This window comes from Peromyscus eremicus, chromosome 1, assembly GCF_949786415.1.
Source record: "Peromyscus eremicus chromosome 1, PerEre_H2_v1, whole genome shotgun sequence".
In the NCBI taxonomy this organism is placed as follows: Eukaryota; Metazoa; Chordata; class Mammalia; order Rodentia; family Cricetidae; genus Peromyscus; species Peromyscus eremicus.
This window is the reverse complement of record NC_081416.1, coordinates 62,236,799-62,380,977: the sequence shown is the minus strand read 5'-3', so window position 1 is coordinate 62,380,977 and position 144,179 is coordinate 62,236,799. Positions and strand designations below refer to the sequence as shown.

General features: G+C 43.6%; 4 protein-coding genes and 1 long non-coding RNA gene across 5 annotated transcripts in view; 3 read left to right on the top strand and 2 right to left on the bottom strand.

The window, feature by feature from the left end:
* Positions 1-8,538: 8,538 nt before the first annotated feature.
* Positions 8,539-9,495, bottom strand: LOC131898866 (olfactory receptor 226-like). The gene has a single exon (XM_059250118.1). The coding sequence runs from the start codon at positions 9,493-9,495 to the stop codon at positions 8,539-8,541; it is 957 nt and encodes a 318-aa protein (XP_059106101.1).
* Positions 9,496-38,571: 29,076 nt separating this feature from the next.
* On the top strand, positions 38,572-103,309 carry Scart1 (scavenger receptor family member expressed on T cells 1). Its single transcript, XM_059255864.1, is given in 15 exon segments — positions 38,572-38,635; positions 39,168-39,494; positions 39,983-40,291; positions 61,206-61,354; positions 69,818-69,874; positions 70,106-70,259; positions 95,369-95,683; positions 98,852-99,157; positions 99,299-99,616; positions 99,711-100,025; positions 100,105-100,419; positions 101,157-101,222; positions 101,300-101,632; positions 102,486-102,623; positions 103,128-103,309. Coding segments are annotated over 15 exon segments (3,348 nt in total).
* A 24,555-nt stretch (positions 103,310-127,864) lies between these two features.
* Positions 127,865-129,345, bottom strand: LOC131898862 (uncharacterized). Its single transcript, XR_009376035.1, has 2 exons — positions 129,097-129,345; positions 127,865-128,202 (listed from the first exon to the last, which is right to left on the bottom strand). It is a non-coding gene; the product is annotated as an uncharacterized LOC131898862 (long non-coding RNA).
* A 1,980-nt stretch (positions 129,346-131,325) lies between these two features.
* Positions 131,326-133,735, top strand: LOC131898855 (olfactory receptor 13A1-like). The gene has a single exon (XM_059250094.1). The coding sequence runs from the start codon at positions 132,179-132,181 to the stop codon at positions 133,100-133,102; it is 924 nt and encodes a 307-aa protein (XP_059106077.1). The 5' UTR covers positions 131,326-132,178; the 3' UTR covers positions 133,103-133,735.
* Positions 133,736-140,896: 7,161 nt separating this feature from the next.
* Positions 140,897-144,179, top strand: part of LOC131912525 (olfactory receptor 13G1-like) — a 5,595-nt gene continuing 2,312 nt past the window's right edge. The window contains exon 1 of the mRNA XM_059264824.1: positions 140,897-144,179. This exon is cut by the window's right edge and continues 2,312 nt beyond it. Within this exon, the coding sequence (XP_059120807.1) occupies positions 141,367-142,281 (915 nt within the window). The 5' untranslated portion in view covers positions 140,897-141,366 and the 3' untranslated portion in view covers positions 142,282-144,179.

Here is a 144,179-nt window from a genome sequence, read left to right as displayed (position 1 = left end):
GAGACTAATGTGGCATCATGATAATATGAGGCTTTTGATCATGAAGACGGCTTACTGCTCTACTCCTGTAGGTCTTCTGTAACTTTCTCTGCAAAGTTAAAGAATCACGTGAAATTAAATTTAATAAAGCAATTAAAAATAAAATCATAAATTAATTATTATATGAAATAGGTTTCATTATAGTTTTTGAATTCTTTTGTGAGATTTATACTTAGCTATTCTATGACTTTAGTTCTACCAACAATGTTTAAAAATTTCCTGTTGCTTGTTGGTGATATGTAAACACATTTGAATTATGAGCATCTGCCTTGTAGCCTGCAAACTTGCTGAGCAATCTGTCATCTCTACCAGCTTTAGATTTTATTTTAGATTCTGTTAGAGCCTCTGCATGGCTGATCATGTCAGCCTTGACAAGGGATCATGCCCCTTCTTTCCTACCAGAATGCCTTTTCTTGCCTTTCTGGACTGTCAGGAGCTTTCGGTTTAGTGTTGGAGTGGTGGGGTACACAACACTGCTTTGCTCTTGACATTGGGTGAAAGTGTCTGGACTTGACTCTCAAGTGTGGAGTCAGTCGGGCTTCCTGTAGGAAGAACACCTCTCAAGGTCTTATTTTGCAGAGAGCTGTTTTTTTGTTTGTGTGTTTTGTTTGTTTTTGTTTTTTTTTTCAGGCACAGATGTTACATTTTCTCTGTTTTTATGCATCAAATGAGACATCAAAGCATTTGTCTTTTAAAATTTGTTGCTTTGATGAATTATGCTGATTATTTCTGAGATTTAAACGATGTGTCTGTGTGTGGGTATGTGTGAATACAGATGTCTCTGGAAGTCAGAAGAGGACGCTGACTCTGGAATCCCTGGAGCTGTGAGCCACCCATTGTGGGTGAGGGGAGCTAAACTGTGGTCCTTTGCGAGAGCAATAAGTGCTCTTAACCAATGAGCCATCTCTCCAGCCCCAAGCCATGGTTGATTGATTTTCTTTCTTTCTTTCTTTCTTTCTTTCTTTCTTTCTTTCTTTCTTTCTTTCTTTCTTTCTTTCTTTCTTTCTTTCTTCCTTCCTTCCTTCCTCCCTCCCTCCCTCCCTCCCTCCCTCCCTCCCTCCCTCCCTCCCTCCCTCCCTCCCTCTCTCTCTCTCTCTTTCTTTCTTTCTTTCTTTCTTTCTTTCTTTCTTTCTTTCTTTCTTTCTTTCTTTTTGACAGGAAGTCACTATTTAGCTCAGGCTGGCCTGGAACTCACCAGGTAGAACTTGAACTCACAGAGATCTGGCTACCGCTGCCTCCTAAGTGCTGGGCTCAAAGGGCCACAGCACAATGTACTGATTGATTTTCAAATGTTAGTCCAACCTGACATTCTAGTACAAACTTTACTTGATTGCGTGTATTATGCTTTCTACTCGTGGAGTTTACAGACTAAAATTTACCTAGAAATCTTGCACCTATATCACGAGAAATATGGCTTTTAGTTTACTTTGCAATTCTTTTTCTTTTGAATCAAAGCAATGCTTCCTCATGATGACTGGGGAAGTATTTTCTTCAATTATCTCGAGAGGTTTGTGTGTTATTATTTCTTGGGTGCTTTGTAGGATTAACTAGCAAAGCTACCTTTCCAGAAGTATTTTCTTAGGGAGAAATTTATTTGCTTACAAATTTAAGATATTTAGATTTCATATTTTTGTCTTCAAGCAGTTTGCTACTTAATCTAAGTTGTCAGTTTATTGGCATAAAGTCATCTATGATATTTCCTTAGAATCTCTCTAAAGTCCATGGGGTCTGTGGTGATGTCACTCTCAACCTCATCCCCAGTCATTCGTGTGTGATCTCATTTTAATTTTTCCTGATCAGCTTAGCTAGAGATTTATTGGTGTCTCTAACATTATCAATGAACATGTTGTTGGTCTTAACTAATTTGGTATATTGTCATTTCTGTTTTATATTTAATTGCTTTCTGCTCTGACTGTTAGTTCTTAATTTTTCTTGTCTTCTGCTTATTACTTTATTTCTTACAGTGGAGGCTGAGCTTACTGATTTAAGCCCTTTTTGCTTTCTATAGGTCTGTGGTGTTATGAATCTTCCTTTAGGTACTGCTTTTGTAGTATCTCATTAATTAATTTTTTTAAAGATTTATTGATTTTTACTTTATCTGTATGAGTGCTTTGCCTGTCTGTATGTATGTCTGCACTGTATGCATGCATTGCTCATGGAGGCCAGAAGAGGGTGTCAGATTCCCCTGGAATTAGAGTTACAGATGGTTGTGAGCTACCATGTGTGTGCTAGGAATTGAACCTGGGTCCTCTGGAAGAGCAGCCAGTGCTCTTAACTGCTGAGCCTTCTCTCCAGGCCCACATCTCATATCATTTACTTACTGTTTGTTTGAACTTTTACTGATTCTTTGTGGTTTTCATATCATGCATTCCAATCCCACTTATCTCCCCATCTCCTCGCATCTGCCCTGTCTTGCAACGCCCCCCCCCCCAAATCAAAACCAAATATAAAAGAAAACCCAAAACCAAAGAAAACAAAGAAATAAACAAGACAAACAGAAAAAGAAGAATCTCCTAATGGAAGCTGTGGTATGGCCTGGTGAGTCACCCAGTTTACCCTTTAGTCCATTCATCTTTACTTCCAAGTGCTCATTGCCTTGAGTCCTTGGTCTGACTCAGGCCTCTGGCTTCTGCTACACCACCTGTAATGGGCTCTCCCTGGGGCTCCTCTTGAACATCCTGTTGTTGACCTGTGTCATGGAGATCCTGCTGTTTGGGGTCTGTAGGTTTATCCCCTTCACACACTCCAATTTTCTTTCCTGTAATCTCAAATCATGTTCTAATTTTTCTTTTTAATTTTTGTTTGCTTAAAAATGTGTTGTTTCTGAATATTTGGAAAATTTCTAGAAAGATTTCTTTTTCATTGTTTTTTGTTTGTTTATTTTGATTATGTGGTAGTCAGAAAACACACGATGGACTATTTCTAATTATTTTAGATTTGGGATTTATTTCACAGCCTAGAATGTGGGTTTGTTTTGGTAAATACCCCATGGACACTACAAAAGAATATGTAGTTAAATTAGGATGGAAGATGAACAACACAGGATCCAACACTTGTGGACCTAGACCCTGCCAGCCAGAGACCCTAGCCTAGACATCTACCCTGCGTGTGGCAAAAGTCCAGTCATGTGACTCCATGTTTAATTGTGTACCTCAGTGTTCTAACTAGTGATCCTAAGTTGTCCTGCATCCTGGCTCACTGCTTTTGGGGTTTACTTGGGTCAGGGTTGGGCTTTGCCAGGTTCTAGGATGGAGAAGGAACTGATTCGATGTCTCCAGGCATCAGACCAGTTCCTCCATTCTCTGAGAAACTTCCAGGACAGCCAGCTACCCCTGTTATTCACCTCCTGTAGCCGGAAGTTTCTCCGGTCCTGCCAGGCCCTGCGGTTGGGAGGAATCTCTCCCACCTGTGTCCCTCAGCTGCTTGGTCCCAAGTAAACACACAGAGGCTTATATTATTTATAAACTGTATGGCCTAATGGCTCAGGCTTCTCGCTAGCTAGCTCTTACAACTTAACTCGGCCATTTCTATTAATCTATGCATTGCCACGTGGTTTCATGGCTTACCGGTACTTTCACATCTTGCTTCTCCTGGCAGCAGCTTGCAGTGTCTGCCCCACTCTCCTCTTCTTCCTCTCTCTCTCCAGTTCGAATGTACCACCTCAGCCTATTCTGCCTCACCATTGGCCAAACGGCTTTATTTATCAACCAATCCGAGCAACACATATTCACAGCATACAGAAAGACATTCCACAGCAACCTCCATTCTTCGAGAAAATTCTGGGATAGACAGCTATCATTCACCAGTCTCTGTTCTCCTTCTATACCATGGGCTCCCACCATCCATTTCCCCATCCTCACAGGGCTCTGCTTTCTATTGGGCATATCCATCCTGGACAGCAGGTGAACAGAATGTGTGTTGCCAGAGAAGCTCATGGGCTCTGACAGTCTGGGAGACCTGATATTCACTGGAGTCAGGCTGATTTATGGGATACATCTTTTTTTGTTGTTGTTGTTTTTGGTTTTTGGTTTTTTGAGACAGAGTTTCTCTGTGTAGTTTTGGTGCCTGTCCTGGATCTCGCTCTGTAGACCAGGCTGGCCTTGAACTCACAGAGATCTGCCTGGCTCTGCCTCCCGAGTGCTGAGATTAAAGGCATGAGCCACCACCGCCCGGCTATTGGATACATCTTGTCATGCCACTTGGACAAGTTGGTGGGAGGGGATCCAAGTGAAGGATACTCAGATGTGGGTAACTGGGGACAACAGAAACAGATGGGCTGAACTGATACCCAGTGAGTGATGCATGCCATATGGGGAATCCAAGGGGAGGGCTGGGGTAACTGGTCTGGATAAGAATTGTAGGGTTCATCCTAAGCACAATCGGAGGCCTAATAGTTCATGGTGGGTTATGTTGTAGGGTTGAGCAGGCAGGTGAAGAGCAGGACTTTCAACTCAGTGGTGGTTTGGGGCAGAGAAGAGGGCCTCTCACTGGGGCCCAGGCTACGGAGTGTCATCAATTGAAGAAGAGCAGAGTCTGCGCATACCAGAAAAGGTTCCAGTGTGGTGGTTGGTGATCATCACTTGGGGTTCTGTAGCTGATGAATTGTAGGATGGGACAGAGTCAGAGAAAGCCCAGGGTCTGGCTCCAGGGTGGGTCTGGGTCAGGAATGAGGTTGTTTCTGGGAGCCCTTAGCTTCTTCCCAGGGACTGCCTTGACCCTCTCCTTATATCTTCAGCTGCTTCCTGAATCACCAGGGAATGAGCTAGTGTCACCCTGAGCAGGGCTCCCTACCACGCTTTGCTGAGTTGATTCTTGGCGTGTCATTTATAGAACTGAATTCTCTTTTCTTTTTTGGGGTGAGACAAGGTCTCATTGAGTAGCCTCACCTAGTCTGGAACTCGCTTTGCAGACCAGGCTGGCTTTGAACTCATAGAGATCCACCTGCCTCTGCCTCCTGAGGGTTGGGATTAAAGGCATTCATTACTATGCCTGGCTCATAGACTTTAATTTTTACTCCCTCTCAACAGTCAACCAGTGCCGGATGGTGCTGCCTCTGCATCTTTCTCTTTGACTGTCTCCAGTTCTGTCTTCCTTTGGTCCTCTCTCCATATCTTATCTCTTGCTTCTTCCCCTCCTCTCCCCTTCGCTCCCCTCCCCTCCCCTCTCCTCTCCTCCCTTCTTCTCCCCTCCCCTCCCCTCTCCTCTCCTCACAGGTGTTTTTCTAGAAAGAAAACTTGACCATGTCCCTGCTCTGTTCAGCGTGACTTGGTGACTCTATATTCAGTGAGAGACTAGGTCAGCTCTGGAGAATTCAGAGACGTTGGTCAGCCTGAGCCCAAAGTCTTTTGGCTCTGGGATTGGCACTGTCCCCTCTATGGGCCTGTGGGCCTCTATGTTCAGTTGTACTGCTGCACAAACACCTGTCCATCCCCAAGAACACATGTCCCAACCAGGGTCCTGGCACCCAAAAGAGCCTGCTGGAGGCAGGCACCAGGCTCTGGCTTTCAGAGTTGGAGCCAGGCTGTGGGCTGACTGATTCTCTGCTCTCCGTGGGGTTGGGCAGCACCTAGACAGGATTGACACTTCACATACTTTACTAATGAAATGATGCATCAGCAAGCCAGTCTCCACTCTGCACGTTTGGAAGACTAGTTTACAGGTATTTGGAAGAGGGTGTGCTTGTGAATTGTGATCTAGAGGTGTTCATTGATCAGTCTGTAGGGCAGGCTGTCTGTGCCTGGACATGTGGAGACAGGGCCCTTGACCTCCCTATTGCAAGCACAGAGATGAGTCTTTCACCAGCCAGGTGCTGACCAGCAGAAGACTTCGGAACAGTGTCTGCCTAGAGCTCCTAATTTGCTTGGCTTTGCTCCCCCCTTCCTTTTCCCTTGCTCAAATTTCCTATCAAAAGCCCTTCGGGTGCCTTCCCTGAAAAACTTTCTCCCAGAGTCCAGAGAAGGTGCTACAAGTGGCGGAAATCTACTCTGGTGGATATCAAGTGAATCTACTTATCTGAGGGCATATCAATAAATCTACACACACCACGCTCTTTCAGTCCATCACTTCATTGTTCTAAGGGAGCTTCAACTCTGCCTCTGATCTCTCTGCTGTTCTCTTTTTTTTTTCTACTGCTTCTCTAAGTCTACAGCTTCTTTTCAGCTCTCCTTCTGAGCTCCTCTCTTGCCTGACTCCTTACATTTCTCACAGGAGACTCCTTGCAATCCTGAGAGAAGTTTCAAAACCCTCAAGGTCATAGCACATTCCTAGAATAGAGGATAAGGAGCACAGCCATTACCATGGTAACACAAGGTTCCAAGGTCTCAGGACCAGAAGGAGGGGGTGCGGTGCCCAGTGCGACAAACTCTGAGACATAGCTTTTTATCAGCAGACTTGGCAAGTGAAGAATTGGCAGATTTTTTTTGCATTTTTTTTTGTGTTAGTAGACTTGGTGAGATACTTGTGACTCTGACCTTGTGTGTAACTATAAAGTTTTAAACTTATGATCTATTTACAAAGGCCTTTAGTCTAGTTTGAACTTGCTCATAGGTAAAAACTAGCTAAATGTGTGCAGTTTGTGTTAGGCTGGGGAAAGATGATTATTTTCTGTGTTAGTCTGAGCAAAAGCTTCAAAGCAGGCTTTAAGTGTCTACAGTCTCGTGGGACAATGGACCTGGCTATGAAGCACATTCTAATATATTTTCTATATATCAAAATTATACAGCTAAATGAAAAGCCATCTTCCTGACCACCCACAGATATATGTGCCCATAAGATTGAGATGTAATCATGAGATTACATATATATGTTTTATGAAAATGAATGGTAAATGGGGAGATCATAGCTGTTATTGCATAAGAAGTTTGCAACAAGAAACAGCCAATTCATTCAAAAGGCAATAACTCCAACACGTCTTGAGTGATGGCTTAGTCCTCTACCAGAAGCCTTGGTTCTGATGGGTTGACCTCTTGAACACTAGTTGTCACCTGCTGTATACTCCCATGGCCTTTTGCTACAAGCTCTCAATAATCTCCCTTTTAGACAAACAGCACCCCAGACCCTCAGGCCATGTGTCACCTTCAGAGCAGTTGAGACCATCTCCCAGGACTTGGAAGACTGTCTTCATATGCCCACACTCCATGTACATGTGACTCTGTGAGTCCCCTGCTCCAGGAGCTGGCTGTCATTTAGCATACCTGTTTTACAGAGCTGAGCACAGTATCTAGGTGCCGACTGAAGCTTTGATATGTCTTGTGTGCATCATGATGGTCTTGAGAGTGACACACAGGGCTTTTGAGTGTCTGTGGTTCAGTGGACCTTCTAGGTTTCTGTGGCTTTGCCAGCACTGCCTGTAATCATTGTCAGAAAAAAAAACACAGAATGCCACACAACTTCTGACCCACATACAGCTGGTCTCAGGGCTGGAGTGAGGGTGACATGAGTCCTCAGAACCTCTGATCCCTGTAGAAACATGGTGGCATTAAAAGGTACATATTGCCTGAAGTCCTTTGCACATTTGGTAGGAATTAGGAGCCATGTGACAGATGGAGTCTGGGGACCCCACTGTCCTTAGCCCTCAAGAGGAGAAGACCAAAGTCTGCTCCAAAAGAGATTGAGGTTTTGGGATCCCTGGTCAGCCCCTTGAGCCAAGTCTGTAAGCAGCATGGTCATTAGTGGCTGGACCCTGGCTGGGGTCAGGGTCTTCTGAAGACGCTTGCCCTGTAGCAGGAAGCCTAGCTCTTTCAGGGCAATAGGTGCTGTGGTCTGTTGGGTGATGGGCTTCAGGAATGGTCTGAAAGTCAGGACACTGAGTTTGAATCTCTGTGGGAAGGTCATTCCCCAGCTCCTGCTTTTTGTCAGTGTCCAGAGGTGTGTGTCCCGGGTCCCCTTTCTGCCCTGGCTTCATTTTGACTCCATAGGCTCCTGGCAGAGCTGGAGGCCGGCTGGTGCTCATCAGGTGGCTGGCAGGCTGCTTCTGCTTAGCAGTATTCTCAGTCTCTCCAGGTGTACCTACTTTATCCTCTTTCCCAAGCCATTTGTTCTCCTCTCCTATTACCCTCTGCAACCATGAGGCCCCTTCTGCTGGAGGACAAACCTCCCAGCAGAAGCCACTGGAACTGGGTTATGTGGTGGTGAGGGGGGAGGTCAAGGCTGCTGCTGGTTGTTGCAACCCCTGTGTGGTATGCAGAGCTAGAAGATCTGTGTGTGCTGGCATCTTCATCTGGAATCCAGTGTGCCATGGTCTGTTCTGCTCTCCTCAGGTGAGAGAGGCTGCAGCTACAGGTTGACCCTGGTTGGTTGGAAAGAATTCTCACATGAACGCAGACTTTGCATCCTGAAAGGGTCCTGGCCTGGGACCTGAGAGCCGTGTTGTGGCAGCTGGCTGTGTTGTTCTAAGCAGGATTCAGGGACTGGTGGGAGGGTGTGCCAACCGGCCTGCTCATCCGACTCGGTTCTGGTGAACTGGTTAGCAGGTTCAGGTCCGGAGAGGTGTGGTTCCTCCTAGGAGGAGGCTCTCAGAGCCTGGGCTGCTCTTTGCAGCACCTTGTGCAGCGCCTGCTTGACCTCCTGGTTCCGCAGGCAGTAGATGATCGGGTTGATGAGGGGCGTGAGCACCGTGTAGACGACCGACACAAGCTTGTTGTAGTCAAAGGAGTAAAGGGCACGTGGCCGGGCATAGATGAAGAGGGATGCCGAGTAGAAGATGACCACCACGGCCAGGTGCGAGGCGCAGGTGGAGAAGGCCTTCTGCCTGCCACCAGCGGATGGCATGCGAAGCACCGTGCTGAGGATGGCTGTGTAGGAGAAGACAGTTAACACCAGCGGCCCCAACAGGATGAGCAGTGCCAGGAGGAAGTCGACGAGTTCCGCAACTGACATGTCAGAGCAGGCGAGGTTCAGTAGAGGGGACACATCGCAGAAGAAGTGGTTCATGATGTTGGGGCCACAGTAACCCAGGCGAGAAATAAAGAAGACCTTCCCCAGGGAAATGGTGAAGCCCGAGAACCAGGAGCCACCAGCCAGTAGGCTGCAGAGACCAGGGCTCATGATGACCGGGTAGCGAAGGGGGTTGCAGACGGCCACATAGCGGTCATAGGCCATGACGCCCAAGAGCGCGCACTCGGTGCAGGCCAGCGCCAAGAAGAAGTACAGTTGTGCCATGCAGCCTGTGAAGGAGATGCTCTGGAACTTGGGTGATACCAAGCTGAACAGCATCTTGGGCACTGTGACAGAGATGTACCATACCTCTAGGAAGGACAGGTTGCTGAGGAAGAGGTACATAGGTTTGTGCAGTGAGGGACTGGTGCGGATCACTGTGATGATGACCAGGTTCTCTGTGATGGTCAGCATGTAAGCCAGCAGGAACAGCCCTAGAAGGCTTAGGTGGAGCCCCAGGGAGCCTGGAAATCCTACCAGGATGAACTCAGTCACATCTGAGCTGTTGCTTCTGGAAGACATGGTGGCCACGACTCCACCTGAGGGAGCAGAGGGAGAAGAATTAGGTATGGGAGAGGCCAGCAGCCCCTTGAGCTGAGTTCCCTTGGAGACAGAAGAGACCTCATCCTCATATGCCGGTCCCCTACCACTACCACTGAGAGCTTGGCCCACACTGGTTGTCGCATCTTGGCTTGCTTCTTGGGACTGACAATTTAGCTCAGCACATATCAGACAAATACCATCCACCCTGGAGGACATATCTTGGCATTGTGAGGCTATCTCTGAAGCCTGGCTATAGGAAGTAGCAAATAACAACCGGGATGGTGGCCTGGGACACTCTCCAACTCCAGGCTGGCATTTCTAAGCTCAGGCCACATGCCCCGAATTAGGGACAGGCTGTGGCTGGGGTCACTTTAGGCTCAGGAATGAATGGACAGGGGCCATCAGTATCAGGAGAAGGGGCTCAGGACGTCTTAGGGCAAGTGGCCAGGCTTGAGGGAAGTCTGGGGTCACCAGAGGGGATATGTGGTCAGTAGGAAGAGCAAGGCCTCGCAAGAGTGATGATAGTTCAGCAGGATTTGCCCCACGGATTCAGCTCGCCTTGCAGCACGACCGGCCCTCAGAGACCCCGCGGAGGGTGGAATTGCTAGAAAGACCGTCACACAGAAGGTAGAAGTCAGCTTCCTTTTCTGCCTGGCTGAGGAGAGGGATCATCCCTCTTTGCTGGCTCAGGGGCTTCCCAGGCTAGCCCAGGCCTTCTGAAATGTGGCTACATTCAATCAAGGCCTTTGCACTTATGGAAAAGTACACGTATTGGGGGTTGGGGAGATGGTTTAATGAGTAAAGCGCTTGTTGAACAAGCATGAGAATCTGAGTTTGGATCCCCAGAACTCATGTAAAACTGGACACAGTAGCATGTACCTGTAATCCCAGCGTTCTTGTGGAGAGACGGGAGGCAGAGGTAGGAGACTCCCTGGAAGCTCACAGATTGGCTACCCTGGTATGTGCAGTTGTGAAAAGGAACTCTGTCTCAAACAAGGTGGAAAGAGAAGACTGGCATCTGAGGCTGTCCTCTGGTGTTTATCTATGCCCACAGCATGTGCGTGCCTGCACTCACACACATGGACACGCACACACAGGGAGTAAGATACAAATACATAGATAAACCTATTCACTTGGAGTGGCTGGGAAAATTTCTGCTCGTTTCCATAGCTAGTGTCGTGGCTGTCCTTGCTGTATCCTCACATGACTGCACAGGAGAGTGTGGCTCGTTTGCTGAACACACTGGTTTATTTCTCAGAGAACACATTAGACCAGTGTAGCTGGGGGTCAACCTCTAGACTTTTCTCCATTTTCATTCTCTCTCTAGAGTGCTGTTAATAAAGACAGCCAGTGACCAGCACAGAACCCAGCCTCTCCCCACCCTGCAGTCCCCAGGTGTCCCGGGAAGGTGTTCTCAGACTAGGGCCCAAGCTAAGCCTCGGGACTGAGCCTGGGGTAGAGAGGATGCTGCTGTAGGGGCCTCTGGTGCTAGTAAACAAAAAGATCCTCCCAGGGCATCTTCTCTATTCTACAACCCATGAAGTGGCTTTTGGAGTAAGAATGTATGACAGGCTCCCGAGAGGGTGGCTTTTCAGCCTTGCCTAGGGCTTCCTAAGTACCCTCTCTACTGCACCAAGAATTTTGTGCCTCCAACGTATCTCAGCATGTTGCTCAGTGCCTGAGCAAGGAGGATAACTGATGTGTAGTTTTTCTCCTGGAGATCACAGATGTAGCAGAATTCTAGGACAGAAGCTGGACTCACATCCCACCCTTTTCTTGGACAGGACACCTCCTCCCCACAAGCCCCAGATTTTTCTGCCAATCAGGGTTATGGTGGGACTCCCACTGGGCTACCTGGACAGCCAAAGCAGACACCATCCCCAACACATCTGCTCACAGAACGGGTAAAAGGCATGCTTTAAGAATAGGGAGCCATGCAGCTTACCTGCCCTGCTGGCTCCATACAGCAGGGAAGGTCAGGACTGCTACTGACCTGGCTGAACAGGACAAGTTCACTGCCAGCATGAGTACAAAGGGTCAGTCTAAGTAAGGTTAGGGATGGTTGTCTGGGAAGATCTTAGACGGTCAGATGTGGTGGTCTGGGTTGGTACAGAGACCATTCTCTTGCACAGCTGGACCACTGATGCTGCTATCTTTAAGTGGCCTGTCTGGGAGCTGAGCTAGGAAAAGCCAGACATTTCCCTGATGCAGCGTCTTTAACCCACAACAATTGCTTTCTGCTTAGATCTGTTGCCCATCAGCTGTGGGCATGGGACAAATACCTCCCTCTTCCAGCTGTTTCTTTTTCTGAAAGAAGCAGCAGCTGTCATTTTATGTGACGGGAAGCACCGCTGGATTCACGGCAGCAAGCCTAAGTTTCTGCCACGTGGACAGGTGGAGACGAACTGGAAGCTGCTGGGACCCAGGGATGCTGAGCCCAGAGCAGTAGAGACACCATGGACAGGTACCCAGGAAGTTTGCATGTAACATACATGTTCCCCCAAACCTAAGACCTAATCACAAACCCAATAGTTAAACTTAGGTTCACATACAGGACATCTAGTCTTACCTTCATGCCACATGTACACATACTGAGTACAGGGCCTCACAAGGGTAGCAGACTCCTGCCGCATAAACAGACATGCCCCCAGGCAAATCTCTGGCACACGCAGATAGCCCAGGACAAACACCAAGCTCTCAGACTCAATACCACTACCACCACTTCCCACAGAAGCCAGTGGACAAACACAGCTTTGAAACAGTGATGATCTTAAAAACACAGATATGTTGCCCCTTCACATGGACTTCTGCTCAGGAGGAGCATGGTCACCAGAAACCGGGCCCAGGCTTACTGCTCATCTAGGCTACAGCTCAGACTGCTACTGACATGTTCAGGTACACCTAGACACCACACACACACACACACACACACACACACACACACACACACACACACCTGCATACAGGTATACAGCCAGGGTGAGGCATACACAAATGCATGAGCCATCTGTATGGGCTTATGCAGATGCACACACAGACACATCCAGGTGCACATGCAGGTGTATACACAGACAGATGCACAGAGGCACACAGACACATGAAGACACAAATACAGGTGCACACTCAGGCACATATATAAACACACATAGATACACACAACCATATGCAGGCACACGCAAATTCTCATATGCATACATGGGTCCACATAGACACACTCATGAACACACACACTTGTACACCCGCGACCCAGCTCTCACCTGCATAGGTGGGGTTAGGTGGCAGATCTGGGGGTCTGAGTCTGTTCTAACTGCCAGCTCACCTAGAAGGTGCCAAGGGCTTCATGGCTTTGTTCAGGATTTCCTGAAGAGCCAGTGTTGCTTCTGGGACCTTACCCTTGAAGATGCAGAGGGGCTCAGTGTGAGAGATGGTGGCTCATGGTGCTGGAAGGAGATGGAGACCAAGACTGGTAGAGATGACTGGGTGTCTGAGTGTAGGCTCCCAGGACACCCTGAATCTCAGATGAAATCAGCCCCGGCACTGCACTCCAGGAGAGGGAGCGAGGGTTTTGTCCTTGGATGGCCCTCATCTTCTCCGTGTCTGTCTAGGACTGTCGCAACAAGATCAGAACACAGAAGATACAAACCCAGAGTTTGGCTGCACATGTGACCCCACTCAATAAAAGAGACCCCTCACATCAGAGACAAGTATCAAAGGCCAGAGACAAAACAGGAGCTCCTGTCCCTCCACACGGGTGGGAATTGAGACCCTGTGTTCTCAGGTCCCACCCCACCCTATACCCTCAGCATGGGGAAGGCAGCTGAGAACTGGGAAGCTGCAGCCACTGCCCCATCATGCCTCAGCCAAGCGTGCTTCTAGGGAAGAGACAGGGCATGTGTGTGGGAAGCCCTTCTGGCTCCTGGCAGAGCAACTAACAGGAGAGGTCCTGCCTTGCTGGCACTTTGCAGAGGGCTGGAGCTAGGAGGAAGAAGCAGAGGCCACTCCCTATGCCTGTCCCTGGGTGGTTTCTGGTAGGTTGCTCTCACCTTATCCTCATGTGTTCCCCTGAGACCGTGCTTGTCAGCCAGACTGGCTGTACCCAGAGAAGATGGACACTTACTCCAGCCAAAGACCTCAGGGGGCCAGGCCGGCATGGGAGGCATGACATGAGCAGACAGACCATTTAATACCCAGTATGGAGCCTAAAGAACCAGTCACCTGGGGGTCCCTGGGCCCCTTGCCCCTCTGCTCCACTTCAGGATCAGGGTCATGGGTATGGGCCCCTCTCAAAGCCATTATGTCCCATCACCACTTTCCTGATCCCTCGGCAGTCTGTTTTGAGGATTATAGCACTGGATGAGCTATTAAAGGAGACACAGGACCCTCTGTCTTAGCACTGGGACCCTAGGAGAACCACATTCGTGGCTCCACCCTTGCTGGGGGCTGAGGTGCACTATCTCTGTCCCTAGACCATAACAGGCATAGCAGGTATCTTTTCAAGTGTGCCCCATGGGTAGGTCTGGCTTGAAGCTCCATGGTGATATTGTATATAATAAGCTAAGAGGCCAGAGGGCTGTGGGTAGTGAGGGGAAGGTGTCTGGGTCTGACAAGGAGGCTTCCGCCCCAGCATGTACAGGCAGAAGAGAGGCCATTCCAATTGCAGAGGGTAGTGGACCAGCTTCTTGTAGGTAGGGTTCCTGCCACTTATCTCATGGTCCTGGGTCTAATTGCTGATGCAGTCCAAACCCTGGGGACTGCCTAGGGCCGGCATCCTTGGCTCCATAACGCCTGCTTCAAAATTATTTTACAAATGTTAGTTGCTCATTTGTTCCTCAGACACATCTGCGGGGCTCCAGATCCCAGATCCAGCACATTCTTGGTTTCTTCAGGGGTCTCGGGTGTGAGGATGAGGTGTCATAGGTTTTGATAAAGGGCAGCTTTACAGTGGGGGGAGGGGTGGTACAAGTAGGGGCTGTTTGGAGCTGGGCCTGAACGTGTACAGACTGGGTTACTGCCTAATTCTCAGCCCATTCTCCCCAGTTGAACCCCCTCCTGCTGAGAACTCAAGACTGGGAGTACAGCCTCCAGCGCCCTATTGCCCCTTTCCCACCATTGTCCCAATCTCCAGGACTACACCAACATGCTCTCTCACTCTTAGCCAACCCCATTTCTCAGAAGGAAGCCACAAGGTGGGGAGCAACTTCCTGATTCCAGTGACCTTATCTTTGCCAACAGGCCCCTGAAACTGGGAAGGACGGTGTCCTGGTCCTTCCCAGTTCTCTCTACAGCCCAAACCCTTCCTCTGCTCTCCTTGTCCACCATTCTCTCTTGGCTTCTAAGATCAGCACTGAAACAGCTCCACCCTTCTATCCGAGGAGCAGAAATGCTGAAGCCCCAGCTTCAAGACCGGCCTTCTCTCTGTCTTTGTCTCTTTCTAGAATCTACACTTGCACGTTCTTCTTCATGCCCACGTTAGGGGAATACCCAGGAAGGCAAGAAGAGGTCCACCCCAATCTGTTCTCTGCTCGCTACCCTCTCTACTCCTGGAAAGATCCCAGTGAGCATACCAAGTCTCAAACATGCTTCCACATCTAGCTCCTTAGGCAGAGAGGCTATTCCTGCACATGCAAATTCTCAGTTTGTGGACCCGTAATTCCACATCTTTGTAAGTTTGTAAGATTGAGACTTCCAGCCCATCACCTTGATGCATTTCCACATTTATTTACACTCCCTTTAGTGTCTCTCAGCTTTCTGAATAAAGATGTCTCACATATTTGGGGCCAATTCTCACATACTGGCTATTTTTGTGGACCTGTTGGAACTCATTTTCTGTGTGGCTCATGCAAAGATGCATGGCTGACTCCCTGGTCTTCTGCAGGCTGAACTCTGCGGTGCCATCTAGCTTTCATGCATATTCTGACATTTCTACTTCAGTGACATTATCTGGTTGTGACTCACTGCCTAACCCTCTGGTATGCGTTTTGCTCATCTTTCTGGGCAGGTTTCCAGCTCTTGGTGAAGAGTCGGTCAGATCTGGAAGAGCAAGAAGCATGTTCGTGTGGGTTGGTGTGAGGATGAGTGACGAGCTTCCCTCTGCCCTCTGGTTTGCAAGCACCTGGTTGTGTTTACTTATGATCATAAATGGTCATTGAATTTTATTTATTTATTTTTGCACCTCTTAAGATGGTAACATGATTTTCCTGTGTTGATTTTTCCAATTTGGCAAATTACCAGTGACTGGTTACTAGGGTCAGCTCTGCCCAAATGCTGGTCAGAGGAAGCAGTTAGGGTGTTGCTGCTTTGTGGTTCGGGGTCTGGAGTTTCCTTGGGGTGGCCTTTTCTTTCTTTAAGACAGCTTTAAGCAGTTTTGGTTGACGTTTGATAACCACACACAGTTAGAGTACACAGTTTAGTGTACTCTAGAACACACCCATGGGCTCCTCACTGCTGTCCACACAGTGAGTATCTCAGGGCTGCACATTTCCCTCCTTTCTCCCCCAGGAGACCAGTGGTGCTTCCTGGTATTAAAGCCTAATTTGCATTTCCTAGAACTGCAAAAAGTGCAGTGTGAGTGAAATCAGGCATTCTGAGCCTTTGATTATCCATGTCGAACACACCTGCAGCACACTGGAAAAATTAGTGACAATTTTCCATCATAATCTGTGGGTGATTAATTCTCATGCCAGTGGGTAGATATGGAGATGTCTCAGTTATTGGCAGTTATGAGCAATTAGGTCATGAACACTCATGTATAGTTTTTTTCATATTCCCAGTGTTTTAATTTCATAGCTCAATGTTTCAATTTATTTTATGTAAACACCTAGAAGTAAAATAATGTGGCAGGTGGTAGGTGTATGTTTAGCTTATGAAGCTCCCAGGCTGTCTTCCCTCAAGGCACTCAAAGTGAATGATGATGAAGATGAAATATATTAATCTGGGGAATGTAGATAATGTAATGCCTGGAGGGAAAGCCATAGCTTTGGGGTGTTCATTTGAACAGAAGGCAAGCTTAAGAACCAGAGAAGGCTTAAGAAACTAGAAAGAGCAGAACAGATCAAATTTAAATCATAAGAAGAAAGAAATAATAAACAAATGTTAGCAAAATATAGATTATCAATAAGCCTGGAGGTCAACTGGATAAAATGTTAATAAAACAAAATCTGTTTTATTCAGACTAGTTAAGATAAAGGAACAAGTCCACAAATTATCAGCAGCAGTTGAGAGATTAAGAGGGGTTTCATGTGAATTTCACTAATGATTAAAATTAATACAAGGAATTTACAAATAGTTTTATTACAATAAATTCATTAATGAGGCTTAAATTTACACTTTCAGGAGCACTGATATAATCACAAATACATTATTTGAACATTCCAGTATTTATCAAAGAAATTAAATTTATAATAAACCTTACTACTCTGGCAGTTCCTCAGAAAAACCAAAAAGAGAACTTCCATGTGACTCAGCTGTCCCACTCCTGAGTATTCACACAAAGGCCTCCGAGTCAACATTCCACAGAAATTCTTGCACATGGGTTTTATGTAGCAGTGCTCACAATAGCCAAGATATGGGTCAGCCTAGGGACAAAGATATGAAACATACACAAAATAGAGTTTTATCCAGCTATAAAGAAGAGCAAAATTCTATTCTTTGTAGGAAAATGGATGTAGCTGGAGACCATCACATTACATGAAGTAAGTCAGAGTTAGCCAAACATGTTTTCTTTCCCTTGTGGATTCTAGACTGCACATGACAAATTATTCATGAATATATGACATGAAAGCAGAAGTGAGACTGGGGAATGACGATGACTAGCAAGCAGGGGATGGAGAAAATGGAGAGTGAGGGTGAATATGGCCAAAGTACATGTTTTACCTATATGAAAGTATCTTCATTAAACCAAGTACTATGTGCAATGAGTATGTCAATAAACTATTTAAAATGCTTCCCACATGTGTCTCACATGAAAAACATCAAACATGGAAATGGAGGGAGGTTACTCGGATAGAAGAGTCTAAATAGGAAGGGGATGAGAGGGTAGAGGAGAGCGAGGTGCGGTAGGGGGGAGGAGTATCGGAACTAAGGATGGTGGGATGGAGGGATGGCTCAACTTTTAAAAGCAGCTGCTGTTGCTCTTCCAGAGGACCTGAGTTTGGCTCCCAACACTCATGTTTGAATGGGAAACTCTCTATGGATAGATAATGCTTTTCCCAGAAGCCATGCGTTAGTAAATGAAAATCCCTGTACCACCAAGGAGGTTCCAGAGACCCCCAAAACAATACAAGTGATTGTCATTACTCTTAGTTGTCCACTAGAACTTGATGATAAGGTCCTATATCTGGAGATACCACTTGCTCATAAAACATAGGCAAATCAAGCTGCAGCAGAGCCAGAAGCTTCCTACCCAGTGGCTAGCTTCCATATTACCAGAAGGTGCTGGTCAGGCTCCTGGGAGAGAAAAGTCATCAGTAGTTTTACCTAGCTGAGAACCATGTGAACTACAATAATGACCTGCCAGACAAAGTACGCCCTCTGGTAGAATAGTAGCATGATTGTTATGGGGTTAACCAAACATTTTCTGATTGGATCTGAGGTCTACTCCAGAGACAAGAGTCTGTGGCTAGGGAGACCATAGGCCCTTGGAGGAGCCTATTACTATTATTTTGCTATATGGTCACATTGTCTAACTGCCTTCTAAACACTCGTGTGTGCGCCCACAGGTTAGTGCTGCATCCAGTCTTCATCAGAGAAGCTTCTTACTGTGGGAGGTTATGGTTAATTCACAGACCCATAACTGACCAAAGCACCAAAAATAAGCAATGGTACAGTGTTGGGGGGCAGGAAGAGGACTGCTGGATTACCCTCTCTAGTGCTCTGGGAGTATCAAGGAAGAGGGGGCAGAAAGAATGCAGGAGCAGGCGGATAAGGAGGCATGCAGCAAAAAGATGTCTTCTGGATACCACAGAACCAATGCATTCGTGAAGTCACTGCAGATGTAGTTATCTACAGACCTGTACAAGATTTAGTCCCTCAACATGTCATCACAGATGGTGGAGAGCCCCGTGGGACCCATTCCTCCACAAGGGACTATTGACAATTAATGATTGTTGGTGTGCGTGCGTGCGTGCGTGCGTGCGCGTGTGTGTGTGATTTCCTTCAATGTGGGCACTGATAGTTTGCCCTTGCTCCAGTAGATAACCTCCCACTCATGAACCTCTAACTAAACTCTGTGGTCACACACGAAAAGAAGATGGGAAAGCGTAAGGGAGATTTGCTGAGAAGGGCTTCGGAGGGAGAGGGAAGGGAAGAGAGAGGGGATGTGTGTGTGTGTGTGTGTGTGTGTGTGTGTGTGAAAATGACTAGAATTCATTATATAAATGTATAAAACTGTCAAACAATAAAAATTAAAAAAAACTTGGCACAAAGAAAAATTCAGGTTCAAAGAATTTTTACTAGTGAAATGTATCAAACATCCAAGGACACATGATGTGAAATGAGAGAGAGAGAGAGAGAGAGAGAGAGAGAGAGAGAGAGAGAGAGAGAGAGAGAGAGAGAGAGAGAGAGGTTTCTTGGATCTTTCATGACCAGCACAATCTTGATATCAAAATCTGTCAAGAAAATAGATTTACAGAACAATATCCCCTATGAACAGAGAAATTCTTTCTTTTTATTTAAAATTTTTTTATTCATTTTACATACCAACCACAGATTCCCCTCTCATCCCTCTTCCTGCTCCCCCCCTCGCCTTACCTCCCCAACCCACCCCCATCCCCTTCCCCAAATGGGTAAGTCTTCCCATGGGGGCACAGCAAAGCCTGGTACATTCAGTTGAGACAGGACCAAGCCCCTCCCCCTGAACAGAGAATTTCTAACAAAATCTTAGCAACCTATAAAAGGATAACATATTGTATGTATCATTTCTCCCAGGAATGAGATAAGTTTAATATTAAAACATCATCTCAGCTGATAAAACATCATCTTAGCCTGATGTCCTGCTGGGTTAATTTCCTGGAGCCTGTGGTATAAGGAGAAAACAGATTCCTAAAGGTTGTCCTCTGACCTCTAGGCACTATATGATTGTGTGTGTGTGTGTGTGTGTGTGTGTGTGTGTGTGTGTTTACGTAATATTTTCAATAAATTAAATAAAATAAAAACCCATCAACATAATTCATCATTACTTGATGGATACACGTTTCTGTGACTGATGTAGAAGGTGGATGATGGGAAAGTACTTCAGGATCATCGTCACAGCCTGGGTTCCACAGGCACTGACAGTTTTCAAAACTATTCTGCCTGGACTCTCTGCATTCCTCATCCCTAGCCTCGATGCTATAAAGTGCTACAAAGCATAGCTTGGCCCACTCAGAGACATCAGCTTGTGTTTAGGGAAGTCCAGTAGAGAGTTCAGCTGTAGGGACCTGCTGGCTGAGTTCTGGGGACCTGGACATCCCTGTCCCAGTTCTGAATTCAATGGGCAAAGAGGCAGGGGAGGCAAACAGGATTCAACTGAGATATTGTATGATGTAATACACATATCCATTTACAAAATATAGTAATTATTTTGTATTTAGTTTTTCAGTATTGAGGCTTAAACCTAGGGCCTCATATATGAAAGAGACATGCTGTACTACTGAGCCCCAGCCCCAGAAATCCAGCACTTAACTATGCAGAATGTCTATGGTTTTTACAGACAGAGAAAGGACCTAGATGAGCCACAGAAGAATGATGAAAAAGAACAAAATGCCAAAATGTAGATTTTTGTTTTTTAAGACATCAGGGTTTATCTGTGTATCCTAGGCTGTCCTGGAATTCACTCTGTAAACCGCACTGGCCTCAAACTCACAGAGATCCACCTACTTCTGCCTCCCAAGTGCTGGGATTAAGGCTTGCACCACCACTGCCTAGCTAAGATGTAGACTATTTTATCTTAATACTTAGAGCTGCAATAAGAATAGTAGTGAGGCATCGGTATAAAGATAGAAAAGCAGATGAATAGAACACATGGGGACTCCAGAAATACTCCTACACACTCAGCTGATGGAGCCAAAGGGCAAAAATATCCTAACCAGGCATGGGAAAGACAGCAGTGTTAATATCCAGTTGGGAGGATCAAAAGCCCCACTCTTTACCTTACACCATCTGCAGAATGAGTTTGAGATGGATCTGGGACCTCAACAGACAAGTAGAAGCTACAGAGCATCCTGAAAAAACAAAAGCAAAACCCTGGAGACATTTTTACAACCAGAGCAGGGATGTTCTGAAAGAAACAAGGAAGCAAGAACAGCGTGAACCCTGCGGTGTGTTCAGACGCATTCCTCCAATTCTGCATTGCCGGAGTTACACATTTCCAAGCAGGAACACTTCTTATATTCTTGTTCTTCCTGCCTCCCTGTATCTCACTGCTCTCAGAGTGATTGATTTCAAGGCTTAAGATTAATTTGAGGCCATGGGCCTGCAGGACTCTGATGTGGTGAGTGTATGAATGTTGCCTAGTCAAGGGCAGATGTGTTTGTGGCTGCCAGATGCAGTGACTACAACGTCTTTTTGCAATGTTGTTAGTCTGTTAGTCTTGTTGTTCAAATGTTTTGATCTCTTCAGTGATTTTTTTTCTGTGATTGCGGTATAACTTGCTGACAGATATGATAAAATCTACCAGCTACATTTCCGTCAGTTTTGAGCACCCACAAAAGTTTTTAGGTCATTTCCTTGTGTGCTTGCAAAATTAAAATTCTTGGAGATTTAGACATTTTTATGATGATAGAATGATTTATTTTGGTCTCCAGTAATGCTTTTTAAATGATTTTTGCAAGATATTAATATCTGTACAGAGTAACAGTCACACAAATTGTATTAGTCAGAACATCTACTAGATCAATTTCACCATTACCCCTGCCAGGCTGGCTGGCATCTCCGCCTGCTCTGTGTTAATCCTGCTCTGCGGTGACAGTCCACTCACCACCCATTCCTGATGGATGATCTATTTCCTGCATTTTAAAATCACACATTTCAATTCTCTGGGTATTTTAAATCCATGATACACAAGATAATTTTCTTGTCATTTTTCACTATGATTTACTTACGTATAATCTACAGAAAAAGGGAAAGCTGAATATAAAAGGTAACTGCCTCAAACAGGACATCTTTGAGTCATGAGAGCAGGTGCCTACAGCAAGCTTGGAAGCAGTAGTCTTGGTCTTCCTGTGGCCTTGGTGTTCCTGCTCCCATATCTGCTCCTAAGGCCTGGAAGGCTCTGTTCCTGGGCTACCATCCTGGGCCTCTGTGTCTGTGCCTTATCTTTACTTACAGAAATGTGTTCTTTACAGAGCTGAAGTTTTTAATTTTGTTAATTTTTTTGAGGGGTAACTGTATTGACTTTTTTACTTGAAGAAATAATTTTGTGAATAAAACTGCAATGAATGTGGTTGAACATGTGTCCTTGTGGTAGGATGGAACGTCCTTTGGGTATATACCCAAGGATGGTAGAGCTGGGTCTTGAGGTAGATTGATATCGAATTTTCTGAGGAACTGACATATTGATTTCTATAGTTGCTGTACAAGATTGCACTCCTACCAGCAATGGAGGAGTGTTCCCCTTACTCCACATCATCGCCAGCATGAGCTGTCACTTGTATTTTTGTTCTTAGCCATTCTGACAGATGTAAGATGGAATCTCAAAATAGTTTTGATTTGCATTTCCCTGATGGCTAAGGATGTTGAACATTTCTTTTAGTGCTTCTCAGCCATTTGAGTTTCCTCTATTGGGAAACCTCTGTTTATATCTGTACTCCATTTTTAATTGGATTATATGGTTTTTTGATAGTTAGTTTCTTGAGTTCTTTATACATTTTGGATGGGGGAGGGAAGGTAGGGAGAAACTGGGAGGAGTAGAGGGAGGGGAAACTATAATCAGGATATATTATATGAGAAAAAATCTATTTTCAGAAAAAGGAAAAACATAAAATGCACCAACATTATTAATCAACAGAAAAAAGAAACAATTTTGTAAAGTTTGCATTACTGAGGAAACAACACACATATTAGAAAAAAATTCCTTCCAAATACTTCTCTAAATAGAATTATTGCATGCCCATGTAACATGATGGTGCTAAACACATTGCTACCAACAAGCAAACTAAATCATTCAATATTTTTCTGACTTGTTCTAGACACTGAATTTATATTAAATCATGTCACTTTCCAAACACCATCATAGCTCCAAAAATGTCTCAATTACCTGCTTATGCTTTGAAGGACTCAGCTATTAACTTTTTAAACCTAGTGTAGCTTTAAATTAAATCATATGTTCCTTGCATGAACTTACTGTAGTTTTTTTTCTTAAAGTTTTCTTATATTAATGAATATCCATACAAAAGTGATAGATTTCTTTATGATAGTTTTGTGCAAGTGTATAATCTACTTTGGTCTTGTTTCCACTCCATCGCCCTCTCATGTCCCCCCACCCCCAACCCAGTGATCCCCTTCTTCCGAGTGATTCCTTTCTACTTTCATGTCACAGATATATATTTTCATGTATATGCATATTCAAATATGTGTGTGCACCTATGTGTGTATGCACATAGATGTGTGTGTGCAAGTATGTGGAGGCTCAAGGTCAATGTGAGGCATTTTCTTGATCAAGCTCCACTTTATGCCTTGAGGTGAGGCTTCTCAGTTGAACCCAGATATGGCCACTCTTGCCAGATTGCTTCAGGACCCTTCATCTCTGTCTTCTGAGGGCTGGGATTACAGGTAGGCCTTAAGTCCGCCCGACATTTATGTAGATTCCAGAGATCTGAACTCTGACCTTCATGCTCGTGCAGCGGGCACTTTATCCACTGAACCACGCTCCCAGCTCCTTAAATACGGATATTTTAAAATGTAGATGCTACACATGAGAGAAGACATGATACTTGTCTTCTCATGGTGGGCTGGTTTTGCTTACATGTTGTCTCAATTTCCATCCATATTTCTGAAGATGACATGGCTTTGTTCTTCTTTACGGAATAATATGCCACTGTCTTTGTATACATCTCATTTATGCATGCATCATTGACAGCTGTCTAGACTGGTTCCTTATCTTGGTTATTATGAACAGTATAGCAATAAGCAAGGGTGTGCAAGTCTGTCTGTGATATGTGGTTCACATTCATTCAGATGTATTCACAGGTGTGATGGAGCTAGGTCAGATGGCAGTTCTGTTTTCTAGTTTTCTGAGAAACCTCCCTGCTGATTTCGACAGAGGCTGCACTAGTTTATACTCCTGCCAGCAGTATATACTAATCCTTGCCTGCATTGATACTTTTTGCTGACAGCCATTCTGACTGGGATCTCAGCATAGTTTTGATGTATATTTCTCCAAAGGCTAAGGATGCTGAACTGTTTTCCCCACATAAACAAAGCATGACAAGCAGAACTCAAAGCCTTCTCTTCTATTGTGCTTTCTTTCCTGTGAAGGGAAAACTGGCTCCTCCCCTTGCTCATCACTGCTAGGGCAAATTAGCCAGGGCAACGCTGGAGAGCTCCCCCTGGTGGTGAAGGCAGGGGAGAACTGGTGGGCTGACCAACCTTGCAACTACCCAGGCCCAGAACTAGGTTTATGTGTTGGCCCACCCAAACACTCACCCCATCTGTGATCTGCTGGAGCATGGGGTGGGATGGAGGTGGGGTCCTGTGGACCCAGGGCTGCACACACACAGGGTAGCAACAGGATGTCCAGGAATACTCCTCAATGGTGTAGTAGAGACCAGGGACCTCAGACCAGATCAATGATTCTTTGCGATGAACATCTGCATGTATGCAGGGAGGAGGGGCTTGGACCTGCCTCAACTGAGTATACCAGGCTCTGCTGACTCCCCATGGGAGACCTTGCCTTGGAGGAGGTGGGAATGAGGGTTGGGTTGGGGAGGAGGGATGCAGAGTGGGAGGAGGGAGGACAGGGGAATCTGTGGTTGGTATGTAAAATGAATAGAAAATCTCTTAATAAAAAAATAAAAATAAAAATAGAAGAACAAAAAATGTATGGATAAAGGGGTTTACTGTGTGACTCACTGTGTCACACTGCAGCTTCTGTAACAAGATCTTACCTTTCTTACTTTCCCCCCACTTTTCTCTTAAATTTTATTTTTTTGGGGGAGGGAGATGGGTGGGATCAGAAGGCATGATGTGAAAGACACAGATAATAAACAAAAAGAAAATTAGGGGGAAGAGAGAGAGAGAGAGAGAGAGAGAGAGAGAGAGAGAGAGAGAGAGAGAGCTTCCTTCAGCATGGGCAGGGCTGCTGGGCTTTTCATCTGAGTTTCTTCACCCAGCATCTCTCACCCAGCAGGGCACTTTTTATCAGATGCAGGCTTTGAGTTTGCTGATGGCTGTCAGATGAGAGGTTCCCTGTCATTCAGTTCCTTTACAACAGCAGTTCTCAACCTGTAGGTCATGACCCTTTCACAGGGGTCACATATCAGATATTTATATTACAATTCATAGCAGTAGCAAAATTACAGTTATGAAGTAGTAATGAAAATAATTTTCTAGTTGGGGTTACCACAACATGAGGAACTGTGTTAAAAGGTCACAGCACTAGGAAGGTTGAGAACCACTGCTTTACGGGCAACATAGCCTTTTTGTGTAGCTATTTTAATGAACTTTTCCCAGAGTCCCATTGTAATGTAAAATTACAGTATGTCTTGGTGTTTTTGGATTTATTCCATTTAGGATTTGCTCTTGAATCTGTAGGCTTGCGCCTTTCACCACATTTGGGGAGTTTTCAGCCGCTATCTCTGAAAGGGGTTTTTCAGACCCGTGATCTATCCTTTACTTTCTGAACAAACATTCAAAGAGGAACAGTAGGTCTCTTGCTCCATTTTCTCTCTGTTGTTTAAACTGAGCAAATTTTGGTGATCTTCAGCTTCACTGATGCCATCCTGTTGATCCACTTTGATTTTGGCTACTTTGTTTTTATTTCTATAATATCTATTTGTTGTCTTAAGTAATAGCTTTACTATACTTTATATATAACTCACATATAGCAAATATCCTCTTCACAGTGGACAATGCAGTAGACTTCAGTGTGTTCAGAATTATGCCACCATTACCAGCATTAATTTTAGCACATTGTCACCTCCTCAGAATGGAACCTTCCACCTTTCGTGGTCATTTTCCGCTTTATCCTCTTGTGGCCCATTGACAACCACCAGTCTGCTTGCTGGGTGGGTGGATTTGCCCATCTGGACGTTTCAGATAAAGGAATCACACACGGTATGTGGCCATTTGTGTCTCTCAAGGTCCATCCACACTGCTTTGTGTTGTGTCTTAGCATTTATTGAGGATAGTATTTCATGCATGGACATGCACTCCTTGTTATCTGCTCCCTGACACACGCTTGGCTTGTATCGGCTTTTTTTGTTGTGAACAACTACTGTGAACATTTATTTGTGGATTGTCTGATGGGCACATCTCCTAGACAAACATATAGGAGTAGAATTCCTGGGCACCTTTTTGTTTAACTTTTTGAAGAACTGATTCATAGGATGAGTGGTTCTGAGAAACCATTACAGTAGTTGCATTAATTTCCACACCAATAAAGGATGATCATCCAGAGTTTACCATGTCCTCGCATTCATCCTAAGGTTGTAATTTTTTTGCTGAGATTTTTTAAATAAAATTATTCTTTTATTTATCCTGGACAAGGTTTCCCCTCCCTCCTCTCCTCCCAGTCTCTCCCCGCAGCTCCCCACTGCTCCCCCACTCCTCCTCCATTTCTATTCAGAAAAGGGCAGGCCTCCCATGGGTATCAACAAAACATGAAATATCAAGTTGCAGTAAGACTAAGGATCTACTCTAGTATTAAGACTGAGCAAGGCAACCCAGTATGAGGAATAGGATTCCAAAAGCCAGTAAAAGAGTCAGAGACAACCCCTGCTCTTACTGTTAGGACTCCCACAAAAAGACCAAGCTACAGAACTGTAACATATATGCAGAGTGCCTAGGTCAGTCCCATGCAGGCTCCCTGGTTGTCGGTTCAGTCTCTGTGAGCCCCTATGAGCCCAGGTTAGCTGGTTCTGTAAGTTTTCTTTTGGTGCTCTTGACCTTCTGGTTCCTACAATCCTTTCTCCTCCTCTTCTATGAACAGGCCATCTCCTGTGACCAGATTGGTGCCTAACCCAGTTGTCATCAGAGAGACTTCACCCACCAACTGATGGAAACAGATGCAGACCCACAGCCAAGCATCAGGAGGAGTTTGGAGATTTTCTATTTGTTTTTATTTGTTTTGAGAGAGTTGGCAATTATAGAAACATTTTCAAAGTGTCTGTTTTCAGATCCTTGCAGATAGCCCTAAGATTTATCATTCAGTCGTGAGTTTCCTGGTTTTTCACAGGATAGGTGGTTCTCTGCAGATCTCAGCTATTTTGGTTTTGTGTTATGAGACTCTTGGATCCCCTACATCCAACCAGGTAAGCAGGTGAGCACCTGTCGGGCTTGGTGTGAGGTGTTGCCCTTCCTGTGGACTTTATTTATCAATGACAGCTTTCTTTCCAGAGCTCTGACAGAGTTATCTGGTCTGTCTGAGTTTTCTGTTTCAGCTGGGACTCCCTGAGTCCCCAAGGATGCCACCTGCATGATGGAGATGCTTCCCTTGGGTGCATTTTCTATGCTGGTGATGGGATCTGGTAGGGGACACAGACATAGGCCTTCATTTCACTATGCTGAAGTCAGATGAGCCACCTGTCTGGTGGTAGGGTCCGGGTGAGGCTCTCCCTCAGCAGTTATTGGTTTGAGAGGAAACCACCCCAGTCCCTTGCTCATATCTGGTGGTACTCAGGGCCATCAAGGTCATTGGTTGCTTTGCTACAGACTGAGATGCAGAACTGCTGATGTGCTGTGAAGAGGCCCTTGCTGTACCCATTGGACATGGGCTGGCAGTTCTCTTACATCTGTACAATTAACTCTGAGACAAGATCTCTTTTATTGTCACAGCTGAAGCTCTGGCCACTGTGGAGGCATGAGGACAACTCTTCGAACTGCTGAGTTTGGGGCCCCACCTCACTCTGAAGGCCACTCTTTTTGGTAAGTTTTTTTTCATATTTATACACATAACACTGAGGAGGCAGCAGCTCTTGGGTGTCCAAGTCCTGCAGCAAGAGATTCTCTAGTTATGACCAGTTGTCCCACTCAGTTTGAGTTGAACTTTCCAGAGCTGGAGAGCTGTGAGGTGCAAAGATCTTGACCCTTGAAGATGCTTCCTCTAATATCAAAAGTGCATGCCTAGTCCAAGCCTAGACATGGGAAATGGAACCCAGTTTCTGATTCCTGTGACCCAAATGGACACTAAATGCCATGGATCTATGGGTCCTGCAATGTCTCTTGGGCTGTGCTGGGGCCACAGGATAGTGGGAGAGCCTGGTCATTGAGCAGTGTCAAGTCTTAGGGAGCTGCCACTCTAGGGTAGGGATGTGAAGGGGCTGATAGAAGGGCATGGAAGGTAGCAGTGAGCTCAGGCTGAGTGTGTGTGTGTGTGTGTGTGTGTGTGTGTGTGTGTGTGTGTGTGTGTGTACCTGAAAATATGGCAGGGTTTGTGGCAAGTGGGGATAGCAGATTGCGGGTCCTTGAAACTGTGTGAGAAAACAGCTTCTCTCCCTAGTCCAGGAGCCAAGGAAGGAGGTGACCATGGTGCTGAAGTGAAGTCCCCCAGTGGTAATGGCACAGCTGCAGAGTGAGACAAGCTGGAACCTGAAGATGACAACAGTGTGGGGCTGTGCACGGGGTTGCAGGTCCTAATGACTTGCTTTTATGTCAAAGAAGCAAGACCAGAGATGCTGCTTAAGGAGGAGCAGACTAAGGGGGATGAGGAGGCCTGGGAAGGGGAGCTATAATGATGGACAACCCCGAGGGAGGCCCAAGCTTCCCTCAGGTGGCAGAGAAATAAATGTAAGGGGTCCTGTCTTTCTTCTCCCACTGCCATATACGATCCTTATCAGTGGCTCTGGAGGCATCTCTTTTATCCAGGCTGTGACCACGTAGTCACACTTCCTCCTGGGGAGGTGCCTCTTATGCACTAACAGGGGTTAGGGTAGGTGAAAAGAACGGGGCTATGCAGAGGCCTGGAAGCAGTGTTGGGGTGGTAGCCCCAGTGGATAGTGGCATGATGGCTAACCCAGGCAGTCAGAGCTGCACAGTGGAGATGGAAGTGGTGGTGGGTGGGGTGGAACTGAAGGGACACTGGACACACTGCAATTGCTGATCACATGGGTGTGGGGGTGAGTAAGGAAGACTGGTAGGGAGCTGGGAGGACAGAGTCTCCAGTGGAAGTGGGGCTGACATTTGGGGGCAGTGTTGGGCATGAGCCATTCCAGTGGGACCAAGAGATTTCATCTTTCATCATCACAATATTTAGGATCCAGAGTTGGAGGCCATAAGAAGTATATGGGGAGGTGTGGATCAGTGGTCTGGCCTTTGTGTAACCCTTGTCTGTCGCCTTTCCAGAAAGGGCTGCTTTGCGGTTGAGGAATTAAAGCAAGGCTTTAGAAGGAACCCAAGATGAACACAGTTTGTGGTTGCTGTCTTTCAGATCCTGGTTGGTTTTGTTCTTTTCAGCAGGAATGTCCCCTGAAGGTGGTCAAGGTGATCTAGGCTGGCATACAGACAGAGCACATGTGATGGAGGGGTGCTGGTCTGATGCCAAGGGGAGTGGGGTCACCTGTGCCCCCAGGAGTGGACACAGGTGGAGGCCTCTGTGGTGTGTAGGCATCTGGGCTGTGGCTCTGCAGTGGGTGCCCCCAGGTATGTACCCCTGCCTGGAGAGATGATCCAGCCCTGGCTGCACAATGTGTCCTGCTGGGGTAATGAGTCCTCCCTCTGGGAATGCAGCCTCTGGGCATTGAGTCAGAGTGCTTGCCCCCATGAGTGGGTGGTGGTGGCTTTCTGTGCACATAAGTGGTTCTGGGGGCTGGAGAAGCTGCTGAGAGGAGGGAAATGAGGAATGAGGAATGAGGAATGAGGCTTTCTGGCCGTGGTTCCAGATGGGAACACTCTGTTAGATGCTGCCATCTCTCCTCTTTGGATTCCTCTAATTCTTTCAACAAACACTTAGATGACAAGCACTGTTCCAGGAGCTGATGACTTAGCCTTGATCAAACCTGACAAATCCTGCTGGGCGGAAGGTTATGCTTCCAGGAGAGGCAGAGGGAACAAAAAGCAGAGTGAAGCCCATGAGTGGGGCCTACTGATCTTGCAGACGGCTCCAGGAGCTACAGTACGCATGAACTGAAAGTTTCCAATTAAATGGTTGCCAGGCAAATGCTTTCCCTCGGAAGCTGACTTCTAGTGCTATCGGCTGCCTCTGTGAGCTCATTTGGGCCTCCCAAGGTGTCCTGTGGCTGAAGTAGGACCCCCTCCCCATATGATCTTGGGGTTAGTACCAAGCAAGGTTGTAGGCCTTGTTAAGACATGCTTCAGGGGCTGTAGAGATGGCTCAGCAGTTAAGAGCGAGTACTGCTGTTTCAGAGGACCTGCATTTGAATCTCAGCATCCATGCAGAGCAACTAACAACTGCCTGTAAATCCATTTGTTTATGTCCATATATCATATATATGTTTTTTGTTTTGTTTTGTTTTGAGAAAGGGTCTCACTAATAGTCCCTGCTGGTCTGGAGCTTTCTATGTAGCTCAGGCTAGTTTAGAACCATTTGATTCTTCTGCTTCCACCTTCCAAATTCTTCTTCCAAATCCTTCTGGGATCACTGATGTGCAACACCATATCCAGCTCAAGTTCTACCTTTAACTTGGGAAAGTTAACACATTACATTTAAGGTCATTATTAATAAACAAGCATATACATACTCCTGCTGTTTCTTTGATATTTTATGGTTGTTAAGTCTGTTCCTTTTTCCTTCTTGCTTCTCTTTTTCACCTCTCTGCTCTGCTGGTTTTCTCTAACATTAGGTTGAAATCCCTTCCTCTTTCGTGTGTTTGCTATGCTGTGGTGTGTTGTCTTTTTGTGTGTGTTAGTCCCATTTCTCAACCTTTAGACCTGTCGTAAATTTCCTTGAGCCTTTCTTATAGGGCTGGCCTAGTGTTGATGAAGTCTTCAGTGTTTCTTTGTGTTGGAAAAAATATTTATTCTTTTCTGAAGGAACTCAGTGGGTCTGGTATTCTGAAGGAACTTAGTTGCTTATTTATTTTCCTCAGAACTTTAAATATACCTACTTTCTCCTGGTCTATGATTCAGAGCATAGGTCTGCTGGCAGCCCAGTTTATGACTTGACATTATTGATGAATTTGATTTTTCTCCCAAGTGTGCATCTTTGACAGATCAACTCTAATAAGTCTGAAGAGGATATTTTTGGGTTAAATTCCCAAGTATCTAGAGCTTGCATGAACTGGATGTCCTTACTTCTCTAAGGATTGGAGAAAAGGCAGCTCTTTTGCAGCTATATATGTTTTCTATGTCTTTATCTTCTTGAATATCTATGAGTAAAAATTTCCTTGTGTCAGGGTTTCCTTTAAGCCTCAGCATTCTTTCTGTCTTATCTCTCTGGATAATTTTAATAGACTTATTTACAAGTCTGAAAGTCATCAACTCTACCAACTCTACTGTTTAGATTCTCAATAATATTTTTAAAATTAAAAAATTATTTGTCTATTTCCACAGTGTTTTAAAAAATTCAATTGGTTTTCAAATACCAAATGGTCAGCCCTCAAAACATATATACAAGTAACATTATACAGACTGGGCATGTTGTACTTCTGTACTTAGGAACATATGCGTATGTATACACATATATTCCTATGTATGTAACAATAATTAATGAAAAAAGAGGCCACGAATTTTAAAAAGAGCAAGGAGCAGGTACATGGAAGGATTTGGAGGGAGGAGGGGGAAGAGGGAAATGATGTAATTATATCATAATCTCAAAAATAAAAGAAATACTTTTAAAAACAAACAAATTTGCTTTTTATATGATCTTGATTTTTTTGCTGTTATGTGTATATCCTGAATTGCTTTCCTAATTTCCATTTTATCTGCTTGTTTTCTGTAGATGAATTTCTAAACAGTCTTATTAAATAAGAAACACAGAGCCAAATACAGGGGTAATAGCTGAAGAGATCAGAGAATTAGCAAAGAGCCATGACTACCTTATCTTACTACTTTGCTGCCATCTCTTCCCCACAGAGAGAGCTTCTTCCTGTCTGATTTGTGTTTTTATTGCCTTTCTGTTCTGCTTTCTCATTGGCTCTAAGCACAGCCACATGACTTCCTCATCACTGCCTGTCTATACAGACCTCCAGGTCTCTATGGTTATTACTGGGATTAAAGGCTCGTGTCACCATGCTTGACTGTGTCCTTGACCACATAGAGACTCTGCTTGTCATGTGATCGGATTAAGGGCATGTGCTACCACTGCCTGACTTCTGTTTATGGTTCACTGACCTCTGATCTCCAGGCAAACTTTATTTATTAACATACAAATAAAATCACATTTCAGCACAATTAAAATATCACCACAGTTTTCTCCTATGTCTCTGTATACTTCCGTTAGATTATTCTCTCAGAATTCTTTCATTCATGTATATATTTTTTTGTTGTACTGGAAATTGAACCTATAGCCTTAAGCCTGCTAGGTAAGTACTGTATTACTTACCTCTATCCCCAGCCCCTTTTAAAATTTTTCTTTTTTTCCTTTTTTATTTTTGGAATTTTTGAGTCAGGGTCTCACTTAGTTGCCAAGGCTGTTCTTGAACTCAGTCTGTAGCCCAGGCAGGCCTTGAATTAGAACACCCCTGCCTTAGCTTCCTGAGTAGCCAAGATTACAGTCCTGTGCCACTAGGCCTGGATTAGTCTGTCAAATTCTTTTCAGGTAATTCACCATTTCCATTTTGGGTGTTGAGTTGCTAGAGACTTATTTTGGAAGATGAGCAGGGAGAAACAGTCCAAGATTACAAATTCAGAGCTCTGCAGGATGAATGAGTCCAGAGATCTAACATGCAGTATAGGACTGCAGTCAGTAACATTGCATTGAAAATGTGGCTAGAGTGGAAGACATAGGTAGACACAACACAGTTAACAGTGGATGATAGCTATCTTAGTGAGCTTGTCTGCAGAAAGCAAGCGTGTGCATGTGAGTGTGCGTGCATGCGTGTGTGTGTGTGTGTGTGTGTGTGTGTGTGTGTGTATCAAAGCATCACACAGACTCTCCATACATGCAATGAAGAAGGAAGGTGATACTGAGAAGATGGCTGATGATGCACCCGAGCAAGGAAAGACCAGCAGTTGTCACTGGGGTGTTTGCTCAGAGCCTTAGAGAGTAGAAGAGAAATTCAAATCACCAAGGCCAATGATGTTCTTATGAAGAAGGGAAACAAGCACACAGGACTGACTGTCCCGTCTCTTGAGATTACCCGCAGAGGGAGACTATGTTCAACACCGCCTACACAGAGCATGAGGAAAACGATAGACCCTTATACTTGCTGGTGGCTGCACCACTCCCAGAGCTGACACAGAACCTGCCCTGCTGAAGAGAGCTCCATCTCAGCCGGCAGGGCAGTGCACCATCCCTGTAGTCTGAGCGGAGACATGACAGATATCAATAGTAACTGCAGCCAAGAAAGCAGAAAAGACATTTCACCAAAACGTCTACCCAGAACCAAACCCAAGATAAAACATTCAACTGAGACGTATTGTCAAGAGACACTTGTTTTGTAATGATATCCATCTATAAAATTTGTAGGAGCATGGCATGCATCTCCATCCCCGACCATTATTCTATTTTGTTTCTATGTACTGGACTTAAAAAGTCACACATGTGAGAGAGATTATGTAGAACTCTTGTGCTTAGCTTATTTCAATTAACATCGTTATGAATGGCAGGATTTCCTTTTTCTTTTGTGTGTATGTGTATGTGTATGTGTGAGTGTGAGTGTCTGCATGCATGCATGTGCATCATGTATGCACCTTGGTGCCTGGGGAAGCCAGAACTGGAATTATGGGTGGTTGTGAGCCAGGAGATGAATCCTGGGAACGGAACGTTGGTTCAGCAGCAACATTTTTTAACCTCTAGGCCATCTCTCCAGCCCCTAGTTTCCCTTTCAAAAGGCTAGGTAATATTCCTTTCTATCCCTGTCTCTGTTCCTGTTGTGTACATCTGTATTTGCACCCATACCTGAATCCACACAAAACATCCACATTCCTCTGTCACTGGACACACCTGTCATTTCCATGTTCTGACTACTGTCAGTCATGTTATAATGAAGGGCATAGAACTCTCGACTCACAGACTTGACTTTCCTTGGTGCTGTGTAAGTCATATTCTTTATCAGTGTGATAAAATACTTATTGAAAGGAAGACAGGGTGATGTGTGTTCATGGCTTCAGAGATCTCAGTAAATGGTTGGTTTCTGGGCAATGTTTAGGCAGAGAGAAAGTAGAGTCCACTCACCCCACAGTGGCCAAGAAGCAGACAGATGGGGACAAGGGCTCATCCTTGTTATCTGCTTCCTCTATCTGGGTCCCACCTCTTAAGGTTTCTAGAATCTCCCCCAATACTGTCACCATCTGGGAACAAAGCTTTTGATAATCTTGTTGGGGGTACATAATATTCAAGCCATAAGAGAACCCAGGAGTGGGACAGCTGAACTGTATGGTCCTACTTTAAGACCTTTGAGGAACCTCTGTTCTACTTTCCATAGTTGCTGGGAACTAGAAAAATCCATGTGCAGGTGATACCAGGGCCCGAGTCAAATGTCATTGTGCATCTGTGACCTTCTTGGATTGGCCTGTTTCTCCTGAGAATGTCAAAGGAGCCTGAAGGAAGGTCTCCCGGTGCTTGTCCTACAGAATCTGTGGCCCTGAGACTGTGAGGTGGCACCCACAGCTGTGCTGGATGGCTGGACATGCTCTACAATGGGTCACGGGGTGCTGTGTGCAGCAACACACTCAGAGAAATGTCCTTGAACAATCATCTGCAGACAGCTGAGGTATGGGGACCATGGTTGGCTGGAGAAAGGGCCTCTGCTGTGGCTGGCTGGGGAATCTCCTCGGTGGACAATATCAAGTGTTGAAAACTACACAATTCTACCCTGTGGCAGTGCCCTTTTGCCCCATGGAAGCCACACTCCTGTACCCAGGAAGAGGAGGTCTGGATTACCAGTGAAGGTGGGTGCTGATAGCCCAAGAGTGAGTCTCAGTAAAGGCTTCTACTGTTCTGACAAGCCACTAAAAGGAGCTGCCATTGAACTGCAGGGCTGGAGACTGTGTTCGTCCACATTTCCGTTTCAAGCATCACAGGGCATTTAATGCCAACGGCTGGGTTTACTTTGTAGGATTGCCACAGATAGCCCCACAGGACCCTGCACATACCCCTCAACTGCTCATCTTCACTTAGCTGTTTAGGTATGCATCCTGGCCCACCTGCCCATTCAAATGGGCGACAGTGACCCCTGCCTCCTTTCCAGAGGACAGTGTACTTGGGGGTGAGGATGACTGTTCCGGGCATGTGGAGCTCTGGCATGCAGGCTCCTGGGGCATGGTGTATGACAACTCCTGGGACCTGGTGGCTGCTAAGGTTGTGTGCTAGCAGCTGGGCTGTGACCAGGCCTTGGCTGCTCTGGGAGGGGCCACCTTTGGTCCTGGCTTGGAGCCTATGTGGCTGGATGAGGTGGAGTGCCTTGGCAGTGAGGTGACCCTGGAGGCCTGTCAGGCTGAGCTTTGGGGACATGGAGACTGCACACACAAAGAAGACGCAAGTGTTCATTGTGTGGGTGAGTTGGCAGCAGATAGTAGCAGGGACAGGGATGCTAGATTGATTTCTTTAGCTGTCCTTTATGCTCAGATTCATCACTAGGCACTGGGCCCTGAGATGTAGGGTTCCATTGGGAGCTCCCTGCAACCTTATGTGACTCTTGCTAAGCTGGTAGCTGGTAGAGGCTACCTGCTGTGTATGGGCACATCTGTTCGAGGCTTCCCCATCTCATATTTCTCTTACAGGTGTCCCCACAACCACTGGATTGTGTAAGTGTTTCTAACACAGCTTTTTTACCTCCCATCACCCACAGGGCTTACAGCAGAGCTCAGTTCTGACTGGCCCACTTTGGAAACCCATGCTACAGCCATGCCACCAGTATCAGATTAGGCTATATCATCATCATTCTGTGATGGAAACTTCTGCCCTCCCCTGTGCCTGTTGGATGGCATATGGGCTTGAGTGCAGCATGGCAGATTCCTGCTGCTGTACAGAGGTGTCTGCAAGCCACGCAGCATGGTGTGTGATGAATATAGCTTTTGCTAGTACAGACAAAAAAAAAAAAAAGGTTGCTGGGCTACATGCTTGTTGATAGAGGCATAAACCCACTGCTTCTGAGAGCTGGTAGTACACATGGCTCTCCCAGAGCTGATGCTGATGGTAATGTAGTTCTGCCATGTTGGGAAACTGAGATGGGTGGAGCCAGCAGCCAAAGCTGCCATTTCAGTCCTAGTTATACTGCAGTTTAAAGCAATAGATTCACAATACAGATTTGGATAAAATAAATCCTAAACAGTTTACAATGTGTGTAAAAATCTACATAGGCTTGGAAGACAGAGAAAAATGAATATAAGACAGTTATATAAAGAAATAGTTTTAAAAAATAAAGTCTTTTAAAGAGACAGTAAAAGTAATATAAAAAATAAGCCACATAAAGATGGAAATCACACAGAGTATGGATTATATTATCTTTGGGATTTTTAACTGCAGAGAGACATTTGACTATAAAAGCTGCTGAGTTAAATATATATATATCTTGATTTCAAAATTTGGATCTAAGGATATGTTGCTTTGGAAGGGAGGCTCAGCCTATTTCTCACAGCCCTTGCTTCCTCAGAACTGCCTCTTACCACAGCACGTGAACCATTCCGCTTCTCTTTCTCTCCCATTTTATCACCATATACTTGCTCATCATATTGGTACCTGACCACGCGTGCCTCAAGGCACTGGGCAGACATGTAGATGCTTCAGGCAGGCTGGACCGTGAGGACCCAGGCTACCCTGTGGGTGTCTTTTGCCCTCCTGAGCTGCATGACATCAAGGGGCTTGTGGATGTTCAGGCAGCCCAAACCATTCACAGCTCTCCTTTTAAAGAATAGATTTATTGGACTTAATATAGTTGTATGCACCTATGATCCCAACACTTAGGAAGTATAGACAGGAGGGTCAGGAGTGAAAAGTCATCTTCAGCTCATAGCAAATTTGAAGTCAGCCTGAGTTTTGAGACCTTGTCTCCACAAACCAAAACAAAAAAAGAATTACTGATTTTATTAGTAATCACAAAGGTGATACATAGTATAACAATATAACTTAGGATATTTTATATTCAAGCATATATATACAATCCACATCTATAGTATGTGTATCCATATATAACATACACAACACAGTATGAAATTTGGGGATTTTAGAAGAACACAGAAATAGCCACTATTAATTATTCTATATGCAACAGTCCTGAAATATATGGGTATATGTGCATCTTTTGAGCTCATACTATGCACAGTTGTGTGGTCAGCTGCTTTTCATTCAACATTATGGTGTGGATGTTGTGACATTTGTTTTTGAAAACATGTCATTTAATTTATGCACACTGTCATTCCTTCTTAAAAACAAATTATTTATTCTTTGAGAAGTTCATCTATGTTTGCATATATGTATGTGTACATAGATAGATACATAATATATTTTTATTGTATCTACTTCCTGCCCCTCCAACAACTTCCAGACTCCCTCCCCCAGTGCCTCTCCCTCCCAACTTCATGGTCTTTTTCATTTTACTCTAACTCCTTGTGTCCAGTTAGTGCTGCCACTATGTCTGTGGATATGAGGTCATTCACTGGAATGTGAGAAACTTATCAGTGGCCAAACCTACAAAGAGAAAAATTCCTCCCTCTCTCAGCAGCCATCAACCACCGTTACTTCCCCAGGTGGGGATGTGGCCTGGTGGGCCCCTCCTCCACTTTGTCATTAATAATTTCACATTAAAGATCCTTGAGTTTTTATTTTCTTCTGGACCCTGTACATTTTATTGTGGGTGTATGTTTTTATTTATTGAGACTATTTTGTTTATACAACTGATGTTCATTTTAGAATCTGGCCTGCTCTTTTCTGAAGGGAGATGGAGGAGTGGATCTGGTGGAGAGCAGACGTGGGAGGGGGGAGACTGGGAGGAGTGCAGGGAGGGGAAACTGTGGTAGGAATGTAATGTATGAGAGAAGAATTTAAAAAAAAAGAATCTTTGTCTGTAGACAATGCATGAAAAGAAAATGAAAATCATCCTACACTTTACCTCTTATAAATAAATTCCTGAAATTGTGTGGTGTAGATTCATTGAGAACTTTCTGTTCAGTAATGCAGACTGGAACCCAATGAGCAAAGTTCATCAGTATGCGTTGCCTGTTTTCCCTTTGACAATCAGCCACTTACAGAGGCTTAACAATAAGTAGACATTTGAACCATTATGACGTCATGTCTTCTTGTCTACACACTCTTTAGTTTGTCTACTGCCCTCGTAAAGTGGACTTGCTTGTGTGGCCATTTATTAGGTATCACATCCCCTCAGAGAGACATGCACTCTTCTTAAGGCTGGGCCCAGGGCAAACATGTTGAAAGCACCATGATTAGATTGCCAAGTCGGTCTATTGACAACAAACTGCTCTTGGAAGGAATCTGGTCTTCAGTCAGATCTTCCGTCTGAGGCAGAAGGCCTTTGATGTCTTTTCTGATACTGGCCTTGGCAGCTACAGACATGCAAGCCTTTCTGGGAGGAGACTCCTTGCTCCCCACACACCTAGGACTGCTCTGGGCTCCAGCTGCAGGAGGCTCCACACTGCTGGCACTGTCTGGGCTCCGGCACGGTGGGTGAGTGCTTGCTTTGGGTGAGAGATGAGAGCTCTAATATGGGGGAGGAGCCTATGGTGCGGAAAGGGCTCTGGCTCCAGAATATTGTCACCCTGAGTTGGAGTTCACCTTCTTCCTGAAGGCAGAGACAGGAACCTGTTCTGAGGTCGTCAGCCTGGGGAACTGCACTTACAAGGAGACCTGGCATGGAACGGTCTTCTCTCGGGCTGTGGCCTCTGCTGCTGCTGGCCTGCTGGCCTCTTCCTACTGGTGAGTGTGTGCTACTGTGTGAAGGCCTGGGTGTCAGGGACACAGGTTTATAGAACATTAGTGACTGTGCTCAGGGATGGCACAGTGCTGGTGGTGTCTGATGCCTTACTTTGTGTGTGTGTGTGTGTGTTTATTTTAACTAACTTTGATTTCACCAAAGCAACCATTTGGATTCTGTAACAGTGCAGAGTATTTATGGGATTGGGATGTGTAGTGAAGATAAGCCAGCTCCTTCTTCTTCTTCTTCTTCTTCTTCTTCTTCTTCTTCTTCTTCTTCTTCTTCTTCTTCTTCTTCTTCTTCTTCTTTTCTTCTTCTTCTTCTCATGGTTTCTCTGTGTAGGCCTGGCTGTCCTGGAACTTGCCCTATAGACCAGGCTGGCCTTGAACTCAGAGATCCACCTGCTTCTACCTTCTGGTGCTGGGATTAAAGGTGTGCGTCACCATGCCCATCTGAAGATGAGCTTTCTAATCATGAAGCATTCTAAATGAAACCCAGAATGTTCTCTCTATGTTTTTGTTCTTATTCCTGAAGGTCTGGCTGGTGAGAACTTGGTGAATTTCCTGGGTGGTGATAATAAATGTGAAGGCCAAATACAATTGCTGTATGATGGACAGTGGGGCCTTATGTGTGGGGACGGCTTGGGCATGCAGGAGGCCTCAGTGATCTGCAGACAGCTCGGCTGTGGCTCTGTGCATTCTATTTCCCAGTATATTTTGACACCTGAAGAGATGAAGCAACCTTGGCTGTATGGTGCCCAGTGCCGTGGTGAGGAAGCCACCCTCTGGGAGTGCCTCCTGGGGCCTTGGGGGCCCCTCAGCGGCTGCAAATGCCAATGTGTGGCTGTGATTATCTGCTCAGGTAGGTTAGATGGAGACCCCGAGATCCTTACTCCCTGGGACTTCTCTATCTGTCTCAGCCATGGAAACATGGAGGCAAATGCATAGGGGAGGATCTAGCCAGGTATGAACACATCCTAAGCTTGGAATCTTAAGCCTACTGGGTTCTCACCTTTTGTAGACACATTCCCAGTAACTTTAAATAAGATCTCCAAGTTTTTAAAGTTAGATGCTTCCCTTGTTAATGTTGACCACTAGAGAATGTTCCCATTCTGACTATGCATAAGGCAAAGTTCCAACCAAGGAGTTAGCCACATGGTGTAGAAGGCAGAAGCCCTGGCCCACTTTCCCTGGAAGGATGGGGTTTGTTACCTTAGGGCAACAGCAATGGGTGCGAACTCCTCCAGGGGTACTCTGGACAATGACTCAACATGGGGTAGTCAGTACCCATCCCTTGTGTTTGCCCTTGGGACACAATACCAAGACTCGGTTTCTCTTCTATGCCACCAGGTGGTACCACGCGACAAATCAGGCTAGCTGATGGTAGCAGCCCTTGTGCTGGGATTCCAGAGGCCACTGGCCTTTCAGGCCTTGCCCTGAGATGTGACTTGCAGAAGGAGGAGGCTGGCGTTCTGTGCAGACAGCTGGAATGTGGCACTGCTCTACAGTGGTCCAGAGCCCATCATGGAGCAGATAGGAAGCAAGAAGAGAAGTACATTAAATGCCAGGGATCAGAGCCTGACATTTTACATTGCCAGATCAATGTGAACTTCCTAGAGCAATGTGACCTTCTGACCTACACCCAGGTCATGTGCACAGGTAGGAGCACCCACACAGAGTATTTCACTCTTCATATTGTATATACATACACGAAGAAAGTAGACCCAGATATTTGCTCCACGGTAATGTCAATGGATTCCTTACCCCAGATACATAGCTAAAAATAATCCACTCTGCCACCGAGATGTAGTTGTGGGAGACCCCAAGGTGTCCCCTGAAATCAGTGCTCACTGCCCTTTCCAGGACACAGATGGCCATGATTCCGTAGAAGCCAAGTAGTCAGAAGGAGTGTTTGTGCTCAGGGTCTGTGTGGAGTCCAAGGTTCAAGGGAGGACAGAGCAGGGATCAGAGTATTTGGTCTGTAGTCCCCAGTGTTGTGGTCCTCCATGTCAGGGCTAATGAAGGTGGTCCTGTATCCTCCTCCCACACCATTCATTTCTGGGGACCCGAAAGCAGCCATTAGGTCACATCACCTAGTGCCTGTCCCAAGGACACCTGGAAGTCTGGCTGGTGGGTGGTGAGCACCTCTGTGAGAACTCCCTGGAGGTTCAGTGAGAACTGACCTGGACTTGCTTATAGATCACATAGTTTTCTGGGAGCTGGTGTGGTGTGGCTGTATCCACATCTGGGAGTTTGGCTGGGGCTCAGTGCTTGGGTAGAAGCAGGCCTTCCACTGTGTGGGCAGTGTGTCACTGATGTTCCGTTATCCACTAGAGCCTGGACACTGCTGTGGCCATGACCAAGATGCTTCACTGACTTTTTCAGGGGAAGTGAGTGAAGTTATGGACTGGGAGGGTGTGATGTGATGTGGTCATAGTCTGGGGTCTGGGCTCTGATGACCATGGATAGCTAGGCAGGTAATTCAGGGCCTGTGTTCTCTGATGCAGAGGTTCCTTGGCCTCCTTCTTACCTTCTCTAGCCTTTCAGGTTTGTTCACCTTTGTCAACCTTTGGACAAATGTCTCCTCAGCTCTGTTATGGATTTCAGAAATAGCTGGTCTGTCTTTTTTGAGTGGCATTGATGGTTTTGCATATTTTTATGGCAGACTTTAAAACTTGACATTGCAAGTCCAAAGTCCTGCAGCATCACCTCTAGCTTTCCACGTCCTTTAGCACTATGTCCCGGGCTTTGATGGGCCTTGAGTCACCTTGTTTCTGGTGTGTGGGGGGACCTGGCTCACATGTTCCACATGGATATTCCGTTTCTCCAGAACCTTGCTTGAGACATTCTTTTTCCTATGTGAATGGCCATAGACCCTTTAAGAAATTTGATGACTGTAAGTATGTGTGATAATTTTTGTACTATTATTTCTGTTCCACGGGTCTCTGTCTAGCCCACACCATACCACAGTGCTTTGGTCCACGTAGCTTTGCTGTAAGTTATGAAATGAGGAAGTGAGTATCTAGCTGCTTGTATGGTTGTGGGTCTTTGGGAATTCTCATCTCTACAAGAATACTAGAATTAACTTTCTAACTTTCTGAGAACCTGCCTGGGTTTTGTACTGCATCTGCCAACTGCTTTGGGTGAGGTCGTCATCTTCCTAGACCATATCCTCAGTCCTTCATATAAAGCCTGCTCCCATCTATGTAGATCTTGTGCAATTATTTTTTCTTGATAATTTTTTGTTATTTATTATAATTTGTTTATTCATGTATGTATAAATACAGATAAATAGACACGGACTTTTAATGTTTTTTGGTGAAAATACAATCCTAATGAGAATCTCCTAGAGTAGTAAAAAATTCTACTCTAGAATATAAATAAACACAAATTGAGAAGTTTTGTAACAAAGGAACAGGGGTCATAGCAGTATTATTAAAATAGTATACACATAGAAATATTTGTAACAGCAATAGGGATATAGGCAATACTCCCCTTTTCAATGAGTGCAATGGAACAAGACTTTTGTGTTTATTTTTCATATTACTTTTTTCACAACAATAACACACTGGGTGCAGTGCCTTATACCTGCAATCCCAACTCTTGGTAGGCTAAGGCAGAAAGATTGTCATGCATTCATGACAAGCCAGGAATACATACAGAGTTCTAAGTCAGCCTGAGCTACAAAGTGAGATCCTGTCTCAATCAAAGCAAGAGGAAAACATTAAGGAATAGTATAACATTATTCGCCTCTTACAGATTCTGTGCAAATCAGTAAGTACTGTGTTTTCTTAAAAACAAGAACTACCATATGACTAAGCTGTATCATTCCTGGGTACTTACACAAAGGATGTCAAGTCAACATATCAGAGACACTTGAACAGCTATGTTTTTCTCTTAACTTCTCATAATCTCAAAAGTGGAGCTAGTTTAGCTGTTCATCAATGGATGAATAGGTAAAATGTGATGCATACACACATGCAATTATATTTAGCCTTAAATAAAAATCATGACATTTCCAGGAAGTCATTATGCTAAGCACAATAAGCCAGATACGAAAACACAAATTCCTTTTATTCATCCTCCTACTCAGAACCTATATTTAAATTTCTATATATGTATAAAATCAAGTTCTCCAAACTCTTGATGAGCATGATATATTCAAGGACTGGAAAAATATTTTTGATACTGTGTTTAATTTTCCTCTACATTTATCTACCTCTAATCAGTATCTTGATTAATGGATGATTCTCTTCTTACCTGTCAACGCTGAATTCATCATCTTAAAGTAACTCAAATAATAAGATCATCTTTTGATGACTTTCTCCTTTGCTGGTGACTTTTTTGTAACACAATGTTATCAATCAATTTGATTCTAACGTTACATACTTAGTAAATGCTTGCCTTTTCTATGTCTTTTTCTGACTCCCTCTAAGATTGAGAATACACATTATATTTCTGCACAGTATAAAAAGCTTTTTCTTTTTAAGACACTTTGCAGGTTCTGACAATTAAAATGAAGATCAATATTTGACATAAATGTTAGGGCATTTGAAAAAGTGCAGACTCTACCTTCAATGAACAACTTTCTTGATAAATTTAACTTATTAGAAATGAAACAGATGGTATCATCTGTCTAGCCAGAGGCTCTTGATCTGCTAATGGTAGCTGGTATGTATTTTGTCTTGCACAGTCAGCCTTAGAGCCAACCAGAAAGTGGGTGGTTACTCCCATAACATTCATGCCATTGTTGTGCTGATGGTCATGTCTTGCCAGGCCAGTCATTTTTATAGCTCTCAGGGCTCATGGCTGGATAAGACTGATGATTACTTTTCTTTTCTGGCAGTATGCATCACATCTTTCAGCATTATGAAAGCTGGATGGTAGGGACAAAATTTCCAGATCAGTACCCACTTGATTTCTTCATGTTCTATGACTCAAGTATGTGGTGTCTTCAGCAACAGGGCCTTACTGTCAAATTCTGGAGACTAACCAAGAGCATTGGCAATAACAGGTACTGTTTAGGGGTCTTTGTAACCTCAGTGACCAACAACTCTGAAAGAAGTAGCCCATTCAGGGCACTGGGCTTTTTTATTTGTTAGCCTGTGGTATCTCATATGTGTCCTGGTTAGTCTTTTGTCAACTTGACATAGGTAGAGTCATTTGCAAAGAGGCACCTCAATGGAGAAAATCCCTCCATCAGATTTCCTGTAGGTAAATCTGTGGGGGCATTCTTGATTAATGATGGATGTGGGAAGGTATAGCCCACTGTGGGTAGTACTACTCCTGGTCAGGTGGTCCTTGGGTGTATAAGAAAGCAAGCTATGGAGAGTAAGACAGTAAGCAGCATTCCTTCATAACCTATGCTTCAGTTCCTGCCTCCAGGTTCCTGCTTGAGCTCCTGCCTTCATTTCCCTTCATGATGGACTGTAATCTATAAGCTGATCACTGCCCACATCTCCCATTTTCTTTTGGTCATAGTATTTTATCACAGCAATAGAAACCAAATTAGAACAAAGAATTGGTACCAGGGAGTGGGACAGATCTGTGGGGACAGACCTGGCCATGTTGTTTTGGGGGTGCTTGCAGAAGGATTTTGACATTTTGGGCTAGAAAAGTCACTGAGTACTCAGAGCTTAATAGGCTGTTGTAGGAGCTTGGAAGCCAGGGATGCTGAAAGAGATGCAGACAACAGAGGCCTGGCTTGGAAAGTTCCAGAAGGAAGCAAAGACTCTGTCTGGGATATATATATCAGAATCAGCTATGATCAACAAGTGATCAGAACCATTGAAGATAAACCTTGCTTTATTGGGACAATTGATTCTGGTTATCTGGGACTGAGAAATCAGCTGCAATAAAAGAGACCAGCATCCTTGAGGCAAAATCTTCTGGGCAGCATTTCTTCAGGGTCAGCACACAGAAGCTGTGGTCTGGGAGTAGGGTAAGGGGTAAGGCTGCATCTCATGCTAGCTTCTAGACTAGGTAATGTGTAAAAATCTCTCCAGGTGGTACTGGTTTAGGCAGTGTAAGAACCCTAGGATTTAAAGAGTCATGGAAAGAAGTTGAGGCCTGGCACCATGTGGCAGGGTCAGAGCTTCTGAAGAGATCCCAGGACAGGCTACTGGTGAAGATCAGTCTAGTTGCAGTGGTGACCCCAGAAATTTGGAGATCCCAGTACCAAGGGATGACCACCAAGGACAGCAGCAGCTGTGGCGTGGAGCTGGCTTAAGCCTATGAGGTAAGCTTTGTGTGCTGTGGAGGGCAGATCTTGACAAGTGGACCGTCTCGAGCCCACTGGAGCCAGAAGATTATGAGCGAACCCCAGCTGTCTTACCCCACTCAGAATGGCTAAGGTCAGCAAGAAAATGACAGAAAATCCTGGTGAGGTGGGGAAGAGGAACCCTCAGTCACTGTTGGTGGGAATGCAAATTGGTGTGGCTGCTATGGAAATCAGTATGGGGAATCCTCAAAAAGCTAAAAGGAAATCTATGATATGAGCTAGCCATACTACTCCTTGGCATATGCCCAAAGGACTTGACATCTTACTCTACAGATACTTAGTCAGCAATGTTCCCTGCCACCCTATCTACAACAGCCAGGAAATAGAAACAACTTAAATGTCCTTCAGTAGATGAATGGATGATGAAAATGTGTGGTAAGTATACACAATGGAATACTATTCAGCTATAAAGAAAAATAAAATTATGATATTTGCAGGTAAATGGATGGACATAGAAATGATCATATTGAGTGAGGTAATCCAGACCCCAAAATACAAATGTGATATGTTCTCTCTCACCTGGGGTTCCTAGCTCCAAACCCTCAGATGTGAGTAAACAATGAGTAACCATAGAAAACAGGAAAGTATAAAGGACCATAGGTGGTGGCAAGGGGTGGTACTATTGAGGGGAATTACAGGATACAGGCAATATGAATCTGGAAATAGAAAAACTAGAAGGAGGCTCCAACTGGACAAGCAAGAGGGAGATCAGTACAGAAAGACATTGAAGGATGAGGGATAGTTAACATTAAAGTCATTTGATAAAGCCTCAAAGAATCATATTATATTTACCTAATATTATACTATATCTATATCTTCAGGGAAGTTACACCACTTGAGTTGACAATGCTCCCCACAAGGACCATAAACTAACAAACAACCCAGTACCAGGCACCAGAAACCTCCTTTTCAGTGGTTGTTCAGGGTACTCCAAGTGATTCCCCAAACAATATATATAGGCCACTGCCATTGTCTTTGGTTGCCTCTTAGAAGTTGAAGGTAAGCCCCTATTGCTGAAGACACAGCACATTTGGGACACAGGGCTGGATTGTTTGAGTTGCATATAACCTGAAAGCCTCTTTTCTGAATTCTAGCCTCCATGCTACCAGAGAATACTATATAAGCTGCCAATTAATAGTCCACTGAGCTGGGCGGTGGTGGCGCACGCCTTTAATCCCAGCACTCGGGAGGCAGAGCCAGGAGGATCTCTGTGAGTTCGAGGCCAGCCTGGGCTACCAAGTGAGTCCCAGGAAAGGCGCAAAGCTACACAGAGAAACCCTGTCTCGAAAAACCAAAAAAAAAAAAAAAAAAAAAATAGTCCACTGAGCTGTGACATCCATGAACCACAACCATGACCAGTGTGATAAGCTATCTATAAAGGTTCAAAAAGTGGCATTCACACGTAGGTTGTAACCAACAGCTGTCTAGCTGAACTTAAGGCCCACAAAGAGGAGGGAACTCAGCCTAGCCAATTGCCTGGGGCTAGTGAGGTCATGGATCATAGAAGCGAATCTACTGAAGGGGTGTTCCCTTCTGGACCCCAGATCAGGCATAGACTATCACCCAAACACCAGTTTTCAACACAAAGAGATCTTTTATTAAGCAAGATAGAGAGATAAGGTGGCTGAATCTCAATAGGGCAGAAGCAGCAGCAAGTGCTCTGCAGGAGCAGTTTTTAAGGAGAAAAAAGGGAAGTCCATGCTGGGATGAGTTGGTAAGTTCTGCTTGGACATGTTAGTCAGTGTAGCCAAATAAGGGATTTCGATAGATGGACCTTGGTGGCTAGCCTCAGGGATGAGTCAGGCACAAGGAAATGGTCAAATAAGGAGTCTAGTGGTTTAGCAAAAGAGAAGCAGGGTTGGGGTGATGGGGAGTGGGGGTAGGGGGAGGGCAGGACCTGTCCCCACCAGTACCGTGTTTACCATTTTGGGCCTGTTAGAGCCCTTCATTTACTACTGCTACTTGCTAGACCATACTGCCTCAAGCACATTCTAAATCTTATCCTTCTGCACACAGATAAGTGCAGTTACCACCCCTTATCAAAAGCCTCTCTTTGTAGGAAATGGAAACCATCATAGAAAACCACAATAGGACACAGTGCAGAGATCAGTGGGTAGTGGGAGCTCAGCCCCAGTGAATTCACCTACATCTCAGCTCCAGCATCTATGGCTCAGAGAACTGTAGTAGAGGGGAGTGGGAAGACTGGGAAGTGTAAACTAGAATAGCAGAAGTCTGCTATGAGACTGTCTCTCCTAGAAATGGACAACATTTGCATAAACAAGACTGGGACAAGGCCAACATCAACAGACATGTTAATGCGGAAGAAGGAAATTTTCACAGTGCTCCACCTCTAGACAAAGAACCACTGGCAACTAATGACTGCAGGTAGGGAGAATTAGACTCTCCCAGGTATAAGTCTCCTAATTAGTTATCCAATACAACTGGTCGGCACTGAAACCATGTGTACACCACCAACCAAAAAATACACTCATCAGGTGATGTGTGGATGAATGTGTGGATGTATGTACACACACACATATGTATGTAACAGTAATAAAAAAAAGAGGCCATCAGTTTTAAAGTGGGGGGCATGGGAGGAGTTGGAGGAAGGAAAGGGAAAGTGATAAGTGATGTAATTCTATGTTAATTAAAAAAGATAGAGAAAAGATTAACCATCATAGTAGTTATTTACTTTCGGGGATTTCCTAGATTTTAGAGTTTCTGTTTAGAAATTTAGTATTAGCAGGTGCATTTGCTTCATTGCTTGAGTTGGCATTTCCCCTTTATATATGTATTATATATTATATAGTCTCCTTTTAATATTGTTCCTTTGTTTTATGTCTTTGACATCATGACTCTAATTGCGCCTATGAAAGTCCCGTCCTTCCCCTAGATGAGGGAATTTTCTGCTATAATTTAACAGATATTCTGTCTTTATTTAATTAAATTTATTTTAAATCTCAATTCCTTCTATCCCATGAATTCTGAGGTTAATTTCTTGACCGTATCACTTCAGAAACTGTGACCCTGTTCATTTATTTTTTCTTTATTGAAGTATGAATGTGTCCTTCGACTTGGGGTTTTCAGGGTTCTTTCTTCTGCTTGGTCGAAACTGTTGGGACCCTTTCCACTGTTTCTATATTTACTTCTCTCAGTTTCTCATTTCCAGTATTTCTATTGTTTTTTTCAAAATATCAGTTTTCCCTCTGAGTTCAAGTTTCCCGTTGATGTTGTGACTTTCCATCATTGCTGCTCAATTTCTCTCCCACTGAGTTGGATTTCTTATCTGTTTCTGTCTTTCTTCTCCAGGTCCACCTTCTTTTTCTTACCCCATTACTCTGTTTGTTCATATTTCACCCATTTCATAGCTTTCACCTCAGTAGTTGAGAATCATGATTTTTAGTTTATGTTGCCTTTTGTATACGATTTTTGGTGTTTATGTGTTCCAATCTGTGCATCTACTGGTTTGGATTCCCCTTCTGGTTTTATTGGGGATCTTCTTAGTGAGCAGACTACTGCTGTGGACTCAAACCCCACTACCCGTCAATAAGGAGAAAAAAACTTAGTGTAACAGAAACCACATCAAACTGAACAAGATACAGAAATACACTGAGACAAACTAAAACAGGTGAACTCACCAACTATCACCAAGAATCAGAACATGGCAAATGCTATAAAATTAAAAGGAAGTTATTTAGGGAAAATGTTCTTTTTTTCTTTCTCTCAATTCTTCTCTCATAGAATACATCCCAATTGCGGTCTTCCCTCCCTCCCCTCCTCCTAGTCTCCCCCCTCCTCTCTCCCCCAGATCCACTGCTCCTCTGTTTCCCTTCAGCAAAGATCAGACCTCCCAGTGATATCAACCAAACACAGCATAATAAGATGAGATGAGATCAGGCACAAACCCTCATATCAAGGGTGGATGAGACAACCCAGATGAAATATGAATGAATGGGGTCTAAGAAGGAAACAAGGGAAGGACAAAGTGGAAAGGTGAGCTGAAAAGAAGAATGAAAAAGAAATGGAGCATTTGAGAACAGTGTTATGAAGGAAAGAAGAAAGAGGAAGAGATTAAGTGTTGTTGGTTTTTTGTTTGTTTTTTTTTTTGTTTTTGTTTTTGTTTTTTTGAGGCAAAGTCACACACTGTAGCCTTGGCTGATCTGGAGCTGAATATGCAGAGCAGGCCGGCCCCCAACTCATAGAGATCTACCTGCCTCTGCCTCCTGAATGCTGGAAGTAAAGGCATGAGCCACCATGCCCAGCTAAAAGCTTTTATGGAAAAAAAAAAGGATAAGAGCTGGTGAGGTGGCTCCGCTAAGTGTTAGGAGTGCTCTTGCAGAGGACTCATGTCCAGCAACCCACACACTTCTCAGCTCCAGCTCCAGGACAGCTGATACCCTCCTTGGGTTTCCATGGGCACTGGTGCTGCTGTGAACATTCCTAAACATAGTCACATACACATGTACATAATGAAAAGTAGAAACAAGTTTACTCAAGATGAAGTAAACAACCTACTTCAAATACAATAAAATGAAGTAAATATAAATTTAAAGACAAGAATATAAAATAACAAACAGCTTTTAAAAATAAGTAAAAATGTACTAAGATATGGTAAAAAGAGAACAACAGGACATGCTGGCTAGTTTTATACCAGCTCGACAAAAGCTAGTCATTTGGGAAGCTCAGTTGAGAAAACACCACCATATTTACCAGTGGAAAAGCTTTTGGTGCATTTTCTTGGCTGATAGTGATATGGGAGGGCCCAGATCACTGTGGATGGTGCCACCTTTGGGCTGGTGGTCCTGGGTGCTATAAGAAAGCAGGCTGACTAAACGGTTGGGAACAAGCCAGTAAGCAACACTTCTCTATGGCCTCTGCATCAGCTCCTTCTTCCAGGTTCCTGCCCTGTTTTGAGTTCTTGCCTTGACTTCTCTCAGCGATGGCCTGATATATAATTGTAAGCTGAAATAAACACTTCCTCTCCATGCTGCCTTTGCTCATGGTGTTTTATCACAGCAATAGAAACCCTAAGCAAGACATCTTCCCTGTGCTGGGTTATAAGCATGCACCACTGCATGCAGCAGTTTTTAGCCAGGCTCTGGGGGATTCAGAATCTGGTCCTCATGGTAGTGTTGCAGGCCTTTGTAGACTAAGTCATCTCCTTTGCCTAGAATTACTATTTGTCTGTTTTTTCTTACACTAATTTGAATATGTTTTCCCATTTCCGGCTTTTGATGAGAAGTTGACAGCTCATCTTTTATTCCTGACTATGTCAATAGCCACGTCCTTGTTGCTGCTTTGAACACTCTGTCTTTTGAAGATTGATCATAGTGCAGTCTTTTTTAAAATTAAAATATAATTACATCACTTTCTCCCCTTTTCTTCTTCCCTTACTTCAACCCCTCCCATGTGCCCACTTCACAGCCCCATGATACTTCAACAATGTGGCTCCCCACACAAGACCTAAACAACAACAGTATCAATAGGTATGTACTCTCCTTTGGAACTTCTCATGTTAGCATTTTCAATTTAGTACATTTTGTTACTATTTCTCCAAATGACCAATAAAAATACGTATTTAAGGTATACAACACGCTTTGATATATACATATTGTGCAATGTCTAACCAATGTAATCAATATATTAAGCCACATAATTATCATTTATTTATGGTGAGAACACTTAAAGTCTACTTTCTGGTGTAATGATAGTAAATTTCCCCTAGGTTCATGACCTATTTAGTCTCAGGTTCTTGGTATAGAATATCAGGTATAGATTACCTCTCATTCAAATATATATATATATATATATATATATATATATATATATATATATATATGATATTGTGAATGATATTGTTGTCCTGATTTCTTTCTCGGCCTGTTATTTGTCTATAGGAAGGATATTGATTTTCATATGTTACTTTTACATCCTTCTATTATGCTGAAAGTGTTTATCAGCTGTAGATCTATCCCACTTGAGTCTCTAGTGTCTTTTATATGTAAAATCATATCATCTCAAAGATTTTCAAGTTCTTCCCTTCCTGTTTGTACTCCCTTGCTCTCCTTCCATTGTCTTGTTGCTCTAGTTAACACTTCAAGTACTCTATTGAACAGATATCAAGAGAGTGGACATCCTTGTCTTTCTTCCTGAATTTAGTGGAAATTCTTTGAGTTTGATCTCTGCTTAGGTTAATATTGGTTGTGAGCTTTCTGCAAATTGCCTTTATGATGTTGTGCTTTGTATTTCTGCTCTCCTCAGGATTTTTATCATGAAGGGATGTTGGATTTTGTCAACGACCATTTTTTGCATCTAATAAGGTGATCATGTAGTTTGTCTTTAAGTCTGTTTATATGGTGGATTATGTTTACTGATTGGTGTATGTTGAACCATCCTTACATCTCTGGAATGAAGCCAACTTGACTTGGTGGATAATCTTGTTGATGTATTTTTTAATTTGCTTTGCAAGTATTTTATTGAGAAATTTAATTTTGCATCTATGTTCATAAAGAATATTGTTGTATAATTTATTCTTTTTTTGTTAGGTCCTTGTATGGTGTTGGTATCAGGGAATAGTGGCTTTGTATAAAGAATTGGGAAGTGTTCCTTCAATTTATATTTTGTGGAATCGTTTGAGAATATTGGTATTGGCTCTCCTTTGAAGGTCTGGTAGAATTCTGAGCTGAGCACATCTGGCCATGGGCTTTTTATTTTCCTTCCTTCCTTCCTTTTTTCCTTCCTTCCTTCCTTCCTTCCTTTCTGTAGGGATATTTTTAATTACAGCATCTATTTCTTTTTTTTTTTAATTTTTATTTTGCAATACAATTCAGTTCTACATATCAGCCACGGATTCCCTTGTTCTCCCCCCTCCCGCCCCCCTCACCTTCCCGCCAGCCCGCCCCCCATTCCCATCTTCTCCAGGGCAAAGCCTTCCCCGCAGACTGAGATCAACCTGGTAGACTCAGTTCAGGTAGGTCCAGTCCCCTCCTCCCAGGCCGAGCCAAGTGACCCTACCCTGCATAGGCCCCAGGTTTCAAATAGCCGACTCATGCAATGAGCACAGGACCCGGTCCCACTGCCTGGATGCCTCCCAAACAGATCAGGCCAATCAACTGTCTCACCCACTCAGAGGGCCTGATCCAGTTGGTGACCCCTCAGCCATTGGTTCATATTTCATGTGTTTCTGTTCTTTTGGCTATTTGTCCCTGTGCTTTATCCAACCTTGGTCTCAACAATTCTCGCTCATATAAACCCTCCTCATTCTCGCTAATTGGACTCCCAGAGATCCACCCGGGGCCTAGTCATGGATCTCTGCATCCAGATCCCTCAGTAGTTGGATGAGGTTTCTAGCTCGACAATTAGGGTGTTTGGCCATCCCATCACCAGAGTAGGTCAGTTTGGGCTGTCTCTCGACCATTGTCAGCAGTCTGTTGTGGGGGTATCTTTGTGGATTTCTGTGGGCCTCTCTAGCACTTTGCTTCTTCCTATTCTCATGTGGTCTTCATTTACCATGGTCTCCTATTCCTTGTTCTCCCTCTCTGTTGTTGATCCAGCTGGGATCTCCCGATCCCCCAAGCTCTCTTTCCCTCAACCCTTGCCCTTCACTACCCCCACTCATGTCCAGGCTGTTCATGTAGATCTCATTCCATTTCTCTGTCATTGGGCGATCCCCGTGTCTTTCTTAGGGTTCTGTTTTCCAGGTAGCCTCCCTGGTGATGTGAGTAGCAGTCCAGTCATCCTTGTTCCACATCTAGTATCCTGCTATGAGTGAGTACATACCATGTTTGTCTTTCTGAGTCTGGGTTACCTCACTCAGGATGATTTTTTCTAGATCCATCCATTTGTCTGCAAACCTCATGATGTCATTGTTTTTCTCTGCTGAGTAGTATTCCATTGTGTATATGTACCACATTTTGTTTATCCATTCTTCAGTTGAGGGGCATCTAGGTTGTTTCCATGTTCTGGCTATTACAAACAATGCTGATATGAACATAGCTGAACAAGTGTTCTTGTGGTGTGGTTGAGCATTCCTTGAGTATATGCCCAAGAGTGGTATAGCTGGATCTTGGGGGAGATGGATTCCCAATTTTCTAAGAAAGCGCCATATTGATTTCCAAAGTGGTTGTACAAGCTTGCATTCCCACCAGCAGTGGAGGAGAGTTCCCCTAGCTCCACATCCTCTCCAGCATAAGGTGTCTTCAGTGTTTTTGATCTTAGCCATTCTGACAGGCGTAAGGTGGTATCTCAGAGTTGTTTTGATTTGCATTTCCCTGATAATTAGGGATGTTGAGCAATTCCTTAAATGTCTTTCAGCCATTTGTGTTTCCTCTGTTGAGAATTCTCTGTTTAGTTCTATAGCCCATTTCTTAATTGGACTGTTGGGCATTTTGATGTCTAATTTCTTGAGTTCCCTATATATTCTGGATATCAGTCCTCTGTCAGATGTGGGGTTGGTGAAGATCTTTTCCCATTCTGTAGGCTGTCACTTTGCCTTGTTGACCGTATCCTTTGCTCTACAAAAGCTTCTCAGTTTCAAGAGGTCCCATTGATTGATTGTTTCTCTCAGTGTCTGTCCTACTGGTGTTCTATTTAGGAAGTGGTCTCCTATGCCAATGCCTTCAAGACTACTTCCTACCTTCTCTTCTAGCAGGTTCAGAGTAGCTGGATTTATGTTGAGGTCCTTGATCTACTTGGACTTAAGTTTTGTGCACGGTGATAGATATGGATCTATTTGCAGCCTTCTACATGTTGATATCCAGTTTTGCCAGCACCATTTGTTGAAGATGCTTTCTTTTTTCCATTGTGCACTTTTGGCTTCTTTGTCAAAAATTATATGTTCATAGGTGTGCGGATTAATGTCGGGGTCTTCAATTCGATTCCATTGGTCCACATGTCGGTTTTTATGCCAGTACCAAGCTGTTTTTATTACTGTAGCTCTATAGTACAGCTTGAAGTCAGGGATCATGATGCCTCCAGAGGTTGTGTTATTGTACAGGATTCTTTTGGCTATCCTGGGTTTTTTGTTTTTCCATATGAAGTTGAGTATTATTCTTTCCAGGTCTGTGAAGAATTGTGTTGGTATTTTGATGGGGATTGCATTGAATCTGTAGATTGCTTTTGGTAAGATTAACATTTTTACTATGTTAGTTCTGCCTATCCATGAGCATGGGAGAGCTTTCCATTTTCTGACACCTTCTTCAATTTCTTTTTTCAGGGACTTAAAGTTCTTGTCATATAGGTCTTTCACTTGCTTGGTTAGTGTTACCCCAAGGTATTTTATGTCATTTGTGGCTATAGTAAAGGGTGATGTATCTCTGATTTCCTTCTCCGCTTCTTTGTCTATTGTATACAGGAGGGCTACTGATTTTTTTGAGTTGATCTTGTATCCTGCTATGTTGCTGAAAGTGTTTATAAGCTGTATCAGTTCCTTGGTGGAATCTTTGGGGTTGCTCAAGTATACTATCATGTCATCTGCAAATAGGGAAAGCTTGACTTCTTCCTTTCCAATTTGTATCCCCTTAATCTCCTTATGTTGTCTTATTGCTCTGGCTAGAACTTCAAGTACTATATTGAATAAGTATGGGGAGAGCGGACAGCCTTGCCTCGTTCCTGATTTTAGTGGAATTGCTTTGAGTTTCTCTCCATTTAATTTGATGTTGGCTGTTGGCTTGCTGTAAATTGTCTTTATTATGTTTAGGTATGTTCCCTGTATTCCTGATCGCTCCAAGACCTTTATCATGAAGGGGTGTTGGATTTTGTCAAATGACTTTTCAGCATCTAGTGAGATGATCATGTGGTTTTTTTCTTTGAGTTTGTTTATATGGTGTATTACATTGACAGACTTTCGTATGTTGAACCATCCTTGCATCCCTGGAATGAATCCTACTTGATCATGGTGGATAATTAATTGTTTTGATGTGTTCTTGGAGTCTGTTTGCCAGTATTTTATTGAGTATTTTTGCATCGATGTTCATGAGGGAGATCGGTCTGTAGTTCTCTTTCTTTGTTGTATCCTTGTTTGGTTTAGGAATCAGGGTAATTGTAGCCTCATAGAAGGAGTTTGGTAATGTTCCTTCTGTTTCTATTGTGTGGAACAATTTAAAGAGTATTGGTATTAACTCCTCTTTGAAGATCTGGTAGAATTCTGCACTGAAACCATCTGGTCCTGGGCTTTTTTTGGTTGGGAGACTTTTAATTACTGTTTCTATTTCGTTAGGGGTTATTGGACTATTTAAATAGTTTATCTGGTCTTGATTTAGTTTAGGTATGTGGTACCTATCCAGAAAATTATCCATTTCTTTTAGGTTTTCCAGTTTTGTGGAATAGAGGTTTTTGAAGTATGACCTGATGATTCTCTGGATTTCCTCAATATCTGTTGTTATGTCCCCATTTTCATTTCTGATTTTGTTGATTTGGATGCTCTCTCTCTCTGTCTTTTGGTTAGTTTGGATAAGGGCTTGTCTATCTTGTTGATTTTCTCAAAGAACCCACTCTTTGTTTCATTAATTTTTTGTATTGTTCTCTTTGTTTCTATTTTATTGATTTCAGCTCTCACTTTGATAATTTCCTGGAATCTATTTTTCCTGGGAGACTTTGCTTCTTCTTGTTCTAGAACTTTCAGGTGTGCTGTTAAGTCACTGGTGTAAGATTTCTCCAGCTTATTTATGTGGGCATTTAGTGCTATTAATTTCCCTCTTAGTACTGCTTTCATAGTGTCCCATAGGTTTGGATATGTGATGTCTTCATTTTCGTTGATCTCTAGAAAGTCTTTAATTTCTTTCTTTATTTCTTCCTTAACCCATTGGTGATTCAGTTGGGTATTATTCAGTTTCCATGAGATTGTAGGTTTTCTGTAGTTTTTGTTGTTGTTGAAATCCAACTTTAGACCATGGTGGTCTGATAGAACACAGGAGGTTATTCCAATTGTTTTGTATCTGTTTAGATTTGTTTTGTGGCCAAGTATGTGGTCGATTTTAGAGAAGGTTACATGGGGTGTTGAGAAGAAGGTATATTCTTTTTTGTTAGGATAGAATGTTCTATAGATATTGATTAAGTCCATTTGGGTCATGACATCAATTAAGTCCTTTATTTCTCTGTTAAGTTTCAATTTGGGAGATCTGTCCAGTGGTGAAAGTGGGGTGTTGAGGTCTCCCACTATTAATGTGTTTTATATGTGATTTAAGCTTTAGTAATGTTTCTTTTACATATGTGGGTGCCCTTGTGTTTGGGGCATAAATGTTCAGAATTGAGACTTCATCTTGGTGGACCTTTCCTGTGATGAGTATGTAATGCCCTTCTTGATCTCTTTTGATTGATTTTAGTTTGAAGTCTATTTTGCTGGATATCAGGATGGCTACACCCGCTTGTTTCTTAAGACCATTTGATTGGAAAGTCTTTTCCCAGCCTTTTATTTTTAGGTAGTGTCTATCTTTGAATTTGAGATGTGTTTCTTGTATGCAGCAGAAAGATGGGTCCTGCTTTTGTATCCATTCTGTAAGCTTATGTCTTTTTATAGGTGAATTAAGTCCATTGATATTGAGGGATATTAATGACCAGTGATTGTTCATTCCTGTTATTTTTTGGTGGTGATGTGTGTGTACTTCTCTTCGTTGAGGTTTACTGCTGTGGCTTTATCTATTGCCTGTGTTTTCGAGGGTGTATCTGACTTCCTTAGGTTGGAATTTTCCTTCTAGTGCTTTCTGTAGGGCTGGGTTTGTGGATAAATATTGTTTAAATCTGGCTTTGTCATGGAATGTCTTGTTCACTCCATCTATGATGATTGAAAGTTTTGCTGGGTATATTAGTCTAGGCTGACATCCATGGTCTCTTAGTGTCTGCATTACATCTGTCAAGGTCCTTCTGGCTTTCAAAGTCTCCATTGAGAAATCGGGTGTTATTCTGATAGGTTTGCCTTTATATGTCACTTGGCCTTTTTCCTTTGCTGCTCTTAATATTCTTTCTTTATTCTGTACGTTTAATTGTTTAATTATTATGTGGCGAGGGGACTTTTTTTGGGGGGTCTAGTCTGTTTGGTGTTCTATAGGCTTCTTGTATCTTCATAGGCATTTCCTTCTTTAAGTTGGGAAAGTTTTCTTCTATGATCTTGTTGAATATATTTTCTGTGCCCTTGAGTTGGTATTCTTCTCCTTCTTCTACCCCTATTATTCGTAGGTTTGGTCTTTTCATGGTGTCCCAAATTTCTTGGACATTTTGGTTCATGACTTTGTTGGCTTTAGTGTTTTCTTTGACTGATGAATCTATTTCTTCTACTGTATCTTCAATGCTAGAGATCCTCTCTTCCATCTCTTGCATTTTGTTGATTATACTTGCATCTGAAGTTCCCAATCATTTTCTCAGATTTTCTATTTCCAGCATTCCCTCTGTTTGTGTCTTCTTCATTTTTTCTATTTCCCTTTTCAGGTCTTGGACTGTTTCCTTCATTTGTTTCATTGATTTTTCTTGATTTTCTTTCAGTACTTTATTGTTTTCTTCCAGGACTTTATTGATTTCTTCTAATTTGTTTGCCCTTTCCTCTAGTTGTTTACAGCGTTCTTCACATTTTTTTTGTCTTTTCCTCTACACAAGCCTCTAGCTTCTTCATGATGTCATTCATAAGGCTATTTTCTTCTGCTTCTTCCAATTTCTGATGTTCAGGTCTAGGTGTTGGAGGAGGGCTAGGGCCTGGTGATGCTGTATTGCTATTCATTTTGTTGTATGCATTTCTGCCTTGACGTCTGCCCATCTCCTTGTGGTTCGTTCTTGGCCTTATCCGCACACTTGGTTCAGACAGAGCTGACAGATTCAGGGAGTCTCTCTCTCTTGTCCAGATGGGAGCTCTCTTGTCCAAATTGGAAGTCCGGGGCAGGATGGGAGCTCTTGTCCTGAAGGAAAGTCCGGGGCAGGATGGGAGGTCTTCTCTCTCTCTCTCTCTCTCTGCGTGTGTGTGTGTTCCAGAAGGGAAGTCCGGGGCAAGATCTTACAGCATTTTTTCATTAGAGGCTATGGGCTTGTTATTTTCATCATGATTTAACATCAATAGATCATACAGATTTAGAAAGTCATGCATTTCTTCTAGGTTTTCCAGTTTGGTAGAGCACAGAATTTTTAAAGTATGTCCTTATGACTCTGAATTCATCAGTGTCTGTTGTGATGCCCTCCTTCATCTCTAATTTTATTAATTTGGACCCTCTTCTGAGTCTCTTTGTTAATTTGGATAAAGGTTTGTCACTCTTGTTGATTTTCTCCAAGAATCAACACTGTTTCATGGATTCTTCATGGTTTGTTTGTTGGTTTGTTTTGGTTGTTGTTTATGTGTCTTTATTTCATTGATTTAAGCCCCAAGTTGGAGCATTTTCTGCACCTCCTCTTTTTGGGTCATGTATCTTCTTGTTCTAGAACTTTCAGTTGCGCGGTTTAGCTACCAATATGACATCTCTCCAACTTTTTAATGTAGGCACTCGGTGCTATGAACTTGCCCTTTGGAACTTCCTGCACTGTGCACCATAGCCTTGGGTGTCTTGTGTTTTCATTTGCATTCAATTCTAAAAAAATGTTTTAATTTCCTTCTTGATTTCTGTCTTCAGCCAGTTGCGAGAAGACTGTGGAATTCCCATCCCTTGCTCCTACAGTTCTTTTGAGAGGTGGTTTTCTCCTCAAGAAACATGGTATGAACCCTCATGTCAGCTGCAGGTTCGGCTGTCCCACCTCTGTGGGAACTCAACGCATCTAACATTGTTGCTCTCACACCTGTCCTGTCTTGAGCATAGCATATACTGGAAGCTTGATGGTGTGACCAAAATTTTTTTGACTATGCCTTCACAAAATAAAACTTATCATATTCACTCAGGATCACACCTTCCATGTCTAGACAACTCTGGGCTTCTTTTCTCACTAAGTTAGCCCACGTCACTCTCATGTCGTTCTCCATCATTGTTTCACTGATGACTCTGTGCATGATCTTCTCCATCAACGCATCCAGATCACTGTGATCACATGATTCCTGGGACATGTGTTTCCTCCAGTCTTGATCCTTGTTCCACATGGAGCAAGTTGTACATGTGTGTTAGCATTCATGGTCGGATCCAAATAGGCCTTCATGGGGTTCTGATGAACATTGGATTCACCTAGTATTTTGTTGTATTATTGACCTTTAAGGTGTCACTGTGGAGAGTAGAACCTCCTGGTCTGTCTGGAGTATGGGCATTCCTCCTGGTGCCTATAGGACCTTCTAGCCTTCTGGTGAAAAGAGGCTGCTCTAATCTTGACGAATGATGGAACCTTCTTTTATCTCTGAATACCAGACTGCCTTTGAGGCAATTCAGCCTTCCATCCATGTAACACACCCTGTTGTTTGACTTTTCCTGGGCAGATGTGAGCAAAAATTTATTCATCACAAATAGGGAACAGAAACAACAGATCGAAGAAATGGTTCAACAAGAGTCTAGTTCAGTGAACCAGTGAATTCACTGAGGTCACTCACAGGAGCATGGATGAAGAGTTACTTTCAGGAGCATCTGTGACACTAGGCAGATGTATCACCAAAAAGCTCACTCAAGCATGGAGTCAACCCATGAAAACTATATCCCTGGAACTCCCTGAGCAACCTGCAGGCAGCTTAACAGGCAGGAGATATCCCAGCATTGTTAGTGCTTAATAACCTTACAAGGGAGCTGGTTACCAGCAGAGGGCAGCTTAGCCGAAAGCCTCAGATCCAGTGGGGATTCCCAGGCAGTGTAGTAGGCTATAATATTCTTGGTTAAGGGCTCCAGGCCTTATTTTCTACCACCCTTCTCTGTCTCCATTCTGACTAGTTCTTTTCCTCTCTGGAAGCTCCATAATCATCCCAAGCACTTTGCATGGTTAAGCTAAGTAAGGATCTAACTCCCATCAATAAAGTTGGAAAATATGCAAATTTGTTTTATTTGTAGGAAATCATCTGGACACTTTGTGCTGGCCTCATAAGATGGGACTTTTGGGTCCTAGGCACCAGCCTTAGCAAGTTAGGGCATGGTCATGACTGAGGTGGAAAAGGCTGAGGAGAAGGGGTGGTCATGGGTGTGAGGAGAGCCTCCTTCTGTGACCAGGGTCCCTTTCTTGTTCAGGGAACTGGAATCTCACTCTCATGAAGCATGGCTCTGGAACACATTCTCACAGTGGCTGACACTGAGGTAATTTGATACTCTATCAAGGTCTACTTAGGAGGGTTCCTGTGGCCTTACATTTTGTGCCACCATTCTGTCATTCTTAATACTTTTTCATTAAAGAACATTGGTTTTTAATTTGACTCTGGATATTGAAATTTATGTCATGTGTTCTCATGTGTCTTTTGATTGGCTGAGATAATTCTATCAGTATAACCGATGTTTGTTATGAACGTTTAAAAGATATAAATACTAGAAATGGTTGCTTGAAACCATGTGCTGTTTGTTAGGTTTGAGAACCTTTCTTTCTTTCTTTCTTTCTTTCTTTCTTTCTTTCTTTCTTTCTTTCCTTCTCTCTCTCTTTCTTTCCTTCTTTTCTTATTTCTTTCTTCTTTCTGTTTTGAAGACATAAACATACTAGAATAATGGGCAAAACACATCTCAGTGTAAATTTCGTTTGTCGCCCTTGACACACAATAATTTATAGTGGCTCATCAGTAAGCAGACAGATGAACTGTAATCTCTGTTTTGCAGACATAAACATACTAGACTAATGGGCAAAACACATCTCAGTGTAAATTCCATGTGTTGCCCTTGACACACAATAATTTATAGTGGCTCATCAGTAAGCAGACAGATGAACTGTAATCTCAAAGGTGGTGTGTCCTCTTGTCTACACATGTGTAAGATATCTTCCGATATCATGATGTGGACTTGCTTGTGTGACATTTCTTAGGTAGGCATGTTACCACCGTGAGGCATACACCCCTCCGGCATCTGGGATCAGGGAAAACATGTTTTTCAGTACCGTGATCAAATTGCCAAGCCTGTCTACTGACAATAAACTGATCTTGGAAGGACTCAGCTCTTCATCTGGATCTTCTGTTTGAGACAGAGAACGGCCCTTGATGTCCTTTCGGACACTGGCCTTGGCAGCTATGGCCAGTCGGACCTTGTGGGAAGGAGACTCCTTGTCCTTCTCAGACCTGGGACTGCACTGGATACTAGCTGCAGGAAGCCCCACGGTACTGGTGCCGTTTGGGCTCCTGGCACGGTGGGTGAGTGCTTGCTCTGGGTGACAGATGACAGCTCTGATGTGGGGAGGATCTCAGGTTGCTCAAGGGCTTTGGCCTCAGAACAGTGTCACCCTGAGAATCTACCTTCTGCCTGAAGGCAGAGTCAGGTACTTGCTCTGATATCCTCAGCCTGGGGAACTGCACTTACAAGGAGTCCTGGCATGGAACGGTCCTCTCTCGGGCTGTGGCCTCTGCTGCTAGCTTGTTGGAGCCTCCTTCCTGGTGAGTGTGTGCTTGGCCTGGGTGTCAGGGACACAGGCGTACAGAACATAGGTGGCTGTGTTCAGGACAGGCTGGTGACGCCTGATGCTTCATCTTGTGTGTGTGTGTGTTCACTTCTGCTAACTTTCATTTTATCAAAGCAACTGTCTTGATGTTATCACAATGAAGTGCTCATGGTAGGGAAGTTTGAGGCAAAAGAAGAATTGTGATGAATGGTGAAGATGAGCTTTCCAATTATGGAGAATTCTTAATGAAAAGCTCAGAGTTTTCTTCCTTTGTTGTCTTCTTGTCTCTGAGTACAGCTGCAGAGGGTTCCGTGAGTCTCATTGGGAGTTCAGTTTTCTGTAGTGGCAACTTGTATGTGCAGGACGGTGGACATCAAGGCCTGGTTTGTGGGGACCCAAGTTGGAGTCTGAAGGAGGCATTAGTGATCTGCAGACAGCTTAGCTGTGGCCATGCATATTATACCTACCAGTATATTTTGAGACAGGAGGAGATGGAAGCACCTTGGCTTTATGGTGTCCAGTGCTTTGGTGTCACATCTAAATTGTGACTTTGCAGGTCCAAAGTCCTGCAGCATCACCTCCTGCTTTCTGTTAAGACATCATAGCCCTGGACACAGGGTCTTGAGTTCACGTTTGTTCTGGTGTGTAGAGGACTAGCTTTACCCACCTTGTGTGTGTTTAGTTTCTCCAGTACTTGGCTCAGGACATTGTTGTCCCTGAACAAATATGGCTACTTTCAGGAACTTGATGAGTGTGAGTGAGATGATTATTGCACTTCAGTTTTGGTCCACTGATTTCTGAGTCTCTCCTCAATCTGTAGCTTTACAGTAAGTTTTGAAATAAGGGGGTGTATATCTAGCTGTTTTTATGGCCTAGGTCTTTGGGAATCTTTCATGAATACTAAGATTTGTAACACGAATCTCTAAAAGGTCTTATTAATAAAAAACATGGAGCCAGGTATTGGGGTGAACACTGAAAGATCAGAGAAACAGAACAAACCACATGCAACCTCACCTTGCCAACTCCTCAGCTGATATTGTTTCCTCAGACTGAAAGCCTCTGACTTCTCATCTGAATGGATCTCAGCTGAACTGTTGCTCAAAGCCTAAAAGCTTAACCAGCTCTAGTTCTTGGTCCTCATGCCTTATATACCTTTCTGCTTCCTGCCATCACTTCCTGGGATTAAAGGCGTGTGTCACCATGCCCAGCTGTTTCCAGTGTGGCTTTGAACTCACAGAGATCTAGATGGATCTCTGCCTCCAGAAGGCTAGGATTAAAGGTGTGTGTGACACCATTTTCTGGCCTCTATGAGATTGCCTTTATGACTTTCCTGCTGCCATGCCTTCCCCTCTATGGTAGTCTGTATCTCCCTGACTTATGCACAAATAAATCCTTTCTCCCTTTACCTTCATATCAGATACTTGGTCACAGCAACAAGTGAAACAATAAATAGTCATGAACTTCCTAATTGGTTCCCAGTGCTGAATGTTGGGTGGGTGTTTCTGAATGTTTGTTTCTCGGGCTCTGTATGAAAGGGTTCTAAAAACGGAGCCTCAACTGCCTTTTATCGCAAGCCCTCTTCCCAGGAACCTGTGGGCCAAGACACCTAGAGAGACTGTTGTGTATCTCCAGTGTCACAGGTGGCTCGTGGTTTGCCCCTTTCTCTCTTCCTTGAGTCTCTTGGGCAGGGCTTCTTAAGCTAAATTTCCTGACTAGGCTCTAGATCTATTTAATCTTGTAAAGCAAAGCTTGACTTTTTTTAAATAACTCCTCCATATTTGGGGTTAAACGTATGCTAGAATTTTTTTATATGTAATAAAGTTCTTTTCTTTTTGACTGTTCAGTGCTAGCATACAAAATAATTGTTATCTAAATAATTTACATGCCTGTGTTGATATGTATCCTGCAACTTGGTGGGGTAGTGTGTTATGTCTGTTACTTTCTTTGTGAAGACCTCAGAATTTTCTATATATGAGATCCGCCGAACAGAGCTTTGCTCTGTGTAGCCTGGGCAATGCTTCTTCTCCCCCTCCCCCCCTTTTTTTTTTACTGTGACAATTGTGTGTGTGTGTGTGTCTGTGTGTATGAAAATATATATAGATAGTATGAATGCATAATATATATATGCATAAAATATATATATATATATATATATATATTTAGTGCCCACTTTTGATTTTGATAATGTGGGTCTTTGCTCTCTATTTTTTATTGGTCTATCCGAAGTATTACGCAAATACTTTTGATGTAAAAAATACTATTTGTTGATTTCACTAGTTCTGTAATTTTTCTGGTCTCTATATTATTTATTTCATCCATAATTCATATAGTTCCTTGTTCTTAGTAGCTTTGCATTTTTCTTTATTCTAGTGTCTTCAAAGACACTAGTATAAAGTTTTGCCATTAATTTGAACTCATTTTTGTTTTAAAATGTAGGTGTTCACAGATGAAAATATCTCTCTAAGCACTGCATATTTGTTATTTTTTAATTTGGTATGTTGTGTTTTTACTTTCCAGTATGTTTTCATTTTCTTTTTGACTTGTTTGCTTTTTAAATATTTACTTTATTTTAAAATTTTGTGCATGTGTGTATGGGTGCCATAGAGGCCAGAAGGGCTCAGATCCCCTGGAGATGGAGTTCCAGGTGGTTATGAGCTGCTTGATGTGGGTGCTGGGAACTGAACTCAGGTCTCTGCAAGAACAGTAAGTGCTTTAACCACTGAGTTATCCCTTGGGTTCTATGATTTGATTTTTTTTAAATCTCATTAGTTGTCTGAGATACTTTGAAAAATGTATATATTTCTTCTCATGTATTTTTCTGTTATCAATGAATTTTTCATTATATTTAAAATGAGTGTTTTCATTTAAACCAGCTTTTAACTTTATTCAGATTTGTTATGTGGTCTAGCATATGATTCATGCTGGGAAGTCTCCTGTGTGTCAATCAGCCTCAAATGGTTGTGAGGGTTGCTACAGTTCTCTCCTTCCTGACCACATTCCCTATGGTTGTTTTGTCTACTGGGATAGCAGCTTTCTTTCTTTCTTTCTTTCTTTCTTTCTTTCTTTCTTTCTTTCTTTCTTTCTTTACTTTCTTTCTTTTTTCTTTCTTTTCTTTCTCTTCTTTCTTTCTTTCTATCTTTTTTTTCATTTTCTTTATTAAGAAATTTTCTACTCACTCTACATACCACCCACAGATCCCACCTCCTCCCTCCTCCGACCCCCCAGCCCTCCCTCCTGAGCCACCCCACATCCCCACATCTCCCAAATGAAGTTCTCCCATGGGGAGTCAGCAGAGCCTGGCACACTGAGCCTAGGCAGATCCAAGCCCCTCCCCACTGCACCAAGGCTGCGTCACACCTCAGGCACCGGGTTCCCAAAAGCCTGCCCATGCACCAGGGACAGATCCCGGGGATATCAGCTTCCTAAGTCTCCAATCACTATTGCAGAACTGCATACACTTCCCAGTTCCCTCAACAAAGTCTGCCTCTATTTCCCAAGGTTCTGCTGTTTATGTCCTGAGCATTGTCATTTATGATTGGTGAAATGACACTTTGATCAATTTATAATGGTCCTTTTGTTCTCATGTTACAATTTTTCCTTACAGTCTTTCTGATCTGGTGTCAATTCATTACTCAATGTATAAGCACACCTCTCTGACCCTTGTCTGTCAACCTATTCATGTGTTAAAGTGAATCTATTGTTTTGCCTGCAGGAGGGTGTCAGGTACTTGGAACTGGAATTATAGACAGCTGTGATCTGTCATGTGGGTGCTGGGAATTGAACCTGGGTCCTCTGGAAGAACAACCAGTACTCTGAGCCATCTCTCCAGCCTCCATATTTTACATCTTTTAATTAGGGTTTATCTTTTCTATCATGTAGAAGAAGAAGAAGAAGAAGAAGTTGCATTTCAAAATCACAGCATCATAGCATCCATGCTTCCTTATGTATATGCCAGTGTTCTTTTTTCTTCATGCAACTTCAGGATGCTCCCCAGGACCCTGTGGTGTCACCATGGAGGATGTGATGCTCCCCAGGACCCTGTGGTGTCATCATGGAGGATGTGATGCTCCCCAGAACCCTGTGATGTCATCATGGAGGATATGATGCTCCTCAGGACCCTGTGGTGTCATCATGGAGGATGTGATGCTCCCCAGGACCCTGTGGTGTTATCTTGGAGGATTTCTTTCAGGGTTGACTGTAAGCAGTGGACTAACAAGGAGCTCACCTAGCCTTCATTTGCCCCAGAAAGTCTCAATTTCTCCTTTACCTGGAAGATGAGTATTGCCAGAGATAAGAATCATTGTTTGACTATTTTTTCCCACTGCTTTGAATATATTTCCCTATCTGGTTTCTACTGTAATGATTTTGATGAGACATTGGCTCTTAGTCCTTTGAAACTGGAGTAGATAACAATGACTTCTTTGTTGCTGCTTTAGGACTTGCTGATTTTTGACAGTTTAATTAAAAATAAATTGCCTTTGTGTTCTTAAAGCTTCCTTACATGTTATTGTTTCGATTTAATAGTGTTAAATTTTATTTTTTTTCTCCAATAGATCAACAAAATTATATACAGTTAAGATGTCTAACACGATTTTTTTCTTGTTCTTTTGAGACAAGGTCTCATGTAGCCCAGGTTAGACCTGAGCTTTATTGAATATCCTGCCACCACATTCCAAGTGATGCTGCAGGCATGTACCACCATTCCTATCAAAAACCATGATGTTTTAATATGTATGTACATTGTGGACATAATATATGTGCTACCTCATAAGCCTATCATTTGTTTGTGGTGAGAACAGTTTAAATCTACTGTTTTGTTAATGCGCAAGGACAGAATATGTTGGTGTAAACTCAAGTCACCATGCTGTAACACAAAGCTCATGAATTTTCACCTCTCACCCCATCTTACTGACAAACCCTCTCTAGGCCCTTGCAGTCCCACTTGCAAAACCAAAGTTCCTGGTGACCACGGTCCATGCAGCTTCTGTGAGCTTGATGCTGCAGATGTTACTTACATCTGTGGTCACGTGGCACTTACGCTCTCAGTGTCTGATCCCTACACGTTGGGTCTCAGCATGCACGGGAAGCTGCAGGTGCTAGAAAGAGTGGCTGAGTTTACAGCAGTGTCTGTCCTGTAAGTCCTGATGTGGAGCTCTGCAGGTTGTAGAATGTCAGGGCAACATCCCTCAGAGGGTGTCTATGAGCACATTGAAGTTGTCCTCATGGAAGAGAGAGGAAGGGCCTCCAGAATCCAAGAGCCTGGTGCATAAAGAAGACAATGGGAATGTAGAAGAGCACAAAGACAGACTGGAAAGGATGTGAAAAAGGCTGGGCACTCCTCATTCTGGAAAGTGTGTCTCTGTTTTCCTGGGTCCATTCACTATTCCTGCTTTATTGCTTTCAGTAGGGCCTTCGATGACCAGTGCCTACATTTTACAGACCCAAATGCCATTCCCCTGTGTCCCTGACCATTACTTACATATCTAGGCTGGTATACTGGATTGTATCTCATTTCTTTCAAGGCTGGTCCTTAGACTGGGTCCTTTATTAAGCAGGTAAAAGCCTCAGAGTAAATGGTTCTTGCTCTTCCTCGGGGTTCTTCCGAGGTGTGCACACAACCCCTTTAGCACCTGATTCCTTATGGCTATCCCTGTTAGTCCTTTCCAGAAACTGTTGTGATTCCGCCATGGCTCTTGTTCTGGGCCTCTCTTTTCTTCCTAACCTGGAACATGTGTTCTCATTTGTGACCAAGGATTTTGGGTTTTCTACTCATTCTTCTTTTCACAGTTCTTTCGAGGAGAGGCTGACTCCTGATGAGGCATGGTGTTGACCTTCTTGTCACCTCTAGGCATGGCTTTGCCAAGGTCAGCAGCCTGTTGATGTACTGGAGGCTTTAGCATTTATGTCCACCTTGTCTTTTGTCCAGCACCCACTGGAAGATTAATGGTGGCCAATGTGATAAAACTTTCTCAGATCAATTGTGATCATATTTATTCAGGACCACATTCTGCATGTCCAGAGTATTCTTGGACCACAGTTCTCATGAGACCAACCCATGGTCACACCCTGTCTTCATCTCTCCATAGACTTCCTACTAACGACTACTGTATGTGATCTCACTGAATGAGAATTCCATGAAAAATACATCTACCTTCCTCCCCAACACAACCATATCCTGTCTGGGAAGCATATTTCCTGGAGTCCTCTTCCTGTGCCATACAGGCCAAGTTGCACATTGGTGTTAGTATGTATTGTCTTATAAGTATGGGCCTACATGAAGTTCTGGCAAAGTTCAAATTCTCCTGGCATTCAGCTGCAACATTGACCCTCATGGTGTGTCACGGTAGAAAACAGAACCTTTTTGTGGTTTGGGATAATAAACTGTTATGGGGCCTGGTTAATACAGGTTCTTTCAAGAGTCTTGGTCCTAATTTTCATGGAGCGTTAAGCACTGTTAAACATCATGTTAGGACAATGGCAAGTAATGTGAGAGTTGGTGACCAGGATATGGCAGCTCAGTCAAAGGCCTGAGGGTATGCTGAGGACTCCCAGGCAGAAGAGGGCCTGCCTCTTGTCTGTCTTCACTATGCCTGGATCCTGTCTCCTTCCTGGGAGTGGATATCAACCTTCACTTCTCTTGCTTGTTTCCCTTCTCGTACTTCTCATTCTTTCCCACCCAGAAGCTCCATGTCCCCACTCAGCACCTTGGTGGGAGCGGCTCCAGCTCCTTTCATAGAGTTGGAAAATTTACAAATATCTTTCATTTGTTAGCTGTATTTGTGGGAATTTCTGTGGACCTCTGGTCGAGTAAACGGGTAGGGGCCCTATGAGAAGCTCCCAGAGAGGAAGAGAAATGTGAAATGAAAAATTTTAAGTCTATTTACTAATGACTAACACATCTTGGAAAGATCCTGGTCCTTGTCCAGATCTTCTGTTTGAGGGAGAGAAAGATACTCACTCTTCTGCTTGACCCCGATTTCACGAGGTGCAGACACTGAGAGCTTTCTGGGAGGCTTCTTGTCCTCCTCACACCTGGGGTTGCTCTGGGTACCAGCTGCAGGAGGCTCCACACTGCTGGTGCTTTCTGGGCTCTGACACAGCAAGTAGAAGCCTTCTTTGGGTTACAGATGACAGATCTGATGTAGGGGAGGCTCCCAGCGTGCTTATAGGCTCTGACCCTAGAACAGCATCACTGTAAATTAGAGCCCACCTTTTGCCCGGAGGCAGAACAAGTACCTAAACTGAGACTATCAGTTTGGAGAGCTGATGCTGCAGTGGGATCCAGAATGGCAGTATCTTCTCTGGGTCTGTGGCCCCTACTGCTGACCTGCTGGACCCTCCCTTCTGGTGAGTGTACACGGCTATTTACTGTGTGTGAGGGAGATAGGTGTGCAAAATACTGGCGACCAAGGTCAGTAGTAGCATAGTGCTGGTGATGTCTGATGCCTCATTTCTTTATGCTAGTTTCTGCTAACTTAGGTTTCACTAAAGCAAACATTTTGACTCTGTTATAAGTCAGACTATTTATTGTGAGGGAATCTAGGAAAAGGAGTAACTGATAGACAGCGATGATGAGTTTTCTAATCAAGGAGCATTTTGAATGAAATTCCCAGTATCTTCTCCATCTAACTCATGTCTTATCCCGGAAGGACTGACTGGGGAGGATTCCCTGAATCTCATAGACGGTTCAAACCGGTGTGATGGCCGTCTGGAAGTGGAGCACAGTGGCCAGCGAGGCCTTGTGTGTAGTGACCACTGGGGCATGCAGGAAGCTTCAGTGATCTGCAGACAGCTTGGCTGTAGCCATGCACGTTCTACCTTCCAGTACGTTTTGAGGCCTGAAGAGATGATGGCACCCTGGCTGTATGGTGCCAAGTGCAGTGGTGAGGAGGCCACCCTCTGGGAGTGTTCTCTAGGGGCCTGGGGGCCTCTCAGTGACTGCAAGTGCCAGTGTGTGGTGTCAATTTTGTGCTCAGGTGAGTCAGATGGGGGCTGCTCAAATCCCTAGGCTCCCCTAGTCTTCCTTCCTACCTTGGAACTAGAGTCATTGAGACAAGGGCCCAGGGGAGGAGGGGTGTGGTCAGGTAAGAGCATCTTGCCCCTATAGAATATCATGGTGAGAGACCATGGCAGAAGCTTACCTTCTCTACTCTAAAAAATATCAGTTCTCCCTCTCCTTGTTTCTCTCATCAATAATTTTTTTCCTATATATTTTTTTAAAGTCAGCCATCAGCTCTGAATATCATTGCTGTACTTAGTTCATCTCAGGGAGCACCTTGCGGTCCCTATACACTGTCACTGTGCACCAGGCACAGCTCAAGTCAGGGAGTCTCGACAGATCAGTTTGTGAGGAATGAGGTCCGTCCCAAGCTCTCCTGTGAGCTGCTGTCTCTCCTGTGAACACCCAGTCCGTGATAGCATTCCGGGAGGTTGGGCTCTGTTTGCCTGTTATTCCAGGGTAGTAGTAAAGGTTGGCGACACCACCAGGGATCCTGTGCACATTGCTTCAGACGAAAACGGTCAGTCCGCAGACCCTGATCATGTACTCTTGGCAGTGGCTTCTAGGGGTGGGTTTTTCTTCTGTGCCACCAGGTAGTAACTTTCAGCAAGTCAGGCTGGCCAGAGGTGCCAGTCCGTGCGCCGGGTCTCCTGAGTTGTTGAGCGGGTCTTTCCCAATCCTGAAGTGCGACCTGCAGAAGAAAGAAGCAAGTGTCCTGTGCAGATACCTGGAGTGTGGCACCGCGCTGCAGTGGTCCAGAGCTCATCACGGAGCAGGGACTGGAAGTCAAGAACAGAAATTCTTGTCTTGCCAAGGAACAGAGCCTGACACTTTCCACTGCAAGGTCAATGTGAACTTTGCAGAGCAGTGTGACGTTCTATCCCCCACCGAGGTGGTGTGCACAGGTACGAATGCCCTATGAAGAGCACGTTAGTGTGGATAGTGGGTGTCTGTATACGAAGAAAGGGGATCAGGCATCTGCTCCACAGTACAAGGTCCATAGAATCTTTGCTACATCATGGTTGACACCATTCCACATTGCTATGGGGAGCCACTGGGATATCCCTGGTAGGCAAATGTGTAGCTGGTACTGTTCTGGCCAGGATTTCTTTCCAGTCTGAACCTTGGAGTTAAGGGGCTGTTAGATCAGTGCCCATCTACCCTGCCTACTGAAACGCAGGTGTCCATTTCTTCCTTGAAGTAAAAGGAGAATGTTTATTGTCAGAATCTGTGTGGAGTCCATCTGTGATTTGAAGGAAAGCAAGAGGAGGGGTTCTTGTCTGGAGACCCCAGTACTTGTCCTGTTGGTCTCTATGTCAGGACTGGCCAGATTGCCGCATGTCCTTTTACATCATTCCCATTCGGGAACTGCATTATCAGCCAGCAGGTCACTTCATCTCAGTGGCCTGCATGGAGCCTGCCTGACTTCAGTGCCCCTGTTCAGTGTCGAGTATATGAAGGCCAACTAATGGGGTGTGAGCGCTCCATCTGTCATGCTGAACTCAATCCTCTCATGGCTTGCCTGCTTTTCTGGGAACTGGGCTATGGGGTGGCCATGTTCACATCCAGAAGCTCCTATCTTGGCCTGTGTAGAGAGGCCCCTCCACTGTTTTGTCATTGAGCTGCTGTTGTTCCACTGTCTGAGGGAGCATGGGACTATTGTGGCCATTACCAGAATGTTCTACTCACCTCCTCCAAGAAAAGTGAGTCAGATTACAGCCTGGTGAGATAGGTATAGCATTGGTTAATTCTGGGTCTGGTTGATGGACTGTGGTCATCATGGACAACTGAACAGCCATCTCAGGGTGAGCATTTTCTGTCCTAGAGGGTTTCTGACCTCCCAGTCATCTCCTCAAACCTTTCATGTTTGTTCACCTTTGGACACCTTAGGGAAATTACTGCTCAGCTCTGTCACAGATTTCAGAACGGGAGTAGATTTTTGCAGGATAGTATTGATGGTTTGGCATATTTTGTATGGCAGACCTTGGTAACACATGCCTCACAGACCTACCATGTACATTGTTTCCCCTGGTGATGTGGTCCTTTTGTATATATAGTTCATTCCACCCAGTTTTCTGCCTTGTGCTTGTGCTTTGGTGTCACATCTAAACTGTGACTTTGCAGGTCCAGAGTCCTGCAGCATCACCTCCTGCTTTCTGTTAAGACAGTTGTCCTTCAGCAGTGTGTCCAGGACTATGTTGGGTCTTGAGTTCACATTGGTTTCTGATGTATGGAGTACTGGTTCCATGTAACCCATGGGGATGTGCTGTTTCTCCAGCACTTTGAGTCATTTATTCTTCCTACAAGGGTAGCCACCGCCCCCTTTCCAGAAACTTAGAGACCATATACCTGTGAGATGATATCTGCACCTTTAGTTTGATTCCGTTGATCTCAATGTCTAGCCTCATGCCACACCACAGTGTTTTGGTTCATATAGCTCTGCTGTAAGTTTTGAAATGAGGATGTGAGTGTCTAGCTGCTTATATGGTTGTGGGTCTTTGGGAATCCTCATCTCTACAAGAATGCTAGGATTGACTTTCTAACTTTCCAAGCACTTGCTTGGGGTTTAGTAGGGATTGCATTGCATCTGCAGGCTGCTTTGGGTGGGGTTGTCATCTTCCAAGACCATGTCCTCAGAGGCTGAATTTAGGCCTGCTTCCCTCTATGTGGGTTTAGTGTGATTTCTTCTTTTAAGAGGTGTATTCTGTAAAGTACTTGTGTGTTTAATTAACATGTGCTTAGTATCTATATTTAATTGCCAGTCTGACGTGGCAATTCATGTTATAATGAGCATTGGTCAGTTATAATGGGTAACTGGCATATCTGTCAGCTCAAATACACCTTCTTCATTGAGAACATTTGACATCTTATCCACTGGGTATTTTGAAGTCTTCCACTGGTTGTGGTCAACTATGTCTGTCCTACCATTCTAGTGAATATTAAAAGTCATTCCTCTGTATAGCTATTCCCTGCATCTTTAACCATTCATTCTCATTTCCGCAGTCCTCCCTTGGCACTGTAGCTGCTCTATGATTCTATACTGCTGTTTGATCTACTATTCATCTTTCTCATGTAGATCAACTTATATTCTTTGTCTTTCAGTGGCTGACTTATTTTTACTGTCCTTAGTTCTGTGCATGTAGCATCAAATGGCAGAATTTCAGTCTTTTCAGTGAGTGGCTGAGCCACCTATCATAAAGAAAATATATATTATATATAATATACACACATATAATACAACATATTATATATATATATGGTACATTTTCTTTATGTAGCCATTCTTCAAGGGATTCCTAGATTGGCTATATGCTGGCTACTGTAAATTTTGCTGAGAAAAACATGTGATATCTCTTCCACATGCCAATTTTTGTTCCTACAAATTGATAAACCATAGTTATGTCACTGAGTATTTATCTTCTTAGGAAGTTCCTCTCTGTTTTCTGTGTGGCTCTACTAATTTTAATTCCCCATCATCATCTGAGAGTTCTCCACATTCACATCCTAACCAGTCCCTATATTTTTAATGTTTTTGATAATAGTCACTCTATGTGAGTTTAATGATATAAAATTGTTTTGACTTGTATTTCCATGATGATTCATGATGTTGCATGTTTTTCCATTTATATGTTGTTCATCTGTGGGTTCTTTGTGGCAGGTGACAGAAAGTCTATGCTCGTTTTAAATATTAGATTATTTCATTTACTAGAATAGATTGGATATTGCTTTGTTCTGTGTCTTGTCTTTTCATTCTGCTGACTGTTCCCTGGCTATGGAGAGATTCTTAGCTGCATGCAATTCCATTCCACCCGTTGTTTTAATTGAGTTTTGTGGGATTATTTCTATTGCTTGTTTCGTTTTTCCATGAGTATTTAACAATTTTATCATGGTGATCATTGATATCCTTGATTTAATTTATTGTTAGGTATTTTATTTCCTAACTATTGTAATTGACTTGCTTGATTCATGCCATTCTTGGTGTCTTTGTTATAGCTGTATAAACAGATATTAATTTCTGAATATTGATTTTATGTCCTGCTACTTTACTGAATTGTTGTCTTAGTTCTGAAGGTGCTTTGGTGGAGTGTTTAGAAACTTTATCATAGCAAATCATGTCTGTACATGAGATCTGTGGCCTCTTCCTTTTTGATCTTGATGTCTTTATTTGTTTCTTTTTTACTTTTGCTTTGCCTTAATACTCAGTCATACATCTGGCAAGAGGTAGAAGTCGCCATCTCTGACTTATTCCTGCTGTTGGAAATGATTTCATCCTTGCTCTGTTCAGGATGCTGGAGGCTGTGGACTGTCATACAGACCCTTACTGTGCTGTGATACACATCTTATATACTTAATTTTTTAATTTTCCCCCAATGAAGACATTGCATTTGTTTATTTTAGAAAAATTGAGAAAAACTGGTTTTAAATTCTGTTTAAAAGAATTATTTTAAAAGAATTGTTCAGTAAAATTAGGAAAACAACCCAGCTCTGGGCTTTTCTTTGTTGCCTGACATTTTATTGTCATTCAGTCTCAGCACCTGTCTGTCCACTTTTAGTGGATTTTATGTATGCATAGATCATCTATAATGTAGTTGTAGAAATATTTCATAAGGCTCCCCTGTTTTTATGTGGTAGAATTTATGTCCTTTATTCTTCTCTGATTTTATAGGTTTGGGATTTTTTCATATTTTTCTTGGTTAAGTTAGTTATAGACTAATAATTTTTTTAACTTAAAATGCCAGTATAATTCACTGATAACTACTTTTTGTCTTCATTTTATTATTTATTTCTGTTTGATTCTTTATTACATCTTTCTTTCTACTAGTTGTACATCTGGTTTATTCTTTTATTTTCTAGTTCCTTGAGTTATACCATTAGGTTGTTTGGGATTGCTTGCTGTGAGCTTTCTTGTCAGTATTGTCTTCACACTGTTCTACAGATGTTAGAAGTTTTGTTTGTTTGTTTTGAATGAGAGTCTTCATTTTTGGCACATCTTATGATCTACTCTGTCTTAGGTGTGATGAGAAGTGCTTTGTGAAGCTATTAGTTGAAACAGTCTATAAATCATGTCAAAACCATTGGTCTCTCCCCTGCCCCCAGTTTATCTGTAGGTTTACTGTGTTGATTTCTTGTCTGGATCTCTATTCTCTGATGAAAGTGGCATCCCCTACTATGATTGAGCCTGTCTCCGTGTCTTAGTCTCATTGACAATTGCTCTGATAAAAAACTCGACAAAAGCCACATGGGGGAAAGGGTTTATTTTAGTTCACAATTCCAGTTATAGTTTGTCATTATAGGGAAGTTGAGGCAGGGACTTCTACCAGCTGATTATATCACATCCACAGTCAGGGCAGAGAGAGGAATGATGATCACCTAGTGCTCAGACTGGCTCCCCCTTTGCATATAGTTCAGGATCCAGTCCATGAAACGGTGCCACCCACATTCATGGTGGTTTCCCGCCCCTGTTAACCAACTAAGAAAATCCCTTACCAGGGTAACCATCAGCCAACCATTCCTGGTCCCCATTGAGACTCTTCCTAGGTGGTTCTAGATTGTACCAAGTTGGCAAAAGTGACCACCACAGTCTGGCTTTGGAATTTGTTTCTCTCATAAAATTAGGTTATCTGGTTTGCTGCATACACAAGTATAATTGCTATATATATTCTTTAATTAATTAATTAATTAGGTTTTTGAGACAGGGTTTCTCTGTGTAGCTTTGCGCCTACTCACTCTATAATCCAGGCTTGTCTTGAACACACGGAGATTTGCCCTGCCCCTGCCTCCCAAGTGCTGGGATAAAGGCATGCACCACCACTGCCTGGCAATTCTTTTAAATTTTTAAGTAGATTTTAAATTTTTGTGTGTATGGGTATTTGGCCACACTTATGTCTTGTGCCTGTGGAGGACAGAAGAGGGGCTCTAATATCCTGGGACTGGAATTACTGACAGTTATTAGTAGCTATGAGTGTGTTGGGTATGGAATGGAGGTCCTACGCAAAAGTAACAAGTACTTTTAACACCGAGGCAACTCTTTAGATCCTGCTATACCTTCTTGTTTAACTCTCTGCCCATTCGTTATTTAGGGTAGGGACTTACACTTCATTCTTTTGACCTAAGATCTACTTTATTCAGTCTAAGTCCAGTAGTTTTGGTTTCTGTCTAGTTAACACGTTTTTCTCTTCCTTCATTCTTAGTCTACCTGTTAATTTTCTGATAAAGGGGGTGTCTTGCAGGCAACATATTGGTATGCCTTGATTTTAACTCATTTAGCCATGATAAAGCTTTTAAATTTTATTATTTATTTAATTTTTCATTTTATTTTTTACTAGTTAAAACACTTTTAATTTTAAAAATATTTTGAGCATTTTTCTCTCTTCCCCAAGTTCTTCCATATCATCTCTCACTCCATACCCATCTAACTTTAAGTTCTTTCTCAAAAAAACAAACAAAAATCCAATACAACAAACAAACAACCCCCCGAAACTAAGAAAACAAAATAAAATTCCACCCTCCCAAAAAACAAACACCAAACCATAACCAAATAAAAGCACACACAAAAAACTGCAGAGTCCATTATATGTTGGTCAACTACTCCTGACCATGCGGTGGTTGATATATCCAGTGTCACTTCTTTGGAGAAAACTGATTTCCTCTCCTAGCAGGTATAGATGACAGTTCAGCTGTTAACCTTTACCCTAGTGGCTAGGTTTTCATGCATTCATTAAAAAATATCAAAATACAATATAATAAGATAAAACAAAAGCTATCACATTGAAGTTGGACAAGATAAACCAACAGAAGGAAAAGAACCCAAGAGAAGGCATATGAATCAGAGGCCCACTTATTCTCACACTCAGGAATGCCACAAAAACACTAATCTGGAGTTCATAACATCTCCACAGAGGACCTGCTAGAGACCCATGCAGGCGCTCTGCATGCTGCTTCAGTCTCTGTGAGTGCCTATGAGCTTTGCTCATGTTGATTTAGATGGCTTTGTTTTATTGATGTCCTCTATCCCCTCTGGCTCTTACACTCTTTCTGCCTCCTCATCTGTGAGATTCCCTGAGCTCTGAGGGGAAGGATTTGATACATTTTAAAATAAAATATAATTATATCATTCTCCCTTCCCTTTCTTCCCTCAAATCTCTCCATATGTCCTTATTCTAATCCTTTTCATACACTCCCACTCTTAAATTAATAACCTCTTTTTATTTGATTATTATTGTTACATATATAAATGGACAAATGTACAAGTAAAACCCACTGAGTACATTTTTTTTTGGTCTGTGTGTATGCAGTTTCAGGGTTGACCCGCTTAGTTTGCATTGGGTAACTAATCAGGGGCTCATCCCTGGGAGTGGTCAATTCTCCCTCTCTTCTGCAGTAATTTGTTGCCTGTCATTCTTTGTCAGAGCTGGGACCCTGTGAAAATGCACTCCTCCAGAGTTAGAATGTCAGTTGATATTGCCATTGTTCAGGTATTGTTTATGTAGACCTTTTCAAGAGAGGCAGTCATATAGCAGACTTCCAGGAATTCGAGCTTTGTGCCATTGTCCATCCCATCAATGTTTCCTGAGCCGTAGACATAGGAACTATGTCTGCTGTGGCTAGACTCTTCACAATCCATTAGTCTTTGCATTGTGTCCAGTTGCGGTTTTCTATAATGGTCTTTATTTGCTATAGAGTGTAGCTTTTCTGATGACTGGTGATAACTACACTTGTCTGTGGGTATAAGGATAAGATTTATAATGAAGTTGAGGAATTATGTTAGTCTAACAAAGCAGATTCTCTTCTAAGATCCATGACATCACTAGCCCTGAGTAGTTGGCTAGGTTTTTAGTATTATGTATGAATTTCCTCTTGTTGAGTTGGTCATAAGTCCAATTAGATAACTATTATTTACTACTAACATATGAGTGCCCTCTCCCTACCTTTACAGATATCTTGCCCTGCTAGTCATTGTTATGGTCACGTGTGTCACATATGGGTAGGACTTTTTGTTTTTATATCTTTTAGTGATTTTTAAATGGTTTGAATATCAAGTACAGAAAGAAACATCAGCAGAGAGCACTTTCACAAAAAAACAACCAGAGTCCACATTGCAACATTCATGCATTCTTGGCTGAGGATGTGGCATCCATGTGCAGGATGGCAATACCTTTGGGCGTTCTTTTATTATACATGATTACTTTAGCTATCTTGGGTTTTATGTTTTTCCATATGAAATAGAATATTGTCCTTTCAAGGCCTGTAAAGAATTGTGTTGGAATTTTGATGTGAATTGCCTTGAATCTGTAGATTGCTTTTGATTTGATAGCCATTTTTATTATGTTCATCCTACTGATTCATGAGCATGGGAAATCTTTCCATCTTTTGATATTTTCTTCAGTTTCTTTCTTCAAACACTTGAAGTTTTTGTCATACAGGTCTTTCACTTGCTTGTTTAGGGTTACCCCAAGATATTTTCTATTGTTTGTGGCTATTGTGGAGGGTGTTGTTCCCCTGGTTTTTTCTAAGTCAATTTGTCATTTGTATATATGAGAGCTACTGATTTTTTTAAAGTTAATCTCATATCCAGCCACTTTACTAGCATTTATTAGCTATAGGAGTTAAGAATTTAAATAGACCTATAACCCTTATGGAAATAGAAGCAGTCATGAAAAGTCCCCCCCCCAAAAAAAAACAAAGCCCAGGACCAGATGGTTTTAGTGCAGAATTCTACCAGAATTTCAAAGAAGAGCTAATACCAATACTCCTCAAATAGTTCCAAACAATAGAAACAGAAGGAACATTGCCAAACTCTTTCTATGAGGCTACAGTTATGCTGATACCCAAACCACACAACAATGCACAAAGAGAATTACAAACCAATCTCCCTCATGAACATTGATGTAAAAACACTCAATAAGATACTGGCAAACTGAATCCAAGAACACATCAAAAAAATCATCCACCATGATCAAGTAGGCTTCATCCCAGAGATGCAGGGGTGGTTCGACATATGAAAATCTGTCAATGTAATCCATCATATGAACAAACTGAAAGAAAAAAACCACATGATCATCAGGAACAAGACAAGCTGTGTTCTCTCTCCACATCTATTCAAATAGTACTCGAAGTTCTAGCTAGAGCAATAAGACACCAAAACGAGATCAAGAGGATACAAATTGGAAAGGAAGACGTCAAACTTTCGCTATTTGCAGACGATATGATAGTATACATAAGTGACCCCAAAAATTCTACCAGGGAACTCCTACAACTGATAAACACCTTCAGTAATGTGGCAGGATACAAAATTAACTAAAATAATCAGTAGTCCTCCTACATATATAAGTGATAAATGGGCTGAGAAAGAAATCAGAGAAACATCACTCTTTCTGATTTTACTGTAAGTACTTAGGCTAGAGCCTTCCCTCCTAGGAATGCTATACCCCAGAGGTTTTGTTGTTGTGTTTTCACGTTTACATAGTTCCAATAATAATTTCCTTTTCTTTTTGGCCCATTCATCATCCAGTAACGAATTGTCTAATCTACATGTATTTATGCACTTACTAGAGTTTTGTTTGCTGTCAATTTATGTTTTATTATGTAATGGTCAGATTCCATACCTGAAATTATTTTAAGCCTTTTGCATTTCTTAACCTTTGTCTGTTTCCCAGCATGTGGGACACTTCTCTATTTTAGAGAAGCTTCCATGTGTTGCTTAGTAGAATGTATTTTCCTTGGTGTTTGGGTAGAATATTTTGTAGACTTTTGTTACATCCATTTGGTGTAGGATTCCATTTAATTCTGAAGTTTCTCTATTTTTCTTTTGTTCAAATGACCTATCTACTGGAAAATGTGATGGGTGGAAATCATTTATTATTCTGTTTGTGTTCATCTGTGTCTTTAATCCCATTAGTGTGTTTTGTATGAAATTGGATGCCCCAGATTTTGGTGTGTATATATATATATATATATATATATATATATATATATATATATATAGGTATATATATGTTTAGTATGCAATATCTTCTTGATCGGTTGACCCCTTGATTAGAATGAAGTGTCCTTCTTTGTCTCTTCTGAATAGTTTAGTTTAACATCTGTTTTGTCAGATATTAGGATAGGAACAAGAAGATTTAAAAAATGCATGGGGACACCTGCTTCTTGATCTCATTTGCTTTGAATTTTTTCTCATTCTTTCACTTTAAAGTGGTGCTTATCTGAAAGCTAAGATAGGTTTCTTGTGCACACTAAAAGGATGGATTTTGTTTCTTAGTCACTTAGGTAGCCTGTGTCTTTTGATTGGAGACTGAAGCCATTAATATTAAAAGTTATTATTGAATGCTGTGTGTTGATTGCAGTCTCTCTGGTTTTTTAGCTGTTTGTATTCTTAACTTCATACATATGCTTTGTATTTCATAAATTATAGCTTCAATTGTTTTCTTTCTAGAGTCTCCTGGTTGTGCCTATAACTCTTTTCATTCTGAAGAATTACTTCCAGTATTTTGTTTAGCTTCTTCTTTTTTTGGTTGGTATGAATTTTTAAGGGCTTTTGTATAGTGGAATGTTTTTTTTTCTCCTTCAACTCTAGCGTATTTATTTGGCTTCTGTTTTTAATTTAATTTTTTATTTTTTTCTAAATAAAATTTGTATTTATTTATTTATTTATTTATCTATTTATCTATCTATTTATTTATTTATTATTTTGGATTTTTCGAGACAGGGTTTCTCTGTGTAACTTTGCGCCTTTTCCTGGAACTCGCTTTGTAGACCAGGCTGGCCTCGAACTCACAGAGATCTGCCTGCCTCTGCCTCCCGAGTGCTGGGATTAAAGGCGTGTGCCACCACCGCCTGGCAAAATTTGTTTTTATTAAGAGATTTTCTATTCATTTTAAATACCAACCACAGATTCCCCTGTCCTCCCTCCTCCTACCCCCCAGTCTCCTCCCCCAACTAACCCCCCATTCCCACCTCCTCCAAGGTAAGGTCTCCCATGGGGAGTCAGCAGAGCTTGGTACGTTCAGTTGAGGCAGGCCCAAGCCCCTCCTTCCTTCTAGCAGATATTTTTGCTGGATACAGTTGTCTAGGTTAGCAGTCATGGTCTTTTATAAGCCAGTGTGCCTTGCTCCAGGCTCTTCCAGCTTTTATATTCCACTGAGAAATCAGCTGTTGTTCTAATGGGTTTTCTACTTATTTGACTTTTTTTCTCTTACAGCTTTCACTATTTTTCTTAATTCTTTATGATTACTGTTTTAGCTATGATATATCTTGGCAAATTTCTTTTCTGGTTTTGTCTAGTTGGGGTTCTCTGCGCTTCTTGTATCTGTATGGGTATATTTTTCTTAGTTGGGAAGTTTTCTTCTCTGATCTTTGTTAAAGATCTGGTTTACGCCATTGTCCTGAGATTCTTCTTCTTCATCAATGCTTATGATTCAAAGAGTTACTCTTTTGATGGTACCCTGCATTTCTTGCATGTTCTTTGCCAGTGCTTTAATTTTGTCACATTCTTCTCATATCAGGTCTAGATTCTCTGATTCATCTTTGAATCCTGATGTTCTGTCTGCTTTAGTCATTCTGTTTGTAAGCCATTTCCATAAGTGTTCATATTTAGTTTAGGGGTTTTTTTTTGAAAAGCAAACAACATTTATTATGGACTTGGTACAGCAAGAGTCACCATCATGATGAGCAGTTTGGCAGATACTCAAAGGTGGGAAAGAATGGGAAGCCTCTTAGAGAGGCTGGTCCTAGTGGGAAGCCTTCTAGAGAGGCTGGTCCTAGTGGGAAGCCTTCTAGAGAGGCAGGTCCCAGTGGGAATCCTTCTAGAGAGGTGGGTCCCAGTGGGAAGCTGTTGGTGTGGCAAAGCAGCAGCTGGAACAACTAGAAGTGGGGTATCATATGTGACTGGTTAAGGGTGCATATTTATCTTTCTCTGGTTGGTGCCAAAGTGGAAGCAGGAACAAAAAGAGAACCTGTCAATTATTAATCATGTCCTGGCCATTTGAGGCCAGTTGCAGAAATTATTGTTTATCTTCCTGGATTACAACAAGAGAACAATCTAACTTTCTGATCTATGTCAAGCTATCTATGTATATGTGTATGTATATGTATGTATGTATCTATCTATCTATCTGTCATCTATGTATCTATGTGTCTATATACCCACCTACCTCCCTGTCACCTATTTATATTTATTTATTTCCTGTTATTGAAAATAGATTCTTTTCTCATACAGTGTATCCTGATTATAGTTTCCCTTCCCTGTATTCTTCCTAGTTCCTATTTCCCCTTCCCTAACCTCCAGATCTACTTCCTTTCTGTCTCCCATTAGAAAAGAACAGGCTTCTAAGAGATAGTCTTCAATTCCATCTTCATTTTAGAGTTTGTTCTCTTCATTATTTCTATCTCTTTATTGAAATTGTTTTTCAAATCCTGAACTATCTGAATCATTTTATTCGGTTGTATATTTGTACTTTCTTGGGCATCATTCAGGCACTTATCGATGAAGTGTTCAGTGAAGTGTTTTCTTAAACTCCTTGAATTATTTGATAAAGTTTATGATTTTTCTTTTAAATTCTGTGCTTTGGGCTTCATCTAGGTAATTCTTGTTAGAGAACAACCTCTCTAGAACAAATGGACTTGATAGGAGACATGCTATCTTGTCCATTCATGTTGTTTTTGTGTTTGTGATTTGATGTGGGATGTGGGCTTCTTTATTTGGTTGTGTATTAGTTGTGAGACTCTATTATGCCTTATAAAGGGCCAGTGTAGAATCTGTGTGACTGGAGCTAGGTCAGGTAAAGCTGGTGAATGAGCTGTTTAATTGGACCAGGCAAAGATGACTCCCAAACCATGGGTCTGGAGCTTGGTCTGTGGGTGTGGAGACAATAGCTGGTGGAGGGAAGGAGAGCAGAGAAAGGAGCATCTCATCAGTCAAAGATAGTTCACAAGGTAGGTCAGAAGGTCACAGATTAGGGAGCTAGCTTCGTGGTTGTGCATATGGTAGTGGGCAATGGGGGAACTTCAGCTGCAGAATCTTTAGGATGTGGATTCTTGCTGCAGGAAGTATGTCAGTGGGGGTGGGTTTTGAAACTTTGTACCCTGGACCCACTTCTTAGTCTCTCCCCACTTCTAGACCCCCCCACCAATGCAGTGTGACAGGCAAGTCATGCTCCTATTACCATGCCTTCTTTGCTATTGCAGTATTTGAGAACCAGCTCCAAGACCACACCCAGAGTTTGCAAAAAAAAAAAAAATCCATGATATCAGTGAGAACTAAACTTTTCTCTATGAGGAGTAGGAAAGGAGCACACATGTTCTGATGGTAACTTTCTTTATTACTGCATCTTGAAACTTCTTCTTTGTTTGTCTTTCATAGTATACACACACACACACACACACACACACACACACACACACACACACACACACATATATATATATATATATATATATATATATATATATATATATATATATATGTACTCCTAATAGAAAGCTCTAGATAATATATGAGTTACATTTGAGGGTCACATTGTATTTCTTGAATAAACAATAAGAAACAGAGTCTTTCTGATAACACACATGAAATCACATGATTTCTCTCACACTTGGAATGTTGCCCTGACCTGACAGCTGGCACAGCTGGGAGTGAGTAACCATGGCAACACTTGGCTGTCAGCCAAGCTCCCTGGCTGAGCAGGCTGCAAAGCAAAGCCAGGAGGCACATAGCCCCAAGTGCTTCAGCACCTCCCAATGGAGAGCAACACTGAAGGTGTCCCAGGCCTAAAAATATATTCTCCTATCCTGCATGCAACCCCAGATCACAAGGAAGGAAATTTGTAACTCTTTATTCAAGGATACAAGGCTAGATTGTCCTCTGCAGCCCTGGCTAATTGTGAATGCTTTTCCTGTGGTTTAGTTGGATGTAAAGCTGTTTCTCTCTGGACTTGGTTAATTGGTTAATTGCTATTCTATCACCCACATAAATTTCAGGACCTAAACAATGAGCAGTTAGTTGGCTGAACCTTGAGTCTTATATCACAAAACTGAGCTTAGGAGTTCGTGCAGAGAGTTAATTGCTGACAGAATTTGTGCAGGGAGTTATTTCTTTAACATTATCAGCCAGACTTTTACAAACAAAGAACTGGCACTAAAGTTGCTTTATACCTGACCTTGGTGAAACAATTAGACACCTGGGAATTTGTCCTTGTGCATTTTCTGTGAAGATTTATCTTATTAATTCATTTGCAGGGGCAACAGTCTACTTTGAATTTGTTCTCAGGTCTTAAGTCAGTTAATTGTATGAAATTGTCTAGAACTAGGGAGATACTGTTGCTTTTCTTATGTCAGCCTGAACTAATGATATAAAAGATGTTTCTAAGTTTCTCACAGTTTCCATGAGACAAAGGCCTGGCTATGAAAGATATACTAATATATTTTCTATTTATCAAAATTATACAGCTTAAGGAGAAGTCATCTTCCTGACAATCCACAGATAAATGTGCCCAGTATGTTCATGGAGAGAACACACTACCAATCCAGGCTGTGGGAAGAATGCCCTAGCTCTTTTAAGGGAAAATTGTGGTAGCACGTAAGAAAATTATGGACAGAAGCAAATAGCATTCATAGTCTGTGGCCCTGTAAACCTTTCTTGATGAGGTTTCTCCATCAAAGACTTATTCATTTGGTGGGTTGTCCTTATGAATATCAGTTGTCATCTGCTGCATAGTCCTACAGCCTCTGGCACTTTGCCATGGTGGACTGTATTTCCTCTGGAAATATGAGTCAACCCTTTTCTCCACTACATTGCTTTTGTCAGGGTATTTTGTCGTAGGACCAGAAGGAAACTAAGATACTCATTGATGGTGCTTTGTATGCACCCTCTTTGTCTACAGCTTTAGACTTTCATATGTTCCTATCCTCATGAAATGGAACGCTTTTTTGTAACTTTTTTCTCTTTCTCTTTGGTGATCTGAATAATAGCAGTGGGAAATAAATAATGCCACAGTTTGCATGCTATACTGTCTTGAAATTTCTTCCACCAAAGAAATCATTCTGTTGAATTCAGCCTCTCTCAAGATCTCAGAATGAAGCTGATTCTTTACCCAAATAGAACAAAGGTAGCCAGGATCTCAGTTCCTAGAATAGTCTCTGTTTGCCTCTGGAACTTCTTGACCAGGACTTCCTCCACTATCTGTATTTCTTTAGTCATTCTAGTCTACTGAATTCCCACCAGAATGAACATTTATGCTCTGTTTAAAGAAACCTAGAGCTTCAAATGAGTTCACATTCCTTACACAAGCCAATACCTAATGACCTCAATCTCCCAATGATGGAGTGGTGTATCTCAGGAGATGTTAGCTTCTATGCTACCTCGGTAGGCAGCTATTCCTGGAGGATATATTCAATTATAAAGGACAAAACTTCCCAAATATGGAGCTTCCAGTGTTTTCACATTCCTCCCACAAACAAGTTCCCAATGACCTCAATCTTCCAGGAACAGGGTGGTGCACCACCAGGAGATGCTGGCTTCAGTGCTACTGATGGTAGGCAGCTACTTTTGGAGGATGACTTAAAATTTAAAGGGAAAAACTTCCAGGAAATCCAAGGTGCTCAGGTTGAGGAATAGAATAAAGATCATGTGGGAGGCCACAGGGTAGCACAGACTGGGAAGTGCAGGCAGGAATATCCAGGAGAGGACCAAGGCAGGCAGAAAAGGAGAAAAGACACAGGTCTGGCATCAGAGTAATCATGGCCTTGTCCTCAGCACTGCTTTAATACAAGCGGCACTATCAGAGAGGTTATGACAAACGCAAATCCTAAAGCCCTGTTCAAAGGCCTTGAGTAGTACCTGTTAGGATCTGGGGCTTCTTTTCCTCATGGTTTAACCACACAGGAGGCACAGATAGAGGAGCTGCTTTCACCTCCGAATGGGCCATCCATCCACAGCCCTGTTCTTTGTACAAAGGATATGACTGTAGTTCTGAGTTCTGAGGATTTCAAGGGCAGGCCCCAACATAGATCAGACATGATCATTTCCTTGGGTCTTCTTGGCAATGATGCACAGGAAGTGAGCTTGGCTGAAAAAGATCCATCTACATGATGCCATGGGTTTGAGGTCACCCTTCAAGAAAAATGTTGGGTGGGGAAGTGTCAGAACATGCATAGCAGCAGAAAATGTGGCAGCACCTTGCAGGTGTCAACTTGACCGGATTTAGGGTTGCCATAGAAACACATTGTTGGGCTTTTCTATGAGAGTGTTTCCAAAAACGATTCACTAAAGAGGAAGAAATAGCCTGAATACAGGTAAAACTTTCAATGAAGTAGCCTCCTGAACTAAATAAAAAGGAGAATACAAGCTGAGCACCAGCATTCATCTTTCTGTGCTTCATGACTGTGGGGTCACTGTGACGGTTGTCTCACACCCCTGACATTACTCTTCACCCACTACAATGGACTGTATTCCTTATTAAACTGCAAGCCACCATCAACACTTTCTTAAGTTGCTTTTGCTAGGTATTTTTATTTTATTTTATTCATTTATTTAAAAATCTTTTCATACAATATATTTTGATCATATTTTTTCTTCTTCCCAAAGATTCACTTATTCCAGATCCTCTCCACCTCCCTCCACCTAACTTCATGTTCTTTCTATCTCTGAATCTCTTTCCAACAAAGCCACAAAAAAATCATATTAAAAAAAAACCAGTAAGACAAAAACTACCCAAACAAAACAAAATGAAACAAAAAGGCCACAAAAATCTCCATGGAATCAATTTTATGTTGACCAACTACTCCTGGGCATGGGACCTGCCCTAGAATATGGTAGACATATCCAGTGACACTCTATTAGAAAAAAACCTGATTTTTTTCCCTTTCCCCAGCAGATTACAAATAGCTTCTTGGTTAATGTGGGACACTGTGTGCACTTCCCCTTTTCAGTGCTGGGATTTTGCATGGTTTGAACCTATGTACATCCTGTGCATGCTGTCAGAGTCTCTGTTCATGTGCCTATCAGTAAGCTGTCCAGAAGACACTGTGTCCTTAGAGTCAACTACCACCTCTGGCTTCTACATTCTTTCTCTTCCTCATCCACACAGACCCTCGAGCCTTAAGGAGAAGGGTCTGATGAAGACACGACACTCAAGACTGAGTGCTCCAAAGTCTCTTACTCCCTACATTTTCCAGTTGTAGGTCTTTGTGTTAATTACCGTTTACTGTGAGAAGAAGATTCTCTGATGAGGGTTGAGCAATGAACTGATCTGTAGGTACAGCAATATGTCATTTAGAGTCATTTTATTGACATGTTCCATTAGCAAAATAATAGTAGTAGGTTTTCTTCTAGGCCCAGGTCTTGTCTAGTATCTACTTCCTAGCCACTTTGGCAGTGTGAGGCATGGATTCCATCTCACGGTGGTTCTTCAATCCAATCAAAAGATGGTTGGCTAATCCTATAACATTTATGTCATTATTGTACCAGTATATCTTATAGGCAGGCTGCTGTTGTAGGTCACAAGATTGGTAGCTAGTGGTACTGATGATTACTTTTGTCCTCTGGTAGCATGCAGAGTACCTCCCAGCACCATGAATGCTAGTCAGTGAGAGTGAAGCTTTTGTTGGGCACCGGCTCTATTTCTCTATGTTTGAAGATATAAGCAAGCAGTGTCTTTAGCAATACATCCTTATTGTCAGGTTGTGGAAAGTAGTCAATATCCTTGGCAATAGCCCTGTGATGTTTGAGGGTGTCTATGGGATCCTTTTGGTCAAGTGCTTAACATGATGTAAACCATTCCTGGTACTGAAAGTTTTACTTGGTAGCATAAGATATCTAGTTGAGGCATTGTCATACTCATTTTATGGTGACTCCATTTAGATTCTTTTTATATATGCATATATTTTAGAAAGATTTTATAGTAGTGAGCTTCTATATGGTTGTTCAAAAGGCCTTTAGTTTTCTCTCCCCATATTCCCCCCTCTAGCATGTTATCTCCCAACCCACTTAATCCTCCTATTCTAGTTTCCTCTTTATCTTAAACACTGTATTCTGTTTCCCCTCCCTTGGAAGATTCTCCTTTTCCCCCATTGTGTCTTACTAGGCACCTAACATCTATGCTTATTTGGATTGTAGCACACACATTGAAAGCTTAAAAGGTAGAATCAACACATAAGAGAAAATATGTAGTATTTATCTTTTGGTGTTTGTGTTAGATTACTCAAGATGATTGTCCTAGCTCCATCCATTTACCTGAAAATTTCACAATTTCATTTTTTCTATCAGTTGAATAATATTCCATTATGTACATGTCCAACATTTTTATTATCCATCCATTAGTTGATGGACATCTAGGCTGTTTCCAATTTCTGGCTATATAAATACAACAGCAATGAACATGGATGAGTAAGAATATTTACAGCAAGATGTAGAGTCTTTTGGTATATACACAAGAGAGGTATAGCTGTATCCTGAACTAGACTAATTTTCAGATTTTTGAGGAACTGCCACATTGATTTTTACAGTAGCCATTCCAGTGTACACTCCTACTGGCAATGAAAAAGTGTTTCCATTTCTCTACATGTGCTATCATTTGTTTTTCTTTTTTACCTTGGCTATTCTGACTGGGGTAAGATGACTTAATTAGCATTTTATTACCATAGCCATGGTAACTCTTATAAGGAAAACATTTATTTGGGGATGGCTTACAGTTCAGAGGTTCAGCCCATTATGATCGTTGTAGGAAGTTTTATCATTGCAGAAGTATGGTGGCATGCAGGCAGACATGGTGCTTAAGAGGTCGCTGAGAGTTCTACATCTGGATCCTCAGGCATCTGGAAGAGACAGTGAGCCATTAGATCTGGCTCAAGCTTCTAAAAACTCAAAGCCCACCCTCCAGTGACAAACTTCCTCCAACAAGGCCATATCTCCTAGTAGAGTGACTCCCTGGTGACCAACCATTCAAATACACAAGTCTATGGGGCCTATTCCTATTCAAACTACTACAGAGATGCAGTCTCAAAGTAGATAGTTTTTATTTGCTTTTCTCTGATGGCTAAGGATATTAGACTTTTCAGTAAGTGTTTCTCAGCCATTTGTGGTTCATCTTTCGAGAACTCGGGTTCTATACACCTTATTATTTTTTTTAAATTTGAGTTGTTTTCTTGATGTTCAGTTTTTTAAATTCCATATATATTTTAGATACTATCTCTCTATCTGAAGTAGAATTGGCAATTATTTCCCCCCATTCTGTAAGTTTCTGCTTTACTCAAATGAGTTGTCTTTTGCTATACAGACACCTTTTAGTTTCATGAGGTCCCATTTATTGTTGTTTTTAGTGTCTGCACTATTGATGTCCTGGTCAGAAAGTCATTTCCTGTACCAATAAGTTCAAGCCTTTTTTCCAGGTTCTCTTCTGTCAGATTCATGGTATCTTGTCTGGTTGACATCTTTGATCTATTTGGAGTTGATTTTGTCCAGGGTGATCAATATGGATCTACTTGCACTCTTCTATATGCAGCCATCCAGTTTAACCAGCTCCATTTGTTGAAGATACTGTCTTGTCTTTGGCTTCATTGTATAAAGATCAGGTGTCCATAGGTCTGTGGAATTATGTCTAGGTCTTCAATTCAATTCCATTGAGCAATGTGTCTGATTTATGCCAATACTGTGCTTTTTTTTTATTAACACTGAATTACAACTTTAAATTGGGAATTGTGATACCTCCATCAGTTCTCTTATTATTTGGGATTGTTTTAGCTTTTCTACTTACTTTATTTTATTTTATTCATCTATTTATTTTACATCCTGGCCACAGCCTCCCTTCCACATCCTCCCCTCCCAGTCCCTCTCCCCCATTCCTCTTCCTACCCCTAATCCCTTCCTCTTCCATCTCTATTCAAGATATTATTTAGTGTGTGTGTGTATGTGTGTGTGTGTGTGTGTGTGTGTGTGTGTGTGTGTGTTTGTGGGTGTGTGTGTGTTTCCATATGAATTTGGAGATTGTTTTTCTATTTCTGTAAAGAATTTTGTTGGAATTTTGATGGGGGTTGCATTGAATTGCTTTTGGTAGAATGCCTATTATCATAATATTAATCCTACTGATCCATGATCTGATTCTGCTGTCTTCTTTGATGTATTAAAGTTTTTATTTTACAAGTCTTTTACTCACTTAGTTGGAGTTATCCCAAAATATTTCATTTTTTTGAAGTCATTGTGAAAGGTCTTGTTTTCTTGATTTATTTCTCAGTGTTTGTCATTTGTATATAGGAGGGATATTGATTTTTGTGTGTTAGTTTTGTATCCTACTACTTTGCTGAAAATGTTTATGAGCTGTAGAAGTTTCCTGGTGAAGTTTTTAGGGTCTTTTATGTGTAAAATATTATTACCTGCAAATAGAATACTTTCACTTCTTCCTTTCCTATGTATAGTCTCCTTGATCACCTTCAGTTGTCTAATTACTCAGTTTATGCAGATGTCTATTAGGTCCATTTGGTTATGACGTTGTTTTACTCCAGCATTTCTGTTTATGTTTTTGTCTGGATGACCTGTCTATTGGTGATAGTAGGGTATTGAAAGTACCCAGTATCAACATGTGAGGACCAACATATGATTTTAGCTGTAGTACTGTTTTTTGTTTTTGTTTTTGTTTGTAAATTTGGATTTCTTTGTTTTTGGTGCATAAATATATAGAGTTATAATATTCTCTGTGTGGATTTTTTCTTTAATGAGTATTTCATGTCCTTCCCTATCTCTTCTGTTTAGTTTTTCCTTTTTCTTCCTTCCTTCCTTCCTTCCTTCCTTCCTTCCTTCCTTCTTTCCTTCCTTCTCTCTCTCTCTCTCTCTCTCTCTCTCTCTCTCTCTCTCTCTCTCTCTCTCTCCCTCCCTCACTTCCTTCCTCCCTCCCTCCCTCTCTTATTTCCTTTAACATTTTCTTTGAATGAGGTATCCTTGTCTTCTATTTATCTTCAAGATGTGAAATTCTCTTTCCACATCTTATATTCTATTGGTGAGACTTATCTCTGAAGTTTTTGTTTAGTTTCCTACATTTTCCAATTCCAATTTTATCTCACTTTGGGGTTTCCTTAGTGGTTTTATTTCTATTTTCATGTCTTGAATTCTTTTCATTATTTCACTCAACTGTTTCTTTGTGTTTTCATGGTCTACATTTAGGGATTTATTTATATTCTCCTTAAGGTCCTTGGACGTATTCATAATTGCTACTTGAAGTCCTTCTCATATGCTTCAGCTATATTGCATTTCTATTGGCCCACTGTAGTGGGGTTACTGGGTTCTTGTGGAAGCATATTGTCTTGGCTGCTCATGTTTGAGTTTCTGTGCTGGGGTCCAGGCGTCTGGAGCTGATGACTGAGCTGATTCTAGGGGTTGATATCTGGTCTTGTCTTCACTGAGTATGTGCTCCATTCTTTGGTTTTTGTTGCTCCTTCTGGATCTTAGGAAAGTGTAGTGACTTCAGGCTCCTTGATAGAGAGTGATTCTGCAGGTCAGATGGTAGCTGAGGGGAACAGAGATGATCTAGAAGAAAAGGTTGAGAGGGGCTTTGGGAAAGAGCTAGGGGGATCCTGCCCACACCAAGCTGTGAGGTCCCCAGGGAGTTGGTGGTGTGGTTGGAGGAGTGGCTGCAGTAAGACAATGGATACATCTGGAAAGACAGTAACCATAAGTCTAGGAGGACCCAAGGTCTGTACCATGAGTTGGAGTTTCTAGTGAATGGAGTTCAGTTGGGAGGATGGCAACCTGTGAGCCAGCTGCTAAAGTGTCTTAGTTAGGGTTACTATTGCTGTGATAAAACAACATGATCAAAAGCAAATTGGAGAGGAAAGGCTTCATTTCACTCCCAGTTCCATATAACAATTCATCATCAAAAGCAATGAGAGCAGTTCCTATTCAAGCAGGTCAGGAACCTAGAGGCAGGAGCTGGTACAGAGGCCATGGAGAGGTGTTGCTTACTGGCTTGCTCCCAGTGGCTTGCTCACCCTGCTTTTTTATAGACCCCAGGACCACCAGCCCAGGTGTGGCCCCGCCCACAATGGTCTGGGCCCTCCCACATCAATCACTAATTAAGAAAATGCCCTACAGGCTTCCATAGCCAGAGCTTATGAAGACATTTTCTCAAGTGAGACTCCTTCCTCTCTGATGATTCTGGCTTGTGTCAAGTTGATGTCACAGTGAGAATGAAGAGATAGTAATGGAGAACAAGAAGGATGGTGGGAATTGCCTACCTGACACTATGGCTAATTATTTTGTTGGCACACATCCTAGTATTCTTTGTAATTTTTTTGAGAAGAATTTCATGTGTGAGTACTGTATTCATATCATTCTTCCCCTCCCTTTCTATTCATGTCCCTTACACTTCCTCTCAGATTCATGGTTTTCTATTCCTTAATTATAATTGTTACATATATGTATACACATTTATAAATACAACCTGCTGAGATTATTAGTGTTACTTGTATGTGTCTAGGGCTGACTTCTTGGGACTGGCTAACTTATCAGGGAGCTTGTCCCTATAGAGAACTGATTCTCCTTCTCCAAGCAACCAACAATTGCCTGTAGTTCTTATTCTAGGGGTAAAACCCAAGAGAATTCCCCCATACAATGCTGTAATGTCATATACCTTTTTAATTGGCTGAGACTTCTGTCAGCACAACTGAAGTTCACTATCTATTCCTTGTACATGAAACAACCAATTCAAAAGAAGCAAATGAAAATCATTGCATACTCCACCTCTTAGAAACAAATGCTTGAAATCATATTGTGTAGATTTATTGCCAACTTTCTTTGCAGAAAAACAGACACAAACTTACAGGGTAAAGTTCATCAGTGTGTATTGTGTTTCCCCCCGACATTCAGTTGTTCATAATGGCTCACCAGTAAGTAGACATACAGGCCATGTTTGACATGATGACATCATATCTACTTACTCAGTTGTCCTTTAGTTTTTATACCAACCTCCTAGTATGGACTTTCTTGTGTGGCTGCTTTGTAGACAGGCATGATTCCATAGGGAGTTATGCATCCCTGATGGCTATGCACGGGACAAGTATTCCAATAAAATTGTTAAGTCTGTCTATTCATGATGTACTGATCTTAGAAGAACTCAGGTGTTCAGACAGAGTTTCTGTTTGAGTTAGAGAAAGGTTCTTGCTGTCCTGCCTTAATTCTAGACTTAGTAGCTGCAGCCACTGTGATCTTGTTAGGTGGAGGATCCTTGACCTCCTCATATCTGGAGCTGCATTGGGCCCTGGCTGCTGGAAGCCTCAGGCTGCTGGTGCTGTCTGGGCCCTGGCACAGTGGGTGAGTTCCTGCTATGAATAACAGATGGCAGTAACAGATGAGTAACTGATGTGGGGGAGACACTCAGGGTGCTTATGGTCTCATGTCCCAGGGCACTATCACTCTAAATTAGAGTTCAGCTTCTGCCAGGAGGCAGAGACAGGTGTCTGCTCTAACACTATAATGCTGGGGAGCTATAGCTACAATGGACCTGGCATAGCACTACCCTCTCTTGGGCTGTGGCTGTGGCTCCTCTTGCTGCCCCATTGAACCTGCCATCTGGTGAGTGCACACAACTGTCTCCAGGTCCTGAGTGTCAGGGACACAGGTGTAGAGAACATTGGGACCGTGTTCAGGGATGGCACAGTGTTGGTGGCGCCTGATACCTCGTTTTTTGCTAACTATCATTTCATCAACACACTGTACTATTTTGCGTGTGTGTGTGTGTGTGTGTGTGTGTGTGTGTGTGTGTGTGTGTATGGTACACATTCACGTATATATGCATGCTTGTAGGTGCATGAGTACATGCATGGGAGGTGGAGCTAGAAGTCAAATTTGGTGTCATCCTCAGTTGCTCTCCACCTTGCTTTTGTGGCATGGTCTCTTACTGAACTTAGAGCTGAGTGATTGGCTAGGCAAGTCAGCTAGCAGGTCCCAGGGAATGTTTCTGACTTCATTTCCCCAGCACTGAGATTACAGGTGTGCATGACTGTGACTGACATTTTATGTGGGTGCTGGGGATCTGATCTTGGGTCCTTGTACTCATTCAACAAACACTTTACTCATTAAGCTATCTCCCTGTCCAACACAACCATTTTAATGCCATCATGATGTACAGTATTAATCGTAGAGAAAGTTGTGAAAATGGGGACTTGGACTTTTCAGTGAGGACAAGATTTCTAATCATTGAGCATTCTGAATGAAATTCTCAGCATCTTCTCCCTCCATCCTGTGTCTTGGCCCTGAAGGACCAGCTGGGAATGATTCCCTGAGTTTCCTATATGTTACAAACCAGTATGAGGACCACCTTCAAGTGAAGTACGATGGGCTGTAGGATTTGGTATGTGGAGACAAATGGAGCGTGCAGGAGACCTCAGTGACTTGTAGACAACTTGGCTGTGGGCCTTGCATTATGCCTTCCAGAATATTCCAAGGCCTGATAAAATGTAGATATCTCAGCTGTATGATACCCAGTGCCATAGTCAAGCAGCCAGTCTCTGGGAGTACTGCCTGAGGGCCTGGAGGCCTGACAGTAGATGTGTGGTGGTGGTGATCTGTTTAGGTGGATCAAATGGACAGCATGAGCTCCTTACTCCCTGGAACTCCCTTCTTCGTTTGGCTCCAAGGTCACTGAGGCAGATGCCCATGTGTTGGGAGAAGTTCTGGCCAGGAGTGAGTATCTCATCCCCTTGGAAGCCCTTGGTGAGCGACCAGGTCAGGGATTTCCTTCGCTGTCTGAAAGCAGCTCTGTTCTCACTCTTGTCCTCATTGGACCCATCCTTGGTAACTTCTCCTAGTGTCCCTGGTTTCTAAAGTCGACCGCCAAGCTCTGCATCTTCTTGTTGTTCTCAGATCATCTCAGGAAACACCTTGGGATTTCCATGCTGTCACTCTTCACAGTGCTTTTTAGTGGTTCGGGAGAATTAACCAAATGAGTGCTTGAACCAGTATCCTGACACAGGCTCCCCTGGCCATTTCTCTCCCTGCTCAGACCCAGACGTACCCAGTCCTAGGAGGATGACTCTATTTCCTTTAGTGCTCAGGGACACAGAAAGGGCAGTGATGATACCAGGGGCCCTGTGCATGGTCCACCAGGCTGGGGAAGTTAGCAATCAACCCTGGGCATGTGCCTGAGGCAGAGGCAGTCAGGATTTGCTTTTCCTTCTCTGTCATCAGATGGCACCTGTCTGGGTGGCTGGAAGGGTCAGTCCCTGGGTTGGGTCCCCAGATACAAGAGTCACACATGGCTCAGTTCTGAAGGGTCCCTTGAATAGGAGGAGGTGAATGCTCTGTGCAAGCAGCTGGAATTTGAACTGCTCTGCAGCAGTCTGGGATCCACTAAGGCACCGGCACTGAAGGCAGGAACAGAAATTCATGTGCTTCTGGGGATCAAAATCTGATACCATGCAGTGCAAGTTCAACATGAACTTCCAAAATCAGTGTTTCCTTCCAACCAGCAGGGAGTGTGCAGAGGTGGGGATGCCCCGCCCCGAGCACTTTAGTCTAAATGTTGGATACTTGAGATGAACAAAGGAGACTTATCTATCTGCCTTCAGATATGGAGTCAATAGAATACTCTCCCTTGCAGTGCTTGTCACCATTGCTACTGAGAGGTGATCCAGGGTGGTCCTGGGGTATCTTTGGATGGTCACTGCACTGGGTGCTCTGTCCACAGCTCGTGTCTAGTCTGTACTCTGGGTTTGAGGAGCTGTTGGGGTAGTGCCCATTTGCCTTGCCTGTGATGACATGAGGGCCCATGTCCCAAATACTAGGAGAGTATTTATGGTCAGAATTTCTGTGAGTTCCAATTCCCAAGTGAGGTATAAGGAGGAGCTCCAACATCCTTCATCTGTAGATCTCAGAACTTGTGGGCCACTGTGCCAGGATCAAGGCAGGTTGTCCCCATCCTCCTATACCATTCCTCACTGGGGGACTGGGTGGCAGTCATCAGGTCACATCACTCCAGTGACCTGCAAGAAGCCTGACTTAATCTCAGTTGCTTCACCCAGTGTCTATCTTCAGGTCACGTGGAGGCCCGGCTGCTGGGTGGTACACATCCCTGTGAAGGACGCCTGGAGGTTCTTCGAGGACTTACCTGGGGCACCGTCTGCTATGACGACCTGGACCTGCCCATGGCCAACGTGGTTTGTCGGGAGCTGGGGTGTGGCACCGCTGTATCCATACTCGAGAGTTCCCACTTTGGCCACGGATCAGGGCCTGTGTGGACAGAGGCCTTTCGCTGTGTGGGCAATGAGTCACTGCTGTTCCACTGTCTGAAGGAGCCTGGACACCAGTGTGGCCATGATCAGGATGCTGCACTAACCTGCTCAGAGGAAAGTGAGTCAAGTCATAACCTAGAAGGGTGTTTGTTGTGTTAGCATGAGCAATGATCTGAGAGATGGGTTGTGATGACCATGGATGGACAGCTTGGGGTGGGTGCTCAGGACTTGTGTTCTCCCCAGTCCCAGAAGTTAGTTCCATGATCTTGTTCTCATATTTTTCTCCTCTCATGTGTTTGCTTTCCTTTTCCACCTTTGGGGAAATGATTGCTCAGCTCTACCAAAGATTTCAGAACAGGGGGTGGTATTGACGGTTTTGAATGTTATGTATGGCAGACTTTGTTGACACATGCCTCACAGCCCCACCATGTATATTGTTTCCCCTGGTGACAAGGACCTTTTGTACATGTAGTTCAACTTCACTTCATTCAACCAGATTTCTTGTGCTTGTGCTTTGGTGTCACATCTAAAGCTTGACTTTGCAGGTCCAGAGTCCTGCAGCATCACCTCCTGCTTTCTGTTAAGACAGTTGTCCTTCAGCAGTGTGTCCAGGACTATGTTGGGTCTTGAGTTCACATTGGTTTCTGATGTGTGGAGTACTGGTTCCATGTAACCCATTGGGATGTGCTGTTTCTCCAGCACTTTGAGTCATTATTCTTCCTACAAGGGTAGCCACCGCTCCCTTTCCAGAAACTTAGAGACCATATACCTGTGAGATGATATCTGCACCTTTAGTTTGATTCCATTGATCTCAATGTCTAGCCTCATGCCACACCACAGTGTTTTGGTTCATATAGCTTTGCTGTAAGTTTTGAAATGAGGATGTGAGTGTCTAGCTGCTTATATGGTTGTGGGTCTTTGGGAATCCTCATCTCTACAAGAATGCTAGGATTGACTTTCTAACTTTCCAAGCACCTGCTTGGGTTTTGATAAGCATTGTACTGAATATGCCAACTGCTTTGGGTGGGGTCATCATCTTCCAAGACCATGTCCTCAGCCCTGGAATGAGGCCTGCTTCCCTCTATGTAGGTTTAGTGTGATTTCTTCTTTTAAGAAGTTTATTCTATATTTAAGGGGTACAGTCTGACATGGCAATTCATGTTATAATGAGCACTGGTTAGGTCTGGGTAACTGGCATATCTGTCCCCTCAGACATGATTTTCTTGTTGTTGCTGAGAATATTTAGCACCTTATCCACTAGCTATTTTGAAGTCTTCCAGAAGTTGTAGTCAACCATGTTATAGAACGTTCTAAGTCCAGTCATTCCCTGGCACCTTTGACCATTCACTCTCCTTCCCCCACCCCTCCCTTCTTGGTTCTGGTAACCAGTCTGCAGTTCTGTCCTGTTCTATCAACTATTCACATCTTCCTCATGAGGATGAGAACTTATGTTTTGTGTCACTTGGTGGCTGACTTATTTTGCTTAATGTCTTTTTTTCCATATACATTGCTTCAAATGGTAGAATTCAGTCTTTCCAGTGGCTGAGATACCTATCATCTTATTCATACATACTGTCTTAATTAGAGTTTCTATTGTTGTGAAGAGACACCATGACCACGGCAACCCCATAAAGGAAAATATTTAATTGAGGGTGGCTTATAGTTCAGAGGTTCAGTTCATTATCAAGGTGGGACATTGAGGCATGCAGGCAGACATGGTGCTGGAGAAGGAGCTGAGAGTTCTACACCTTGATCCCCAGGCAACAGGAAGTGGACTGTGTCACTGGGAGTAGCTTGAGCACAGGAGACCTCCAAGCCCACCCCGACAGTGACACACTTCTTTCAATAAGGCCACTGCTACTCCAACAAGGCCACACCTCCTTATAGTGCCACTCCCTATGGACAAACATTCAAACACATGAGTCTGCCGGGCAGTGGTGGCGCACGCCTTTAATCCCAGCACTTGGGAGGCAGAGGCAGGCGGATCTCTGTGAGTTCGAGGCCAGCCTGGTCTACAAAGCGAGTTCCAGGAAAGGCGCAAAGCTACACAGAGAAACCCTGTCTCGAAAAACCAAAAAAAAAAAAAAAAAAAAAAAACACATGAGTCTATGGTGGCCATGTCTATTCAAACCATCACACACACCATGCTTCCTTTATCAAGTCATTCTTTAAGAGATACCTAAGTTGACTCCATGTCCCACTGTGGATAGTGCTGAAATAAACATGTAAGGGCCTTTGTCTCTTCCACATGCTCTTTTGAGGGCCTTTGGCTAGATGCCCAGCAGTGGGGTTGTTGATCTTTGTGGCCAGTCTATTCTTGGTTTTCTCAGGAACTCCCATATTACATGTGTAGCTTTAGATACTGAATGAAATTCAGGATTTTTTTTTTTTTTACTGTGATTGGTTCTATCCCTTTCTTTTTCAGGACATTCTTCATAGACATGCTTGTCTGTTTAGGGGTAGCCTGGAGGTCTCCAGGGCACTGTTCATTTGGGATAACATTGATGTGTCTATCATCACATTCCTTGATTCTTCTGCTCTGCCCACATCTGCTCTTGAACCCCTGCAATCATCACTTTAGATTTAGATGCTGTATACTTGGGCTTCACAGTTTCTTAATGGTTCATTTCATCATTCCTGTCAGTTTTCTGAGATTCAGTTTACAGAGACATTGTCCATTATCCTCACATTCCTTAGTTCTTCTCATGGTTCCCATTAGCTCTGAACAGACTGAAGACCTCGTGCTCAGGACTGTGTAGTGTGCCTTTCTGTGTGGTATGTTGCTTTTGGAATTTCTTTTCATAGGTAAAGTGGTTATTGAGGTAACACATAGAGATTTCCTTTAGTGACCAGAAAAAAAAGAGATTCTTCTCTTAGCCCATAGATGATTTCTATATTGTATTCCATTGACTGGAATCCAGGCCACTTAATTATCTGGTGCTCATACCTGCTTGTGTATGGCCAGCGTTGAAGGTATGTATCTCACTAGAGACCCCTCCTATTCGATTCCAAGAAATTTGATGTTTCTAGTTTTCCCAGCATGATCCCTGAGTTAGGCAGGGCAGAGGTGTTGGGGATGTGAGGCTTTGGGGAGAAAGGGATGGAGTTATGTAGTCAGAACACTGGGCTGCCTAGTCTAGCTTTCAGTATTAACACTCTGCAAAGACATTCTCCCATTTAGTGTGTGCGTGCCCAGTTTGCGTGTGTCCTGTAAGGAACCAACACTGTGCGTGGGTATCCACAGCTCTGGGATGTGGAGGTGGCGCTGACTCTAACTCTCCCTTAGAGTTCCGACTGGTCAATGGCAGCAGCAGCTGTGAGGGCCGTGTGGAGCTTCGGGTAAAGGAGGACTGGCAGCCCCTCTGTGCTGCCCACTGGGACTTAGCAGATGCCATGGTGCTCTGTCACCAGCTCAACTGTGGCTATGCGGTTGCTATACCCCAAGGAGGACACTTTGGAAAAGTGAGCGATCTTATCTGGACAGATGTGTTTCACTGTGTGGGGACAGAGCCCCACTTGCTGAGCTGCCCAGCAAGTACCCTAGGGGCCCAGGCATGCACCCTGGGAAATTCAGCCTCGGCTATCTGCTCAGGTGAGTGCATGCAGCCATGAGACTGTGAAGGAGAAGGTAAGCAGGACTGATGGACAGAGTTGTGAAAGGGTTGGTAGGGTGAGGATAGGTGGGGCTGTTCAGTGCAATGGTCCTCTGCTCTTCAGAGTTTCTCTCTGTCAGGTCTCCAGGATGCCCTACGGCTGAGGGATGGACAGAGCCACTGCGATGGGCGAGTAGAAGTCTTCCTGGATGGTGTGTGGGGACGAGTGCTGGACAATGCCTGGGACCTGCGTGATGCTGCTGTGGTGTGCAGGCAGCTCGGGTGCGGAGAGGCACAGCGAGCCTATGACGCACCAGCACCGGACCACAAGACAGTCCCTGTGGGGTTGAGCCTGGTGCGCTGCTCGGGCTCTGAGACCCATCTGTCCCAGTGCAATGTGTCAGTGTCCCAGGTGGTGCCTGTGGGGACTTTGCAGGATGCAGGCGTGGTATGCTCAGGTGAGTATGGAGTGTCCTCTTCTCCGTGTCCCGCCCTGGCCCCACCTTACTCATGTAGTCCAGTGTGCCTTGACTGGGTCTCTCCTCTCTGCAGGGAGCTTGCGCATACGGTTGGCAGAGGGTAAGGGCCGCTGTGCTGGGCGTGTCGAAGTGTTCTATCAGGGCACATGGGGCACTGTGTGTGATGATGCCTGGGACCTGCGGGATGCCCACGTGGTCTGCAGGCAGCTGGGCTGTGGCTATGCCCTCAGTGCTCCTGGGGCTGCCCATTTTGGAGCAGGAACTGGGCGCATCTGGATGGATGAACTAGGCTGCCTGGGTGAGGAGGCTGCTCTCTGGGAGTGCCAGTCAGGAGGCTGGGGCCGACAAGACTGTGGGCACAAGGAGGACGCAGGTGTGGTCTGTTCAGGTGGGTACCACAGGTCCAGCTTAGTGAGTCCAGTCCTCCTCCCCAACTGCACCTGGCTGATTGGGCCCTCTGTCTGCAGAATTCACTGATGTAAGGCTGCAGGAACACAGCCAGCCATGCACAGGCCGCCTGGAAGTTTTCTACAATGGAACTTGGGGTGGCGTCTGCCAGTCCTTGAGTGCTGCCTCTCTGAGGGTTCTGTGTGGACAACTGGGCTGTGGGTCCCAGGGGCAGCTGCTGGCCAGGCCAAGGAGCTCATCTACACTGGAGACTCTCTGGTTGAAATCCATTCAGTGCAGGGACAAGCATGACAGGTCCTTGTGGCAATGCCCCTCAGAACCCTGGAACAGGCATTCTTGCCTCAGTGGAGAGGAAGCTTGGCTGGTGTGTACAGGTGAGCTGTGTTGTGGGTTTTTGAGGGGTGTCACTGTGGCTCTGGGTGGAGTGTGGATCATATGGACTCATCTCAGGCTCCTGTTGCTCCCTGCTTCTCCTAAAGACAGTTCATGGAGGAATAGTGTGTCGAATTCCCAGGCTTTATGGATATCCTTTGAAACCTAGAGATTTTCTCCCTCTGGTTATGGGGAGACAGCACTGAAAGGATGAACGGGGCTGGTGGTGGCGCTGTTACCAGTGGAAAAGTCACGAGCCACGGCCACGACTACCAGAGTTACAGAGAGCTTTATCAGAAGGAGGGAGAGGATAGGAGGGAGGACAGCCAGGCCTGGAGAGAGAGAGAGAGAGAGAGAGAGAGAGAGAGAGAGAGCAGAAGCAGAGCAGAGAGGAAACAGAGAGAGAGCGTGGGGTCTGCATCTGGCTTTTTAAGGTGGATACGTAGTCGCCAGTGCCTCTTGATGACCCCGAGCTGTGCATGTACAGGATCCCAATAAGCACAAGGGAAAGAAAGTATTTCTTAGATTTTTTTTTTTCAAGACAGGGTTTCTCTGTGTAGTTTTGGTACCTGTCCTGGATCTCACTCTGTAGACCAGGCTGGCCTCGAACTCACAGAGATCCGCCTGGCTCTGCCTCCTGAGTGCTGGGATTAAAGGTGTGCGGCACCACTGCCTGGCATTTTTTAGATTTTTTATTTCTGAGCTTCTGACATTGGTGTGATTCTTAATTTCCACACAGAAAAGACAGAAGTTTCTCAGGATATGGAGCATATTCCCAACTGCTCATCAACACTTAGCTGCCCAGGTAACTCTCCCTCTATGAATCTCCTAAGAACCTGTCACCCAGAAAGCATCATGCGTTGATTGTTGACCCCTTTTCAGAGGAAGGTGCACTTCGCGTGTTTGGGGGTGACAATGGCTGCTCTGGACGAGTGGAGTTCTGGCACGGAGGATCATGGGGCACAGTATGCGATGATTCCTGGGACCTGGCAGATGCAGAAGTTGCGTGCCGGCAACTGGGCTGTGGCCCAGCCGTAGCTGCCTTGCGTCATGCTGCCTTTGGCCCTGGTTCAGGGCCGATATGGCTAGATGAAGTGGGGTGCCGAGGCAGTGAGACGTCTCTGGGAGCCTGCCAGGCAGAACCGTGGGGATACGGAGACTGCTCCCACAAGGAGGATGCTGGTGTACACTGCCTAGGTGAGTGAGGCAGCAACGGTGGTGGAAAGAGGAACGCCACGTTGGCATTTTCTGCTATTTGCCACCCTTGCTCTGCTCAGACAAATCCTAGAGCACAGGACCCCAATGTTTAGGGTCCCATTGGTGCTCCAGGGACAGATTACCACTCTCAGTCCTTTATAGCTCTTGCTGACCCAGTGGCTGCCACCCACAAAGTATGGGCCCATCTGTGCTGTGGAGGGTGCTTGATACTTCCCCAACCTGCATGTCTTTTGCAGATATCTCCACCGAGGCACCAGGTAAGTGGCTCTTCGTTAATCCTTCCTCCCTCTCATCCATCGTCACCTGGACAGGCTGCAGTGGCACTCTTTTCTGATCTTCTTTGAGAACCTCTGAGACCACACGCCATGGGTGCATCCTTTGCATCAGGTATAAGCCTGTGAGGATGGACTCCCAGTCTGTGATGGAAACTACTCATCTCTACTGTGCCTGCTAGATAGGAGAACATGGGGGACCAAACTCCCAGGTCACAAGCAGCCCCTTCTAGGGGCCTTTAACTTGCAGACTATGTGATTTTGTCTGAGTATGCCGTATCCTATTGGCTAGCATGTCCATAACAGAGCAGAGGGAAAGACAATGAGAATCCCCGACGTGGACTTTCTCCCTCCTTCAACCTGGGCCTGGGCACTTGGGTCCTCTTTCCTAGGGCATCTTGCCCTGTTCTCACAGAGGATCTTACATGAGCAACTACCTGCCTAGTTACACTGATCCCACACTGTACTGGATTGCTCACAGGGAGGGTGATGTCATCCAGACCCAGCATCCACCTGTCCCAGGCAGCCTAGGTACCTAGTACACACTTTCATTTGCTACCTGATTCTGTGTTCCACAGGCAGTTCTCTGGCTCCTCCCTCTGCTCCTGAGGTCTGGACCCTGCCTGAGATTGCCTGCTTGGTCCTTGGCTGCCTCCTGGGCCTCGTTTTCCTGGTTCTGGCTTCTAAGTGGTACCGCAGCAGAGCCATCAGCATGGGTAAGGAATGAGCTGGTTGTGGTTCCCACAAAGGTAGTGGAACAGAAGTCTGGGGGGAGCTTTGTGAGAGTCTAGCCACCACAGGCCCTCTCTGCTTTAATTAGTGTCTTGAATGCTGGGAAGTCTCCATGATAGCCAGTGCTGGGTTAGTGTCTGGAGATTCCTGAGTTATTCTGGTCCCGAGGATTCTGGGTTTGTCCACTGTGCTGAGGATATTCTGCATCTGCACAGTGGGCTCCATTGCATCTCCCACCATCACTTGTGCTGTCCTGAGTGAGCTCTTTCACAGATGAGATGTCGATGTAAGACCCACAAGCCCTATGCCAGACCTTTGAGCATTGTGTATCGTGGGCAGTGGGAGGTCCCAGCGAGGGCATCTGCAGTCAAGGGCTTTTCGCTGTATGTGGCTTCTCAGTGTGCATGCACGAGAGCCACGGGAACCAGAGAGGGTGGCTGAGGCTTTAGCTGTGCTTGTTTTGCAAAGTTCTGGTGTGGTCTCTGCAGGTTCCGGCGTGACGGGGCAGCTGCCCTCAGATGCTATCTATGAATACATTGAAACAGTCCCTATGGAGGAAAGGGCAGAGGAGCCAGCAGCAACCCGGAGCCTGGTGCAGGATGACGACTATGATGATGCAGAAGAGCCTGAGGACAGCCCTGGGGAAGATCCAGAGGCTGAGCACCGATGAGCCTGAGGACAGCCCTGGGGAAGATATGGAGGCTGGGCACCGATGAGCCTGAGGACAGCCCTGGGGAAGATATGGAGGCTGGGCACCGTTGAACCTGACTGGTGTGCACCTCTGTTTCCTGAGTTCCAGCACATCCTTTCTGCTGTTAGGCTCGCATAAAGTGATTCTGCTGTGGTCTGGTACTTAGAATCCCTGAGGACCAAATGAGTGTCTCTCTCTTTTAAATATAGATGGGGCTGTTTGCCGCCCGAATGCTGATGTTGATGCTGAAATAGAAAACTGTGATGACCCCTACCATCAACAGATGACCTTGTACTGGCCTTTAGGTTATAAAACTGTCCAAAGTGTGATATAATCCTCAGAGACTATAGTCTTCCCTGTCCTCATTTAACCAAACTGATGTCATTAAACTTCTTTCAACTTAGAATTAGTTGTCCACCCTTCATAGAACTGTTATCACATTCAACCATGAAACTTGTTCTTTTCTGAGCCTCAGTCACTGCCTGACCTTGGACTTAACTCTCGTGAGTAGGTTTTGTATGTTTCCTACAATGTCTTAGTCAGTGTTCTATCGCTGTGAAAAGACACCATGACCACAGCTCCCATAAAAGAAAGATTTAGTTGGGACTTGCTTACAGTTTCAGAGGTTTAGTCTATTATTATCATGGTGGAAATCATGGTGGCAAGCAGGCAGACAGGGTGCTGGAGAAGTAGCGGAGAGCTCTACATCTGGTGGGCAGTAGGGAGAGGGAGACTCGGGCTTGGAATGGGCCTTTTGAAACCTGAAAGCCCACCCTTCCTCCAACAAGGCCACACCTCTTAATCCTTTCAAACACTGGTGACCAAATCTATGAGCCTATGGGGGCCATTCTTGTTCAAACCACCACAGACAAACACTGACCACCTTCATCTAGCCACCACCTCATGCCCAGACCAACCTGGGGCCACTCTTCCCACCAAACCTGTCACAACCTGCCAGTGACCATTGCCAAGGAACTGGAGTTGAATTTTAGACTGAACAGAACCCGGAAACCCGAGGCAGTGTGGCCTGGGAATGCTTTGACTGGTGTTTTGTGCAGCTTTTATTCCAGAGTTCTCAGAGTGAATTCAAAGCAGGGACAGGGTGATGACAAAGGGGGAAACTTGAATTAGTAAAACTGAAGCTCTAGAGAGAGGATTTGCTGCTATCTTGCTTAGGAAACACTAAGTTACATGAAGTAGAGTTTAGCTAAAGGAGTGCCTCCTCCATTACCAGTGGAAGCTAGTAGTACACTGACCAGGCTTCTTAGAAACCATAGGAAAGAACATTCGTGCCATAATTGAAGTTTAGGGTTGCTGAGAAAGTTTCTGCTAATATTCCAAGGCTGACCTACAATTAGGCCCCGTCCCCATAAGGAGAGGAGACAGCCCTGACTTATAACCAGCCATTAGGCCCATCCCCTTATGTAAGAACACGCCTCCAAGGGGCAGCTAAGGGGTAGGCTGGGTCACAACCATCATTAAGTCCTGGTCTGCCATTAAGTCCCCTGAGCCATTATCAGGAAATCATAATTCTGCCAAGTGGGCAAGATGGCCCTGGGGAACAACTACTGGAAAAGAACAACCCAGGTGTACTTAAGAAATAATCCTGACCATCTTTGCTGTGAAAATCTCCCATCTGCCCAAGTGTCCAGACTTGCAGTCTCCTGTCTGTTTTCCTGAAATCACCCTTAATCCTCCAGGGACCCACTTTAACCCTCCCGCTAAGATCATGTACCTCAGGCAAGGGTACCTAGTTCCCAGTCGATCTGGACAGCCTGTATCAGCTCCGATCCCTACTCTGCTGACCATCACACATAATCTGCTTACTTTTCTGCCATTTTTCTTCTCTCAGCCTTGCTCCTCTCGTTCCCCCACCCCTGCCATAGCCTTGGCAGTTTTATTTCCAACAACTCTTTCTTTCCACCCAGATTTGGTAGTGTCTCGGCACCACGCTTATAGTCTCTAAGTGTGCAGAATGATTTCTCACTGGGAATGCGTATTGATTCTATAACAACAGAAACAAGGAAAACATACAGAGTATTTCTCATTAGTTTTACCGGTTGTGTTCTGGACACAGGGGGTCTCGTGGGCGAATGGGGACTGTTCATACAATGCCCTTGAGAACTGAGTCTGACTGGGCCTCTGGCCTACTGAAGACCCTATGTAGCTCCTTCTCTATGGCCTCATTTTCTCCTGGGCATAGGATCAGGGCAGCAGATTTAGACTAGTCTTGGCTGTGGTCTGAACCCTTTCATAGTCCCAGAGATGTCCCCACCTTAGCCCTCTGTCCTGAGCCTTGCCTCATGATGCTTGGCAAGACCCTACTGTGGTTTCTCTAATCCTGTGCCTCCCTGATCTGGATCCAGCATGTATAGGGACATGATTTCCTCCTGGATACTCCACAGACAAACAATAGCACACATACACACCTCGCAAACATGCTTATCTGCTGTGGGATGTTCTGTATGGCAAATGTGTTGCTCTGATTGGTCAATAAATAAAACACTGATTGGCCATTGGCTAGGCAGGAAGTATAGGCGGGACAAGGGGGAAGGAGAACAATAAAGCTGGGAAGTGGAAGGCTGAGTCAGAGAGACACTGCCAGCCGCCATGATGAGAAACAGCATACGAAGATGCCAGTAAGCCACGAGCCACGTGGCAAGGTATAGATTTATAGAAATGGATCAATTTAAGCTGTAAGAACAGTTAGCAAGAAGCCTGCCATGGCCATACAGTTTGTAAGCAATATAAGTCTCTGTGTTTACTTGGTCGAGTCTGAGTGGCTGTGGGACTGGCAGGTGAGAGAGATTTGCCCTGACCGTGGGCCAGGCAGGAAAACTCTAGCTACAAATGGCATCCAATGTGGTGGCAAGAGTTTCCACCTAAAAACTGAGAAAAAAGATTCTAAAACGGAGCTAAAAACAGCTTCCTAATTGTCTCTCTCAAATGAGTGGCAGCTGCTGGTTTGAGCTACTGGCGGGTTCCTAGTGTGCGAGCTCGACATGCCGTATGGCGGAAATGAGGCCTCTGCAAGTGGCACATTAAGCTGCATGGTGGATTTAGCCTTTTCTAGTACAAAACAAAAAAAAAGAGGTTTCTGGGCTACACGCTGCTTGGATAAAAGCATAGAACCACGATAGCTCCCAGAGCTGGTGGTAAACCACCGCCATGTTGGGAAGCTAAGGTGGGCAGAGCCAGCAGTCACAGCTGCTGCAGTTTAAAGCAATAGCTTCAAAATAAGACAGATTCAGATGTAATAGTTTACAATGTGTGTAAAAGATACGTAGGCTTGAAAGAGACAAAAAAGGTGATATATACAGTTATAGAAACAAATACATAGTTTTAAAAAATAAAGTCTTTAAAGAGACAGTAAAATTAATATAAAATACAAGCCACGTGAAGATGAATATTACACAGAGAATCTGGATTGTGTTGTCTTTGGGATTTTTAACTGCAGAAAAACACTTAATCGTAAAAGATGTTGAGTTAAACCAATATGTATATTTTAAAGATACCTTGACTTCAAAATTTGGATGTAAGGATGTGTTGCTTTGGAAAGGAGACTCTGCTTTTGTTCCCACAGAAAGCCAAAGGCTATGGATTTGTTCCAGATTAAGATACATCAGATTTAACCAGCCAAGACCCCCTGAAAGGTCTCCGATGACACCAACGCCCAGATGATCCAACATCCAGAATGGTTTGAAGGCAACTGGCTCAGACAATACAGCCTCATGGACTATTCCATAATCCTAAAATTTTCTTTGTGTCCCCATAAGATACAGCGTCCCCCTCCAGCAGGAAGTAGTAAGAGAAGCTACACCCAAATTCCCAAATTATATGTAATTTTACTTTGTTAAGGTTAAAAACTTCCTTTTGGGGAAAAAAAAAACAAAAGAAAAAGGGAAGTGCTGTGGGATGTTCTGTATGGCAAATGTGTTGCTCTGATTGGTCAATAAATAAAACACTGATTGGCCATTGGCTAGGCAGGAAGTATAGGCGGGACAAGGGGGGAGGAGGAGAATAAAGCTGGGAAGTGGAAGGCTGAGTCAGAGAGACACTGCCAGCCGCTATGATGAAAAACAGCATGTGAAGATGCCAGTAAGCCACGAGCCACGTGGCAAGGTATAGATTTATAGAAATGGATTAATTTAAGCTGTAAGAACAGTTAGCAAGAAGCCTGCCACAGCCATACAGTTTGTAAGCAATATAAGTCTCTGTGTTTACTTGGTCGAGTCTGAGCGGCTGTGGGACTGGCAGGTGAGAGAGATTTGTCCAGACTGTGGGCCAGGCAGGAAAACTCTAGCTACACTTATCTCCCACAGTACTCTCATTGCACCACAGACATTTTCCTCTCATGTTTCTGATGAGGTCCCCCCATTACTAGAGCAATGCCAGAATTTGTTCATATATAGTTTCACAAGTAACTGAGATAGATGGAGAGTGTCCACTGACTATACTCCACAAGGCCAAGTGTCTTTGTGACAGTCAGATGAAGTTTTCACTGGTAATGTGTGCCTAGGTGTGCAGAGCCTGGATCAGGGGGGAGTGTGGCCCTGGAAAGGGCAGGAGGAAGCTGTAGTGTTAAGGAATAACCAGGGATATACATCCCCAGCTGAGTCCTCCCTATTTTAGGCCTTGGCAGGGAAGGGAGCATGAGAGAATGTTGGCATGTTGGTGTCTTGGTGGGTTCATTTCTTTCATGATTTACCCTGCAGATGCCCTATTCTGCCCAGATGGGTTCTAGGTCAAGGTGGTCCAGAGGTTTCAGGGAAATATGCATATATGGGTCAGGGCTGCTCTTAGAACCAGACAATGAAGTAGGTTTTGCCCTTTGTTGCCTTCAGTCGGACCCTCTATATGGTGCTCCCTCCCATCTAGGGTATGATAGAAATCCCTTCACTTGGTATGAGGACTTAAAAGGTTTTATTGATACCTTTGTTTTCTGTAAATTCATTAACAAGCCCTTTTGTTCTGTGATAGTAATCAACAAAGTCAATTAGTGATGCCAGTCAGACCTGCCTTGAGTGCTGAAGTCACTTAACACCACCTGAAAGCACCTCCTACTGGGAGCCTAAGATTGTCCCCTGTGCCTCCCATGGTATTTTCTTCTCATTCTAATCCTGTTCTAACATCCCTGACATTGGCTGGATCACCACTTGGCCATGCTCTGGCCCTCCAACTCACTTCCCTACAGCCGTGTGATTATTTCCTCCCTTGGGTTCTTCCCACTGCCTCAGAGCCACTGACATGGATACAGTTGCCTGGCTGGGTGAATTGGGCCAAATAATCTCACTCCCCGGTTTTTGATGAGGTGCTAGACATTTAATACACCACTTGATTTGGGATCCTCTAATACTATGAAGAGATTGTGTACCCATATCTATGCCTGGAATCATATTCTCATGTTTGCTTTTGTTTTCTAGGTTATGATGTGAACATTATGTAATGAGCTGGGGAGGATTTTGCCATTGTTTTTTTTGGGGGGGGGGTTGTTTTGTTTTGTTTTTGTATGGAAGATTAGTCTGCTTTCTGTTGCTGTGATTAACACCATGACCAACAGCTACTTAGAGGAGGAATGGGTTTATTTGATTTACACTTCTAGGTCACAAGTCATAACTAGGGAAGTCAGGGCAGGAACTCAAGCAGGAATGAAAGCAGAAACCATAGAGGAATGCTACTCACAGTCTTGCTCTCTGGCTTGCTCAGCTACCTTTCTCATATAGCCCACCCCCATTTGCCCAGGGATGGTGCACCCACAGTGGGCTGGAACCTCTAACATCAATAGTCAATCAAGGCAATCTCTCAAAGACACAGGTCCATCTGATACCTTCGATTTTTCAACTGAGGCTCCCTTTTCCCAGAGACTCAACAGCTTAGCTCTTTCCTGCTGACCATTCCATTGTGTCAGCCACCAAAATCCACACATTTTTTTTTTACCAGGGATCCTAGTGGCAGGTGAGTGATTCTCACTATTCTTCTGTCCTCCATCACTGTGTCCAGACTTACTATTAGTGCTGTAGCAGTCTGCTTGTAGGAACCTGTCCTCCCACCAAACTTCGTTCTCTGGGTGAGGCCCAGGGTTCCCTTAACCCTTTCATTTTCATCTCTCCAGACTTAGTCTTTGTCCTACTGCATCCAGTTTGCCCAAACCCTTACTAAAACCACACGTCTACTCCCTGGGGATCCACCTCTTGGTGCAGACCCAGAATTTCCCTCATTATTTCCTACAGCCTTCCTTCCCAGTTTGCACAAGCTCCTACTAAAACCACACATCTACTCCCTGGGGAATCCACCTCTTGGCACAGACCCAGGGTTCCCCTCATTATTTCCTACAACCTTTCTTCCCAGCCCATCCCCATTCCTTTCTTCCATCCACTGCCTGTTGAAGCACTCTCTATGAGGGACTGAACAGCCATGACTCTTGTATTGGATCCAGAAAGGGCAAAAAGAACCAAAAGATGGACTATCACCTAACAAAAGATATCAATAACAAGAAACACCTCAAAACATAATAACTCCACATGCCTAGACAACATCACAAAACACAAACCTGAATAGCCAAGACAATATGCCTCTACCAGAAACCCAGTAACCCTCTTCCAGTAGGCCATCAGAAATGTGATTTAGCTGGAGCACAAGATAGACTTCAAAACAGCAATTATGAATATGTTTAGGGACCCTGAATAGGATATTAATAAATTCTTGAATGAAGTCTGTAAAAATATTTTTTAAAAATGGAATGAAATAAAAAATTTCAAGACATAAAAGTAGAAATAGAATTACTAAGGAAAACCCAAACTGAGATAGAATTGGAAATGAAAATTTAGGAAGCCAAACAAAACCTTCAGAAGTAAGCCTCGCCAACAGAGTACAAGACATGGAAAGAGAATTTCAGGTCTTGAAGTCAGGTAGAAGAAATGGATGTCTCACTCAAAGAAAATGTTAAATCTAAAAAAAGAATCCAGGAGCAAAACATCCAGGCAATCTGGGACAATATGAAAAAACAAAACATACAAATAACAGGTATAGAGGAGGGAGAAGAAACACAGAGCAGAGGCACAGAAAATATTTTAAACAAAATTGTAGAAGAAAATTGCTTCAACCTAAAGAAGGAAGTGACTATCAAGGTACAAGAAACATGCAGAACTCAAAATAGACAGGGCCAGAAAGGAAATTCCTCACAACACATAATAATCAAAATACTAAATGTACAGAAGAGAGAAAGAACATTAAAAGTTGCAAAATGAAAAGATCAAGTCACATATGAAGGTAGACCCATTAGAATAACACCTGACTTCTCAATAGAGAATCTGAAAGCCTGAAGAGCCTGTGTGGATGTTCTATAAACTCTGAGAAGCCACAGACGCCAGCTTAGACTACTCTACTCAGCAAAATAGCCAGTCACAGTCTACTGAGAAAGAAAAACATTCCATGATAAAACCAAATTTAAACACTCTCTTTATCAATCCAGCTCTACGGAAGGCACTAGAAAAAAAATTAAGTGTGAGGAAGTTAACCACACCTAGTAATCCCAGAGCAGTAAGTCAAAAGGGGGTGGGGCACACCATAACAACAAAATGACAAAAATCAATAGTATCTATTGCTCATTGATAACTTTCAATATCTGTGTTCTCAATTCCCCAATAAAAAGACACATGCTAACAGACTAGATAAGAAAATAGATCTAGGGGTTGGGGGTTTAGCTCAGTGGTAGAGCACTTGCCTAGCAAGCACAAGGACCTGGGTTTGGTTCTCAGCTCCAGAAAATAAAATAATTTAAAAGAAAGAAAGAAAGAAAGAAAGAAAGAAAGAAAGAAAGAAAGAAAGAAAGAAAGAAAGAAAAAAGAAAAAAGATCTAGCTTTCTGTTGCATCCAAAAAAATACCTCTCTCGAAAAACCTAAAAAAAAAAAAAAAAAAAAAAAAGTATACTCCAACATCGAGGAAAGACATCATCTCTGGTGAAAAGGATGGAAAAAGTTGTTCCAAACAAATGATCCAGGAAGGAAAGAAGTATAGCCATTTTAATACTTGGAATAATAAATTTCAAACAAAAACTGGTAGAAGAGACAGTACATACTCATCAAAGGAAAAATCCACCAAAAGGGTATTTCACTTCTAAACATTTATGCACCAAACACAAGGACAACAAAGCCCATAGAATAACCTATGGTGATATTTTATTTGTGCTGAAATGTGATTTTATTTGTATGTTAATAAATAAAGTTGCCTGGGGATCAGAGGTCATAGCAATTAAGCAGAAGTCTAACAGTGGTAGCACACGCCCTTAATCCAATCACATGGCAGGCAGAGTCTGTGTGTTCAAGGACACAGCCAGCATGGTGGCACACACCTTTAATCCAAGTATAGAGCCAATGAGAAGGCAGAACAGAAAGGCAATAAAAATACAGACACACAGGAAGTAGGTCTTTTTCTCAGGGAAAGGATGGCAGAGGTATCGGGTGGTAAGAAGGCAGTCTTAGCTCTTAGCTACTGCTCTCTGATCTCTGGGCTTTTAACTCTGCATTTGGCTCTGTGTTTCTTATTTAATAAGACCGTTTAGAATTACATCTACAAGAACCACTACTAATACAGCTAAAATTACATTTGGTCCTCACACGGTGATAATGGGTGACTTCAATACCCAATACTATCACCAATAGACAGATTATCTAGACAAAAACTAAACAGAGAAATGCTAGAGTTAAACAATGTCATAATCAAATGGACCTAGTCGACTTCTGCAGAACATTTCATCCTAAGACAAAAGAATGTACTTTCTTCTCAGGAGCTCATAGGACTTTCTCCAAAATGGATCAAATACTTGGACACAATGCAAGTCTCAACATATACAAGAAAATTAAAATAATACCTTTCTGACCTTTCTGACTACCATGGATTAAAGCTAGAAATCAACAACAACACAAACAACAGAAAGCTTAACAAACTCATGGAAACTGAGTAACTCACTACTGAATGAAAAGTGAGTCAAGACAGAAATCAAGAAAGAACTGAAAAACTTTTTAGAATTTGATGAAAATGAAAACAACATACCCAAACCTAGAGGACATAGTTAAGACAGTTCTAAGAGGCAAGTTCACATACTAATTGCCTACAAAAAATAAATAAATAAATAAATAAATAAATACATACATACATACATACATACATACATAAATAAATAAGTTGGGGAGATCTCTTATTAGTAACTTAGTAGCACATCTGAAAGCTCTAGAACCACAAAAAGATACAATACCCCAAAAGAGTAGATGGCAGGAAATAATCAAATCCAGGACTGAAATAAGTGAAAAGTAAACAAACAAGCAAATAAACAAACAAACAAAAAATACAAAGAATCAATGAAATGAAGAGTTGGTTCTTTGTGAAAATAAAAAAGACTGACAAACTCTTAGACAAATTAACTAGAAGACACAGAGAGAAGATCCAAGTCAATAAGATTAGAAGTGAAAAGGACAGCATTACAACAGATACAGAGGAAATCTGGTGCTTCATCAGACTGGATGAACTTCTTGATATATACAACCTACCAAAGTTAAATTAAGTTCAAATAGGCAATTTAAATAAAACCATAACCAATAGCGAAATAAAAGCAGTAATTTAAAGTCTCTCAACCAAAAAAAAAAAAAAAAAAAAAAGTCCAGGGCCTTATGGAGTCAGGGGGGCAGAATTCTACCAGAACTTTCAAGAAAAGTTGATGCCAATACACCTCAAATTATGCTGCAAAATAGACACTGAAGAAACATTTCCTAATTCTTTTTACAAAGACATACTTACTATAGATCAAAACCACAGAAAGACCTAACCAAAAAAAAAAAAAAAGAATTTTATAGGCCAATTTTCCTTATGAACATAGATACAAAATTCTCTTTAAAATATTTGCAAACTAAATTCAAGAATACATCAAAAAGATTATCTACCATGATCAAGTTGGCTTCATCTAAGAGATGCATGGACGGTTTAACATATATAAATCAATAAACATAATCCACCACATAAACAGACTGAAAGACAAAAGCCAACTGATCATCTCTTTGGATGCAGAAAAGGCCTTTGATACAATCCAACACCCCTTCATGATAAGAGTCCTGGAGAGATAGGGATACCAGGGTCATACCTTAATATAATAAAGGTGATTTACAGCAAGAACACAGTCAATGTTAACCTAAGAAACTCAAAGCAGTTTTACTAAAATCAGGAATAAGACAATGATGTTTACTCTCTCCAACAAAGTACTCGAAGTCTTAGCTAGAGCAGTAAGACAGCTGAAGGAGATCAAGGGGCTACAAACAGGAAAGGCAGAAGTAAAAGCATCTTTATTTGCCAATGATATAATTATATACATAAATGTGGTGGCATTGTGTTCCCCAAAATATTGTGTACCCTAGTAAACTTATCTGGGGTTAGAGACAGAACAGCCACAATGTTAAATGTGAGGATAGGCAGTGGTAGCACACGCCTTTAATCCTAGCATTCCAGAGGCAGAAATCCATCTGTTCAAGGATATAGCCAAGCATGGTGACTCACACCTTTAATCCCAGAAAGCAAGCCTTTAATCCCAGGGAGTGACAGCAGAAAGAGAAAGATATATAAGGCATGAAGACCAGAAACTAGAAGCATTTGGTTGGTTAAGCTTTTGGGTTTTGAGCAGCACAGTTCAGCTGAGAGCCATTCGGATATGAGGACCCAGAGGCTTCCAGTCGGAGGAAACAAGATCAGCTGAGAAGCTGGCCAGGTGAGGTTAGCTGTGGCTTGTTCTGTCTCTCTGATCTTCCAGTGTTCACCTCAATACCTGGCTCAGGTTTGAGTTTATTAATAAGAACTTTTAAGATTCATGCTACACATAAAAGACCCCCAAAGACTCCAACAATAAACTTCTACATCTGATAAACACTTTCAGCAAAGTATCAGGATATAAAATTAACACACAAAAAATAAGGTAGCCTTCTTATATACAAATCACAAACGTGCTGAGAAAGAAGTCAAGGAAACAGCATGTGGTATTTTGAATAAGAATGGCCTCCATAGGCTCATATATTTGAATGCTTAGTTATCAAAAAGTGACACTATTTGAAAAGATTGGAAGGATTAGGAGGTGTAGCCTTGTTGGGGATTTGTGTCACTGGGGGTGGGCTTAGAGCTTTCAAAAGTCCATGTCAAGAGTCATTCTCGATGCTTACAGATCAGGATATAACTCTCAGCCACTGCTCCAGCACCTTCCTGCATGCCACCATGCTCCCCTGCCCCAAGATGATAATGCACTAACCCTCTGAAACTGTAAACAAGTGCCCAATTCAATGCTTCCTTTCATAAGAGTTGCCTTGGAATTGTATGAACCAGGGGGTCAAAGATACCACAAGAAAACCCACAGAAACAACTAACCTGGGCTCATAGGAGCTCACAGAATCTGAACTGACAACCAGGGAGCCTACAAGGGACTGACCTAGGCCCTCTACATATATGTGACAGTTTGTGTAGCTTGGTCTACTTGTGGGACTCCTAACAGTGGGAGCAGGGGCTGTCCCTAATACTTTGGCTAGCTTTTGGGAACATATTCTTCATATTGGGTTGCCTTGCCCCCCAGCCTAAATACAAGGGGAGGTACTTAGTCCATAGTCAACTTGATATGCCATGCTTTGTTGATACCCATGGGAGGCCTGTCCCTTTCTGAACAGAAACAGAGGAAGAGTAGTTGGGGGGGGATGCAGAGGGGAGGTTGAGGGAGGTAATGGAAGGAGAAGAGGGAGGGGAAACTGCAGTCAGAATGTAAAATAAATAAATAATTTAATTAAAAATATTTTTAAACTAGAAATAAATCCAAAGAATTTTTATTTTAAAAAAGGAGTTCCCTTAGTCATGATATGTTTCTTCACAGCAATAGAGCAGTGACTAAGACATAGTACCTTTCAAAATTGCCTGAAAAAAGAAAAAAAGAAAGGAAATATCTTTGGATAACTCCAAGTAAGTGAAAGACTTGTATAATAAAAGACACTGAAGAAAGAAATTGAAGATTCCTCATGCTTTTCCTTGTGAAAATGGCCATCCTATCAAAAGCAATCTACAGATTGAATGAACTCTCCATCAAAATTTCAATGCAGTTCTTCACAGAAATTGAAAGAACCTGAGATGAGATAGGCCAGAAGACTAGAGGAAAACCAATGCTATTGTTCTGCTAAAGGAAGCTGTTGTGGAATATTAAAATGAGTTCCACGCCGGGCGGTGGTGGCGCACGCCTTTAATCCCAGCACTTGGGAGGCAGAGCCAGGAGGATCTCTGTGAGTTCGAGGCCAGCCTGGGCTACCAAGTGAGTCCCAGGAAAGGCGCAAAGCTACACAGAGAAACCCTGTCTTGAAAAACCAAAAAAAATAAAATAAAAAATAAAAATGCGTTCCATTCTTTTATGCTGTGGAATATTTGTTTAATGATGCAAAGATGTGTTGCTTTCTTTTATGTTGCATTTGTTTAACTCTGTAAAGCTGTGTTACTTTGCCTGTCTAAAACACCTGATTGGCCTAATATAAAGCTGAACAGCCAATAGCTAGGCAGGAGAAAGGATAGGTGGAGCTGGTAGGCAGAGAGAATAAATAAGAGGAGAGAAGAGGAGGGAGGAGTGTGACAAGGAGAAGGCAAGGAGGATGCCAGGGGCCACCCACCCAGCCACACAACCAGTCATGGAGTAAGAAGGAAAAAAGACATAGACTAGAGAAAGGAAAAAGCCCAGAGGCAAAAGGCAGATGGGATAATTTAAGTTAAAAAAAAGATGGCTAGAAACAAGCCAAGCTAAGGCCAGGCATTCATAAGTAAGAATAAGTCTCTGTGTATTTATTTGGGAGCTGGGTGGCAGGCCCCCAAAGAGTGAAAAAAGAAAAACCAACTACAGGAACCTAACACTAAAATGACTCCTAAGGACGTATACTCATTGATGAGTGCCTTGCGCAGCCATCATGAACAAAGCATCCTCTTGCCATAGATGGGAATTAACACAGAGACCCACCACTGGGTTGTGCAGAGTGAGAGACTTGGAACACTCAGTCCTAAATGGGATGTCATCATCAAACCCCTCTCCTCAGGGCACATGGAGCTAGGCTGAAGAGGAGGTGGAAAGTTTTGTTTTGAGGCTCCCAACAGAGAAGACTACTCAGACACAGTCCAAGAGCCAATTGGAAGACTTTATTACAGCCAGCTAGTGACTACACCTGTGTGTTTGGGGTCCATGTGTATCCCAGTGCCTTTCTCAGGGTCCATATTTAAGTGAGAAAACCACATCCTGGCTGGAGACCCCCAGGGGTCTTTTCCCAAGCTAAGCAGATAGTTATAAAAGCCATATGTGGTTAGTAAAAAATAGGCCAGGCCTATCTTGGCCAAGAGCCCACATCCTTGAGCTGTTTTTCTTTCGTTTCCTCTTACAGTTACTGGCACTTTTCTCAGCAAGACAAAATTTATCTGAGGTACCAAAATGTAGTTACCAAAGTCAACTTACACTCAAGGTTTGTAAGAGGCAGAGGTGACTGATGGGTAACTTCAAGGAAACATTGCTTTCCAGACATAGCAGGACTGAAGTACAAATGAACTCACAGACTGTGACAGTACACACAGGTTCAAGCCAGATGGGGTCCCAGTGCCGAGACAGGGAAGTAGACAAGGACTCCCACTCCTAATCAAAAAGCTAGCTGCAGAGAGAAAAGCTAGAGAGAACTCTCTGGAGTTCTCTCCAATGGAGTCTCACTGGGTATGTTAATCACACTTTACGGTAGGCTACCACACCCAGGAGTTGTTAGTCAACACAAAATGAACTCAGTGGTGTGAGTATAGACTTTTTGTCTCACATTGCCTTGTTTGGGTGTTTTTTATCTTATTGGTCTTTTGCTTGTATATTTTGGTTACTATTTTTGTGGGGATTTTTTTGGAGGGGAGTGTTTCTGGTTTTTTGCTTATTTTTTTTTTTTAAAGAAAGAGAGAGAAAGGGTATAGAGTTGGGTCAGTGGGAAGCAGGGAAGTGTGATCAGAATATATTGTCTAAAAAAGGCTGTTTCAATAAAAAAAAATAACCGTCTCATAAGAAATTTTAAAATTTGGAATGACCACCTGCAAAATAGTGTGAGACTGCTGCTAATTTTGAAGTCAAAGTTGAGACAAAGCTTTATCTTCCTTGGTGAGTGCAGGGCCACTCAGGCTTATATTTCTCTAGAAGTTGAGTCATTCAGTGTCAGCTTGAAGTGACTCACAGCACTCTGCCCTGTGCCACATCTGCACTCTGCCTTACCACATGCAGTGCTATTTGGATGTTTCTCTTGACCTGTCTTGCTAAGGACTGTGTTGTGATTCCTCCAAACCAGACATTTATACTTTTATATTTTTGACTTCATTAGATTCTTCTCTTTTCTATCACTCATCTTTTGCACGGTTTATTGTAGTTCTCTTTTCATTCAAACTTCAGTGCATTCACTTACCTTCAGCAGCTGCTTATCAAAACAATTTTAACGCAATGGGCTGCACTCTGAACTGTTTTCCTGGAATCCTGCACACTCTGATACACAGAATTATGTTATCATTCAATTCTGCATATTTTTAAAATCCCACTAAAATTATTTCCCTGACTCTTGGGTTGTTGATCTGTATGCACTTTAAGCTTTTCAAATATATTAAAATTTTTGTTGATTTTTTCCCCTCTAATTTTGATTGTGGAAATTCAAACATATAAGAGTGTTGAAGCATTTTACAGTGACCATCCTCACGTGCACTGCCCACATATCACCTTTAGCATCTATGTGCTGGCTTAGCATGTACATTCACTTATCTATTGGTAAATTTACCTGTGAATTTATTTATTGTTTTTAAATGTTTTTAAATGAAATGGATTTACATCACTTCCATCCTTCTTTGTATCCCTGCCCAGCTACCCTCGCTCAAACCCCTCCCATGCTCCCCATTCTCAAGTTGATAACTACTTTTAATTTGATTATATTTGTTACATATGTGCAAATTTTATATATTCCATCTCTTTGATGTGTATGGTTTCAAGGCTGACCAGTAAGGGGACATAATATCTCTGAGTTAGGCTAATTCTCCTCCCAGCAGTCAATACTTGCCTGTAGTTCTTTGTCTAGGGATAGAATCTTTGAAAATGTTCCCTTCCATATTAACATATCCATTGGTACTGCCATTGTTTTGGTCTTGTTTGTACAGCCATCTCTAGGAAAGATTGTTCACAGAAGACTTCTGTAGCAGGTGGAATAAATACAGAGACGTACAGCCAGACAATATACAGAGAGTAAGAGCCTTGGAACACTCAGCCCTAAAAGGATGTCTCCATCAAATCCCTCTCCTCAGGGCTCAGGGAACTGTGGAAGGGGAGGTGACAAGAGTGTAAGAGCCAGAGGGGATGGAGGACACTAGCCACAACAGGGCTGGCGCACATAGGAACTCACAGAGACTGAGGGAGCATGCACAGGGCTTGCATGAGTCTGCACCAGATGGAGTCTTAGAACTGAAAGGAGAAGTGGACACATGCCCTGCCATTAACACAGAAGTCATCTCCATTGATAGCAACTTTCAAATGAAAAGTCAGTTTTCTCCAAGGGAGTCTCACTAGGGAAACAATCCATGTGGGGAGGTCTCGTGACCAGCAGTAGATGGCCAACATAAAACAAACTCAATGGCATCTTTGGAGGTTCTGTGTCTCATAATGTTAAGCTAGGGTATTTTTCGTTTGTTTGGGTTTTGTTGTTGTTGTTTGTTTTAACCTTACAGATCATCTATGTATATATCATGGCTTCCAGTTTAAGGGTTTTCTGGGATTCGTGTGTGTGTGTGTGTGTGTGTGTGTGTGTGTGTGTGTGTGTGTGTGTGAACATCTGTGCCTCTATTTCTATATGAGTTTCTTGTACTTTTTCTTGGGTTCTTTTTTCTTACTTGTTTTGTCATTGTTGTATGCTATGCATGTTGTGTGCTTTTTGCATGCTGTAAAGATGTGTCTTTGCCAAGACACCTTCTGATTGCTTTAATGAAGAGCTAAATGAGCAATAGCTAGGCAGGAAGAGGTTAGGCAGGACTTCTGGGCAGAGAGAGAGGAAGAGGAGACAAATTTAGGCTCGAGAGAGTCACCAGCCAGATGGAGAGGAAGCAGGATGTGCAATACAGAGTCAAGGTAACCGAGCCACATAAAACAATGTTGATTATTAAAAAGATATGGGTTAAGTTATAAGAACTAGTTAGGAACAAGCCTAAGAAAGCTGAACTTTCATAATAAGTCTCCATGTCATTTTTTGTGAGCTGGCGGCCCAAAGAAAAATCCATTTGCATGTCATAGTCTCATTTGTTCGTTTTTTATTTATCTTATTTTATTATTCTCTAAGATGACTTTTTAATTTAAGAAATTTTTTAGTTCATTTTACTTCACAGATCCCTCATTCATCCCTCCTCCCTGAACCCCCACCCCCACCCCTTCCTCCAAAAGAACCAGGGCTCCCATGGGGAGTCAGCAAAGCCTGGTACATTCAGTTGAGGTAGGGCCAAGCCCCTCCCCGCTGCATCAAGGCCTAGAAAGGTGTCCTACCATAGGAACTGGGCTCCTGAAAACCAGGATGTGGGGCAAAGGGAACATTCCTCTGCTCTTGGTGCGAGTGCAAACTTGTACAGCCACTTTGGAAATCAGTATGGTGACTTCTCAAGAAATTGGGAATCAATCTACCTCAAGACCCAATAATGCCAGTCTTGGGCATATACCCAAGGTGTATGCTCAATCATATCACAAGATGATTGTTTTCTAATGAAAGACAGAAAGGGTATGGATCCAGATGGAGGGGAGGGGAAGAGGAACTGGGATGAGTAGGGGGAGGGGAGACCATAATCAGAATATATTGTGTGAAAAAAATCTATTTGCAATAAAAGAGAAAAAAAAAAACTGTGGAGGAAAAGGAAGAATGTCGAGGGTCAGAGCCATAGGTCTGAAATAGGCTTGTGGCTTTTCAGATGGTGATAAGCTGGGGGAAGGGAAAGCAAAGGGAAGAAATGAGTGGCCAGAAAAAGCTTGCTCATGCACAAAGGGGGCCGAGCCTCAGGTCTCCAGCTATGCTGGTGGGTTTGCAGATGAAAGAGGGGATTTATTTTTGTATGACTTTCAGCCTTTTTGGCATGAGTGTGCTTCCTCCTACAGTCTTCAGCGGTTACTTACTATAATTCAAAGTTGCTTATGTTTTTTCTTTAGAGGTGGGATTTACATACATTAACCTCTTATGCATATGTTCCCTGAATTTGACAAGTGTGCAGCTTTGTAATGCAAATCGCCACACAACTGAGAACATTGCAACCACCCCAGAAGGGTTCCTTCTGTCCCTTCCTACCCTTCCCTCGCACCTGCAGTTTTAACTCTGGTTACATGAGATCAGGGATAACATGTATATGTGCTCTGTGTAAGGCTTCACTCACTAAAGTGTGGTTTTGTAGAGACTCACTGTGGTATGCCCATCATCTGCTTATTTACATTGCTGGGCTCTGTTCTGTGCCACCTTTTGCTTTTCTGCTTTTTTTTTTTTTTTAATTTCCTTCGGGCATGGATGCTGTGGGTGACAGCACTTGGCTTCATAAGGAATGCTGTGTCACACTCCTCAGTGACAGCACCTCCTCTGTGTCCAGCAATGACTGCATGCTTCCTTCAGTCTTCCCCGAGGCAGCTGTTCTCATGCATGTATACTGATTTCTCGCTACTTTTAGTTTTCCCTGGAACAGAGTGAGAAAGTGTTGGGGGAACTCTTTGAAGGGGAACTCTTTGACAGCCAGCTTACTCTGTCATCAAATCTGTCATCAGATGTTACCTTTTTCAGTGGTGTTCTCATGTCTTGCATTAATGCTTTTTTAAAATGTTTTTACTGTCTCCATCTATCTATCTATCTATCTATCTATCTATCTATCTATCTATCTATCTATCTATCTACTATTTATCATCTACTTATCTATCAATCATATGTCTATAGCAATCATCTATCATACGCATATCATATTTTAAAATAGACTTTATTTTTAGATCACTCTTAGGTTCAAAGTAAAGTTGAGAAGACAGGACACACGCTGTCCCCATTCTTCACATCTTCTTCTAAAGTAGGTCATTTGTGACTACTGCATGTTGGGTCACAGAGTTTCCCTCCTTTTTTTCTATTTAAGGTCAGTGCTAAGGGGTGCCTTCTATCACTTTTACCACCTCTCATTCATCTAATTTACTTGCCAGATCAGAGGCTAACGTGGAGGATGTTCACAGAGTGAAACTGAGAGATTACCCGAGGAGGAGGGAGGGAGGACTAGAGGTGGGAGAGTTGGAGTGAGCTGGTGAGAGGAGGTGGCTGTCTATAGACAGGAGCTCCCATGTGGGGTGGAGGGAAGGACTGGTATCTATTTGGCAGGGGTGAGTCGGGTCAGAATGGGAAAGATGCCAGTAGAGTTGATAAGCTGGAGGAGAGCAACAGCTCAGTATTCAGGATTGTGGAAAGAGTAGGGGGATGGTGGGAGTAAAAAAAACTTTTCTCCTAGGTCTAGTTATTCAGGGTGACAATAACTAGCCCCACTGCTAGGAGAGCTGCATCAAAGTAAGCTAGCAGCAGCAGCAACAGTAGATACAGAGCATTGAAGGAAGGGAACAAGGAGAACTAGAGGACTAATGTAAAGAGTTGTATCTGGCCTGAGGTGAAAGGCATTAAGGTTTCTCTAGAGCATCTAAAAGATCTCATTATAGATGTATTGGTAACAAATGGAGTTGTTATAGGGTGAGAGCCATTGGGAAAACTTATGTGGAACATTTTGTTTGGGCATAAGCAGAAGTTCAGTAAGTAGAGCATTTAAAAGACAGACTGAAAACTTAAGTATGGGGACAATAAGGAGGAAAGAAGTGACCGAGAGGAGGGGCCAGAGTGGGTGGGAACCAAAAGCCCATTCATAGAAAGAAGCTTGTGGTTGAGTTTTTGTCTGGTCCATGTGTCTTTGGGCCCCATCTCAACCCAGTTAGGATTTGTTGGTGTGGAGGCATCATCATTCATGGAGGAGGACTCATATCCCATTCTTAGCAACAGTCAGATCTCATCTCCTTTAATTTTTGCAGCCAAAGAAGCAAGCTTATCCTGAAGGATGTTAGGATGATCTGAAATTTCTTTAAGGTTTTTTGAGAGCTGGTGGGACAGAGAAGCTAACTGATGCAAAGAAGCCTTCAGTCCCACTGCTTTGGTTCTGAGTCTTATAAACAAACAAACAAACAAACAAACACCATGGCCAGAAGGATGAGTTGGATGACCCAGGACCCATACCCACTTCCGAGGTCAGCTGAACTGCTTTCAGGGCTTTGGGGATGCATGCCTCTTAATTTTTTAGAATTGACAAAAGGGGCTGTGTAGAAGGGCAGCAGTTAGAGCACCTCACAGGACGGTCCATCCAAGAGGTCAGATAAAACTTAGCAGATGGCAAAGATCCATAACGCAGTCAGGGGGCAATAACTGTACAACTTGTGGAGAACGTCAAGAGACAAAGTTAATGAGAATAGCTTTTACATCAAGATTAACAAATTTTATTTAGTGTCCTAGTTCTGGTTACTACTGCTGTGATGAAACGTCATGACCAAAATAAACTTGAGGAAGCAAAGGTTTATTTCACTCACGGTTCCATATAAGAGTTCATTATTAAAAGCAGCAAGGGCAGGAACTCACGCAGGGCAGGAACTTGGAGGCAGGAGCTGATGCAGGGGCCATGGAAAAGTGCGGCTTATTGGCTTGCTCCTTCTGGTTTGTTCAACCTACTTCCTTATAGAAGCCAGGGCTACCTGCCCATGGAAGGCACCATCCGATAATGGGCTCGGCCTTCCTCCATGGATTACTAATTAAGAGAATACCCTACAGTCTTGCCTATAGTCTAATATTATGGAGACATTTTTTTAAAAATTGAGGTTCCCTCCTCTCAGATGATTTTAGCTTGTTGTCAAGTTGACATAAAGCTATCCAGCACATAGTAAAGTTAAATTCCATTGTACAACTGGCTGGGCTATATACTAGAGTTCTGTAGAAAGATAAGGCAGCTGTAATTATCTATGGTTTACATCAGGCTTCTGCATGAGGAACAAGCACCTGGAAGCTTTGTAGAAGAAGTCATTTAAATCTTACCATCTAACTGACAATTTAAAAGGACACCAGGAAAACACAGCCTTCTGAATCAACTAAGCAAGGCCCATATGAACTTTCAGAGACTGAAGCAGCAAGCACAGGGCCTACATGGGTCTGCACCAGGTCCTCTGCTTATATATGATTGCTTTCAGCTTAGTATGTGAACAAGTGAATCTCTGATTCTTATGCCTATTCTTGGGGCTCTTTTCCTTCTGGTGGGTTGCCTTGTCCAGCCTCGATGTGATTTTTTTTTGTTTTATTGTATTTTATTTTGCCACAAATAGAAATAATGAATAATATGTTTTTTTAAAAGAGTGAAATAGAATTCTATTGAGTAATTTTTATAGAACTGTCCAGCAGTTTCTAATGATACCACTTGGATAGTCTAAATAATTACTCAAAACTGTGAGTTTAATGACAGAATATCTGGCAGCCTCCTTTATCAGAGAACATGGATGGTTAGGGTATTGTCTTAGGGTTTCTATTGCTGTGAAGAGACACCATGACCATGGCAACTCTTATAAAGGAAAAGCATTTAACTGGAGTGACTTACATTTTCAGAGGTTCAGTCCATTATCATCATGGTGGGACACGGTGGCATGCAGACAGACATGGTGCTGGAGCAGGAGCTGAGAGTTCTTACATATTGATCTGAAGGCAACAGGAAGAGAACTGTCTCACTGGGCATGGCTTGAGCATGTATGAGACCTCAAAGCCCATTTCCACAGTGGCACATTTCCTCTAACAAGACCTCACGTACTCCAACAAGGCCATACCTCCTAACAGTGTCACTCTCTTTGCAGACCATTCTTTCAAACCACCACAAGTATGGACCCTGGAATGAACTTTTGCTAAGAGGTAGAACTGAAAGCCAGAGAAAAGGACATAACCAATGAACTAGCATGCAGATTTCCTACTTATTGGGTGGTAGACTTAGGTACAGGGTTGCCCTGTTCACAGCATCCTCCTATGTCAGTTTGGGAGAAATTGAGGGCAGAGTAATTGCTCTTTGTCTGTCTGTTGTTTAGACATTTAGGATGTGAGTGCACACTCTAAGATCCTCCACTGGACAAGAGAACCCACTTCTTTCCACTCTGCCCTGTCATGAGACATGAGGAGTAATTCATGTTCCTTATAAATGAGAAAGAGATTTTTCTGGTCTGGCCTACACAGTCGGAATTAGTTAGGCCTACACAGCTAGAGACAGGAGAAACAGACGTCTGGTGGGTCTTATTTCCCTATATTTCTTATCCTATAGTGAGGCTAGCATGCAACTTACTCTGATGGAGTTGTGCCCCATCCAAGGGGAAAGGTACTACTTGATCCTAGGGATGTCCTGCCATGCAAATGTATTGAGAATTTAAACTATTTTTCTCAAGCACTCATTTTTTTATAACCAGCTTTCAATATTCTTGATTTTAAGTTAAATAAACTAAGTTTACTTTAAACTTGACTGATTTGTTTCAGGCTTAACTTTGACAACATATACAGAAGACTATATAACGGGAGCTAGAAATTGGTCTCTCCCTCCAAACTTGTCCCTGTACTTAGCATGACTACAAACAATTCAGAGCATATTAAAGAACTTGATTATTTATAAGGTGACATCATAAACTCCTCTCCTTCCTGAATTGTTTGCCCAATGTGAGACAGACTATCCTAGAAATTAGGTTGTCTCAACAGACATTCCTTTCTGGGTTGACCAAGGTCAGTTGTGATCTCATAGGAATTCAGTTTTTACAACCAAGGCACTCATCAGGGAGCCTATGATAGACCAAAGCATGGATACCATCGAAGTCCAACTTAGTGAAGCCAATGGGTTTTTGTTTTTTGTTTTTTTGTTTTGTTTTGTTTTTTGTTTTTTCGAGACAGGGTTTCTCTGTGTAGCTTTGCGCCTTTCCTAGAACTTGCTTTGTAGATCAGGCTGGCCTCGAACTCACAGAGATTTGCCTGCCTCTGCCTCCTGAGTGCTGGGATTAAAGGCGTGTGCCACCACTGCCCAGCGCCAATGGGTTTTATTGGGGTTACTTACAGGAGTGTGGGAGAGGGGTTACTTAGAGGAGTAAAACTTTTTCAAAGACAGCAAAGCCCACCCCAGTACATGTGACAGCTCACAGAGTTGGGAACCTGGAGCATACTACACAGCCTGCAGGTAGCCCAGCAGGTTGGAGAGTGTGCTTTCCACATGCCCTCTTCCAGGCAGCTAGCTAGGTTGGTTTCTGCTTCTTCCAGGCAGCTGGGCTGGCCTCAGAGTCTTCTTTGCAGCTTGGCTTGTCTCAGTGTGACTCTCATTAGCCTTTGCTTATTCTTAGATGGGAGGGACCTAGTGAATCTGGTTAGCTGCAGGGATTTACTGAAGCTATTTTACTTTTTTTTTAACCTCTGGCTTAAACAGTTTTCTGCAAGATGGAATGTTCCAATCTAGGATGAGACTGCTACATGACATCAGCCCACTAAGTAAGAATTGCTTGTGTTAATGTAGGGAGTGGACTCTGAGAACACTCCTTCATGGTTAGGGTCAGTGATGCTCCTGGACTGACAGGATGAGTTTCCTACATTGTGGGGGGAAATATTTGCTGATATGACAGATGGGAAAAGTCACAGTGAACAGGGTTCCATGGGTCAGGCTGAGCCGTGGGGAGAATTGCTGGGGTCTGGTTTTCTACCAAGTGGTGTCTAGGCTGCTGCTGTTCCATTCTCCAGAGGTGAGGGTTCTCCCCATCTGAATTAGTTACTTTTCGGTTGTTGTGTTAAAATGCCATGACCAAGGCGGTTTATAGAAGGGTCTATTTGGGGCTTATCATTCCAGAAGGATAAGAATCCATCATGGTGGGGAAGCATACCAGCAAGGAGCGGGAATGCTGGCAAGTGGCCAGAGCAGAAGGCTGAGAGCTTACATCTTTAGCCAGGAGCACAAAGCAAAAAGAGCACACTAGAGGTACATAAGGCAAGGCTATAAAGCTCTCAAAGCTTGCCTTCAGTGATGTACACCCACCAGCAAGGCCACACATCTAAACCTCTCCAAACAGTGGCATCTGCTAGCAACCAAGTGTTCAAATACCTAAGCGTATGGAGTCATTAGTCATTCAAATCAATACACCATCTGCCCCTAGCAACCAAGTGTTCAAATACCTAAGCTTATGGAGTCATTTGTCATTCAAATCAATACACCATCTGCCCCTGCCTGATCCCCAGGAAACACCTGCTTCCTCTAGGTTCTGAGATTGCAATCAACAACCCTAGCCTTTAAGTAGCTTTCTTAAAGTGTCATTTGGGTTTTTTCTCCCCAGAGTGCTCTATCAAAAACTGTTGGCCTCAGTGATGCACACAAAAGAGGGAAGGCTAGTTTTGTTCTGATACAGGCTGAGTGCTCTTGCTGGCTGCTCAGGCCAGAGAGGGCAGGATGCTGAGGCTAGCACAGTTCACAGGTGGGAAGCCAGAACAGGAATGAAGTACTTAGGGATAGATGATCGTGTGAACTAGACAAATGCTTGCACTGCAGCTTGTGATTTTGTAACACACTTAACTCTTGTGATGTCTTTGTTAACGTTTTCCTTAGCTTCCAGCAAACACAAATGTATGGATAAGTCAGGTACAGTGAAACACACCTATAATCCCAGCACTTTAGAGGCTAAGGAAAGAGGATCTGGAGTTAAAGACCAACCTGAACTACACAGTGTGACTCTGTCTCAAGGAAAGAACAAACAAACAACCCAAGACAAAACAAACAAACAAAGAAACAAGAAAAACATAAAAACAAGTTTATAACTAGAATCACAGAGAGCATCTGGGGCTGAGTGGAGGCTGAGTAGATCCAGAGGAAGAAACAGGGACTTCGCTGGAGAGGGATCATGTAGGAGGGCCAGCCTCCCAGCCCAGTGCAATGAGACAGATAGACAAGCTGTTGGAGTGGCACACAGGCGTATCCCTGCAAAGGATTCCAAGCTTTGGAAACTCCAGTAAAGCTGTAAAATACGATGGGCTCTGGAGACACCTGTGCATGGATGTGGGGGTTAGGTTTCTGCTTTTCATGAGTGATTGTGGTCAAGATCTGATGCCTCCTTTTCTGGAGCTGTGGAGTGAGCTTTGTACATGTAACTGGATTTATATAGACGTGTTAAAATATTAATACACTTGTCTTCAGAGATCATAACTAAGTGGGGTCCCAGGAGTTCTGTATGTCCAGACTGCTGGATGGGTAGGAATCAAATATAAAAGGAACAAATTGGCCTCCAGGGACTGAAACCTGGCACTGAATATCCCCATGTGTACCAGCCCCTAGGCAGCTCCAGGACATGGACAAGTAGAACTCCTGTGTACCACAAGCAAAGGGAAGAGCCAACACTTGACTATCCTATCCTACTGAACAAGGAGGGTCCAAGGTCATCTTCACATCAGTTCCCATTTAATTGACGTGAGAAGGCAGCCATCAAACTATTCCAAGTACGGTTCTCCTTAGATGTAGCCCAGGCAGGCATATCTGACTCTGTGATGAGTGTTCATACTCCCAAGACCCAGAGGGGTGACCAGCACACATGTCAGTCTTTTTAATGTACTGGATGCATTGTGGATAAGGACATATTGCCGTGTGTTCTACAGGAGCCCATCAAATGTCTTCAAAACTTGCTTGCATAGATCTTCTGTGACCAGCTTCCCCTCGGTCTTCTTCTGAGCTCTCTTTTCTGTTTGGGGTGGAATAGTAGACATTCCTGCAGTTGCCTCTGAAATGAAAATAAAAAAATTGACCCATTGTGCCTTCTGATCTTCAGGAATCAAAGCCTCCCGTATTCTTGGCTGTCATACCTGAGATGGAGTAGGTAGGCCAGCTTCAAGGGGCAGAGGACAGGCCAGATGCAGGACTGTCCACTCCACTCATTATTGACTCTGTAGCCCTTGCTCTTTATCTTTTGCCTGTTAGTGACCTCCACTGAGTGTGACCATTATGCCAGCCCAACCACCCAGCATTTTACCACAGACAGAACAGAGTCCCCACCAGTCCCATGGGCAGTTGCTACGTCCATGGCCACACTGCCACACCTCATTGCTGGGCTGCCTGGGTGCCCTGCTCTGTGGATGATTGCTGCTCCAGGTCAGTGAGGGCAGATGAGCATTGGTTTTGAGGCTTATATGCTACAAATATGGTCACTTGTTTTGGACCATGAGATTTCCTTATGCCAGTGTTGCAGGAACCTTTGATTACTTATTAGTTTTATAACTCAGTATTGTTCCTTTATGGAAAATTGACTAGAAAGATCAGATATAGTTGAAGCACATATCATATCTTTAAAAAATATTTATATTTTATTTTATTTTCTTACTGTTTTTTTTAATACATCTCAACTGCAATTTCCCCTCCCTTCACTTCTCCCAATACCTCCCTCCCCTCTCCCCCAGATCCACTCCTCCATTTCCCTTTAGAAAAGAGCATGCTTCCCAGGGATATCAGCCAAACATAACAAGATACAATAACACTAGGCACAAATCGTCATATCAAAGCTAGGCCAGGCAATCCAGTAGGAGAAAAAATGTTTCAAAAGAGTCAGAGACAGCCCCCACTCCTGCTGTTAGGTGTCTCACAAAACTAAGCTAACAACTGTAACATATATGCAGAGGACCTAGTGCAGACCCATGCAGACCCCATGATTACTGCTTCAGTCTCTATGAGCCCCCATGAGTCCAGCTTAGTTGATTCTGTGGGCTGTGTTCTCCCGGTGTTCTTGACCCCTCTTGTTCCTACAATTCTTCATCTCCCGCTTCTTTGGGCTTCCCTGAGCTTCAAAGGGAGGAACCTGATGGAGATCTCCAATTGGGGCTCTCTCTGTCTAATGTTTGGCTGTGGATCTTTGCGTCTGTTCCCACCAACTGCCAATGGAGGCCTCTCTATGACATCACATCATATCGTGATGTATTCTAGTAATTGCTCAAATCTTGAGTTGTGCTGAGACTGTTGCATTTGCTGTTATGTTAAGTGGGTGAAGTATTGTGAGAGATTGAAAATGTGTATACTGACAGAATTTGAGGACTTTGGAGGATTTGAAACTCACGGCGGCCAGCAGTCATTTTGTTTGTGAAGTGTGGATCATTTTAGCTCCTTTGGTTTTTTTGTAATGACTGAATCTGATGGGTTACTTTCTGCACTGTTCTATGACTGCAAGAGATGATTCACCAACCTGCTGTGGGCATTCTGGCTCTGTAGGGAAGCCAATCCGCTGCCAAGAGCTCATGTGTCTTGTCTTCTATACCCAGTGCCAAGAACATGGTGGAACTGAAGTCTTGTTTACAGGTACTAACCTTCATCTCCATAGACTTCACACACTCTGTCCTCATGGGAGGATTTGAAAACTGCAATGAAAAGTTGCGTACACTCATGACCAACCTCAGCTGTGAGGTCCCACATTGACTGTACTTCCCATTCAATGCAGTGAGAGTGGCCCATGGTCATTCTCCCCATACAATGATGGACCAATCAGTGTTGATAGGTCCAGTTTATTGACAGGACTACATCACACCAAGATGATATAGTGAGGTGAGGTAAAGCCATAGACTATGCTGAGGAATTGTTCATTAATGAGAAATACATCTTCCTACAGGGATCAAGTGTACATGACTCTCAGCCAAGCTGTCTTGAAGGCATCCCCAGGGTAGAAATCATCATAGGGGTCAGTGTCCTAGAGCTGTGTGTATGACCTCAGGTGCCCGCTTTCTCCATGCCTTAGGGTCCTGGTGTTTCAGCTTAGGGACTATGGCCCCCCACAGGGACTCCTGTTTATCTCAAAGTGTGTAATTGCTCTCTGAGGGCCACTCCCTAGCAATCTCAGTGTCCACCCCAAGGGGCAGACCCCACTTTAAGGTCAACAGCAAACAAAAGAGACACAGGGCTCTAACCTGTGGCCTCACTGCATGTTCTCCATGACATGTAGACATCTTGGACTTAGATGGACACTCAGGGATAACTTCTTTTTCCATGTGAGATGATCCTTTCTCTGCTCACTTCTTCCTTTTGGGCATCTGCCTTCCCTGCTTTTTCCTTTGTGTGTGTGTGGGGGGGGGGGGGGCGGTGATTCTCAAAAGATACTTGGTTTTGCCCTGACCTATTTCAATATTAAAAAAAAAACAGTTACCAGAATCACTTTGCTTCACAGTTTCAGTTTGAAGCTAAGTGCTGGGCTTCTGTAGGTCTGCTTTGTGACCTATCTGGGCTGTTGATCAGTGCTGAACAGAAATCTTGCCCTGTAGCTTGGCTCTGAGGCAGATCTGGATCTCTGAGAGAGGCATGGTGGTTTCCTGTGAGTCTGGCGCAGACTTCAGGGCTCAGAGCCACCTGTGGCCCAGAGCTGCAGGCAGACAGGTACTGGGGGCTGAGATGCAGACAATAGGGATTTGGGGGCTCAACTGAGAAGCCCTGTGTGCTGTATGAGGCCATCGGGTATCTGCAGGGAATGCTGACAGACCAACCTTTGCTTTTGCAGGGACAAGTATCAGCCCTGGAGACTCTATGGGTTTTTCTTGATTCTTCAGTGGGAGGAGGTACTGGTGGGGTATCAAAAGCTCAGGTCCTGCTCTCAAGCTCACCTTGTTGGAGAAAGGCCTTGATCTGTGCATTCGCAGGGGAGAGGATACACTTCCTGGTTCAGGACATACCCTGGTGTGAGTTCTTCATTTCCATGTAGCCAACAGCCCACTCATGAATCTCCAGAAAGGGTCTGGGTCCACTCAGTCCCATGGAGACACAAGGGAGGAGCAGCAGATCTTTTTTTTTTTTTTTTTTTTTTTTTTTTTTTTTTTTTTTTTAACCACATGCTGATCAGTCTACCTGCTTCTTGGCCTGAGAGGCCCATATGCTTGAAGAGGCCTGGGTGATTAGAGATTGATAGGTATATGAGGTGTAGGGAAGACAGGCTTGAAGCTGAGTAGGGGTGATAGCCTAGAAATTTGGGGGCTGGGTTGAAGCTGTGTCCACGTCTTTCAGGCTGTGATTCCAACCCTGGCACAGCCTGACACCTTCTCTGGCAGGCACAAGCCTCCACCAGGCCCAGGGAAGGGGGTGATGCCTGTCTACCTCACCGGGTTTATCATCCACAAGGAGTGGCTTAGGGTGGCCAGGAAGAAATAGACAGTTGTGGTGTTCCCAAGAGATACGTCCATTTCATTTCCCCAAGAGCCAGGGCCATCTGTGCCCACTGCATGCCATGCTATAACTGTTCCATGCTCCAAACCCCTTTAGACCCCTAAGCATGCTTCCCCAGAACTGTTCTGCAGCCTGCCTCTGAGAAGCCTGGCCCACCCATTGATAAGGCTGGTCATCTCTAGGTCCAAAAATCCTGTGCTGGAGACCAGATTGGCCCTTGGTATGCCTTAGCAGTCTGGCATATATGTTTATGGGAGCTCCAGGTCTCAGGATATCATAGGACATGATCAATGTCAAAGCAAACAGAGGCCACAGATTGAAATCGCCCACCACAGACAGGTTCTGGGTCTATTGTGTGCAGAGTGGAGAGTTCAGACTACTGCACTGTGTTGAGAGATGATGTCATCCTTTTAATTATGTGCTTTCTAGAGCAACGGTGCCCATGACAAGCATTCCTAGTTGCAGATGGCTGGACCCTATGTGAAATGATGGTTTCTCTACACCCCGTGTCTCCTCTGCTACACCCAGCGGTGTCACAGTGATCCCCAGGGACTCACTCTCAAACGGCGATGAACAACTACACGGCTGTGGTAGAATTTGTCCTGCAGGGATTCTCCATGGATCCCGGCTTCCAGGTTTTCTTCTTGGCCTTTTTCTTCATTCTTTACATCCTGGCTCTGGCAGGAAACACCCTCATCATCATGGCCATCAGCCTGAATCCAAGTCTTCACACCCCCATGTACTTCTTCCTTGCAAACCTGGCCCTGTTAGACATTGTCTGCACATCCACTGTTCTTCCCAAGCTGTTGGAGGGTCTGGTGGGTAAGGGCAGCCACATCTCTTATAAGGGATGCATGACCCAGCTCTTCTTCCTAACCTGGTTTCTGGGGGCTGAGCTGCTGCTGCTCACTGCCATGGCCTACGACCGCTACGTGGCCATCTGCCGCCCACTGCACTACAGCATGCTGATGAGTTGGCCCGTCTGTGTCCTGCTCGCGGGCAGTGTGTGGCTCATCAGTGCGGTCAGCACATCTGTGCACACTGGCCTGATGGCACAGCTCAATTTCTGTGGCCCCAACCAAATTCGTCACTTTTTATGTGAAATCCCATCACTGCTACTGCTGTCTTGCAGCCCGACCACCCTCAACAACATCATGATTGTCATCGCAGATGTTTATTTTGGCGTGGTCAACTTCCTGTTGACCATGATATCCTACAGCTTTATCATTGCCAGCATCCTGCGCATCCGCTCTGCAGAGGGCAAGAAGCGTGCCTTCTCTACCTGCTCTGCCCACCTGGTGGTGGTCACCTTGTATTACTCCACTGTCATCTATACCTATGTGCAGCCTGGCTCTGGATCCTCCTTGGAAAATGGCAAGTTGGTTGCCTTATTGTACACTGCAGTCAGCCCTACCCTGAACCCCCTCATTTACTCTCTGAGGAATAAGGATGTCAAAGTGGCCCTCAGGAAGGTGTTTCCCTGTGTCTGTTGAGGAGGTAGAAAACACTGGTGTGGCTTGATCCAGCTGTTGATGAATTAGTTGGAACATATGACTGAGAATCTGATAATGCGGCAAGGAACAGAAAGGCAATTTGTGTGACAGATGTACATGTAATGTGCCTCTCTTGGAGGAGCCACTGGCCATTTCCTTCTGTCAGTGGCAGGTTTGGGGCATGCTGCATGTCTATAGCCTGATGTCTCTGATGCAGGGGTTTTTGGTATCCTGTGTTGGAGAAAGTCATCCAGACCCCGATATTGGACTAACTCCTCACCATATAGACTTGAGGAGAACTGTGTCTGGTGGCTTCATGGTCTCCACACCACTGAGAGGAGAGAGAACAAGCAATCTGCCTCCCATACTTGTGATGCCCAGGAAGGGGTGAGTTGACTATTTATTCCTCCTCAGCTGGGAAGCTCTGCGGTCGTAGCAGAGGATGCCAGCCTTTTCTTAGTTTGGACAGAAGCCTTTGCATCGTGACTCAGAGTTCATTCTGCCTCTGGCCTCTGGATGCTGCTGTCCACAGCATCCCCCTGGACTCTCTTCTCTCCTTCAGGCGATTTGCTCTAGGCTGTGATAAACTCTGTATTATTCAGTGCTGTTGGCAGCAACGTCCAAATGTCCAGCTGCCTCTGTGCCTCTCCTCTGAACCCATTGGTGTATCTGGTTTTTGAAGACCTTAGTTTCTTTGCTAACTGTTCTTTGAACAGTTTGCTAACTGTTCATTTGGGGATCGAAGACCAGGTTACAGGAACCAGCTCTTTCCTTCTACCGAGTGGGCTCTTAGACTTGAACTCAGGTCATCAGGCTAGGCAGCAAGCACCTTTGTCTGCTGAGCCATCTCACTGGCTCTACCCAATTGTTTCTGAGGTGTGTTTTCTGCCCTGTACCTGGAGTTTTAATGTCCACAGCATCTTACTGAAAGAGCTCAAGCATAGTGAATTGGACAGGATTTAGCCAGACACCTGTGTGCTTATCACCACTGCTCTACTGTTGAGTTGTTGGTTGATAGATCTGTTTCCTAATTTATTTACTCACGTGTCTATCTGTTTTACTCATTTCAAAGCAAGCTGCAAACATGAATTTACCCTTCCTTAAATACGTTCATATGCATATCAGAGACCATCATTTGTTTATAGGTTTTTCTGGTTTAGAGTTCTTAAAGTAAAATTTCAGACAGTGAAATGCATGGGTTAGGGTATCATTTACTGAGTTTTGGCACATACATATAACTGTGCAACCCAAGCGTCTAGAGAGTGGAGATGGTAGCCTTCAAGCTAGGGTGTTTCACCCAGGACTGCTCAGCCTGTCAGGCCTGAGATCATCACTGTCCTTTCTGGAGGTCATCACTGTTCTGATATTTCAGCTATAGGTCAGTTTTGTGTGTTATAGAACTTTGTACAAATGGGATCACATAGTACACATTCTTTTGCATGTATCCTCTTTCACAGCACAGTGTTAGTTTCTGATTTATTAATTTTATTTTATGTGCACAAATGTTTTTGCTTTCATGTATGTATGTGTACCACAAGCATGTGTGGTGCTGTTGGAGGTCAGAAGAGAATGTTGGAGCCCCTGGAATGGAGTTACAGATGGTTGCCAGCCACCCAATGGGTGTGGAAATAGAACCCAGGTCATCTGTAAGTTAAGAGCAATAAGTGCTCTTAACTGCTGAGCCATCTCTCCAGCCCCACAGCAGTATTTTAAAGACTCACTCCTCTACTCATGTGTAACCAGTACTTTGTTGGTTTCTATTCTTGGTGCACACTAGATTCTATGATTACTAATGCAGCTTCCATAAATAACTGGGTGCAAGTCCTCTACTATGATTTTCTTTCTCTCTGGTAAGTGACTGTGAGTGGCATAGCAGGGGTTTCAGGGTATGTGCCTGCTGGGTGTTGTAAGGAAGTTTTCATCTGAGTTTTACCCTTCACACTCCCAGCAACAGTGAATGGGATTTCTAATTGCCTTTTATCACCACCTACATCCGTTGATAGAAAGAGGCTCAGAATTGGAAGTCTAATCATTTCTAACTCGTGCACATCTCCTGAAAGGTTCTGTCTCAGAGTGAAGTCTGGCTTTGGGGTTAGTCTGCACACAGTTTTTCTTTACTACAGAGGGGCCGTTCTACAAACTCCCTCCTAACTACTGCTCCACACTTCTGTTCTACTTTCATTTTCACCAACACCCCTTTTGATTTCTTATTTGATGTGTTACTTAGGGAGGCATTACTTAATTTCTAAATATTTAGTTATTTCCCAGCTGGCTCTGTTACTGATTGCAAGGAATCACTGATTTGGTTTGGTCTAGCTACCATGAGAGGCATGTGTTATAGAACAGATGATTCTCTCCTGCCCACCTATTCTTGAATAACCACTCAGAGGCTTAATATTAATTATAAATGCTCAGCCAGTACCTCAGGCTTATTACTAACTATCTCTTCTACTTAAATTAACCCATAATTCTTATCTATGTTTAGCCATGTGGCTTGGTAACTTTTCTCAGTATGACATTCTCATCTTGCTTCCTCTGCATCTATCTGGCTGATGACTCCTGACTCCACCTTTCTCTTCCTAGCATTCTTAGTTTACTTGCCCACCTATACTTCCTGCCTGGCTACTGGCCAGTCAGCATTTTATTATACTAATTCGAGTGACATATCTTTACAGTGTACAAGAGGATTATTCCACAGCACATAGGTTTCTCAGATTAGAGTCTGTGGCTCCTGGGCACTGTGTGCCTTTCAGTTCCTAAGAAACTGAGGCACTCCCTTAGGCAGTGAAGCATTCAGTCTGCCTTCTGTTTCTCTGTGTTCCCTAGAAATCAGTGAAGCATACAGAAGCTTGACAGAACTATTAGTCTTAGACAATAATCCTGAGTACTCTATATAGCTTGCAAATGTCATTGTATCCTGGCAATTACACTTGTATTTTTCCTGGAAATCACCAATGTATTCTGTTTCTGATAAGGAGATAAAAAGTCTGATATTGCTTGGTTAATCTTTATAAGTCTTTATTGTTTACAATAAACTTGTCTCAGCCTCAGTCTTGCTGAGACCTCTCCATCCTGACCTGATTTTTATTTCTCACTGATCTTATCAGGAAACCCTGGTTTAGTAAATAAGTGCTAGCACTTACAATTGACTTTAATTCTGCAACATACTTTATATCATTTAAACTTGTTGAGACTTGTTTTATGGCCTAGTGCAGGGTAAAAGTCCCAAGGGGCCTCAAAAAGACCCTATATCCTGCTGTGGTTGTGGAGGGGAGTGGGGGCTAGCACTGTGGAGGTCTCGCTGGTCAGAAGGCTGTTAGTCCTCACTGACGTCTGTCTCCTTGTTCTGTTTATTACTGAGAGGACCAAAATATCCCACTGTAATAAACTAGTTTACCTTTTCTTGTAGTTATATCGGTATTCTTCATGTGATTAAAAGCTGTACTCCTAGGTAAGTTTTTCTGTCACAATGACTGCTTCTAGCTCTATTTTAGCCCTTTTTTTAAATCATAAAATAAGTCTCTTTATTCATGCTACTAACTTTTGCTCTGAGATTGACACTGTATGAAAACAGTTAGTTGCTCCAGTTTTCATTGGACTGTTAGTGTGGTGTATTTTTTCATTATTTTGCTTTCAGCCTAATTGTATCTCTATAATTGTATCTCTATATTTTAAGTATATATTTTTGTAGGCAACATGAATGGCTATGCTTTTTTAGTTTGTTTATGCTTTACTCTGCAAACCTGAAAAAATGTACAGTGGTTAATTTAGATATTCTGACTGTATTTCCTGTTCCTATTTCATCTTCATTTTTGAAAGGTAATTTTGCTGTGTATAGAAATCTGGGTGACATTTTTTCCTTCAGTACTCAAAAGTTGTTGCTTTTTTCCTGTTAGCTTTTGTCCTAATAAGAAACCTTACCTTATCTGTGTTCTTCTGTATATGACATGTGATATAAGAACCTTAAGACAAGAGTATATGGTGTTGTTCTGTATGGTAGGCTCTCCCACGTGAGTACTAACAAGGCAAGACACTCTTTAGCTTCTGAGACCAGACAAGTTTGAGTGTGCTGAGGGCAGTATGGTAGTAGACTGGACTGAATATATGCTACAGGAGACGTGGTGTGACTTTCCTGTGGAGACTGTTAAAGCATCATCTACATATTCCAAATACTCAAAGGACTGACAGACCAAAGGAAGATTCTGTCAAGTCAAGCTTGGCGAATTCATGATTCTATGGGCAGCTGCATTAATCAAAAGTCCCACCCCCGCTCATTTTTAGTATCTGTAAACCTTAGCATTTGTAAGCTTTTGTACAAATGGACAGGAAAGAATGGTGCTTGGATTCTCAGGAGAACATCTCGTGACCTCTGTTCTCCAGGGGAGAATGTCAACAACCCCATCACCATTACCATAGATCTCACTCCATGCTCTGTTGTTCTGATTATTTCATTGCCATTACTGTAGACCAGGCTCTCCTATGGGCCATCAAAGCCACCTTGCTTCAGGGTGGCAATGGATGTGTCAGGCCATACTGCAGGAGGTCATACTTGCTGGGTGGAGCCATCATATAATAGCTGGAAAGTTGGGGTCCCTTCTTGGGATCAACTTAAGAGCTGACTCACAGGGAAGAGCAAGGACAACTTATTAGAGCAGAAAAGAAAAGCCTGAGGTTCAGATAAGCTGTAAATCTTGCAGCTGCCCAGAGGAAAAGAATGGGGACAGGAAGGTGGGATGGAGCCATTCTGTTTGAAATAAAACAACCAAACCACCTCAGAGGTGAGCCACATGGCTAGCAGGATTGCTTAGAAAGAAAGGAAGAAGGCCTAAAGTGTTAGCGAATTAAAATCCAGGGCAAGCAGCTCTAAATCTAGTGGCTGCCCTGGAGGAAAAGAATGGAGAAAAGAAAGGGAAAATAACCCATGTATGAAAATCAGCCTGAAGGAAGGTCTGTCACGTGGCAGCAGACAGCCACAAGATGGGAGGCAGAGGTTGAGAGAGACAGTGAGAAAGCCTGAAAGTGTTAGGGAGTTTAAAGGCATACTCTGTCCAGCACCTGAAAGAAAACGACAGGAGAAAAGAAAAGGAATAGTTCTGTCCCTTGGAATCAGGACTCAGAAAGGCCGGCAGACCCAGCCAAGCCTCATGGCAGCCTCCATGGGATGTACCAGGGGACAGACTCTTAGGACAGAAAGTACACCAAGGTGAACCCACCTTTCTAAGGGTGACACCCCCCATTCCAGCACCACCCAGCCAGGTCTTTGACCTGGCCAGCTGGATTAACACCCAAGGGAGGCCAAAAAGGCATGTCTCCACCTAGAGGCAGATTTCATTTTTACTGTAGCAGGCTCTGTTTGGACTGTGGATTTGAAACCAACTCCTAGCCGGTTCCCTGGGTGGTGATGGTGCATCCTGGGCACAGAGAGCTGACAAGAAGAGGGCAGGCTGATTTCTGATTCATCTCCTTCTCGCAGTGATTAGGGCCAACTCTGAACACTTCATCTCCTGTCTTCTCTCTCATTGACACAAGCATGCCATGAAAAGGCAATGCCCAAATGGTTTCCTCTAAGTAGCATGGACAGAGATTGTTCAATAAAAGAAAAAGGCTATGGCATAAATAAAAAAAACTACTCATGGGCTTATGTACTGAGGTCTTGTAACTAGTTGATGGGCTTTTGTGAAGTTTCTGATAATGCATCTTGGTCTCAACATACAATGACATGGTATTGGGGGTTCAGTCCTAGCTTTGATCACAGATCTAGAAGGAAGCTGAGCATTTGGAAGGAATGACTAAAGCTTGTGTACACAATGCAGTCTCCCCCTCACTGGGCTGGCCATGCCTCATGTTGGCTTGGAGGGTGGGGTGGACCCTGCTGAGGCAAGCCCAGCACTATTTCCTGAGATTGTTTGACCACATAGATGGCCGGACCACAGTCTGGAATCGTGTGCACTGGGGCACAGGATTCAGTGTATGCATGTCAGTAATTGTTGGTAGTGTGGAGAACGTGGAGTAAGCAGAAGCAGGGAAGGGCTGGAGGAAGGTGATGGACTAATACACAAGTCTTTATTTCTACAAGCAGCTCAGTGAGGTGTGATCGTGCCAATGAATCCAAGAAGACAGTTAAGGCAAGAATTCAGTTACCGAGGCAAGATGAGTTTATGTCAAGATCCAGTCCCAACCTGCAGAGGTGCCCTGGCTAGGGCCCAGATGTCCACTCAAGGCCAGTAGGTTGCCATGACAATAGAAGAACCAGCTAGCCATGTTGCAACATAAACTGGTTCAAGTCCCTGAAGAGCCACAGAAGTCTACGATCACTAGTGCAGCACCATTTGCTAAGGGCAGGATGACTTCTGGTCTGGGATGAGATGTTATTGTGCTTAGGTGAAGTTTGTTCTTGTTTACTGGGTGAGGAAAATGGACACCAAAGAGAAGAATTCTGACAGCCACACCAGCCTGAGGACCTTATCCACTTAGAGCAGAGAAAACTGTGTGGTGAGCTGTCACAATCTGTGACAGAGGACTGGGAAAGTGCTCTGGCCTTGGCCTCTCAAGTGTTTCTATCTGGAATGAGGGACTCATTGAGATTGGAAGAACTTGTGGTTTGGGGAGAGAACTGGCTCAAGGCACAAACATCTCATCTGCCTGAGTGTTCCCTTTAGCCTCTGCTGTCACTGGTGATGTTGGTAGACAGCAAGTCCCTGGGTGGCAGGGCAGAGAAGCAGCCCTTGGGTAAGGGGTCCCACCAAGTGTGTACTGCATTGCCTGAGAAGAGGCTTGGTCATCTCCCCAGCCAGTCCTGCTCAAGAAGCCAGTGTGGTTCTGCCTAATTGGTCCCTCAGGGCCTGATTTCTCCCTGTGAGCACTTGTCTCTTCTATTATAGAGGATGCAGGGCCCCTGGTCCTCACACAGACATCCTAATGTCCCCTCTTTACTTAGAGATGTCACCATAATCTAGTCCTAATGAAGAGAGAGAGAGAGAGAGAGAGAGAGAGAGAGAGAGAGAGAGAGAGAGAGAGATGCTAAGAAGCAAATTTCTGGAGAGGACGCCTGGGAAGACTCATTCTACATGCTTATCATGTGAGTTTTGTATTGTCTCTCTGCTTGTCTTTGTCTCACTGTCTTCCTGTCCCTCTGCTTATGTCTCTGTCTTTCTATCTCTCTATCTTTCTATCCCCATATCTTTTTCTTTTTTTCCTTGTACCCACGTCACAGAGCTCACGTTGAACTATATAGCATCTCTTGTGACAGGGAAAACACACCATGGGTGATGTGGTCTGCTACCTTCTGGCCACCCCTACAGGGACACAGTGTTGTAACATTCAGGTAAGATCATCAACCTTCCAGACATTGCCTGAGGCAGATAGGAGAATTGAGGTCTAAGCCCAAGCCAAGAAATAGTTTCTTACAATGATAGCTGTATACAGGCACATATGCTCTTTAAAATAACAATGCTCTTTAAAAATGAAGATAATCTAGTAGATTATGTTTGCAAATGTAAACTTTGAGCTCCAGTACTCCTAAATTTAAGCAACAGTTTACATGAGAAGTCACACAGTCTGCTCTTTCCTCAATCACTTGGAAGTTGACACTCTGCATCCAGGCACACTCTGTTCAAGGCTTTTCTAAACTCAGCTGCAGTTTTAACTCAGGCAAATGTGTGGCTGCCTGGGTAGGGGTGAGACAGGGCTCAGTCCTGCCTGGTGCCCTACTGCAGAGCCCTTGACCCCCAGCTCCAGTGACACATAGATGAATGACTGAGATTGGCATAGGTGAGTGTACTGGTCACCCTTGAAGACCGTGGTTGATGATGTTTTCTATGACCAGGTGAGGGACACCTGCCATCTTCCTCATTCCTCCCCACCCCCACCCACTGTCTGAGCCCTTGAACAGAAGGGAGGCGCAGCTCTCCCTGCTACCAGGACACACAGCCTTCCACCTCTGGGGTTTTCCTGGCCATGCTCCATGCTCCCTGAAGCCTGGGGAAAGGATCCTCCCAATGGAGAAATACCCTGAGTCCCAAGGTTTATGAGTGGACACATCAGTCTCCTAGAAGTCCTACATCTAGAAAGATACCTGCAGCATTGGGTGGCACATTGCTCTGTTTGTATCCCAGGCAGTCTGAGATTTGGGTGTGCCTCAACACACCTGGGGTGGGTCATTAGCACAAACTTGGACTGGAACATGTATTTCCTCTTCAGACACTATCAGAGCTGCCACAAAAAAACTCATTGCCCCTGCATCCTGAGGCCTCTTCAGCTTTGTGATGAACGGGACGCTGGTCACTGAGTTCCTCATCCTGGGATTCTCAGAAATGCCTCATCTTCAGGTACCACTTTTCCTCAGCTTCCTCTGCCTCTACACAGCTGCCATCTCAGGAAACCTTCTCATTATGGTGACAATCAGTGCCAGCCCAGCCCTACATACCCCCATGTACTTTTTCCTGGTCAACTTGGCTGTGGTGGACATCCTCTGTACCTCCACCATCCTGCCCAAGCTACTGGACAGCATGGTCGGGGGGAGGACCATCTCTTATGGGGGCTGCATGGCCCAGCTCTTCTTCTTCACATGGTCACTGGGGGCAGAGCTTCTGCTCTTCTCAGCTATGGCCTATGACCGCTTTGTGGCCATCTGCTGTCCCCTGCACTATAGTGCCTGGATGGGCCCCAGGGTGTGTGCATTCCTGGCTGGCCTTGTCTGGGCCATCAGCCTGACGAACACCAGCGTGCACACAAGCCTGATGCTGCGTCTACCATTCTGCAGCTCCAATGTGATAGAGCACTTTTTCTGTGAGATCCCCCCACTATTGAAGCTCTCCTGTGCTCCCACACAGCTGAATGAAGCCATGGCCTTTGCTGCAGACGTGTTTCTGGCTGTAGGGAACTTCTCTGTGACCATCCTCTCCTATGGCTTTATTGTGGCCAGCATCCTGAGGATTCGCTCTGCTGAGGGCAAGCAGCGTGCTTTTTCCACCTGCTCTGCACACCTCATCGTGGTTACCATGTACTACTCCACTGTCATCTACACCTACATCCGCCCTTCATCCAGCTACTCACTCAACAAGGACAAGGTGGTGTCTGTCATCTACACCTCGGTGGCACCCACCTTGAACCCCCTCATCTACACTCTGAGGAACAAGGATGTCAAAGTTGCTCTTAGGAGACTTCTGTCCTGCTGCTGAGCCCATGCCGACACCACTGCCTTCAGCTCTGCTCTACTGGGGGGTCACAGGTTTGGTAGAGGTCCCTGTTCCTTTTCCTGAGGACACACCTGCCAAACCAGAAGGGGCAATTCTTTGACTGTTTCACTTCACAGAGAAGTCCTGGGACCTGCACATGATACCCTGTAGGATCATAGCGTTTCCATGAGACTATGAACATCAACAGTTAAATGAATCCTCCAAAATATCAAATGTGGGTGTGGCCTATTCCTGCTGCAGTCACATGAGCCAGGAGCCTTGGGTCGACACTGCTGTGTGCCCCTTTCTCTTTCTACCCCAAAAGCTACTCAGCCTTGGTTGTGGCTGGCATACAGGTAGGGAACCTGAAAATGCAAAGGGGCCTGGTCATTTGAGGATAATTGATCTTCCTTGTTAGTGAAATATCTGAACAATTAATTTCCTTCCACTTTTTAGTATACCTCTGAAAGAGATTTTTCAGGGAGACTCTTGTCGTGCTGTGGGCATGCTGTGACATTGTGTGATGAGAGAAGGCCTGCCTTTGCCTTCCATCCTGTCCAATGTGAACCACCAAAGCTAGTCAGCAGCTTCCCTGTCAACGCTACCACTCACCCAGGAGGGCTTCAGCAGCAGACAGTTTGCTAGCAGCAAGAGGTTTCATGGAGTCCTGGGCCTTACCATTCCCACTGTGGAGAAATCTAGCTGGACTGGTGTATGCTTGGGAGCTTGCTGGTTTGTAGGGTGTGGCCAGAAAGGGAACTATGAGAGGGAACGTAGCTGTTGTCCTTCGGGGGCTGCTGACTTTTGGAGCAAATCCAGAGACCTTTGATGCAAATCTTCACTTCTGGCCTGGGCTGTCTCAAGATCATGGACTAACTCTGGTGGCCTTTTGACCCCTCTGTCTGCTCCTGGTTGACCTGTGTTCCTTCCAATGGTTGGTTTTTATTTCTCCTTTCAATGCTGATTCAATTAATTAGTTAATTTTTGAAAATTTATTTTCAAGTTGACACATGTGTATAGTATTTTTATCATTTCCCCTCCTCCTTTCAACCCTTCCTATGTCCTCCTACTTCCTTTCAACTTCATGGTCCCTTTTTCTTGATTATTATCATTGTTACATATATATGAATAAATATGTAAGTACGACTTGTTTGGCATTAATGTTTCTGATATTTATATGCGTTTAGAGCTGACCTCTTGGTCCTGGATAACCAATTATGGGTCTACTCCATGGAGAGGTGCTATGGGATGTTCTGTATGCTGTGAATGTGTTGCTCTGATTGGTTGATAAATAAAAAGCTGATTGGCTAGTAGCCAGGCAAGAAGTATAGGTGGGATAAACAGAGAGGAGAATTCTGGGAAGGCTGAGACACCAGCCTGCCATCCAGGGAGCATGTAATGGCACACAGGTAAAGCCACAGGCCACGTGGCAACATATAGATTAACAGAAATGGGCTGAGTTTAAGTGTAAGAGCTAGTCAGTATTTAGCCTGAGCTAATGGCCAAGCAGTTTTAACTATTATAAGCTTCTGAGTGATTATTTTATAAGCAGCTGCCAACTGCAGGGCCAGGCAGGACCTGAGGAAAACTTTTAACTACAGGGAAGACTGATTCTCCCTCTCAGAAGTCACTAACTGCCTATAGCTCTTCAGACTTCCATTTTCCATGTTAGCATGTCAACTGGTGCTGTCATTGTTCAGGTCTTGTTTAAATAACCATATTCTTGAGGGCTTGTAAATACAGCTCCCCTGTCCTATATAGATGACATAGTTTTGCAGCAGATACCTTGGTCCTCTGGGACATAATTTTTCCACTTTCTCTTCTTTGATGTTCCTCTAGACTTAGGTGTGGGGTTGTGTTATAGATGTATCCACTAGGACTGAGCACTTCACAGTCAGTTG

What these genes read in the sequence shown, in the direction of transcription:
- LOC131898866 (XM_059250118.1), bottom strand. Translation starts at nt 9,495, where the DNA reads ATGTCTTCCAGAAGCAACAGCTCAGATGTGACTGAGTTCATCCTGGTA.
- LOC131898855 (XM_059250094.1), top strand. Translation starts at nt 132,179, where the DNA reads ATGAACAACTACACGGCTGTGGTAGAATTTGTCCTGCAGGGATTCTCC.